We start from the raw sequence: 144,179 nt of genomic DNA, 5'->3' as shown, positions 1-144,179 counted from the left end.
ACAAGGACTGAGGGCCAAGGTTAATGTAGTACCCTCCCATATATGTGTAACCTTTAGAGGATAGGTGTCATTGGAACTCTTCTCCAAATGATGACAGGATGGTCATGTGCTGGACCTAACACCAGAGATAAATGTTGGACAATTACTGTGACTCAGAGAAATGTTAAAAACAAATGGACACACTAAAAGATAACTTTGTCCACTGTACAGAGAGTAATATTACTACAAATTATATCACTTACATTATATTCACCCATAGAACTACATATGTGTTTACATCTTTAATATGCAAAAGTCTTACCAGTAATTACTAATAGTCCTGCACCCCTAGCATAATAAATGCTAATAATAAATGTCAGTAATGTCACTTCTGCAGTCAGTTGGGTTCATCGGGATTTTCTGGTTGAAGTGTTGACGAGTAGCAAGGTCTGTAGACAAGTGTAATGACAATAGGTGTATCCACACAACCAAAAGCAAGGATGTCTTCTACAATTCCCTTGGTAATGAAAGCAAATGAAATTCCACAAGCAGAGAGCAAGGGCTCTTCTTGTAATGCTATAATCATGAACCATGAAAAAAGACTGCCAAAGTTACCCTTAGTAGTTGTAAGGAATACCATCATTTTTTGCCTCGCATTTACAGGAGAGGTGTTCGATTTACAGTTTTAATAAAAGCCCTGTATTTCCTTCAGGTCCTTGTATTTATGGAGCTTTGAATTACACCACCAAACATTATCCCAGCAAGGCAAGAGTTATGGGAGCATCATCTTAAATCAACAAAGACATATCTGTCCATGAAAAACAGTACTAGAATCATCGTTGATATGCCATTACCCTTTAGCGTATGTATGACTTGGCAAACCAAGAGAGGGGAGGGACTGAGACAGAGAGAGAGAGAGAGAGAGAGAGGCATTTCCTACCACCACATTTCATATTCAAACATAAGTCATGAGTTTATTTTTGGCTCCACAAATTGTATTCACAAATGCTTGCCTCAAAGTTAAATGTACAGTACATCTTGCTTGGTCTAACCCTTAAGTCAAAGTAACGCAAGCCGAGGACTGCATTGCAGTTTTAGACGTTGTCAAAGTTTCAGGGTGGCATTCTTCCACTGGTTTTCTTACCCCTTTTCTCATTTCAATAACTTAGAAAGGCTTTTCATTGCAATTTACACTTCTGCACTTTCGTTCATCGCCAGATGTAAAATAATTCCTTTCACTTTGAAAAAAAAGGAATGCTTCCAATTTCTACAATTGACAGCTCAGTATTGTTTCAGCTGTGAATTTACCTATTCACCACGCAAAGGCTTCAGTGCCTTTGAAAATCCGACCTGGGCATGTCAATCAAAACCTGCACAGATACTCCACTCTCAAAAGAGATTAAATGTCATCAGCGGATACAAAACTCGCAAATCCTTCCCCTGCTGTCTCCTCTGAGGGGCCTGAAGAAGTTCTCTTCAGCCTTGATTAAAGAGCAGGATGGAGTGTGCTTGTGGCATCTGCTGAAGGCTCATTACAATGCGATGACACTGTATGGAACAGTTTCCACTTTCAGCCTAATCCTATCTGTAGGTAATGAGAGGCATTGAAACCTCTTAAGACACACACAAGGAGTTGCAGTGAAACCTAATTCAACTATATACAACTATATACATTCTCTGATTTAAAATCGTTGTCATGAAGAAACACTGTTTGCATTCACAAAGTTCTTTATAGATATTTGGCGAGGTGACATGAAAAAGCTGAGACAAATGCTCAAATGGCAGCTTCCAATAAATATAAAAAAAGAAAAGTAATAAACTGAAAGATAACCCAAGAACACTAAGGACCATTGATAATAACAACATGGAAGACTTGTACAGCCCAGATGAATAAAAGTCCTTGAGCAGAGTTTATAAAGGTACATTCTGTGTACATTCTATTTTCCTGCCCCACAAATTGTGGATGGATTTCCACAAAACACTCAACCTTTCATGTGTCTTGTGTTGATTCCACTATGGAGAATTCAAGAGCATATCCTTTACTTAAATCTATATGACACATTGTTCACAGATGTGTTTTAAGTATTTTATGGTTCATTGACAGTAGACATTAAAAATCGAACAGTAAATCATTACCTATTGTTATTACCTATTGACACTATCATAGATTATAAAATCAACAATAACACAATTATTCGAGACATTTGATATAAGCCTTCTATAAGCTATGAAGCTTGTGATTGACAAAAGCAGTTTGGTTTATTGATCTGTAAGGACCTGAAAGAAAGGACCTGGAAAAGTATAATCCACAAGGACATACTGACAATCAGAAGCAGGTGGAATTATAATTTAAAAGTAAAAATTCCGAGGATGTGGAGGATGTTTATTTTCATTCCAAAGGAGAAGAATGCCATGACCATGGGCCTGTTACGACCTCAATCTTCTTAATGTGGAAGATCTTTTGTGTGTGTGGTAGCAAAAAGGTTGGTCTCCTATTTGAAGGCCTTGGTAGATATTTCTGTGTGGAAAGCAGGAATCTGGATTTTCTGGGTGTTTGGAACATAGTGTGTTTGGAACATGATTTGGCATCACTAATGCCTTTGGATTGATGCCACACTGTCTATTGTGGGAGGCATATATTGAGGATATTCAGTTGTGCTTCAAAACAAGTAACTACACTTACCATGGCAGCATTTGGAGATTGGTATCATGGCTGAATTTCACCATTGGCTTTCACCATGGCAATGGAGGTAATTATACAAGCATCTAAATGGGTTGTTGGTAATGAGAGGCTGCAGGACGGCACCCAGCTACCTCCAATCCAAGCTTTTATGGACAACATGACAACACTCACAACAACTGCTCCATGTACACGCCCGCTGTTAGCCAAGTTGAATGACAATCTGAAATGGGCAAGGATGAAACCTTGCACATAGAAGTGTATCTATCAGTAAGGGAAAACTAGAGCAAGTGAGGTTTTAAAAATGATAGTGAGGTGATTCCTTCTATTGTAGAGAAACTGGAGGAGAGTTTAGGCAGGTGTTACAATTCCGCATTGAGTGACCAAGGACAGGTTGAAAAAGTTCATTGTTAAGGCTATCAATACCATTAAATAGCCTTAAATTGAAATGTTGGCACTTGCAGTTTGGGCTTTTGCCATGAATGAGGTGGCCTTTGACTGCTTATGAAGTTACTATTTGAGAAATTTTAGAGAATCAAGAAAAAGGCAGCTTTGAAATGTCTTGGGGTGCCACATTGTCTAAGTACTGTAGCCCTGTATGGAAAAGGAGTTTTAGAGTTACCAATGACCAGCTTGATTGAGAAGTTCAAATGTGCTAAGACCACCCTGGAGATGATTTTATCACAGTCTACAGACCCAGCAGTAAAGAACACTGCCCCAACGGTGAAAACAGGGAGGAGGGGGAATCCACGGAAAGTGGTTCAACGTGCGCAAGGCGCATTACAGCATAGAGATATCATTGGGAAGGCACAGAGTGGAAGAGCAGGGTTTGGGTTAGGTTACAGTTGGAAAGCATCGGGGAAAGGCTACGTTGCCGGAGAGCATGTACATGGTAACTAGCTTTGTTTACTGTCAGTAGCGGTTCTACATGGAATTACGCCCCGGGCGAGACCCCCTCCGAGCGATTTTTTAACCCTAGATTATGTGCTCCCCACTCTATGTAGAATATGTACATATTCTACATATTCTGTTGCTAGGTTGCTACACATTGAGATATAATCAGATTAATCATCATCAGCAGCAGCATGTTTGTTTTAGAATAAACAAGTTGAGGTCAACTCCTTGCAGGTTAATGACAGGGACAGTAGAATTCATTTTGTGCAAGAGGGACAGAAAAGTGGGCACCAGGCACGTACAAACAGTACTGGCAAATGGGGCAAAGCGCAGGATTAGAGATTGCTGGCTGATGTTGGAAGGTAACTTCAAGTTCCACAGTGTTTTGTTGTGACTGCTATGAGACCACACATGGTAATGTGAGCATTTTGTTTAATTCATTGTATTCAATTTATTTTGAAGATAAGATTGAGGACGCCTTTGAAAAGATGAAGCTAAAGTATGCAGAACTGGTAGGGATTGCAAAGGAACAAGGTTGGCAAGCACGCCCAAGGCCAGTCAAGACTGGAAAAATCAACCAGAATGCTTCTGTTGGATTTTGGTTTGCGCGGACTGTCACTCAAAGGAGCTTTAAAGGAGTTGTCTGAGGCAGCTGAAAAAGCGAACCAGTGGTCATGGCTGACCGCTCACAGACTGCTTCAGGACTGTATTACGTGAAGAAGCCTGCCGTCACAACATGTTTAAGTGACCAGGGTTCGTATGCTATTTTATTCCCTTACCCTTATCAGGGTTCATAATTCCAGGGGGCTCTCCCACCCCCAACGCCTTCCTTTACCCTAAACTGGGTTCGGTTCCAATTCCTACCCTTGCCCCTTACCAAGGTTCTTACTCCAGAGGGGGTTACCAACCCCAACCCTGGATAGCCTATGGCACGACATAGTATAATCAGATTGATGTTTAGATAATTAGGCAGTGCATCAGAATCAGAATCAGAATCAGAATCAGAATAGTATTTATTGCCAAGTAGGTTTACACCTACCTGGAATTTGTTCTGATGTATAGGTGCATACAGTAAACATAAAAACATACAAACACAGTAAGTACTACACATAACATAAAACATAAAAACACAGTAAGTACTACACAAACACAATAAGTACTACAATTCAATACAAAAAGCAGGGCAGGAGTGCAAAAGTGGATGTGCAATGTGCAGTGTGCAATGTAGTGTGTGTTAACATAACACAGGCTTGAGGTGTGGGGGCGGGATGAGAGTCCACGTCAGGTGGCCTTGTTACTAAGGCCAACGGCAGCCGGGAAGAAGCTGGTTTTGTGGCGTGAGGTTTTGGTCCTGATGGACCGCAGCCTCCTGCCGGAGGGAAGGACCTCGAAGAGTTTGTGACCCGGGTGTGAGGGATCGGCCACAATCTTACCTGCCCGCCTCAGGGTCCTAGAGGCGAACAGGTCCTGTAGAGATGGCAGATTGCAGCCAATCACCTTCTCGGCAGAACGGATGATACGCTGCAGTCTGCCTTTGTCATTGGCAGTGGCAGCAGCGTACCAGACGGTGATGGAGGAGGTGAGGATGGACTCGATGATGCAGGTGTAGAAGTGCACCATCATTGTCTTTGGCAGGTTGAACTTCTTCAGCTGCCGCAGAAAGTACATCCTCTGTTGAGCTCTTTTGGTGAGGGAGCTGATGTTCAGCCCCCACTTGAGGTCCTGGGAGATGATGGTGCCCAGGAAGCGGAAGGACTCTGCAGTGTCGACTGGGGATGGGGGTGGGTGGGGCTGGGTTCCTTCTGAAGTCTACGACCATCTCCACTGTCTTCAGAGCATTTAGCTCCAGGTTGTTCTGCCCACACCAGGTCACCAGATGGTCAATCTCCCACCTGTAAGCGGACTCATCCCCCCCAGAGATGAGCCCAATGAGGGTGGTGTCGTCCGCGAACTTAAGGAGTTTGACGGACTGGTGACTGGAGGTGCAGCTGTTGGTATACAGGGAGAAGAGTAGAGGGGAAAGAACGCAGCCCTGAGGGGAACCGGTGCTTATAGTCCTGGAGTCAGAGACATGATTCCCCAGCCTCACGCGTTGCCTCCTGTCAGACAGGACTGTGATCCACCTGCAGGTGGAGTCAGGCACGCTCAGCTGGGAGAGCTTGTCCTGAAGCAGAGCCGGAATGATTGTGTTGAAGGCAGAGCTGAAGTCAACAAACAGGATCCTGGCGTAGGTTCCTGAGGAGTCCAGGTGCTGGAGGATGAAGTGAAGGGCCATGTTAACTGCATCGTCTACAGACCTGTTGGCTATATAGGCAAACTGCAGGGGGTCCAGTAGAGGGTCAGTGATGGCTTTGAGGTGAACCAGCACCAGACGCTCAAATGCCTTCATAACCACAGAGGTCAGGGCGACGGGTCTGTAGTCGTTGAGTCCAGTGACTTTTGTTTTTTTGGGGACGGGGATGATGGTGGAGGTCTTGAAGCAGGCTGGTACGTGGCATATCTCCAGTGAGGTGTTAAAAATGTTCATACACTAAGATATGCATGTGAAATCTTTTTGTGTCTGTAGTTGCGAGTATAGATGAGGTTGTATCTGTAGTTGTCCCTAGTATTGACATGTGTCCTAACCCATCGTGAGTATAGAGGAGGTTGAATCTGTAGTTGTCCCTGGTATTGACATGTGTCCTAACCCATCGTGAGTATAGAGGGGGGTGGGTCAGGGAAGCCAGACACCACTGTTGACCCTTCTGGACGTGTTGATGGCCTAATTAAATGAGATACTGACAAAGGAGGGTGCCTACTTGACAACCTCAGTGAAATACTCACAAAGGCATCTTTGTTGTTGTTGTTGTGGTTAAGTATTGTGAAGCAATGGTGGAAAACATATTTAGATCCTTTAAGCAAAAGTACCAATACAGCAATATAAAAATACTCCATAACAAGTAAAAGTCCTTTGTGAAAAATCCTACTTCAGTAAAAGTACTGGTTTGGTCCCATCAGATTATCAGATTAGTTATACTGAAGGATCAGTGTTGCTGTAGTAGCTGCTGAAGGTAGAGCTAGTTTGAACTACTTTATATACAGTTTGACATACAGGGACACCAGATAAATTAATTGGAGAGGAAAGAAGACAAAAACAAAGTTCTGATACACAAAGTTTTTTCAGTTTTGGGACATTTTCTTTAATTTTAGATTTTTTGGTGAGATATTGGAGTATTTGAATATTTGTTACGTTATAAGTTTAAAGGGGAAAATCACTTTTTGGCGGAGTTGATAGCAAATCATAGACATCTGACCCTGACTACACACTGCTTTTTGTAAGATGTCAGAAGCCAAAAAGGTTGGAAACCACTGGTTAAATAATGTGTTGTATTTTAAAAGCTTGTTATATTATCCATTGTCTAAAATTGCAATCCTAAAAGTAACTATTAACTAAAGCTGATAAAATAAATGTGGTGGAGTAGAATATACAACATTTCCCTCTGAAATGTAGTGGAATGGAAGTATGATGTAGCATAACATAGAAATACTCAAGTAAAGTACAAGTGTGATAGTTGTAGTGCACCCTGTTGTTAGGATGTTGAGTACAAGTGTGATAGTGGTAGTGCACCCTGTTGTTAGGATGTTGAGTACAAGTGTGATAGTTGTAGTGCACCCTGTTGTTAGGATGTTGAGTACAAGTGTGATAGTTGTAGTGCACCCTGTTGTTAGGATGTTGAGTACAAGTGTGATAGTTGTAGTGCACCCTGTTGTTAGGATGTTGAGTACAAGTGTGATAGTTGTAGTGCACCCTGTTGTTAGGATGTTGAGTACAAGTGTGATAGTTGTAGTGCACCCTGTTGTTAGGATGTTGAGTACAAGTGTGATAGTCGTAGTGCAGCCTGTTGTAAGGATGTTGAGTACAAGTGTGATAGTTGTAGTGCACCCTGTTGTTAGGATGTTGAGTACAAGTGTGATAGTGGTAGTGCACCCGGTTGTTAGGATGTTGAGTACAAGTATGATAGTTGTAGTGCACCCTGTTGTTAGGATGTTGAGTACAAGTGTGATAGTTGTAGTGCACCCTGTTGTTAGGATGTTGAGTACAAGTGTGATAGTTGTAGTGCACCCTGTTGTTAGGATGTTGAGTACAAGTGTGATAGTTGTAGTGCACCCTGTTGTTAGGATGTTAAGTTCAAGTGTGATAGTTGTAGTGCACCCTGTTGTAAGGATGTTGAGTACAAGTGTGATAGTTGTAGTGCACCCTGTTGTTAGGATGTTGAGTATAAGTACTTGAATGTGATAGTGAGAGGATTGGTCACTGTTGGAAGTCCTCAACCAATAGCACAAGGAATTTAACATCTTTTACGGTGTATAACTAAAGAATATGGTACACTGACACATTCTTTGAGATGTTCACTAAGTTTCCCGGCAGCCTTCAGGGCATGGCTGATGAAACTTTTGTTTATTAAACAATAGAGAGAAAACGAGTTCAGTCTCCTCCTTTCCTTGATTCATCACTCGAATCTCAGAGGGCACTATACCTCTTTGCTCTCTTCTTTGGTTTTCAATTAATTTGGTTAATTTATTTTCCTCCCACGGCTTAAAATTAGTTCAAAAGGAGCCACATCTTATGTGGAGAGAAACTGTTTTAATATAACAAACAGTTAGGCTGCATTCTCTCTCTTGGGTCAATGGGGTAACCGCTGAACAGCAAAGCAATTGTTTTTTTTGTTGTTTAATCTCATGGTCGTCCTTGACATCTTCCTTGCGTGACATGCCTTAGCTGAAAACCAAAAGAAAACTATTATGCAGCATTTGAATATAGTACCATATGTCATAGCAAAGGTAGTGGAACCGTATATTATGATTACACGTGCTATATATGGTTTGCCAGAAATAAAATTTTCTGGAAATCTCTCCTCATCAACTCATTGTCCGTATTCTGTGTCAAATTTCAGTGAAATTCTTGTTCATCTAGTCAGCAAAGTCATCTCTTAGACTGGCACCATTCTGCAATGCTGGGCAATGGGGACAAATATTGTGTTACCATGACACAGCAGGACTAAGGAATCTATCAACGGCTACGGTGCACAAGCGCATGTTTACATTTCTGGTGAGACTATTATTTGATCTGTTGACGTGATAATACCATTTGCACCGTTTTTTGCCCATGGAAAATCCATTGGAACTGATACAACAATTATATCGGCAGTATGTCCTCTGCATCCATAAACACCTGATCACACCCCCTCTCTCTGTTATGAGTAAAGATCAATATTGCATTCAAAAAGCAGAAATGAACCCAAAGCTGACGTGCTTGAGGCAGCTGTGGAGCCACTTTGGCATGCAACATCATTTTCATACCATAGCCGGTCATCTGTCACGTTGTTAAATTGAGTGTATTTCCGGGATTGCTGTTCCAGATTCTCAGAATGTGTCAGATGCTCACATTACCCTGGCACGAGGCCATGCTATACCATTACATGGGAGCCTGGAGTCTACGTGGCTTCTACATTTTTGTTTGTCGTGCTCCACAGGGAGAGAGGGAGAAAAATGGGTTGCCCTGGCAATACCTCTGCTGGATAAGGCTCGCACATGTCCTGCTCTGCAATCCCAGAAGAGCCTTCCTGTTTGCCACAAATCAGATACAGAGACTAAGTTTCGAGCTGATATAAATCTCTTTTAAAAAGCTAAAGACCCACTTCAGGACTCTAATAAGCAAGGAATGAATTGCCTACTTCTAGTGAGGCATCGCTGAACGTCACCTGTAATGGCGATTATTTATTTCATCTGACGCCAAAGCCCTAGATACCAATCTTGTGGAGATCCATTTAACCATGAGGTTAAATGATGATGGCTTTGCATAATGGGGATGTAGGAGTTTAAATCAAGGGGAGAACCACTTGCTCTCTTGCACTGTTTTGTGAATTGTAAATATATAAAGACTATATTATAAAGAATATAAAGAGGCAGTAATAACCCTTTGGTAAATCAATGAAGGCAGTGTTGAAGAGGAGGATGGGCAAAGCAGCTTTCTTGAAAGAGCACTCTGAGTGTTTTTAAGAACTTTTGAACATTGAAACATTGCCTTATTCCCTGTCAAGACAGTGGAACCAATTAGTCAAAAGTTGTTTTTAATCCCAAAGGAAAAGGCCAGTCAAGCAACAAACATAAATAACTAAACTCTAGCTAATTTGATGGTATTCATAGACTTTTCTAAAAGTCGTGATACAAATATAAACATGTGTGCTACATGTGTGCCTTAAGGAAAAGCAATTGTATAATGTACGTTTTCAATACCAGCAAATGTGACACACACACACACACACACACACACACACACACACACACACACACACACACACACACACACACACACACAGACACTCAGACACAGACACAGACACAGACACAGACACAGACACAGACACAGACACAGACACAGACACAGACACAGACACAGACACAGACACAGACACACACACACACACTACACTAATGAGAGCATAAAAGGCGACATATCTAATTGATATGGTCCATCTAATCACTATTTCGACCAGTATCCTTTGACAGACAGGTCCTCTATTGATTTCCCATGACAAGCCCTTGATATCCATTCTGCCAGAGTCTGTTGCCTTATTTTGACAACTAAATTCTGTAGCGTAAAATCTGTCCAGACTATGATCTCAGTGCCACGGTGTCAAAGTGGAGCCTCCCCCCTGCGTTTTTGGTCACCTCGGCCTTTGTGTCTTTTTTCCTTCAGACAATGGGAAGTTAATGACCTGTTTACCCTTTCTGATCGAGCAGAACACAACCATCACATTCTCATTTGCATACAGCTTTGATAAAAATTAATGATGTACAAACAGGGATAATTAATTGCGTGGCAAATCTTTCCATCTCTTTTCCCCTCTACTGAACTTTGTTTGCTTGCTCAGCAAAAGGCAGATATATACCGTGACTATGTGTAATGAGCATAGCGTTTAGTACACACGAGATTTAGGGGCCCAAATGAAATATGGGCGTTGAGCTGATGTGTTTATGGGCCTCAGTCTGGGAGGAAAGATGGCTGAGATTTATTTAGGATCTGACGCACAGAATGTTAAGCCGGTAATTCCATAATTATGCAAAACCACCCACAATGTGGTAGAGAATGGTGGTTGTCTGGTTGTGTTTTTGTTTAGTTGCTTTTTATTTGTTTGTTTAGTTAATTGGTTTGTAATTTAAACATATACTGTTACATTTTAATCGTTTAATCAATAACCTTTTAAATCTCGTCACAATTTTTTGCCACCATTTATAGCTGTTTACCTTCATCTTTATTCTAAAAGTATGACTGCCTCTGCCCCCAGTTTTTTTTTTTTTTTTTTTTAAACCAATTTTTGGTCGACAATATCACATTCTTAGACTTCACCAATCCACATGGAACTTGCCATGATTGCAGCCCCACATGGCTGATACGGTTTGTGTCCCTATGTGGGCATGTCCCTTCATGCTAGCGCCCCTGAAATGGGGTAGGCTCAAAGCACTTTTTGGGCAATAGCTCATCAACCTTCTAGTCAGAAATTGCAGCATTTTTATGGGAAGTTGGCCTCTAGGAAGCACATGACCCTAGCTCATTACGACTCATTTGTGGAGTAGCACCACCCAGTGAACAATGTTCAATGCAAAAATCTAGCGCTTACTAGCGAGTAAATTGTGATAACCCTTGTCCTGTGCATGCACAGGTGGTCATATAGTGTTACTGCTTCACCACCTTTTAGTGCACACAATCACAAAGTATAGTTCCTTGAATTTTCTTTCCAATTTAGTGCTGTTTCAGTAAATCAACCTTGGTTTATTGATTCAAAAGATTGGTAGGGTCTGAAATATTTGTCAGAATTGGAGAAAGGTAAGTACCTGCACATTACTTTAAAACTAACTATTCACAGTGTCTTCACAGAATGACAAAATATGGCTTGACCAATACATCTTTAGGTCAGAGTATTTTTCCCTTATTGGGACTAGAGGCCATATGTTATATCGGTTTTGCTAATACAGTGGCCACTTTTGGCCTCTTTTGACAGTTAGCATATACATCCTCGTCTGTTTACCTGACGTATGGCATGTTTGTTTTACTTTGTTTGTGTTATATATTTGCTGAATGACGTTTTGAGACATCTACATTATCAAGATCAATGCTTTCTTTAAAAAACCTATTTTATGAAATCTGACTCGTCTTCTGTCCTCTGGTGGATTATCTGTGTACTGTAGGTGTACTGTAGGCAGTAGTGGGCCTTTTGGATGCTATATTAAAAATGTAGTGTAGTTCACTTCATGTAGTAAAACTCCAAAAGTATTTGGCTGGGAAATCGTTGGCAAATTTAAAAAAGTTACTTCAAGAATAACATTCATATCATTACTAATATTTCAATATAAGTATTATATTAGTGGCACGGTTGCTCAGGTGATTGCACTGCCGCCTCACAGCAATAAGGTCCTGGGTTTGATTCCCGCATGGGGCGCTGTTGGTACTGGGGGGGCAGGTTCTCCCCAGGCCTTCAGTGCTCAGATGGGCTATCTCCCAGGCCTTTCTGTGTGGAGTTTGCATGTTCTCCCCATGTTCAAAAGGGGTTTCCTCCACTAAGAACCCCAACAAAAAAACTTGTTTGTTCAGAAATGCAGAAGAACAGAACACTCTCCTGTCCGTCCCTGACCAAGACGGACGGATCACTTGACTTGGTCCCCGGGCGCCAAAAGGCTACCCACTGCTCCCGGGGTCCTGGAGGAAGGACAGTCCGGGATGGGAAAAATGCGGAGGAAAAATTCACTGCGACCTCGGCCTGCGTGTGTATGTGTGTGTGTGTCCTGTGTCGCCACTGTCACATGCCGGCTCTCTGCATGTAACATGAATGGGAGTTCCACACTTCAGGTTGTATAATAAAAGGATTTATTAAAGTATAGTAGAAACAGTCAGTATAATTGTCAGAAACAAAAGTGTGGTGCAAGCAGGTGTCTGAGTAGGGTACACATGTCCAAACAAACAAACATAACCGACACGTCGAGGAGAGGGCGCCTCTTGCACACTGCGCCAAGGCGTTCTTATGTTGCAGCTCATCAAGGCCTCATTCGACACACCTGCGCAGATTCTGCTACTCAGCTGTGGAAAGAGACAGCACTGATAGCAGGGGACGGGGCAGACCAGGCTGGGTCGTGACACCACCTAAAATGCATGTGTGTGTTGCTGTGTGTCGTTTGTGCCACAATAAACTGACTGAAGTCAGCCTTGTTTGTTTAAAGATTTAATGTATTGAATTTCATAATAAATTCTTGTTGAAAATGTATTAAATATGATAAAGCAAGTATTTCAGGTCATTTATCTGTAAATGAAATTGTCTATATGGACTCAGGACCCCTTCATGAGGTTTTTTTGCCTATGACAAGATGAAATAAAAAATTTGTAAGAAAGTTCCTGTTTGATAAAAAGGAAACCAAGCCACATGAATTTGCAATTTATGATGCTGACAGAAAGATCAAAAGGTGAAAAATGTTGCATCATTTAACAACTGGGCAAAACGGGCAAAAGCAAAAACGCCTACGATGAGGCAAAAAAGGTTCTAAAAAGGTTCCTGTTTGAGAAAAAGGACCCAACCCATGGAATATTCCAAACTCCAAATGAACAATATTTGTTTTTGTTTGTAATATAATTTGTTTCAATAAATTGCCATAAAGTCAAATATGACACAAAACAAACATCAGATGTATAAATTACTATGTTTTTTGTTTGTTTGTTTGCTTTTTGTATTTTGTCAAAAGGTCTAATAAACACTTCAACTTATATTGGATGTGTCGGTCTTTACAGGGTTAAATCATACATACAGTGCCCTCCAGAATTATTGGCACCCTTAGTGAATATGAGCAAAACAGGCTATGAAACAATTTCTTTGCTGTTCATCCTCTTGGTCTTTCACTCAAAATATTCACAAAAATCTTACCTTTTCATTGAAGTAAAGAAGTATGTTTTTTTGACATTAAATAAATATTTTTCTCCAAAACATGTGTACCACAATTATTGGCAGCCTTAGAAAATCTTATAATTATAAACTGAAGTATATTTCCAGTCATGTTTTAAATGTTTTTAAGTTCACCTGTTTGATTAGGAACTCTTAAGTGGTCAACCAGGACCTCCTGTTTCACTGGGCAGTAAATATGAGGTGACACAAGCCAAATTCCCTTAGTCATTCATCACTATGGGAAAGACCCAAGAACAGTGAAGATGTGCAACGAAAAGTTTTTGAGCTGCACAAATCAGGAAATGAACATAAGAAAATCTCTAAATAGTTGAAAATACCCATTTCCACTATCATGGAAATAATTAAGAAGTTTAAAGCGACAGGAGATGTTAAGAATCAACCTGGAAGAAGACGTGTGTGTACATTGACCACACGCACTGTGAGGAGGATGGGTCGACTGGCAAAAGAATCTCCAAGGATCACAGCTGGAGAATTGCACAGGTTAGTTGAGTCTCGGGGTCAGAAAGTCTCCAAAACTACCATCAGACGCCACCTACATCATCACAAGTTGTTTGGGAGGGTTGCCAGAAAAAAACCTCTGCTGTCAATCAACAACAAACTAAAGCGCCTACAGTTTGCCAAATGTTACTGGGACTTTCACTGGGACCGGGTAATATGGTCAGATGAGACCAAAATAGAGCTTTTTGGCAACAAACATCAAAGGTGGGTTTGGCGTAGACAGAAAGATAGCCATACAGAAAAGCACCTCATACCCACTGTGAAGTATGGTGGCAGATCTTTGATATTGTGGGGCTGTTTTTCTTCTAAAGGCCCTGGACATCTTGTTAGGATACATGGTATCATGGACTCCATCAAATACCAACAGATATTAAATGAAAACCTAACAGCCCCTGCCAGGAAGCTTAAAATGGGCCGTGGTTGGACCTTCCACCAGGACAATGACTCGAAGCACACCTCAAAATCTACACAAAAATGGTTCACCGACCGCAGAATAAAGGTTTTGCCATGGCCATCACAGTCCCCCGACCTAAACCCCATAGAAAATCTGTGGGATGAGCTGAAGAGGAGAGTTTACAAGCGTCGACCTCGGAATCTGAAGGATCTGGAGAGATACTGTATGTAGGAATGGTCTCAGATCCTGTGCCATGTGTACACCAACCTCATCACGCATTATAGGAGAAGACTCAGAGCTGTTATCTTGGCAAATGGAGGCTGCACAAAACATTAAATGACGGGTGCCAATAATTGTGGCACACCTATTTTTGAGAAAAATATTTGTTCCATGATAAGAATGTAGTGTTTCTTTCAATTATGTTACTTCAATTAAAGGTTAGATTTTTGAGAATATTTTCAATGAAAGATCATGAGGATAAACAATGAAGAATTTTTTTCGCATCTCGTTTTGCTCATTTTTACTAAAGGGTGCCAATAATTATGGAGGGCACTGTATATAAATATATATTATTCTGTATTTTTATATATTTTCAATAGTGTTTTTATTTCCTAGTTTCACTTAATACTTGCTCATTCCCTCTCTTTATGTGGCGGTCATATTACGGTATGTACCACTATGCGGTACGTCTACTTTTCTGTTGCTATAATTCTACTAATGTTAAATATTCAGGGGTGTTCAAGCGCCCAGCTAAACGTATTCTGAAACTGACGATGGCATATGAGAGTGGAGGGAGAGGCATCTTTATTGTACTCAGATGTACGTTTTCATGGAAGACTCATTGTAAATCCCTTACATCTTACCTTTGCTCCTTCGTCCTCCCCCAAAGCATTGTCAATGTGTAAATGATTGGAACAAGGTCAAGAATATATATATATATTCTTGACGAATCCGGTGGTCAGGTAAAGAAATCAATGTGTCTCTTATATATATATTTGTTGTTGTTGTTCTGTCGAGATGTGGCAGAGGCCACAGTTTAAGGACAAGACTGTGATTTTCTTATGTGTACGTGTGCAATATAAGCTCCCACATGAAGCATCTACTGTATGTTAACAGCAAGATAAGAGATGTTGGCCCAGCACACCGAAAATACCATTTTCTACAAATTCTTTCAGAACCCAAGCAACGGGAAAGCGTGTTTCTCAAATTCTGCGTTAAAGGATTTGTAATTAAAGGAAGTATAGTTAAATATAACAGATAACACGGTAAATGGTTATAAGGAAATTTGAACGAATCCGGTGGTCAGGTAAAGAAATCAATATGTCTCTTTAAGAGTATCCTTATACTTCTTTTGAAGTTTGACCCTTCAAAGAAGAAAGCTGTAGACCAGGACAAATTATTGTGATAAGTGAAAAAAAAAAACCTCTGGGGTGAAGACAGATCCTCATCTGCACTGCACTGAAAGGCACCCCTCCTGGAGAGCGGACATCCTCATTATTTTCAATAAGAGACACACAGGATATCAGAGAGGAACTAATAACCTTGCCAATGGCATTTGTCTGCTGTTGCTGGTGCCTCTCTCTCTGTGTGTGTGTGGTGTTATGTGTGTGTGTGTGTGTGTGTGTGTGTGGGGGGGGGGGGGGGGGGGTGTAGGTGTGTGTGTATGTGCCATTGTGGGTGTGTGGGTGATTGTGTGTGTGTGTGTGCCTGTGTGACATTGTGGAGGTGTGGGTGATTGTGTGTGTGTGTGTGTGTGTGTGTGTGTGTGTGTGTGTGTGTGTGTGTGTGTGTGTGTGTGTGTGTGTGTGTGTGTGTGTGTGTGTGTGTGTGTGTGTGTGTGTGTGTGTGGTGGGAGTAGTCGTGTTGAGACACCCTGCACACATCCCAGGGTCTGTCTAACCCATTTGCCCAGTCAGGTTGCAGCCCATCACACTGAGTTTGATCAATTCATATGGGTCAGAAAACCATTCAGCCACAACGGTGGGGAAATTTAATCAGCTTGTTCTAAGAAGCATGGACAAATGGTCTTTAATTTTGAATGTCAAATGGGCAGCACAATGCCATTCGATGATGTATTATGGCGAAAAGTTTGATACAACTTGATTTCAAGTATTTCGAAGGAGCTGGAAGACATTCTCAGAGTGTATATAAATATACCTAACCTAATTGTTTGAGGGCAAAAATCTGGTGTCCAACTAAATCAGTATGACATGTTTTATGAATAAGATACTGAGTGCACAAAGTAGCGGGTTTTAATCTGGGGAGAGGGGCAGATTTCCATGCTTTATTCCAGCATATTTTTCCTCTTGTCCTTTTCATCTTTTCTCCCCTCTCTTTTTCTCTCTCTCTCTTTTTTCTCAAGTGAAATTGGTTCGCATAATGAAAGGAGATCAAATTTACTGTACAAAAACTGGCATAATGACGATTTTTCTCTTAGGGGCGGAGATGATATAAAGCAAGTGGAACAGAGAAAGGAGAGGTGAAAGAAAGAAACAAAAAAAATGTAATTACATGGCACCAATAAACCCATAATTCTGCCATGTAGAAATACCAAGATAGCTGGCTCATATTATTTCATTTTGCAAAGCCACAAAGGCTCATTCAGAACGGCAAAGACACTTGCAACACGGTTATTCTTTTAAACAGAATTGTTCAGGGGAAAAAAGGTGACATTACAATGTCACTAACTCCACACCACCCCCTCCTTTTCTCTAAGAGGTATTACTAATTACATTTTCATTATCATGCTAATGGTAGGCCTCAACACTGAATCTCTCATCTCATTATTCCGTTGTTTGTTATATCTCTGTTTGCAAAGGTGTTTGAATAGGGTGGGGATATATAATTATGACTGCCGCTGCACACAGGCAGTCATATGGTGTTTGTCAAAGGTTGTCTTTTCTCTCACAAATCTTTGGTCGCCGATATCATAAACTTAGACTTCACCAATCCACATGAAACTTGGTATAGTTGTAGCCCCACATGGCTGGTACGGAATAGAAGGTTTGTGTCCCTAGGTGTGTATTTCATTTGGTGCTAGTGACCCCCTAGCACTTTCTGGGCAATAGCTTGAAAACCGTTTTGGCGAAAATTAAGACATTTTTATGACAAGCTGGCCTTTAGGAGGTGCACTACCCTGGTTATCCTGTAATGTAAAAGTTCAAACTTCATGAAATTTGACACCCTGCGTCTCTACCACATTCTTTGGAGGCATGACAAATCTCATTTCAATATCTGAAGAACACCTTCAGCTAACATTTGGAATGCTTGTACTTGGCTACATTTGCTCAGATCTCCTAAAGTTCCATTTGGCTCTTTTAACAAAATGGCTGCCAATGGCCAATCTTAATGAAATTCTGTCAGCTAATTCATAATGGCATATAGAAGCTATTTACCCAATTCCTTTACCCATCAAGATGTTGCTACAACATGTTCTCCTCTGTTCCTCTGCCATAGTTTGATCTATCTTCAAAATTCAGTGTCTTTAAATCCTTATATAACATTTACAAACCTAAATGGTCCTCTTTTACCTGCTGAAGCCGCCAAATCATTCATCCTTTTGCTACTTTGGGTATTTAGCACATTCTACTCGGACCCCAATGATCCCTACTTGCAGCTATATTTAAACATAATATTATGATAGTGTATACCCCTGTGCATGAACAATGTTCATAAAGTCACACTCCTATTCACTAAACATGTCATAAAATCGCAGAACGTAACTCCTAGGTACTGCTTCACACCCTATCAGTGTACAGTTTGCCACATCTACAAAACTATTGTTCCTTAGATTTTCACTCAGAGTAAGCTAAACAACAAACCTTTTAGCCTATTGTTTCCAGAAACGTAATCATTGAAGATAACAATGTTTTCTTAGAACTGAAAATGTCTTGTTATTTCACTTCATTCTTGCTTATTCTCTCACTTTGTGTGTGTTTGTGTACTTGTGTGAGTTTGTGTGTAAGGCACTTAGGTACTGTAGGTGTAACGAGGTGTTTCAATGTGGGTGTAGGTTGAGGAAAATAATAACGGTGCCCTTTAGGAACCTGAAGGTAAATTATTTTAGCAAAACATTTAACATATTTTCCGTTGCCATGCAGTCTCCTCCTAAACAGTCACTCAGAATAACCTGACACCAACTATTTTCAAAGGTTGTGTTACTGTAATATAATAGCAATTAAAACTTTTAAGTGAAATCTAATTAACTATGAACTTGAGTGAAATGACTGCCATCCTAAACCTACCACCCATTATAATGCTAGTTTATCAAAGACAACACGTATAAGGCCAATGGCAAGTGGAAAGACAGTGATGAGGAACGACAGTACATCTGCCTCCCCGGCATCCTCCTTCAGATTTCCATTCAAGGGGAGACATTTTTAACTGTTTCCCCAGGATAATGAAAGGGATGTGAGGCGCCCCTTCCTCCCCGTCTGAGAGTGGCCTCCACCATTCACGCCTTTTTAATAATGCATGAGGCGATGTGTCGGCAGTCCTGTCGGGCTCTTGACAAATGTCAGAGGTGAATGGTGAAGAAGTGCGAACAGAAGACTCCCTCATATCGCAGTGCTTCATGTGGGGACGGCGGACCGGGACTTGTCTCTCTCTCTGTCTATCTGTCTCTTTCTAGTCTTTCTTTCTTTCTTTCTTTCTACCTTTCTCTTCTGTTTCTGTTGCCCTTCTGTTTCTCTCTCACACACTGGCAGGCACTCACTCACACAGACACAGACACAGACACAGACACAGACACACACACAAAAACACACACACACACAAACATACACACACGCACGCGCACACACACACACACACACACACACACACACACACACACACAGACACACACACACACACACACACAGACTTACGCGCACACACACACACACACACACACACACACACACACACACACACACACACACACACACACACACACACACACACACACACACACACACACACACACACACACACACACACAGAGACAATGCACTCAAATGCAAATACAAACACACACACACATTTATACATGTATCAACACACACAGAGAGACAGACAGACAGACAGACAGACACACACACACACACACACACACACACACACACACACACACACACACACACACACACACACACACACACACACACACACACACACACACACACACACACACACACACAAACACGCATCTTCCAGAAAATTGATAGGCATACTGATGAGTCAAGAGAGCCCCTGTCATGAAATCAGTGCTTTCTCAATAATTTCCATCTGCCTCTAGTCTCACCACATTTGTGAGCCTATTACAACATAATACAGTCCATATCTTTCCACTCTCAAAGACCAAAAAAAGACTATTATGTACTGTTTATTTTAATTAAAACATGAAGCCCTATTCTCCCTTTTCCCAATTATTGGACTTGGATAGGACATAGCACTTGAGCATGAGACCTTGGATTACGGAGGTTCATATTCATTTGAGCACACATACATTTTCATCAACTGAAGAGGTTGCTTTAAAGCCCTTCACTCTGCTAGACACTAACATTGTGCATGCTGTAGCATCCCTTTGGTAGTATTGTGGTGGTAATGTTAGCTGTAGGAACCACCGTGCCGAGGGAGTAGCATGGCAGGAGCATAATCAAATTGCATATTCAACTTTAGATTACTTTATCATCTCATTTTAAGGTGCCTCTCGACATGGACTTGCACTTTGTTTGTGTTAACCCTCACTATAAATTGGCCGCCCGTTTTTTAGTTAGTCTTAACACTGTACATTCTCATCCTCTTTCTACAGAATGTAACGCTAGTATTAAGCACCCTGTAATAAACATTAACATTTTGAGATTACATAAAAACTAAGGTAAGATATTCCGTTAGGTATACGGAAAAAAAAAGGCCTACAAATGACTGGACCTCCGAAAGGGGACTTTGTGATTAATTTTATCAGTGTATATGTCTATATACACCGCGTTCCACATTATTATGCAAATTGGATTTAAGGGTCATAAACATTTGTTTTTTTGTTTTTCAATTAAACTCATGGACGGTATTGTGTCTCAGGGCTATTTGGATGATTGAAATCAATCTCAGACATCTGTGATAATTAGTTTGCCAGGTGAGCCCAATCAAAGGAAAAATACTTAAGAAGGCTGTTCCACATTATTAAGCAAGCTACATGTTTCAGGCAAAATGGGGAAGAAAAAGGATCTCTCTGCTGCTGAAAAGCGGCAAATAGTGCAAATGGTTGGTGAATGGCTGAGGCTGAGACGTCAACAAGGAGGTTGGGTCCCTGACAGTGTGAAAATGACCTTGGCAAAGTATGTAGAGTTTCTGACTGACCACTTTCTTCCGTGGTACAAAAAGAAGAACCGTGCCTTCCGTAGCAAAGTCATATTCATACATGACAATGCACAATCTCATGCTGCAAAGAATACCTCTGGGGCATTGGCTGCTATGGGCATAAAAGGAGAGAAACTCATGGTGTGGCCCCCATCTTCCCCTGACCTTAACCCTATTGAGAACCTTTGGAGCATCATCAAGCAAAAGATCTATGTGGGTGGAAGGAAGTTCACATCCAAGCAGGTGCTCTGGGAGGCTATTATGGCATCCTGCAAAGACATTACATACAGCAGAAACTATTAAATAACTCACAAGTTCAATGGACGCAAGAAAAGTTGATATCAAAGAAGGGGTCCTATGTTAACATGTAACCTGACCTGTTAAGATGTTTTTGATAAAAACTTTTTTTGATTTCAGTAAATATGACCTCCTAATGCTGCAAATTCAACAAATGACAATTTTTAGTTCTTTACAAGCTATAAAATATCTTGAAACTCTGAAACTCTGAGATCTGCATAATAATTTGGAACACTGCATTTTGAGTTTTTTATTTTTGAAAAAAAAAATACTGTTATCATTGGGAGGTTTGTTCAATAAAATTTGAATTATACTGACTGAGCAAAGTGTAATTTGCATAATAATGTGGAACACAGTGTATATATATATGTATATGTCTATGTTAATTTCCTACTACTCGCCCCATGGCATCAGACCACTGTCTCTTATGGTTCGGATCAGCTTTAGGGTGTTGGTGAGCACAAGGCATCATGGTGCTGTGACACACAAGGATGCAGTGTGTTACACTGAAGTGAATGGTACAGTTACAATACACCAGGGGCTATGGAGTACATAGCATTATCCCATGAAGGTATCATGTCCAATTAGCACAGGCCTTGGGAACAGTAAGAACAAAATCCTAACACATGGTATGTTCTGCAGTGCTAGATTTGTTCTGTTCATTAAGGCCTGGTTCTGGCAGTATAATCAGATTGAATAAAACCAAACAAACAAAAACCAAAATGATGCCTAATGGTTGTATACAACGACAAACATTTACCCAGATGATCATCTTATAAATATAAGTCAACAATCAACATTTTGTTGTGTTTCACTGTATTCAAAAGTATGGAGACCATTATTGACAACCATTGTTAATAATTTGGTTGTTTTTGTCTTTTAAGAATTTATGTCACGAAGAAACAAAAGAAAATCAATGACTTTCATTTTTACATTGATGAATACATTGATGAAAGATTAGGCTGTTGTTTGGCCACGGTGATATTGATGACTTCGCTGTGGGCAGAATAAGGCAATATATCTTTCTGTTAGTCCAAGTCTCCAGGTTTTCAGGACTTCAAATTCACCCAGTTTCATCATCCTTGTTTTCTTTTCTCTAATGGAAGAATATCATTCCAACCAATTTTCAAAAGCATTTGCCTTTTCTTGTTTTGCTTCCGCCATTATGTGCTGTCTACAGCTGCTTATTCACAGTGGCTATGTGAATCACTGTGGGACCATGCGACTATTTCTGGTTGTGAACTAAGAGTCAGCAGGGGGTGGGAAGAAGCCAGATTCTGTACCTTTATCCATAGTGTTTGCATGTTAAAACCTCTCTCTTATCCTCCCTCATAGACATTTTCAGTTCACACTCTTAAAATGGCATTGCATGTTGTGATTCATGCATTCACAAATGCTCAATGTTAACAATGAGTTCCAAAAAGATCCTTTTAGGGGAGGTGGCTAGTGGCATTTTGTTGCCAATTTCAAACCAATTTCAGTGCAGATATAGTGCATCATGAACACTTGATGTAAGTACAGGTAAAGGTAAAGGACTGGTATTTGGTGGACACTTTTTTCCAAAGCGACAAGGAAACTGCTGCCATGTTATTAGAATATGCTTAGAGCCAGCATGTTGTGTGCATGTGTGTGTGTTCTGGGTGGTGTGAAGTGACGTAGTTGTGTGCCAGAGTGCAGTGCGAATGCGAGAGTGAATGATTTATTATTTGATTCTAAGCTTTGTGTTCTAATTTGGAATGTCTAGTGGTTTCCCTCTGTAGTTCCTCCAGTGCCAGTGTATAAATGCCCATGCCAGTCTGCCACTCTGTATCAATGTTTGAATTGTGAAGTGTGATCTCAAGCAGCAATCTCACGATCTGGTCACTGGCCAACGCTGGTTAAACAATTAAATACTGATACAAGAGGTCAAAGTATCAATACAGTATCATGATCAAACAATACACTGTTGTATTGGGATAGCTCTACTAGGAGTGTGCCGTCAAGCAGAAACATCCCAGCTTTGATTTGGTCTGCAAAGATTATTAGGATAGGGATCTTTTTTTGGGACACCTGAAGTGTCCTACTGCTCTTAACCATCAGTCAGCCAAAATAACGCAAAGAGTAAATCATGAAGTCCACAAATATTGGTAATTCTCTACAGAAAATATTAGTTAAATGGCTGTCTGATGGGTAGCATACCATAGCACTTAATAGGCTGGGTACCTTCTGAATACGCTAATGTGTATTTTCTGAATATTTGTCAAATTCACGAAATTGAAAAAACTACAAAGATAAATATCCGGTCCCTGTGACCTTCCTGCCATTCTAATCTTTGGAGTAGCTTATACCAGCAAAAAAAGCCTTACTGTTCATACTGGAAAGGTAAGTGTCATTTAATTTCAATGAAGGACTGTAAGGTTAGCTTGGTTAGTTTTAGCTTTTGTAGCTAAAACATAAAGGTTAGTTGTTGTAGTGGGCAGGTTAACAGCCCTTTTTTGAAAACTATTGATTAAGCCATAATGTTATTTTCAATGCATCTATTCTAGCTAAAGATTTCAATCTCTCAATCAATTTCAATTCAATTGAAATCAATTTCCATTTCCACAACAGGTAACTCATGCATAGAGGCTAAATGAGCCACAGCAGAATCCAATGACTTCTTCGAGGATCTCTAAGAACACAGTAAAATGACTTATTATTATTATTATCGTTCAAACGTTTATTTTTGCATTCCGGGGCACGATTTTGACGATACAGTCTTGCTTACTAATTAGCTGTCAGAACTCCAACTGACACTGATGCTCCACTGAACTCTTCATGCCACTATGGCAACGATATGGTTTGTCACCTCAATCGCTACATCTCTATTGGTATAGATACGGACTTGAGACATCTATCAGGATTTATAGATAGCCATAGATTCGGTATTAGACAATATGGATCCTGCATAAAAAATACCACAGGCCACCTAAACTACCTATGATTGTATACAAAGGTAAGGTAAGGAAGACAGCCTTTCGCATTATCCCTCAGGGATTTAAGACTTGAAAATCAGTTTGAGACACCAGTGAAAAACAGACAGAAGAGGAACAGTTTGAGACACCAGTGAAAAACAGACAGAAGAGAAAGTCTAACAGGGGGGTCATATGAGGGGAGAGACCATCTCACACAACTGTGTCTCTAGAGGGGATAAAGAAAACATCTCAACAAAGAAGTATAACAAGAGGTGCACTCAACAGCCTCCACACACGCACAGAGAGAGGGAGAGAGAGAGCGAGAGAGAGAGAGAAGCATCAGGTAGCTTTGACGGTGAAAACTTGATGCATCACTACACTCCTCTATGAGCTCCTCACACTATATCCCTTCACCACTTCATAAAATGTGTGTGATTTAATGTTTTAATGCTTCTATGTAATCTGTCTGCGAATTATTACTGTGTCCTCTGCTATACTACTCTACTACCAAAGCAGAATACTTTCCCTTCATTTTAATGGCAAAACAAATTCACCTGATATTATATAAAAGAGAATATCTTTGTGTAACCATTATGAAAATGATAAAAACGATAAAAATGGGCATTGTTGTAATTAATAGCATGATCCTTTTGCCCCTTAAGAACACATGCAAATGAATGATGACGCAGTTTCTCTCGCCTGTGCTGGTTTGACAATTACCTTTGAGTTTCTCAGGCTAAAATAAAAGCAGTAAAATTCCCATCTCCATTACACGGGTTTGTGGAACACCCTTTGACACAGCAATTCCTTTGAGAGCAGATAAAAAAAAAATATAAATATATTTGGCACTGTCTCACTGACACCCTGGTATTATAGAACATGATGAACTATGAAATGAGCTCAGCGGGATGTAAATAATACACTTTACCCACAAGCCACAGGGAGCAAGACAATATACCAACTATTTTTCCATTTCAGATTACCATGATCAGACTTCAATGCCGCAGATGGCCTTTTCTGGCCTCTATCCACATTCAAAACCTGAAGTATAGTTTTAAATATAGTCGTATGCACTCCACTCCTAATTGTGGTCATTCGATCCATGAAATCTTGTCCAAGAAAAACAAGACTAGGAAATGCATTGGTGAAGCTCAAGCATCACTTAGCCACATACTGTGCACCCACTCACTCTACTCTTTAAAAAAATGACATCTGAAATGTCTCATGTGCCTCACCTCTGAAACAGCTCACTACAGAAAACTTCCAGATTGGTTTTATTTAGACAATGCAGAATCGGATGACACCGCACTGACTTTGTTAGCAGTAGTTGTGTAGTCATTATCCTGAGCAGTTATGCTAGGGTCTGGAGAGTAATTGAGCAGCAGGCGCTAATTTGGTTCAATAGCTTGCCTCTTGACAATGTGTTCTGTCATAACTAGTTCATTTCATATCCTGGACTTTGAAGAGAACACTGCAAAGTATATGAAGCTTGTTATGCACCTGCTGGCTACTGGATAATTTCTTAATGCAAACGGAAGAATCCATGCAAGCTGGGCATCATAGTGGTATGGTATCATACTGGTGCATCATTTTTGTGAATTATTAATAACATACCAATGTGGTGAGGATAGCACTTGTGCAAAAGACTGTAATACATTAATACAGTTGCTAGCACCTTTTAACCAGGAATCCTGTTTGCAGACTGCATGTCTGAAACACACATTGCTTTCTCACAATACATCTGTGTCTCCTCTATCTCAACTTTATGATGAACTGCAGGAGAGATGAGATGCCATGTGTGGATCGATAGACTTATATTCCATACACCATGTGTCATCAATTATGATGATTAATTCAGGAGCACAAAGCAAGACAATAATTTGTAAAAAGACATAGGTAGCCCCAGAGCATTGTCTGTCAATGCTCAGGTCCACAGAAGAAATGACACTACCCTACTGTGTGTTGCCCTTAGAGAAAAAGAAAACACAATTTATTACAGTGTAGTGATATGTTAGCATGCATGGGGCAGGAAATGATATTTTACAATCCGTGGGAAAAGAACTGCGCACAGGGATAAGGTAGCATTGCAAGCGAGTGCACGCGCAATACCTAACCTAGTTCATTACAGCACATTGCAGGCTCTAGACTGGCATATTTTCCAGAGTGTTTCATTAGGTTCAAAGGCCGCTCCTCCATTTCCTTATTGTATTCAATAGAGGACTGTCAAATAGACTTGTGACACCAGTCTGAATGAGCCCGAGCTGAAGGCACCACAGTGACACACAGTACAGCATACATTAGCTGGACAGCATCCATAAAATCTGCTCTGAAAAACATCCCTTTCATTGTACCCTGGTAAGTTGGTATGCCTTGTCCCCAAGAATAATTCAAAGAGGAAATAAAGGAATACACCAGGCAAATGCATGTCTCACCAACCCCATCTCTATTTTCAGCTGGAAAATCAAGGCTTTTATGATGCAAAGCCAATAAGATTCCCTGACTAAGTCACCCAGGGTCCACCAGGAATATTGCCAAGGTATTAAAGCGCTCATAAAACGTGTGTTGTCATCTTTGTCACCCTCAAAAATAAATGTTCACTTTTGTTAATATACATGTTGTTTTGCAAGTACCGAAGAAATTACCTGTAAAAAGCTTGCTGTCTTTTTTTTTCAAATTAACCAGTTATTTTGTGTGTGTATGGTTCATTGTTGTGAAAAGACACCTCTTGACTTATGTGAATAAAATACAGGATGTATTGCTCCATCCACTGATACTGATATTTAAAAAAGCATTAAATATTTATTGTTTTCAACAGTATATTTCCATACATTTACAATAATGGTCAACATTAAAGAGGTCTTGGGTACTGAATGTTTGTGATACAGTGCATGTTTTTCCTAATCACTCTAACATCCCCACCCTCAAACAAAATCAGCCGAACAGAAGTAACGCTCAATAGAAACGAAATCTGATGCATAAACACACTCACAGTTCTGGTTTTAAACACAAAATTCTTGAGCGGTTGCTGGGAAACAACTCCACTTGATGACCATGTTAGAAACCTTTGCCACCTTTGATCTGAAAAGATCATCCCTTTAAAAAAGTTAACACAGAATGTCCACAACGTGAGCAAAATATCACAACACAATAAAAAGTAGGCTATGTCAGGACAAAACCAATGCTTGCACTGAATTGACACATATTTTCTCTCTTTTGCCTCAAGCGTCTTTCTTCCCATGTTGTCGTCTTGTTAGTATTTTACAAAAGTGTTCCAAAAAAATAAAATTACAAATATTTTCAAGACTGTGTTGTTGTCTGTGACCCACATAATGCTGCTTCAACAGTGCACTTTCACATTCACAATACCCTTCTTCAGTTCTCACAAGATTCGTTTTGGGCAGTATAACAATGTTTGCTTGCTTTCTATTTCTCCTCCCTTTCTGCCCCTTTCCCAAATAAGTCCATTCATTCTGGGCATATCGTTGTATTCATGATGAATAAATAAATAAATATAAATTAATAAATACATAAATATGTTCTTCTTTAATAAATACATTTTGTTTGTAGGGGGGGGGGGGGGGGGATAGTTTGCCTTGGCTTGAGAACAAAAAAAAGTGTCCCTTGACTAGAAATGCCATAATGTTCGTTTTCCTTTAAATGGTTATTTCTGGTCTCTGCCACCATGGAGGAAAAAAAGCACAAATACTAATGAAAAAAAAAAATCCATGATGTTGGTCAAAGAGCAGTGGTGTGTATCTGTGATTTTTTTCCCCCTTACTCTTATGGGTCAATAATACCTGGCTTCCCACCGGCTCCTTAGCTACACCCAAAGCCCAGTTCATCGCCCCATTTTAATCCACAACTGGAGAAAGAGAAAAAAAATGGAACTTTTTTTTTTTTTTTTTAAAGTAATGAAACTGTCATAACTGACTGGGTTTCCAAAGTGTCACAGGGGAGTGGGTTCAAGGACAGTTAGGACACTGGACTGTCAATATGAGTGAGATGGAGTGCTGGCGGCAGCAGGAGGTGGAGGAGGAGGAGGAGGTAGAGGCTAGGAGCCCTCTTCCTCAGGCTGTCCCGGGGCATAATAACCAGCCAACTGCCTGAAGCGAGGTCCCCAGTCACTGAGGTACGAGAAATCCTGCTCTGAGGTGGTGGAGAGTGTGCGGATGGAGCTGAGGGACAGCGCGGGCGAGCTGGTTCCCTCGAAGGCGTACGTCTGGAACGAGTCGTACGGCGGCACCGAGAGGTCGGCGTCCGCCTGCTCCACCTTCTTGCGGATGTAGCCGCTGAACAGCGTGAAGTCCGCCGCGCCGCCGTCGCCGCTCACGCGGCTCTGGATCCACTGCGGCAGGCAGGGCAGCTCGCCGCCCGAGTCGGCGCTCTTCACCTCGGGGAAGTCGTAGAGGCTACGCAGGGCGCTCATGTCGTAGGCCTGCGTGTCCTGCTCGCCGCCGCCCTCGTCGTTGTACTTGATGACGTTGTCGCGCATGTCCTCCTCTTCCTCGGACATGCGCTGGCCCTTGCGGTGCCGCTTCAGCGTGAGGATCAGCAACACCAGCACTTTGGGGAGGAGAGAATAAACAAGCAGATTAGAGTGGAGATTACAGGTGTCAGGGAATTACAGAGTGAGAGGCCAACAAACAGAACATTCCGAATATTCCTCCAGTGATAGATGATCTGATGATTGATTGGTTGATTTGCTTCATTTATTAAAAAACAACAATGGTTTCCCCTTCTTGGAATGTGTTTTGAGGTTGCAAAGTGAAACGGACAGAATAATACAGTTACTACAGTATACTCACACAATGACGTTTTGGTCTATATCGTATTACAAAAGCATTTTTTTCTCCATTTATCCACTGTGCTTTTGAAGGCGTCAGGGCTTGATAGGCTCGTCCAGACGCAGTGTATATGAGAAGATGAGTGGAGATAATGAAACACTAAGTTTTGAATGCAGCTATATTGATTTTTAAGTGAACACAGTTAGCGTCAAGCTAATGATTCTTTAAGCGTTACAGTATGTGCTTGACATTTTAATAAAAGTCGATAAGCCCATCAGGCCACCGAGAGCCATCCATGGATTACTAAGGATAGAACTGCACAAGGCAAATCTAGATATGATTGTGCCGAGGTAACGCCTGCATAGATTTCTGTAATGACTGAGTAATACAAATCTGATTTAAAAATGAAAACAATTGAGACGGATCAGTTAATAGAGTAATGGAACAGACACAAACAAAAGCCTTATTCATGCCCATAAATCAATGAGCCTTTAATCCAAGCTGAATTATTTTCATTAGCATCTCCATTTGTAATTAGGTAAACTGCCTTTGGGTAAGATTCCCACTCCCTTCCAGCAGCATCCTGATAGAACTCCTAAAATGTGTGGTAATCAGCGCTAACCATACCCAGTAGTCAGAGAGAGACGCCCGGGGTCAGTCCACAGCGCTCTGCTCTTTGTACATTGAGGGGCTGAAGGTGAAAGAAGGGCTTTGAAGTAGCCTGTAGCCAGTAGGTGAGACTGCAACAGAGCGCCGCCGCAAAATAATGAAAGTCTCCATGAAAAGGCCTTGGTGCTCCTGATTAAGTGGTTTTTTTTTTTGTGATTCTTTGGTGTCACTTGAATGCTCCAATATATGCCAGCCTTTTAGAAACTGTGATTTCTCTGCACACATAAAAGCCAGTGCAGATGGTGAGCAGCCACTCATTAGATTAGGTTATGGTAATGCTTTACATTAAAGTTCCCTTTATTAACATTAATTAAAAGCAGTACTTATCATAGATAAAACATTAACTACAGCAATCAATATAATGAAGGCTTTTGCAAATACTAAAGTTCATGGTTTGTTTATGTGAACACATACGTAAAAACGTTATTAAAAATGATTAATGTTAAGCCTTACGAACATTAAATCATAATTTTCCTTCATGACCTCAGTCATCATAAGGCTATGGCAGGGATTCTTTGTGCCTGTTGACGAGGCCATAGCGCCATGTTTTTCACCTTCCCTGCCAAAAGCTTTCTTTTTTTCTGTTCTTCACAATGGTTTGGGGAAAACACAGTGATGGTCATATTAATCTATATAAATGACTTGGGCCGGGAGGGGGGCTGTAATTGTCTTTATTCAGTGCAAATGACTTGAGAAATCACACGGAGGAAAATGGCGCAGCGGCGCCCAGAGAGCCGCGGTCTGAGGAATGAGGTCGGGGATGTTGATCATCTGCAGCTCCCGCACGGGAAACACAGAGCGATGATCTGCCTCACAAACCCCGCCATAGCTGCCGCCGCCGTCACCTCCGCCGCGGCGCCCCGCTCACTCGCACGGAGCCACAGGGAGACGTCAGCCCTCCTTCTTTTTTTGTCCATCTCATTTCGCCCTTTGTTTCATATTTGGCACTGTCTGACAAACTCATCACCAGGGGTTTTCAGCAGAACCTGCTTCAATTTCACAGCCCTGCTTCTTGATGGCGCCAAGCATTCCAAAGCAATTATGCAACAGATGAAAAAATCCACTAAGATTCCGCCGCCACAGCGATGCAGCCCACTGGCAGCGACACACATTCTTTTTTTCGTCTATTAAATATTCAAGACCAGCGGCCCCTCTAGCGGCAGATCCCCCCGGAACATCGTCACCCAAAGTGTCAAGGGGTTAACGTCGAACGAACATGATCGCTTGACCGAGGAAGCGACCGCGCGGAGCAACCTTTGCACTCCTGACACGTGTGCGAACTTGTCCCGGGCCAAGGTGTTGCCTCTGCGGCGTGTACCTGCGCGGCAAACATGTGGCGGCTCCTCCACCTACAGATGTTCCAATAAGCGGCCCTGACAAGACGGCTAATTTACCCTTGGGCTGGGCGCGCCGGGGACGGCATCACGGCAGATGGGCCGTAATTGGGACGGATGTGCACAGATGCCTCACCACGTCGGAATGGATTCATCACGTCACCCCTGGAACGAACTGATGGAGGGAGTGTTTGTTTTGCGGGTAATTAGGCAGAAATTTGTTTTCATTCTCCTCATCATGCCACTGCTGATCTCATAGGGGCGATGCAGCCTGTGGAGAGCCAAATACTCTCCCTCCACCCTGCCCCTCTAGCAGACACACACACACACACACACACACACACACACTACAACATCATATACACACACACACACTACAACATCATATACACACACACTTCTCAAGCCCCAAATCTCGTCTACTCCCACATTCGGAGTGAGAGACGTTTAACGGGGATGGTTAGGAACTCAACGGTGCCAGACAGAGCCTGTTAGCTCTTGCTGATTGTCTCCCCTCAGCACCCAGGCTCTCCACTCAGTGAATCCGGCACTGCCCTTTCTCATTCTTTTACGTCCTCTTCCTCTCCCAGATGCTTAAGACTCTTAGCTGCTTAGACCACAGGGCCCTTAGAGCTTCCGGCTGTGCACTACCATGCTAACTAATGACAGATGGTAAATGTGGAATAATTGTGTGTATTAAGTTTAACATTTAATTATTATGAAGAACAAAAGGTTCTGCAATAGTTTATAGTAAAGGCATGGAGCAATGAATGACCATGTGGTATCTATGAATAGAATTGTGAATGCACTTAATATTCTTAATATAATAATTCAATAATGACATCATGCAATCTTAATATATTTGGGCCTATATGGTGTAAGTGTAAGACACAAACTGCTTTAAATATTAACTGAAGACATAGAAACATACTTTTATAAGAAGTTAAATTATATTCTGGAGGGACTATGCCATTCCCTGTTCCCTTTGCTTTGCACCATGAAATAATTTAGCATAACGACTTGAACAGCTCTGTACACAAGCAAATAAAATATTAATTGTTCTTGCATACTTTCATAGTTGATATGATTGAGAAATGAAATAGTGCCATAACCATGAAAATGGCAGTAACGTAGAGCTCATTACGACAACCTCAACGACCTAGATGCTACTTGACTCATTTAAAACCATGACAAACATAAAACACCACTCCCAAAACAGTTAAGGACTGAAACAAACACAATATATTCTCTCCAAATTGCCATGGGGGGCATGTTTGGAGTGAGAGAGCGAGAGAGAGAGAGAGAGAGAGAGAGAGAGAGAGAGAGAAAGAGAAAGGGAAAGGGCATTCATGAAACTTTCAGAATTGACAACACAAGCCCTTTCTGTTTGGTTAGCCAGCTGAGAGAAATAAGAGTGCTGGTATCTGGGAATGTCTGGAAAGCCATGTCTATTTAAAGGCCCGGGTCTGCCGTGGGGACAGGAGTGCTGAGCCAGCTATTTCCTAACCATGGCGACATCGTTCAATATGTCCACAGCACTCGGGATGGCAAAGAGGGTTGATGTCATTCATAAAACCCTATATTGTATGTGCTCCTGTTTGAACAAAAGCCTCTTCTACCACATAAAATAGGGCATCATCTAAAATGCCTGACGAAAAAAAATGTCTCAGTGTTCTCGCTGTTGAAATGAGGAATTTTTAAAAGGGACACAATATATTTCAAGTCACAAGACATCACAAAACATAAGAGGAAAACCATGAGTAACCTTCCTAATAGATAGCACATCTATAAGAGATAGTACATCTATAAGTACAACCTACTATTTATTCAATAGTATGTTCTATATTACTCTCCTGTTACATCAAGCTTACTCTATTATAATAATAATTCTGGATTCATATAAAACATAACTTGTTTTGGTTTCAATACTAAGGTCCATTCCTTTCCATACATGGTATAGTGGGTAGTGGAGTCAAACCAAATCACCAAAAGAGAGCAGTGTAGTTTCATCAAGACATCTAATGAATGGAGGTGTAAAAAGTCATGACCTGATCAACCTTACACCAATCAACCAACAGTGGCCTGCTGTGGGGCCAACAGAAGAGTGCCGGCCATGCATGGCGTGCAACCCGCTGAGCTTCCACAGACAAACAAGCTGGTGTTCTCAGGCTCAGGCTCACAGATGGACAGCTACGACATCAGAGGTAGCAATGCCCACCTCCACAACAACCACTGACAGTACACTACCACAAATAACACTGAGAGTACACTTCCACAACAACCACAGTACACTACCACAAATAACACTGAGAGTACACTACCACAAATAACACTGAGAGTACACTTCCACAACAACCAGAGTACACTACCACAAATAACACTGAGAGTACACTTCCACAACAACCAGAGTACACTACCACAAATAACACTGAGAGTACACTACCACAAATAACACTGAGAGTAGGCTTACCTGCGTGTGTGTGTGTCCTGTGTCGCCTGCATATATGCACGTGTATGTTCCAGTGTGTCGTGTGTGCCATTAAAAACCTGACAAAGGTCTTAATTATTTTAAGTACTTTTCCTGAATAGATACACGTTACTCCTACGCAGAAGGTGTACACTGTACTCGGTGTGCTTGAACTATGAGTGTTTAAAGCATACAATGAGCAGCGATTCTGGGTAAGACGTGGCCAAACTTTTCCCGAACAGCTAGCTGGTGGGACAGTTTGTAATTCTATTTGTTTGTATGCCTATTAAATGATATATCAAATATAAACATTTAAAAAAAAATAACATTTCTGATGTTCGTATTTTTCAAATTTCTCGCAGGCACATAGTTTTCATTTAGCAGCTGATATGTCATGCTAAAACACCTCTTGTTTCGTTACTAATACATAATTAGGCGCACTTTACGAATCTCCTCCCATCTCTTTGCGACGAACACCCACTTTCCCACACCCACTTCCCAGCAGCGGTAATCTGCGCTTTTACTCAGGTGCGCCTCCTTTGGAAATACGATTTTATGTCTTTACCCGCTATTTTAGGCCTGAAATGGGCGCAATCCTGTTAGTAAATGAGGCCCTGAGAGTACACTACCACAAATGACACTGAGAGTACACTACCACAAATCACACTGAGAGTACACTACCACAAATCACACTGAGAGTACACTTTCACAAATCACACTGAGAGTACACTTCCACAACAACCAGAGTACACTACCACAAATCACACTGAGAGTACACTACCACAAATGACACTGAGAGTACACTACCACAAATAACACTGACAAGTGGTCAAGTCAGTAGGCAGCATTTTTTTACCCATGCTTTTTGCTTGTGACACAATTGTTTGTCACAGACACAAAAAAGACCACTTTTAAAGCAGTCGGTCAGTAGACCAGAGGCATACAATTAGACAAAAGGTAATGTGCTTTTTGTGCTATTTGTGCTTTCAGGTTATATAGTGGATAGGAAAGGAGTGGAGGAGGTCAAACACAGATGGCTTAGGACTAAGATCTGGTACCCCTTCTTCATTTCAGTTCCAGAGCATACAATGAATCATATCCTTGACGGATCCGTTTATAGGAGAAGCATATGGGCCGAAACATCCACCACTTGTGAAAGATATTGCAGAAATACACAAGTAAGCTTACAATTTTGATGTGCTCTTTTTCATTACACAAAAACCCTCTTTTGAACAGAAATCCATGGTTCTTATTGCCAGCGAAGTCTAGCACCTGACCTTCAGAGGCATACTGGTTCCGGATGACAAGCTATAGCCTAGCTTCCTGGTGACAACAGCACATAGAGTGGCCTTTTAGAAGGGAGACACAATAGGGCCTACATCGCACTGGTAAACAACCTGGAGTGCACACCAATACATGTCAAATATATGTTCGTTTCACAAAAACTAGATTGACAGACTAGATTTAATCGACTATGTTTTCTTCATCACACTATAGTGGGTATAGAGAAGGCAGTGGAAAAAACACAAATACCGAAATCTGAAAGAGAGACAGGTGTTGGCAGCAAGGATTTACGCAGAGAAGTGTAAGTCTGTAAACTATGCTGACATATTTAGTCCAGTAGCCAGTAGCTTATGAAGGCAATGTATTGTGTCATCTACTCTTTATTATTATTATTATTAATAATAATAATAATAATAACGGTAAAAATATAATGTTATTTTACCAATACAATTACAATGTTATTTCACTTTCCTCATGATAACAATGTCAAAAGTTCAAAAGAGCAAGTCACATTATTAGCGGTTTGTCAGCTTTTAGCATTGACACATGCGTTATTTTCATGTATGGTGAGAGCTGTGATGACAAAAATTACTCATCAGCCAAATAAGAAGGTAATCCAACAGGACAGCAATGCCAAAGGGGACTCACACTGACAAGTACCCAAGTGAGAGGGGCGATGACACACAGAAGAACGGCACACACTGAGTGCAACAAAGTGAACCTTCACTGGAAAGCACAGGTGTGCCTTTTCCTCAACCACAGACTTGTGTATCTTCATCAACACAATTGCTTAGTAGTGCAAAGACAGGCAGGGTCACCAAGTAAATTATCAAAACAACACACACCATACTCCAGGTTTCACTGGAAGGTTACAGCCAACCTGACATAACAGACAGTGGAAACAAAGAGGAAACCAAATTCAGAGATGAGCTTTAGCAACCAGTCCATGCTCCACTGTAACAACAGTGTTGGGTGAAGTCAAGCAGATGGAGTAACGATGAGGACAGCGCATTGATATACGTTGTACTGACATTAAGAGTTAGATCAAGGCTTAGGTATAGGGATACTTGAGCACAGAATGTCACTGTGTTTCACATAGTGAATTACACTGTAACTAATGTTGAACAGAACATTCAGTGTAATGAGGTAGTACATTGTGCATACTGGCACAGCCTGCCTTAAGCTGTACAGTCCCTGACTGGATACTGGACTGTACAACATCAGATGGGAGACAGGTGTGCTAACAAGGAAATTAAGCCAGGTCTGCTGTGAAGTTTCGTCACTAGCACAGGGCTTAAGGGAGTGAGGTTTACACTCTCCAGTCCTTTGCTCTCCATCATGCTTATCCCATAAAACCCTCAAAAAACTCCCAAACCAGCTTGTTGCCAAAGGAACCTGCATTCTGATGCAATGCTCTTGATTCTGCACGACAGCAAGCATGACAGGGAGCCATAGCAGCAAAGGAAAAAAAAAAAACATGGATGCTAGCTTTGCCACAAACATGTCTCAAAGGGCTAGGGTTTAGGCTGCTCATACAACTATCTCCTTGTTGCAGCAAAACAAAATAATGTTTTGTTGTGTACGGGTAGGTTACAAGTATGGATTTTTTTATTTTGAAATGTACTTTATCCGATTTATAGGATGAAGAGTTATCAAGTCAGCTAGCTAACTTACAAGATATGTCTCAGAACAGCGATGGGCTCATCATATCTGTGCATCTTATTTTCAAAATGACAATCCTCACAACTCTGATTGTTACATCTGCATGTCAGTGGAAGCCAAGACATCTGGATTTTCCATTAATCCATTTACCGGTAGTAGAGCCATTAGGCTAATCATAATGCACATCAAATTCACAGTTAATTTGATCTAATTTGATAAAACGAATACACCGTAAGACTTTCCTGCATTATTTTGAAGTTGAAAACAACATCGCTGAACTCTAACTGAACTCATGTTGCATGTTTGCATCAGCTACATGCAGCTGCATGACAAGGACAATCTTAGGGTCATTTGAATGCAGCATATCGCTTTAAGAGATCCCTTTTTTCTCATTTTCTATTTTTCATTTTTGTTTCCATCTACCATGGTTACTGAGGTCAGGGCCTCATGGCTCACCGATAAGGATGAGCATGCAGACCAGCAGGGCGATGAGGGCTCCGGGGCTGAGGGCTGCGGAGATGACGTAGGCTGTGGCATTGCAGGACTGGATGGCCCCATCTGGATCACAGCCGCACACATGGATGGTCACAGTGCCCGTGCTGCTCAAGGCTGGGGGTCCGCTGTCCACCACGAGGATGGGCAAAAGGTAAATGTTCTGCTCCTGCCTGTTGAAGCCAGACCGCTGGGTCCTAATGCCGGCAGTATTATCTGGAGATTACAAAGGACGTTGACAAGGCTTAGCGATATATCAACTCTAATGGAGCAGCGTATATGATGTTAATTGGTAAGATTAAATATGCTGTGAGTTCAAATCAAGAAAACGATATAGTCTGTAATGTTAACAGGCAATTGGGAGGCAAATTGTATTAGGCCTCAATGACAATTCCTTATTATTTTGTTATTATGTCTGAACAGTTGAATAACTGCGAGACAAATGGGGTTCTTGTTAAAGCAGACATTAAGGTAAGAGCCAGGAAACCAACAATTATACCATGTTTACAAAAAAAGGCATGAAATAAGAAGTTATGAGGAAACTAACTGGTTAAAAGGACACTGGTTAAAAGAAAACCCACAAATGTATAGTGCAATTTAAATGACAAACCAGAGTTTCTAAGAGAGAGTAAACATTCTAAGTTTAGCTTAAGATGAACTAAAACAATACTTAACATTACTTGATAGGTAATGGTTATACTTTCCACCTGACTTTTTGTTTTCTCCTCACAATACACAAGTTCATGATGAATAGAATTTGTAAGTCATGCCTTGTTCTCTGATCATGCATAACACTGACACTTCATAAAATATCTTGTTGCCTGTTTAATAATGTATAGTTCGAATTTCAGCACTCCCTGAAGCTTACCATTGTTACTTGACGCTCGTGCTCCTGAGCAGTAATTTAATTATATCCCACGAGAGCTGCTCCATCAGTGACAAACTATTGTTTGTCTGTACTTCTAACAATGACTGAAAAGTTTTGTGCCATAAAAAAAGCGTCATGTTTGTCCTCATGTGTCAAAGCTCAATAAGACAGAATGCAATGTGAAGCCGTGATGGTGAAAGGAGAAAGTGACAGATTGAATCTGACAGGCTGACAAATGTGTCCATGAAAACAGAAGTAGGGAGGACAAAAAAAGAGGTGGGATGATAAAAATGCCTCTGTGTATTTCTGTGTGTGTGTGGGTGTGTGTGTTGGGGCCTGGGGGTTGTGAAGGCTGTGGGAGGTTTGTGAGATGCTGTGCAAAGGCCTTGCACATATTTATGTTTTTGAAAAGTCTCCTTCACATATGACCCGTGTCATTCATGACATTGCTGATGTGTTTGCTGAAATGTCGTCCTGCTATGTAATTTCACGTCTAAATATAGCTTCTATTATTTGTGTGTGTGTGTGTGCAGTGTGTGTATGTGTGTGTGTGTGTGCAGTGTGTGTGTGTGTGTGTGTGTGTGTGTGTGTGTGTGTGTGCAGTGTGTGTGTGTCTGTGTGTGTGTGTGTGTGTGTGTGTGTGTGTGTGTGTGTGTGTGTGTGTGTGTGTGTGTGTGTGTGCAGTGTGTGTGTGTGTGTGTGTGTGTGTGTGTGTGTGTGTGTGTGTGTGTGTGTGTGTGTGTGTGCAGAGTGACTGAATGCTGGCTGATGAGGGGTCCATGAGCAGCTCTCTGCGGCCCTCACTGGGGCACGGGAGTGCCGACACAGCAGACCATGCGCTGACATTTCCCTGGCTCTCTCCCCTGACATTTTCATCGTGTCAGATCAATCTTGATTTACCCACACGTCACATCCAGTTATGTTCACGTCTCTAAAGAGCCGTTTGCTAACAAATAAATCCTGTTTGGGTTGATTGGACAGTGTTAGCAGAGCAACAATAACCACAAAAAAAAAAAAAAACACATACATGGAAAATACTATAGAGTCTATTGTATAAGTAGCATTCAGCTTGTTTCCAGTCAGTTTTGTCCAGGCAGTGTTTTAGCATTTGATGAAAATTGCAGCATTAACCTAAACTGCATTTTTTTCATTTCCCGATGACTCACTGATATGTTCCACCTTGAGGATATGCATCAAGCAAGCAGTGACTCATATGAGAACAATTACTGAAGCAACAAATGGGCGCCACATTTTTTTTAATAATTCAACGTGTAAAGAACTCTCATAAAAGATTCAAATGTTTGCCCTTTGATGTGTGCGATGAGGTGGTGTGCAAACCTTACCTTTGACATCCCAGAGGGTGAAATGGCGGTTGCTGGATGCCTCAGGTGCCAGGGTGAAGTAGAATCGATGGCCAGACTGGGGTTCATCTTTATCCACCACACTAATCGTGTGAATAAGCTACAGGAAGCAACAAAAGAAAAGAAGAGAAAGGGGAAGAAAAAGGGAGAACAGAATAAAAGGAACAATTAAGGAACACAGTCATTCTTGAAAACGGCAACATTCTCATAATGTGCTCATCTTGTCCTTCTATAACTGCCAGCGCTTAAGATCCCCCTCTTGCTCTGGCTGATGAATTTAAATTCTTGGCTATAAATCAGCGTGTCAGTCTCACACGTGGGAAACTAAGAGGGCGAGTGGGGCCCCGTTTTCACCAATGCTTCTGCTCCACGCCACGCTTATTAAATTAGCAGATCATGTAAAACAACAGATGGGTGTACTTAGAAAAAGGAGAAAAAGGGGACTTGGAGAGAGAAACCACTTCAGGCAATCATCTTCAAAAATCCAACTTTCGCTTATTGCTCTTTTCTCATTATATGCTTGTCAATAGGCTCACAGAGAATTTATTTCACTCGTCGGGGAGTCGGAGTAAAATCCAAATTGGAAAATTAGGCAGCCAAAGACATTTCCCCGTGCTCAACGTTTTTTCCCCTCATTTCCAGCTGGGCGGAGGAGTCAGAAGGACACACACACACACACACACACACACACACACACACACACACACACACACACACACACACACACACACACGCACACAGACGAGACACACGCATACACACTCATGCAAATACTTTTGTACCCACACAAAAGGGCAGGGGGGGGGGGGGTGGGGGGTGGAGGGAGGATAGAAAGAGAAAAAGCTGAAACGCATATGCATATGCACTCAGGTGCACTCTGGACTCACTCCAAAAAAGCCACCGAAAGGGTTATATATTCTCAGCCAGTGTTTGTGTTCAAAGGAGGCTTCATATAATAAACAACCGTAGTCCTCACAGTGGCACTTTTCACAATGATTAAAGCAAGCCATTTTCAGAGTGGCAAAGTATGGGTTTTAAGTCAGTATCCTTGAGGACGTGATTTCCCTGACTGGGCCTACTGAGATGCTTCTGTGGATAAGTCCCATGGGAATAAATCCAACAGTTACTTTAATATATTTTGTCTTCACTTTCTCCAACCTCAGCTTGTTTGTTTGAAAAGCAAAGGGCTCTCTATTTCTTTCACTCTCTCTTTCTCTCTCCATTTTTTCTTATTCTTTTTTAGTATTTTTTAAGGACCAGTTCAAACTGAACTGAACACAACATCTAATTAGAGCTACCATTGTTCTTTCACCCTGACATGGTGAAGTCATGGCAAAGCTTGGGTCTTATGGAGTAACTGTGGCTTTAGCCTGTTATGTTATTCTTTTTCAAGCAGTGAAACTATAAGTATTTGAAGGGGGTAGACCTTCAATAAGAGTGAATGTATTCCTTTTGGTCTGTATAGTGTGTGTGTGAGTGTATGTGTGTGCAGCGTCAAAATAACTCGATAACAATGTCCGACATTTAACCCCACCATCAGTTCTGGTGCTAAAGATCCGTCCTATCCATTCCATTATCCTTTATCAATTTTGGGAACATACAACGAGCCAGGCTTTACTAATGGAAATGGCATCTACACAGATTTTTTTATGTCAAGAAACGACATAAGGCATCCTATTGCCTTGGCTGTGCAAGTAGGTAATGTGTTCATTTTCACCATGTTTGATACAGAGAGTCATGAATGTTAATACACAGCAATTGCTTGTGTCTACAGATGGACTGCTGTCCTCAATTCATTGCTTTCTGCAAAGCAGTCTAAGCCAATTTAAAGATCAATTCTCAGGTGGCGGCCTGTCAGGAATAAATTGCATGGGGACCATGAACAAACTCTCACTGTTGTCTTTCCTGTACAACAGCAAATGTGTTTAAAAGTTCAACGCAAGATTCAGACATTTTTCCCCTCCATTTTTTGCATTTCATCTTCGCACAGAGCACAAACAAGCAGACAGGGGGCATACTGATGCCAGACACCTGCTGTGTGCATTCCCTATCTAGCCACCCGCATCAACACGTTCATTTAATCCAGCCGGTAAACAACGAGACGAGTACTCTTGGCAACAAAGTCGGCATTGTCTCCCCGTTGTGACGCTTTGAACCGACTATCTCCTGTTTGGTCTGCGAAAATAATGATGAAAAAAAAAAAAAAAAAAAAAAAACAATAGCAAAGCCCAGGAACAAAAACACAATATTTCATTATTTAAACAAATGAATGTTCATTGTTGGGGAGATAATAAAGAAGGAAAGCAGTGTCAAGGACAACAAATAGTGGTGATCTGAAATCTTCTGCATTGTCTGCAGTCCCTATGGCTTCCAGTGTGTGCAGAAGAGAGGGAGAGGGAGACAGAAAGAAAGAAAGAGAGAATGAGAGAAAGTGTGTGTGTGTGTGTGTGTGTGTGTGTGTGTGGGAGTTTATTGACTAGCAAATGCAACTCCCCCAAGCACAATCGCCTAATTAGATTTCTATCCAGTGGTCCCCTTCCTGACCTGTAAGCTTCAGTGACCCTGGAAAGCAGGAGAAGGAGACTATCCCATGTCCTGAAGGGCCAATCCAGACTAAAGGGCCTGATGCTGCGTCTATGTTCGCATTGGTGGGAGTAAACTAGAACAAGAAAGATTAATTCTGAGGAGAAAAAACAAGCTCTAGTTTTACTGCTTCAGTTTTACTGCTTCACCTCACTGAAGTGGAAACATGTTCAACTGTAAAACTACAGATCTGATAAGATGAAAAATAAGATGTGTATGATGACAAAAAGATATTCAAGGTTGAGGAGATATCTGTTTGTCTGTGTGTCTGTGTGTGTGTGTGTGTGTGTGTGTGTGTGTGTGTGTGTGTGTGTGTGTGTGTGTGTGTGTGTGTGTGTGAGCATGAGTGTGGGGGGAGGGGGTTGACAAATTCATCCCTAGTTTGAGAGATGAAAAGTAACAACTAAATATAGGAAAACACATACTTAAAGGCCCCAATCTTGAAATACAAGTTGCTTTTCCTTTGATATGTGTATGTGTGCGTGTGCCTTTGCGTGTCCGTGAGTGTGTGTGTGTGTGTGTGTGTGTGTGTGTGTGTGTGTGTGTGTGTGTGTGTGTGTGTGTGTGTGTGTGTGTGTGTGTGTGTGTGTGTGTGTGTGTGTCTGCATGCATATGCGTGTGCGTGTGTGTGTATCATGAGTGTAGAGTACATTTGCTAGTGCATTGTGGGGCTTTCGAGAGGCTCAACATTAGTCATCTGGCTTTGTCTGTCCCAGGGGAGGACTAAACCCTTGCGATCTGTCACAGGGACCCATGCAGGGCTGTTTGATATCTTGTGTCGAGTTGACAGGCCTCTCGTCCCCGGGCCATTCTTAGTATTTGCCTTTCCACCCAGCCTTTTCCTGCGCACATGGCACTATATGATATCTGTCCCTTTGTATTTAATCAGCCAAATATCCAAAATACCACAGGGATGTGGACAGGAGCCTTGCACAGTCAAAGTTGTTTCATCTGTCAATCAGACGAGGGCAGTCAAGGAGAATGGGGCTGGGATGGGGGCCGAGAAGGGGGAGAAACAGACAGACAGAGAGAGAGAGAGAGAAAGAAAGAGACTTGCTGGGTGAAAAGTGGTTTCGTGTCACAGCCCACCCGTAACTCAGTGACGTGCTTTTTGAATTGAGAAATCACACATGATAAAGGACACGGTGGCTCTTTTTTTTCCTCTTTATCTCACCAGCGGCCTTTGGCTGCTGATTGTGAAGAGGAGCCATACGGATCACTCAAGGGTGACTAATAACATCATTAATTCCTCCCCTCTCCCCAAAACCCCTTGATTGAAAGACACCCCCTGCTTGTGCGGAGCTTGGATGCCGATCATCATGAGATCACAAAAGGACAAGCCGTCAGTCTCTCCGTCTCTGCCTTCAACTGAAGGAATGGCACCGGAGCCAACGAACCCGAATGCAAAACATGGTTTGTTTGTTTTTTTTTGCCACGTTCGCAAGACAGTCACACCAGCGCGAAGAAGTGTGTCCCGGATCCAAAGCCGCTTATCCGGTGTCGCTTAAGTCCTTTATTTGTGTCTCCAGCCATTTTCCCCCCCAGATTTGTTCCTCCTTTAAACACAAACAAATACGCTGTGTTGTCATCCTTCAAATGGGATCAAACCCCATGCATTTATAGGCTTTAGCTAATCTGATTTCACTGTCCTGTCACCAGACCTGAGCTGTGAGGCAAAACACACTGAGAGGATGAGTGCTAACACGGAGCATCGAGTTGAATGTCTTAGAGCCTTCTAATTGGGCTCACTGTGGATATTGTTTTGTTGACGGTTTCTTAAATGACTCAACACGTCACTCATTAGAAATGCACGGCTATGCCTTATGAAGCTTCACAGACAAGCGCCATCACGAGACATGAAAATACGTCTCTACGGCAGATGAGGTGAATGTGTCATGGTCTGCACGCCATGCCAGACCAGAAAGCAAGGAAATCATCAAGAAGTTAACAAGCCAAATGAAACATGCCTATTGATCATTTTTGAAGTTGTTGGCCTTTAAAACATTTCAAAGATGGACTTTGTTGTAGGGAACTCTAAGTTCACTGACCCTACTTGTTCCATAAATCCAAAACACCTCCGCTTCCATCTTCCCTTTCATGTCGTTCAAGGCAGCATTCTTTTCAGAATAAACTTACAAACACACATAGTTTCCATAAAATACTCTTTTGGCTCTTGCTCTGCCAACAAATGAACCAAACAGGAGAAGGCCAGTATTCACAGCTTGTGCACCAGGTGTAGGAGAAAGTGAGGTAATTACATTTGTTTTCCCCTCACGAGTCTGTTTTCTACCCACGTTACCACATTGATTAATTATGTATCTGAGAATAGAAAAATGTATGTTCACTGCCCCCCCTCTCTTTACTCTCTACATCCTCTCCAGCTAATTTGCAGTACAAATAGTGGGGTTTAGGGACTGGCTGACTAACACCCCCACAATTCATGGGCCCAAGCCGCTGGTCATCATGAACCCATTATACATACCTTGTATAATAAGTGGAAGGCAAGGGAGAACAAAATACTGCCCTGCCTTAATGAAGGCTATGTATTAAATGAATCAGTATATAGCGTGATGTATTAATTTAACCTATCAGTATATAGCATGATGCCGTGCCCTTTAGGAAACAAAGGAGGGCCTCTTTTCATTCTTTCCTTTAAATACACTAATGGACAACAAGCTTTGAAGAGGAAAAAGGGAATGAAATCACTGACCTTGTGGATTCTCACTTCAAATCAATATCCAGTAAGCTTTACTGTAGCTTTTAGGGCTATCACAGTTTTGTGACAAATATGGGAAAATCTGCTAATATGCTCAATCTATTAGGTTCATGTACTATAGCACGTAAAAAAAGCAAATTGTTCAGCTTTCCTTGTTTTTTGTCAAGTTTTAACAATACCCATTAAATATCTATTAAAAAACCCATAAGGTGAACAAATGACAAAGCAATCAGTCCTTAGTTCACCTGTGTATTAATACATCAGTCCACATGTAGCGTGTTGTATTGGCATTAATGCAGGGCTATCCTGAGTTCTGATACCAAACAGTTTAGTATTTGATATAACAATATAAACATAAATCTCAATGTTGTACTATTTGCAAAAGTGTTTAAATCAATACTTTATATATTGAAACATTTAATAATGGCACTTTTAACCTCTATGAAAAAAAAATAAAATAAAAAATACCCCAATCAAGTTTGATGCAGGCCTGGTGTAGTGTGCGTTCACTCTACCAAGCTAAAGAATGGAAAGAGTGCACTCCGCTCACAGATTCCACGATTTGGCAGCGCAGCCAATTTCAAGATCACGGTGTTGGCGAACAAGCAAAGTCCAAGAACATCCCAGAAAAGCCAACTATCTCACTCACAGTCACTAGCACGCCCTAATCAAGATGGCAGGCTGGCAGAACATTGAAGAAATTGTTCCCAAACAGTCTGACCCTCAGATATATAACTTATGACGTTCATGGGTTATGCACTTACATTATTATATTTCTCAAAACTCAATAGAAATACATATTCTCATTTTTAAGTCATTGGTAAATACACGAGCGAATTGTTCCCTGTATTCTCATCGCTCTTCCCCTCACTCGATTTCATCTTCCCTTCCGGCTAACCACATAACCTTTATCTCCCTCCTGATTGGTCGGCTACATACAAATAATGTAAAACATATTTATATCAAGTATTTTTACAACATTGCCATCACTATACACTTAACACTTGACCACCAAACTATATTTCACACCTTGTAAATAATACAGTCCATGAACTTGACCATGAAACTACAGCCACAAAACATCCACTACATCTGCAAAATATGAACCAACTGTAAGATCACCACACTAAATGTTTTTAACCTTTTAATTCTATTTATACTATCTATGAATTTACTTTTCTATTTCTGAATGCATCAACTCAAATTATGACCGTATACCCCAAAGTGTTACGCACACACAATGATGCACGTGAAGAGTGCTTGAAAAATACTTGAAAAAAGAAAAATCGATGAGAGCTGTTTTCTTGCTTTTTGTCCAATACAAAGCAGACACGATTTTGTCGACTGACATGAAATGCCCTTGACCTTACCAACATAATTTCAGTGCCATTGCCCAAAAGTAGGTCAGAACACTGACAATATTTACTAGACAACCCCTACTGTTGCAGGGTACTGAGGGGTTAGAAAGTAGGTTTTCTTCCACCAACACTAAACCTTGGTCAGTAGAAAACTGGAAATCAAAAAAGAAATCCCATACATACTGCATGAAGTACAGAATGTTTTCTCATTTAACATGTCCACCACCAATGTTCCCTCAACACATTGTGGGCTCTTTGAAGGAAGTAGCCCCCAGGAGAATGGCTACAGGGGGGATTTCAGGGTGATGGCTGCCTGCAATGATGATTATGTGGACAGGGTTAACGTTGGGTCGCGTGTGGAGGGGCCGTGGCTGGACAGGAGGATCTGTCTGGGGAAGCCTTAGCCTCCCTGGTGTGCAAGCGCATTGGGCGGCGAGCCCTTAAATGTACTGGGACGAGGGAAAAGGCTTCAACCTCATTACAGTGGTTAGAGTAGGAGGCCTTGGCCTGATGTTATTATTATTATTATTATTATTTTAAAGCCCTGCACATCATACCTGGCTTCAACTGAGCTGGGAGCTGTTGATTGGAAATGGGAGAAAATGAAACAGAATAATCACTCAGTTCATATTTTCCTGTCCTCACAGCGGATTGAAATTCCGGTGTCATTCTTTAATCTGGGCTGAGATGTGGCAGACTCAGCTGGCCAACAGGAGCACACATTAACAAAATGAGATGTCTTTCAAAGGACAACACTTCCTCCTGGTGAGCATATTCTACTTCATAAAAAAGGGCAATAAGTGAGCGAGGGCTCATTTGCCCTGTGCATCCCACCTTATGTGCTAAGAACCACGAAGTCTGCCTTCTTGGCGCTGGTAAAAACCAACATTTGACAGTGCCGTTTCATGGATTAACGAGATTGACTATGTCACTTTAGAACAGCAGACATATTGCACACTTTCATGCTCATTCACTCGTTCATTACACAAAATGTCCCAGTACTCACACAGAATGCATTTATTTAAGGCCATACAACAAAGCGTTATCCAGTGCACCAAACCATGAATCCTATAGCAAAGCCTCCTACTGGAAAAAATGAGTTTATAAATTGCCTTTGGAACAAAATGTCAGACAGATCATTTTTCTCAATTGAAAAGGGTCCAAACTATGGGCCAAGGAAATAATGAAACAATTCTGACAAGAAGGGAAAGCAATTGGCTTTGTGCTAAAACTGACACAAACTGATTGTTCTGCATTGCTTTCAGACTGGGCTTTGAGCAGTAAAGGTTCTCAATTCCCACTTTACAGAATCAGTTTGTTGCACTGGGAAAGAAGAGAGAGTCTGACTTCTTGTGTAAAGAGGAACAAACTGCATAAAATCTGTTCTATCAAAGTATCCCCTGGATAGGCTGCAGATATCTTAGTGTGTAAACAAAATCTTGTGAAGACTTATAAATTATAAAACAGATTGTGTTTAACCCCAGATTATCAAGTACTATATTTTTCTCACACTGTGAAGTGCTGTTTAAAGTGTCACTATGAGTTGTGGTGAGAGAGATCAATCTGACTGTTACATACCTGGCCAGGTTTAGCATCTTCACAAATGGAGGCCTCGTAGGGGGTTGCCAGTTCAGGAGGGTTGTCGTTCACATCCAGGATTCGGATGCTCACGGCGGACTCGGATGCCTGAGCAGGGTTGCCTGTAGGGGACAGAGTAGGGCAGAGACTGTATCAGGGCTAGTAGCGTAGCTATGTCAGTTATCGGACAGTGTCAAACATCTGCCATTCTGTTAAACAATCAAAATGCTATGTTTAATAATGGATTAACAATCGATATTCTCAGTTTAATAATGGGTTAACATGACAACGCAAACGTTTGCCGATAACACGCACCGTCCGATAATTAACACCGTTACGATAAATGCCTAATCAAATATCTACACTACTGCCAGAGAGGCCTTTTGTCTGTCACATCAGGGAACGTCCAGACAAGATCTAACAAACTGCCGTAGACAACAAGATTAAAAGATTAATCTGGATTCACCAAACAATTCTTCTCAATACGTTGCGCAACATGAAATGAACACTATACACTCCTTCAAAAGCTTTCCTTCAGTTAAGCTGTTTGACTAACTTTGGAACTTGCATTCAAAAATAGGTCACTTCTGCAATATAAACAAGATTGGTCAATGGAGTTGCCAGCTAGGGTTTGTCTTACTTACACAGAGAGTTATTTCCCATAACCCCATATTCTCCAGAATCCATTCAGCAAGTCCATTCAACAAACCAGAAAATCCATTCAACAAGCTTATGCAAAGTCCAGGATTTTGTAATGAATATGACAAGTGCTGAATATTAGTTGGCCCCAAGACTGAAAAAAAACATACAATGCAGGACATGGTGGTTCATATAAAACCCCATTCATTAAGTCAGGAAAGGCAGCTTTAAAGAGAACCTGTCTTCTAATGTGGTTAAACAATAGATCAATGCAATGGATCAAGCAACAAAATCGCAACCAGAGCAGCTAGTGCTTTCTAATGGATGTCCCAGATGGCTATAAACATTACCTATTGACGCACATTAGTGTCAACAGGTAAGACAATCAGTGCCTAATAAAGGCAGCTTTTCATTTCATCAGTAATATCTGTTATAGACTGGGGAACTACATAATTTCAACCTGGAAAGTATCCTGACATGACTTTACATCTCAATCTGACATCCAAATGCAAAAGCAGCCTTTTATACAAGTCACACCAGCTGGATTAAGCCTTTACAATTGCTCCTCTATTCGTATGTCAGTTGCCATGAGGGGTTTATATATGTGTTATATAGCTGTATTAACAGAGCATTGAATTAATGTATTAGCTACCGATGTGTTAAGCTATGTCATGGTTCATATGCTATGTCAGCTATGTCATACGCTATGTCAGCTATGTCTATGTTCATCTCATGTCTCCTTGTAATGTAATGTCTACAGTATGTGTGACACTTAATGTGGTCCTTCTGTCATAAGGCCAACCTAACCATGTTATAACCGTGTCTTGTTACTGTTATTAGTGACAGCTCTCAAAATATTCAAGGCTTTGACAACAGATTAGAATGTGGCATAGGTTGCTATGGCATCTAATATTCTAATAGTTTTCATGGCAATTACCAATTAGGATAAAATGTATAACTAGAAAACTGATAACATGTCTGTATCTCCTATATGTACATGAGTTTGAAATGGCACTGGTACTGAATTAAATCTCTGAAATACATTTCCATAAATATCTCCAGTTTCATGAGGTGTGTTAGGAAATTCACATGACCACCAAAGACTGCTTAATAAATTAATTTATGCATCCCATTTTCAAATCAAGCTTCACTAGAAAATTATCTGCGCTTGCTAATGTTAATGATTTGAGTGCACCACTGGGATTAGCTTCATAATGTAAATATAAATTGAATCAAGCAATAACAGCTTGGCAATTTATTTGATCATGGTAATGCTGATTTTTTTTAAACAAAAAACAAAACAAAAAAAACACAGACTTGAAACGTATTCTTCCTGAAAAGTTCTTGGAGAGACATATCTGAATGGGAGAGTACTAATGCAATCTAAAAAGCACTCCAAATTAAGTCCACACAGACTAATTACAGGCCTCTACGGAGAGCCAACTTATCCTATTTCTGGATATTCAATTAAGTCAGATATGTTTTAATTGGCCTCAGACTACTCGTTTTGAAGCCCATGTTATGAAGTGTCTTAATATTTTCTATTTTTATTTGTAATGGAGATTCATTTTAAACCCATCATGATGAATAACAATGCCCATATGTACGTATGAGCCTGAATGCATGCATGAATTTTTGTTGTACATAAATGTTTGAGACAGTAGCACAGGTAGCGCGCACACTTTAATTCATTGAGTATTTCAGCTTGATACACAGTCAATTAACAAAATGGAGACTACAAATATGCAAGATATCTAATGTTGGAAATATTTTTAATTATAGCCTACAGTACATACCAATTAACTGCATTTACTGAGTGAATGAGCTGTTTTCTCATTGTATTCCCATTTAAGTAATACTTTGAATCTATTCTACTGTGAGTCCTTAAGCATTTTGGTTTCTCAATGCTTCTTACTGACTATCCTGTGAGTGGATCTGTGGAGAAGGGAAAAAACATCAGATGATGGGCAGCAAATCAATTTCTGTATGAAACAGCCGAGGGAAACGAAGCTGCCACGTCCCGGAGAAAGGCTGCAGGCTGCCACGTCCCGGGGTAAAAAAAAGTGAATTTGCTCCCAACTAAAGTTGATCTCGGGCTAAATCTATCTTTGATGTTACTGTCCCCGATATTAAGAAAAGGGATTTAACCAGATTACAGGTTGCGGAGCATCTGCCACGTGCTCACCAGATGTTGGAGGGCCACATATCTTCATGACATATTACAGCTGTGACAATGTATTTGATTTCATTTCTGGGAGCCGCCCTATCTGCTGCGCGAGCCAGAGGGACATGCCGATAAACTGATAAACAAGGGGAAGATGATGTGCAGGGTGCACGAGTGACAAGAAAACCAAATGTGCCAGCCAAACATTGTGCGGCTCTGAAGCCCCAGGGGGTTACATAATCACGTTTGCGTGGAACAGCAATGAAGTCTCCCAGTCAGATTCCCTGTGATTCACTTCATATCGTTATTCACACTGGAGTCACTGGCCCCTCCACACACACGCACACGCACACACACACACACACACACACACACACACACACACACAGATTTAAAAAGCCACAATCAATTTCAATTTTGCTTCCTGCTAATGACAAAGTGTTAAAACACCAACATAGTCAGTCATTAAACAATGGGCTTTGCCGTACACAAATCACAACTCAGGAGACACACAGACTTAATGCATGTTGGTGAGAGGTGTTTTGAGAAAAGTCAAGCTCAAAGCCAAGTCATAACAGCACACTGGCAAGAAAAAAAACGTCATAGTGCATACCGCATAACTGCATAATTACCTCGGCATTATATTATATTTATCAGGGGTGAGAGTCCCAAAGACTTCTTCATGCTACGTCATAAAGTTATACTTTAAGCTGTAACCTTAACATTTCGAAGGTGTTTCCCAGAATGTCCTTAGCCCTAAGGCAAGGCAAGGCAATTTGATGTGCTTTACATAAAAAAGCAAAGGAACAAAGAAAAACTAAGAAAAGATAAAAAATATGATTAAAAGAATGTAGAGAACATAACAAAGAAAGTACATAGAATAGAATAATTACAAGGAACATAAAATAGAATAAAAACATTATGGAATTCGCCCCCGCTGTGTGTTTATCTCTTTCAGAACACAAAATACAGAACCATAGAGCAATAGCCCAAATAGAATCAGCAATAGAGAAGAGCATGGAAAAATAACGAACATGGAAAAACTGAGTGAATAAATAAAGGACAAAGTCCATAAAATAGCTAAAGCATACCTTCTCTAAGAGATACTTTTGTACTGTTGGTCTGGACCTGTCTTAGCCATACCTTATTACAGTTTTCAGATTGAACAAATGTTTTAGAGCCTAGAAATGTTGTCTGGACATATATGCACTGACTACGATGGAAGACCAAGATATGTGTTGCATTACATTTTGTGTCTCTTTTAAAAAAACATGAATTATTATAAATGAATTAGCCGTTGATTTTGAATCCCTTGCAAATACAAATCTATGATTAAGATCTAGTTTACAGCCATCCTTATTTGGGAACTTCTTTTATTTAGACTTTTGACACAGTATTTCTTCTTGATGTTCTTTGTAATAATGATCACCTGCTCTCCAATCTGAGTCATGCCCATCACACTCATCTCATGCATGCTCAAACCTACATGAATGACAAATAATCCATTCCAGAAACATGGATTCAGCCTCTTAATATATATGTAGGAAGGTCTCTCTTAGAGGAACTCTTAGGAGATGGTTTGAGAAACACACGTAGAATAGTAAACAACCTTCGTCAGGTTTACCTTTCAAGTCTTCACAAAGCGCTAAGAGACATGTTACTGGGAAACCCACAAAAGGTATTTTATTGAATGCATTTTATCAGTGCCATGACGGTAGGCCTTTGTGCAATCTTTGTGCAGCCTGGGACTTCAAGCAGTGGTTTTGATGTGCAAGTGCTACAGGCTTTTTTTCTGCTGCAGCTGAACCAGCACTGCCTATATGCTGATCATACACACAGCACCGAAGCAGCTTACATGCACAGTTTTGGCAGTGGATTTGGCTACATTTGGCTACATGACCCAGTGGCCTCACTGGCAAAAGGAGTAAAACTGAACTATTGTAATGAATTACTGTTGTCTGTTTGCAATGGATTGCCTCTGGAAAGATACTGTCTCAGCTAATGTTGTTCTCTTACCATTTAACAATACATGCACAGCTTTTTCAGCTAGATTCAGTTTTTTTTTTCCTAGGCACTTAAATACAATTACACAAAAGCTGCATAAAACAGCTTTGTGTTCATGGAATATTGCAAAACATCCAATTGCACCTGGGAAAGAATGTCTAAGGAGAGTATGTTTTAGGTGTGTAGTGCAATACTGGGCGTAAAATAAACCGTTCCATTACCTAGGTGGTTGTGTAGCCTTGTAGAAATACAGCCCTGTTGATGCAGTTCTTAAATTGTCAGAATGAAAGCATATGTTTTCTTCTAGAGTATATGACATTACTTAATTAGTCCCACTCACTCAGACTTGGACGAAAGCCTGAAAACATGTCATTTTTGTTATCATTTCATTTCTCACTCTAACTGTTGCACTGAAAAACAGTTTTTACTGTAATTGGTCTTAACTGTGGTAATTACATTTCTGACATCACCTCCTCCATCCAAAAAGGAACAGCCAATAACTTTTCATTGTACATCACATTATAATTACTCTCTCAAACTACATTCTTTCATTTGAAACCCTGAATAATTTGGCCTGACTTGTTTATCAAATATCCCTTTGCTGACACAGATGAAGACCCCTTTTCCACCATTCTTTAACCCCCCCTCCTCCACCCCAAGAGTGGTAGGAGCCCAACCCCCCCACCCACATCTTTTACCTGTCGGTAAGAACCTGTCGGTAAGACTCCAGCATGGTATCGTACTATGAAATTATATGTCACTCTGGCCCAGCAGATAGGATTGCACTGTGTCTGAACAGGCTGTCAGAGTCTGTACTTAGAACTCTGCCTCTGACAGTCTTCCTCCAGTTAGTCTCCTGTCTACTAGGAGCACTTTGGGGATTGCTAAGAAATTCCTTCAACCTACGCTATATTACATATGAAAACAGAGAGTGAGAGGGAAAGGGAGAGAGAGAGAGAGAGAGAGAGAGAGGAGGTGGAGAGGAAAATAAAAGGAAATGTGTGTGTGTGTGTGTGTGTGTGTGTGTGTGTGTGTGTGTGTGTGTGTGTGTGTGTGTGTGCGTCTGCATGTGTGTGTGGGTGTGGGTGTGTGTGTGTGTGTGTGTGTGTGTGTGTGTGTGTGTGTGTGTGTGTGTGTGTGTGTGTGTGTGTGTGTGTTCTTAAGCTGCCTATTTGCCACAGCACATTAAAGCAGAAAGTGCCCCGAGGCAATGTGGTCACTGTGGAGTTCCTATCCCACATAGAGTAAAGTACAGCTGCAGCCAGTATAGCACACTGTATGGAACTGTACGACTGGATAGTGTTTGCCTAGTGCATTTACCGTTGGTGGAGATATGAATATGTTCTCATATCTCTGGTTGGTGATGATATGATAAATAAATGAAGCTTTAGAATATTAGAAGTACTGCAACCTTGTCACACCTTTCAAGACTTGGGGTAAAACTCTTTTAGGTGATACATAATGACCCTCAACTCTGAAGAGAATGACATTTTCATGTTACACTTTCTTTTTTTTTGTGTTGTTTCTCTGTTTGGCCTCAATCTTCATGAACCTGGTAAACAGATAAACATTAACTAGCACTGTTTTTTAAACAGTAGAACATGGTGTTTACATTTAAAGGGTAGAGCACCAAACTACTGGTGAAGATTAAAAACCTTCACTTTCTGCTCTTTTCTTCTGTGTCGCCTCAAATAACCCCTAAGCCTAACCGTATAGATAAAATATACAAAGGTAAACAAGCCAAGAATGATAACCAACATTTTGAGGGGAATTTTGATGAAGTCAACCACTGCCTGTGTTTGGTTTGCCTGTAAGACACAAGGGAAGGCAGCTTTATCTGTCGGGAGCAGGCTGCTGTTTAGCCCTGATATGGGGACAATTATTGTCTCCCTCACATTTTTAAAATGGTCAATTAACATTAAAATGTGACTCTGACATAATGCACTGCACAAAAGGGAAGAACACAAAAACAAACAATTAGTCCCTAAAATCACAGCTGTTTCACCACGCCATGCTGAAGACTTTAAATTCAACTTTCAAGTGTTGCTACAAGTTTGCGGAACATCACGAAATGACTGAATATGAAAGTATTGATTGGGTCAGCACCATCCTACGTCCTATTGACGTGTCAGCTTTTCAGATGCATTGTGATTAGCAGGTAATGATCACACAAGTTCGCCAGGTAGAAACGACTGTAACGATTTGTACTTTCTTTTGCATTTTGCAGTGTTATTGCTCCCCCAAGTCTCTGGTTTATCTCGTAGTCTGCACACATACTGTTGGTGCATGTTTTGCCATGTGCATTGTGCTGTATCTTTCTGTTGTCTTCTGCAAAGCCCACAGTGCATATTTTACTGTCAGTGGCTGAAACCATTCTAAATCTAGACATGCCCCCTCCTGTTGTCCTACATATGGACCTGAGCACAAGAAATGCTTCTATTCAGGGCACTGTTCAGTTGATACAGCATCAGCACACCGCAGGTACTCAAACATGTAGCCACCTAGAGGACGCAGTTTCAAAGCACTGCGTAAATGCATGCAAAAAAAAAAAAACGGGAAAAAAACAGGCGCAAAAGAATCTGTTGCTGAGAAAGGGTAGGTACACCTTGTGCAGTGAGCTGAAGTGATTTGAAAGCTTCAGGCTAGAACAGATCTGTCAGAGGCTTTCTTCTTCACACACACAGCATTTAGAGACCGTCTGCAAATACCTGCTTCCTCCGCTGTCACGGTGATGTTGTGCCAGCCTGCCGTCTCTCTGTCCAAGATCTTCCCCAGGGTGATGGCACCTGTCACCGGGTCGATATGGAAGATGTGCTCCTGGTCAGAACTCTGGTCTATGGAGTACCTGCGAGAAAGGGCCAAAGCGTGTTATTGTGCCGTGAAAAATCCACTGTGCTATTTTTAATAGTTTGCAGACAGGAATTAGCATTTGTGTGTGTGTGTGTGTTTGTGTGTGTGTGTGTGTGTGTGTGTGTGTGTGTGTGTGTGTGTGTGTGTGTGTGTGTGTGTGTGAGAGAGAGTGGGTGGTTGTATGTGTGTGTTTGTCACGGAAAGAGAGAGAGAGAGAGAGAGAGAGAGAAAACTCTGATGAAGATGAAAACGACTTTGAAAATAATTATGCATTTAGCCAATATCGAAAACATGTCACCCCGAGTGCCTTAGAAGGGAGAGCTAACTGGCAGAGCTGTGGCCGCCCCGGACGGCCTTAGAAACACAGATTAATAATGTATGCTGCACTCCCATGGAATACACTTTCACTTTCCTTATGGTACATAAGCACCTCTCAGAAGGTTACCGAGTCAACAAAATTCAAGCGAATAGTTTACTTTTACTTTTTCTTCACGAACAACCACTACCACCCAAGCTCCCACTACCCCCCCAACCCCCAGCACCCACACACACACATACACACACACACACACCCACACACCCTCATTTCAATTGTGATGCCCAGAGGGCTGTGAAAGCTGCCTCCACGGTTTCAGATGTGTCTAAAATGATTGGAATACAAAATTACTAGAGAGATTAATCAGTTTGTATTTTACCCTGGGTTATGGGGGTTCAGCTAGGGGTTTTGTATAAAAGGCCATGTCGTATTGCCCAGGGGGTAGCGAGTGAGCTTCCCAGCTCTAAAGGAAGACTCTTTTCATCTTCACTGTAGAACTTTCTTTTGTATTTCTTTTAAAAAAATCATCCAGGTAAGCAAAACCATTCAGTGAGGTTACCGATTTCAATTTGATTGAAGTTGTATCTTATTGCATCTTACTGCAGCAGAGAGAATCTCCCTGCACATTTGTTAAAATGCATGTATCCTTCACTGCCTGGTATGAAAACTGCAATATTAAATACAGATTTGAGGAAGCACAGCACTTGAGATTGCAGTAGTCACACACATTTAATGGTGCATTAACAATGTTTATACATTTAAGGACATAAGGATTTGTATTAACTGACTCTGCAGAGAAATATGTCTGCTAATCAGTCATTAATGGACTAACTCTAAATCCCTCTTCACAACCTGACTCACATAATGCCAAAAGAATGTGTTTGTGGTAGGGTTTGTGTTGGGGCGCAAATGAGATAAAGAAAAAAATTCCAATAAGCCTCTAAGCATTTACGAGGTATTCCATTATAGAGATGGCACAAAGCACACCTCATAAAAAATCTCACCCACAAAAAAACTCATGAATCTGTGTTATTTCAGGGCTTTATGAAGAAAGAAATTGCTTGATGGTGCGTGAAAAAAAAACTCACAGTGGGCCAGCCCCTTTTTTTTCACCTCTCGCCTACCAAACGAGCACAACAAAACATAAACAAATATTTCCTATCCAAAATAGGGGTGGCACATTTCCAGGCACCATGTTCATTCCTCAGGGCTTGGTGCCCTTGGTGCCAGAACTAGGCTGAGCTAGAGCTGGGTGGCATTAGCGAGGTGGGGTGTGTGTGAGGTGGGGGGAGAACGATGAGACCCTGGGCACAGACCCGCTTGGTTAGCTCAGTCCAATAGAGATGATTAAAGTGGTACCGATGGGCATGGGCACGGTGCCAGGCCAGTGTGCCAGCCCAGCCCAGCCCGCTCGCCCGCCCGCCCGCCCGCCCGCCTGCCATCCAGCCAGTAGCTGCGCAGTACTTTATTACACCTGGAGCACTTTTGGTTCAGCCTCATGCATTTTTAATAGAGGTAATTTGCACAGGCTGTGTGCAGCCCGACTTTGCCTTTATAGCCCCTTCATAAGGCTTCTGAGAAGCAGAGAGCACCAGGAAGAAGAAAGACATTCCTTTAAAGCCAAACAATACGGGGGAAAAAATTGTATGAAGAACGTTCACTTTAGATGTTCACTCACTGTGCAAAAGGCAACAGAAGGAAAATGAATCTCTTTCCCTCAAAATTAGAAGAAGGTGAAAAGGTAATGATTTTATGCTTGTTAAATGGCTGTCAGATGTTAGATTACATGGTAATTACTTTTATTTTTGAAGTATAACACCAAGGAGAAGGCAGAGGAATGTGCCCGTACTCTTCGGCTTAGCTGGACTGTGTGCAGAGTTACTGTGTTCACTGAGAGAAAAATGGCAGGTGGGTAATTGTGTGCTAGTGGGGCTATAAGGCATGTCCACAATTCAAGACTCCAACCTGGTTCCTGCTCAGTTACTTTGGATATTTTCTTATAATGGGACAAACACAATATGAAGGAACACACACACACACACACACACAGACACACACACTTTCGTGCTCCACACAGACACTCCTTTTTCACCAAGGAGCTATTAACACCCCATCCGGGGAGCTGCAGAGACAGTGGGTACTGCTCAGTAGTGAGGCTTCCATTCAAATGCCTGTCAAAAGGGAGTTTCCAGGGCTTCGTGAGGTTTCAGTTTTTCTTGTTAATTAGAGGAAAATGATTCAATACTACAACAATGTCCATGGGCATTTTCAATACCAGTCAGAACGTTTTATCCCTCCCCCCATCCCCCTCCTGTAAGTTGGGTTGGGCATACCTGACAGGAACGTTCTCTCTGTCTGGGTCCCTGGCTGTGACGGTGCCCACCAGCGCCCCTAGCCTGGCGTCCTCCTGCACCTCCATAATGGCACCCAGGGGTGGGAAGAACACCGGCGGCTCATCCACGTCTGAGACGCTGACTTTCACAATGGTCTTATCTCGGAACGTCCCCAGATCCACAAAGCGCTCGTCCACGTGCTTGTTCACAGCCTCCACGACCACGGTGTGGATTTGCTTGGTCTCAAAGTCCAGGCGCTGAGAACAGAGTTACACACGTTACTCCCATGATTGGAAACAATAACAACGAAGTTGATTATTTGAGATGTGTGTGTGTTATGTATACATAAATACATAAATGTTAAACTTCATAAAAATATAATGAAAAACAATGTTATGGCACGTACTGTATGCCATATAGCATTATATTATGTTATATTATGACTGCCCTTTGTTGCAGCAGTGGTCAACTGTTGGGCAGTTCAGGCCAAACGAGTTCACCGCACCTTTTTGACTGAAATGACAGCCTCCTGCGTTTCTCCGTCCGTGGTGATTTTGAACAGCTCACCGTCCTCCCCCTCTGCAATCAGGTAGCTCATATCCGTGTTGTCCCCCATGTCCGCGTCTGTTGCGATCACCCGCCCAATCGGGGTCCCCACATCTGCCCCCTCCGAAACACTGAACTGGTACAGCTCTGATGGGGAGAGCAAGGAACATGTTATTCTCAGCACTAGCTGTATAGTAGCTATGTGCACATAGTAAACAACATACCAGAAGCCCACAGGTAAATGGGGACAAGACACGGCTAATAGCATATATTTTAGGCTTATCGACGGATTCACAAAGTTGCGAGCATTTCCGGGGTACACAACAAGTGGAGGCTGGGATTGAGGCAAAGAGTTGTGTAATTGTGCAATTAGGCATTTATGTTTCCATGTTGCATCCTGCGAGAGCTGCTAGCATGCTGTTGATAATTGGGAGAGAAGAGAGCACTCTCGGAGAGCACTGGGTGTGTGTAGCCATTATGCCAGCAGGATCCTCTCCACTCAGAGACACAAAAACACATAGGCAAACGTATCATACAGACTCATACATGTCATACAGACTTCCATTCCTGGTACATACACACACACACTAAGTGACATTGAACGTTTGTAATCTGGACTGCTATTCGTTACTAAGTATTACATTTTTCAATGGCGTTTAAAAGTATAGAAACAGCCATGTATACGGTACATGTCACACTAATTCAATAAAAACTGAATGAAGTCTGACTCACAAAGAAAAAAAAGCCAGGAAAGTAAGCTAAACGCTATCACTGTGGACCACATACGAGATTCTCACAAGGGGAAGGAGTGTAAAGAGAGAGGCTGAGAGAGAGAAAGAGACAGCGAGAGAGAAGAAAAGAGACTTTTGGGAGTATATAAGCCTGATGTCGGCACGCGCTTTGCGGTAATCGAAGTAATGCTGCCTCCTTCACAGAAGATGAAGCAGAATGAGAGAGACAACACACGGGACCGAAAGAAAACACACACACCCACATACACACACACACTCACCCACCCACACACCCACACACACACTCACACACACACACACACACACACACACACACACACACACACACACACACACACACACACACACACACTCACACTCACACTCACTCACACCCCCCCCCACACACAGCTCATGGGTATATCATCTGTGCCTTTCCTGCCATGCACTTCCTTTTGGTTTGTTTGGCTGGTGTCGGAAAGAAGCACAAGGCTCCCCTCGGTCTGCCTCCCAGACATAAATATATTAAATGTATCACCCACTAGGCTCACTCTGATACGGGAGCAATGATACAAAGTGCTTTTCATTTGTTTGAAGCTGAGCGCTCATTGAAAAGAGCTACTTTGGAAGTCGCCTCCCTGGAACCTCTCCTGTGGATTATTTGCAGGCGAGGCACATGTTTTTGTCACTGTGGTACACGCAAGACAGATGGGCTCGCAAAAAAAAACCCAGACCATCAGAACTGACTGGGAAGGGTATAGCCCTTTTTACTCTGTGTGTGTGTGTGTATGTGTGTGTCTTTTTGTAAATCATGGGCTATTTCGACATAAGGGGCGTGCCTTTATTGGCGGTGCATGTTTGCATCCTTAATTGAACAACTCCAGTCAGACTGCACAGGTCGCTTTCTGTTATGGGTCAATGTAAGAATTTGCATAAGCAAGCATCTGCAAAGTAATCACCTGGACGTGTACTTTTGCCAATCTCCACCTGATTTACATAGCTGAGTGAATCTTAATGGACTTACACGGAATGTTTTTCTTGCCTCTGCATAATAAACCGTCAGCATTTTAATTATTATTTACTTTGCTCGTCATCAATCAGCGTCGCCTTCAAGCCGTTACTTTCATTTCCTGCGTCCTACACGCTCCCCTTTTCTAACTCCAATTCAGAGTCTAATGTCCACAGATGACTTTGTCTCTCTCTCTCTCTCTCTCCCTCTCCCTCTGTCTCTCTCTGGAAGTTGAATTCTAACATCAGAAACCATAGATAGTTTCACACATGATCGCAAATATGCCGTGTCTGAAGTGCACCCACTCTGCGGAAAGCTCGGAGCGTTGTCATTAACATCCGTGATCACTATGGTCACTGTGGTAGAGCCGGAGAGACCGCCCATTTGGCCTGCCATGTCTGTTGCCTTGACAACCAGCTCATAGCGATCCTGCGTCTCGCGGTCTAGATCTGCCACTGCTGTCCGAATCACTCCTGAGGAAGAAAGGCAGAAAAGAAGAGGGAAGGGAAAATGGAGTGAAATGAAAGGTCACATTACTGGCACATACGTATGTCGAGCAACAGTGGAGATATTCCTTTTTTGTGGCTCATTATAAAAAAAAGCAATTAAGCAGACTATAGGGCATATATAGGGCAGATTGTAGCGGCAGTGCACTTCTCATTCTCAACCTCTAGTCTCTACTGTGATAATGCAGATTGTACCAGACTCTGGGCTACACAGTCATACAAGTCTCACCATTCAGTATTGAAATGCCTACCGCATACAGACAGTCAGTGACTGCATAAGAACAACCCCTAAAATGTATTTATGGCTTGGATTTGAAAGCAAAGCTCTCTTTTACTGCTACTTCTGTGGACGGCTTGTCCTCGAGCTTGAACAAACTGAATGTTCTACAAAAAATAAATGTTGATTCCTGCAGGAAGGGATGCTGCCAGAGGATCAGGAGCACAATGACCAATGTCACAATGACAAGCTTGGAAATGGGATTTTGGGGGACTTTGAAGAGTGAAGGAAACTAATTTACATGAGTCACTCGACCTGTGACTCTGAAATGTCAACAAGATTGGACTTAACTCTCGCAAGAGGTTGGTTATTATTGCATTTCTGGGTTTCTGGGTGAGATGCCAATCTTGGACATAATGAAGTGTAACACCCCCTATGCTTCTACAAATAAAGTTCGCTGAGAATATTACAGGAGCTAATACAGTATTTCCCAAAGAAAATGAATCCACTGTGGTCAAAGAGAAGTGAATCCTCACAGAGAGCAGCGTTTCACAGTCCTGGTGGGGTCCCAGCATCACTGTAGGCCTTCCTGCCATGTTGGCACCTCTCCTCCTGCCTCGCTCTGTTACATGCGCAACACTAGGGCATGCTGTTTTTATTGTTGCTATGGTTATTTATGGCTTTCAATAAGTGCACTGATGTGCAGGAAGATAGGTCTTGTCATAACAAGGTAGTGGGATTGCAGTAACCTGTCAAGTACTTGAAAGTTGCATATTTAATTAGAATGCATATTAAAAATCATGTCATCATGGACAACTGTAAAGGAATTTGGCTAAAATGTTGGCAGTGCACAATTTGTGGGTGAACTGTGTTCACAAATTTTAAACCAATACAATGCCTTTTGTATGGTGGTCCAAAGCATGAACACTGCAATTCTGAGGGTATAGTCTTGTCACTGGCAGATGTCTAGGGTTGCTAGGATAAATGAGGATAGTATATCGTCATGATTGTCAAATGTCATGTAGTATCAAACATCAAATGTTTTTTTATCTTTTGAAGTTTGAACCAAAAGAATAGGCTCCTCGATAATATTGCAGACAGAAGTAGGTCTGTGTTTGTTGTTTCAAACCTGGCTCAACAAAAAGTGATTAGTGATTTAATTTATTTAACATTCTTAGTGATTTACAAATATGTGCTGTCCATAGTTTCCTGTATTTTAACCACATGAAAAACCAATGTATATACAAGGCCAAATATATTAATATTCAAATGAAAAAAGCAAGACTAGTCTTTCAAGCAATTTTCCACCACAAACAAACTATTGCTTTTTACATTTGAATATTAATATATTTGACCTTGTATATACATTTGTTTTTCATGTGGTTAAAATACGGGAAACTATGGACAGCACATATTTGTAAATCACTAAGAATATGAAATGAATTAAATCACTAATCACTTTTTGTTGAGACTAGATTTCAGCCAAGATTTAACTGCTATAGTCAGAATGTCTCTGTTCAGACTGGTTTGCATTTTCAGATGTCCAGTGTGTTTGTAGTAGCCAACGTTTATTCAATTCATTTGATGTAATTTAGATGTAAAACCTGTTGTGGTATTTTTCTCAATCCTTTTCAAGACTTTTATTTAGTGTTTAAACTCCTATTTCGGCATAGAAAGAAAGATGGTCTCTTTAGAAAAGATTGGCTCAGTGTGGATAGTTACACAAAGGAACTGCCAAGAGCCTATAGTTCTTTTTGGGCTCATTTAGAATTTAGAATAATTGGAATGGAAGTTTTTTAACTAACTCTCTAATTTCCTCAATACAGACCTTGTTCATACTTTATCATTATAATAGTTATTATTATTATCATTATTATTATTATTATTAATTTGTTTATTTGTTTGTCTACCATCCATATCAACTCCAATTTTGAGTTAACCTCATTCACTTGACACTCTGGTGCCAGTGAAAGTGAGTTCTGCGTCTATTGATGGATAGTTAACAAAAAGGTGGACTTGCCATCACAGTGTTCAGTGAGAAGTATATGCGTCTGTGTTTATGGGTGTACACAAGTAATGTCTCAGTGACACCCTACCTCAGAGGCATATCTATGACATAAAAACTTTAGTGCAATCATGGAATAGATATTTTCGACACAAAATTACCTAGGGACATTAGGAGTCTATTAAAACGGTGACAGAAAGAGTTCGCTTTACATCTACCATTGCTAATACAAGACAGAAATGTCCGTTCACAGATTTTTGTCACATAACTTGGTGACATAAGGGGTTCCATACTAGATGCAGAACACAATCCATAGCATACAGTAGACTGTGTTGTTTTGCAAATAAACATTAAATGTCCTTTTCATTTCCCACTGCCAGACTATAAGTGCTTGCCAATTAAATACACAGCCTTGTGTCTCCTCGCCTATGCGCTCACCCACTCCAACTACAGTAGTACCTCCTTCACCGGTTTGACAAGCCTAGGTAAGCAAAGAGTCTAGAGTCAGCAGGCCAGCCCAGCTGAGGCAAAGCCATTTATCATCCAGTGCACCGGGGCAAACCAAATCAAGCCCTGCAGGCCCCCAAAAAGAAATCATTAAAAGTTTAGTGCTACTCCCATGGGCCATATTTGCAGGCAACAAAAACCTGTGATATACCTGGATGACTACTGCGCAGACGTATCTTTCAGGTGGCCGCCCATGCGTTGAAGTACATAAATTCAGCATTACCACTGAATGCGAATCTCACAGCAGGATTAATAGCTGACGCCAGTAGGAGATATTTCATATTGGTTTGTCCTCATCGACAACATGACAGCTGAGAAATGAGCCGTGTTGATGTGTGTTGATGTGTACGGTATTTATATGTTTTGATGTGTTGAACACAGAGAACCAATCGAGTATGAGCACCAGTAAGTCAGTTATCAGCATCTCCATTTCATTTCAATTACTTATGACTTTGCCAGTGATCACACAAAGGTTAATTATTGAAATGATGACTGTTGTTATCCAATTATTCACTATTGCACTACGGCATCATTTCAAATTAAAAGATACCACACAGATAAATTAGTCCTGGACTAAATGCTTAATTTTCTCTATGTCACTGAACACTAACTAAACTGTTTTCTACATACTCACCATTTTATATTTGTCTATTTGTTTTCAGATTACTCAGCCTTGCCCTCACCTGTGTCTCTGTCCACGGCGAAGAACATCTCTCCGTCCAGCACGCTGTACACCAACCGGGCGCTGCTCCCGTAGGTGGGATCGTCCGCGTCCGAGGCCGCCACCTTCATCACCGAGGTCCCTAAGGGGGTAAACAGCAAACATCACTCTAGAGACTGCGAAGCCATCCATCACTGCGAATGGCCCCATTACCACGCCCTCTCACCAAACCCAATTATATCTCCTTAAACACATTTACAGGTGCCCCCATGAGTTGCTTTTGTTGGCTAGAAAGTGAATTTGTTCACAAAGTTGCTGCTCTTCCCAAGTCAACTGTGTGCATCCGCAAGCTGCAGGGGCTCCCAACGCAAAGCATATATTTACATTTAGTCACACATTTTAACCAAAGCACAGCCTGGAGTCTATAAAGCTTAATGGCCCGAGCTCCTTTGGGGGGAGGTGGGAAATATGCCTCTTGTTGAAAAAGCTTATTTTCTTGTGAGAAAGAAGAAAAGAGAGAGAGAGAGAGGGAAAGAGTGAGAAAAAAAAGAATCACTTTCTTGTTTGGGGGAATGGATTTGAGTCACAAATGGTACCCAAGGACAGAGAAGCGGCCTCTACCGGGGCCGACGCCACGGCAGGTAATTGCTGACAGCTGGTGGTGTCCACAAAGGTCACAGCTGTAGCCATTCCCCGGGACCTGTCATGCTACTGTCCGGCCACATAATAGCACTATGCTAATTAGGCTAATTAGAAGGATGTGTCAGAAACCTGTTTGTCTCCTGTCAGCAACCCCAGTCCCGTGGGGAGGAGGGGGAAAAGGACAGCATTTTATCATTTCAGCCGGTGAGCTACTCCCCGTAAGCCTCCCTCTTTGATCTCGGCTGTCTCTGTCTTATGGCTTTTTAATTATTCTGCGCTCAATCTCCTCTCGCCTCCTTCGCTAGCGTTACCACTTCTCAGTTTCTTGTTTCAAGCTAAATGGCCAGATCAAGAAATTGTCCGCTTGGTAATCCGCCGATATATTAGCTGTGGCTGTTTTTTGGTGACTTTGAAATGCAATGCAACCCTTTTGTGAGCACACCTGAATGAGAAACCTGCCATTTTGAACAACGTTAAGCATCTTTCATGCCTTCAAATCTTCAAACGTGTGGAATCGCTGCTGTTGTCTGTCCTGATTCGGTTTTTTCGGAATGGTCTTATCGCAGGGAAACAAACAAAACGGGACAGAGAATATGAGGCAGAATCTTTATTTTTTTCCTCTCTTTTTTTTCCCTGGATATGGGGGCTGTTTAATTCCATATACCTGGCTGTGAGGTGGTAATGGGAAAGCCACCCCCTTTCATAGGATTACTTTCTTATCTTAATTTTCCCCAGGTAATAATCAGCATGACGCCCAGCTGATTCCGTAAGTCTGGGTATGCCAATGGTGAGAGAACTATATAAATGCAAATGCTTCTTTATTTGGTTTACATTTAAAAAAAGCGAGCGAGAAGCGACTGTGGCTTCGCCTCTCATTAATGCACCGCCCAGGCTTCCCAAGGAAGTCATTAGTTATTGGCTTGGATGTCCTAAGCAGATTTTTTTGGTGGTGACTCAAGGGTATACAATAAATAATCAAAAATAAATAAATAATCGCTCACAGAAATGTAAGTGTTGGGGCGATGGGAGAAAAACAGACTAGTGTTCCGCCACAATCTCTGTTCTTATATTACACTGGGAGGTGCTGGGACGAGTCGGAGAGCTGTGGCGTTATATTATTTCGTTTCTGCATTTCATGTGTGTTTTATTCTCTCGGCAAATATTCCTCCTCAGCCTAAAAATACATTCAGCCGGATTGTTTGCAGTTCCTGATCTGCCCCTTCTTTGCTTGACTCCATCCTGCAAGCAAACCTCAACAGAGTGTTGCTATTGAAGGCAGAGATTGACAGTAGGCTTTATATACACATATAATTATATCATTATCATTATCCTTGCACAGCTGAAAAAGGACATCAGTCCAAAATGTCAAGAGACCTTTCATATTCCATTGGAACTCTATACTATAACTCTATACAATAACGTTTCCTTATACATTATATATCCATTACATAGAAATTTATTTCGGGGCTATCAAGGTAAATTAATCAAACAATCAAACAAACAGAGCTGAATATGTGATGCATATCTCTCCAAAACTCAGTACAATACAAGTCAGTGTAACAAGGAAGGAACACATGATGCATAACTGAACTGGCCGTGACCATGGTGTTTTTATCGAGAACCTCCATTCGCACGAACAAAACCTGTATATCAACAAAATCAATAGATATTGTCCTAACAATCAGTTGCACATAGCGGACAGATTCATTTTGGCAGTGTTATTGCCGCACAGGAATTGAACCCATGACCTTGGTGTACAATATACTCTACTTCTTGAACGAGAGGAATGTTTAACCTACTCTATTTCCATAACCATTTCTTAAAGGGGTGGACTGCTGCCAGGAGGTATATTGGTCTACAGTGATATAAACTCCCTCATGGCACTCACTGAGGTAGTCATACTAGATTAGCAGGGAATGGTATGGCCATAAAAAATACATTAAAGGGCCAGTCTTGAAATTCAAGTGATAAAAACTTGAAACTTAAAAGTCCCCCCCACCCCCCACTTCCTGTGTCAGGTTGTTTTGATTATTCTGGACCGGTTGGTTCCCACTCCAAGAGAGATTAAGGGATGATGCCAGTGAGATATTCTCCTTGACATGGTTTATGCAGCCCAGCATACGGTTGGTTCCTCCAGCATCCAACCTATCTCATCTAATGAATGCCATTAGGGCCAGATTCAGCTTGTAATGCAGGGTTTTTTTTAAGCATATGAGGATAGGCAAGTGAGCAACATTATTGATGCTGAAACCTTCATTTGAATGTGACCCAGACACTCATTGAGAAGACAGAATTTTGGAGGTATTGCTTTTTGCCCCTGAAGCTCCAGTGAGAAAGAGAGAGAGAGAGAGAGAGAGCGAGAGAGAGAGAGATTTACGCACATATGTATTTAACGGCATCAACACAATCTGTTTCAAACAGCCTCCGACGACAGTGGCTGCACTTAAGGGAGGAGACGGTTCAATTACAGCTCCGAGGAGAGGGTGCCGAAGGAGAGGGCCTGCCACGTGCGAGACACCGGACTGACAGCCATTTAAGCACTGGCGTCGTAAAGGAGATTTGTGCCCGTTCCCGTTCCCTCTCTTTCTCTCTCTCTCTCTATCTCTCTCTCTCTCTTTCGCTCTCTCTCCACCTCAGAGATGCCACAGCGGGCGGCACGATGCTGTGCAGTGCGTCGGCCACACTCCTCTGCCGAGCCCCTGTCCTAATCGCGGTGGACTGAGAGCTTTCCCACCCCAAATCTCCACGTATTATGGATCATTTAGCAGCACCATAAAGCACTGAGGTGTTTTCACATGAAACGTTATTCCTCCACCACTTCAGTGGTGATTCATGTGACTGGCTGGCCGACATAAAAGTCGACGGGAGAAGAAAAAAAGAAAAAGAAAGGATGAAGGGGGGATGGGGGAGTGCTATGTCATAAAAGTCAATGGCCTGCTTACTGTAATTCTGAATGAGGTCCTACAAGGATTTGGTGATAGTATTTTCTCATCCGTTGCGACAGATATATAAATCTGAGCTTTTATCAGGCTGAACCTAAGGTCTTTTATTGAATTGTGCTGTTATTTGTTTAGTGGTGTCAGTAAAGGGAGGTTAGCGCTCAGGTAGCTCTGTACACCACCTTAACTGTATCTACAGTGTATAATCAATGTAATGATCAATGGACAAGAAGCACAAACAATCACCACAACATTGGCTGGAATGCTAAATGCACAACCGCTAATACAGGATGTTTGGCAGGTGTGCAAAGCTTCCACAGGCTAATTCGCTTTAACGGCTAACAAGAGGGGCATAAAGTGGAAGCACGGTTAGAGTTTCATGCTGCTTGCCTCTGCTTCGGCTTGTTTGGTGAAAACTAGGATAACAGACTTCTTCAGTCTCCCTCAGACAGAACATAGGGTGTGTGTGTGTATGTATGTATGTACATACACAAATATATATATATATATATATGTGTGTGTGTGTGTGCGTGTGTTTGTGTGTGTGTGTGTGTGTGTGTATGTATACAGTATATACTCAGAAATATATATTTGGTGGGTGTTCTTGAAACTGATGCTGCCACTAAAGGAAATGCAGTGTGTAACTTGGAAGAGGAGGCAGCACTGTCAATCAGGAGAGATGACGCGAGGTGGGTCAGAGAGTCAGAATTCTCAGGCACAGGCCTCATGACCCCACCTGTCTTGCCGTGGCCAGAGGCCCCTCAAAACAGCCCATCAATCACACAATTACACTGGCACCATCCGTCAACTGATGTTTCTGTCAGGGACTGATCTGACCCTGGACGCATCCTGCCCTGCTGAGGCAGTTTAATCGTACATCTCATGTGGGGGGTGGTGGTGGTGTGTGTGTGTGTGTGTGTGTGGGGGGGGGAGGCTCGAGGGGAGGGGGTCTGTAAGGACAGAAAACAGGAATCCTTTCATCAAACCACGGATGATAGCAGTGACAGAAAATAGACGTTGTTTACCAGGTACCTGTGCCTTTGGAGATAATATCAGCACACGATTTGAGAATAATAATTCAGTGTCAGAGTCAGGTGAGGCTTTGGACACTCAAATGTGGTTGTGCATGGATATTCAAAAAGAGAGCGTGTAGTGCTGAGAGAACATGACAAGATGCTCTCAAAGACCCTTTCCTTCTGTTCTACATGGCATCTCAGTGTCTCCTGTGGTGCAACTGAAAAACTGAAAAAGATCTATGCACTCTGACATGGAGTATTTGTGTTGCATGATTATCAGTGAAGGCCCCCGTTTGTGAAGCAAACAGCTTTGGATTATATTCAACATCTCTAAGTCATCAATGGGGACAAAGATAGCTCATCCTTTATAACCATGTTGAGCAAAGTGCGATGTACAAGAGTCATATTATTTTTGCATGTAATGCAAGAAGCTACAAAGTCAGAGCAGGGCAAACTAGCCAAAGTCTAAATATTTAAACCTCTACTTTGGCTAGAATGGCCACAAAGAGCAAGGGGAAAGCATCCTTCTCAAATATTTATGGTTTAGTTTTTAATAACACAGACAGAGTTTATCAAATGAGCAGATCTTCCTGTGCCAAGTAAGAAATATAAAGTAAATTATAATAATAGCGTGCATGCCTCTAATTTTGTTAATTTAAAAACTAAAATTTTGTTACATCATGTACAGTGTTGACAACATCATCAAACAACTAATACAAGGAGCCATAACTGCATGACAGGGCGATATTAGTTGGGTCAGAGCAGAAACACTACAGGGGACTTTGCTTATATTGAAACACACACACCCATACACACACAAACACACACACACACACACACACACACACCCTACACACACACACCCACACACACACACACACACACACACACACACACACGCACACACGCACGCACATGCACACACGCACACACACATACACAAATGTCCACAGAGCAACTGTATGCATTAGCAAACACATCATCAATAATACAGCATATCTTTGGTAAAGTGACTTCATCCATCCTGAGTGCATCACTTGAGAGGCAAACCAAACCTCTTTGTCGCACAGGTGGTGTGTCAGTGCTTTCAGGGATCACATTTCCTGTCCCCTCGTACAGGAGCCAAGCCCACTGTTTCAAGAGTGTTCTGGCTTTTTTTTTTTTTTTTTTTAAGTGTTGTATATAGCAAGTTTTAACATTGGCTGTTTTATAACCCATTGAAGTTGGCAAACTTACCGGGTGGTCTCAAGTCTACAGGAGCGAGAAAGCTTTGCTTGATAACACTGGGAAAAAACAGACTAACCTGAAATGGATTTTCACAGCTATTTACTTTGGAAAGGGCAGCACAGGTTTCATTTAAAACCTCAAAAATAAAAGGTAATATCTCATTTGCAAAACACAAATGGTAAATGTCCATAGAGTTCGTATTGATGCATGGGTGGCGAATCAGTCATCACCCATTTTCACATCAAGTGCAGTTCCCCAGCTGAACCTAGCGCCCCTATGCGTATAATGACCAATTAGGAGAGGCCTCAAATGGAACCGTAACTGGTGAACTCAGACTCGGCCTATGCTCCTAATGGAATAGTTGTCGTTCAAACAGACCTGCATATGATTACTTCTCCTAACGTACGGCTGATCCTAGCATTTATTGTTGTCCTTTGCCAAATGCCCAAACGCTTCAAGGTGCATTACCATGAATCTGTTCAGAACATTTCCTCTGCGCATTTGAAAGTCATCGTTTACAAAACGCTGTACTTTTCAAAGATGGCTCTCGGAACATTACTCTGTAGGGCCTATTCTCCTATGTACTTTACCTCACTCCGAAAACAAATTAAAAACCACGTAGCAACACTGCTGGTTTGAAAAATCTTAATAATAATCTGTCATACATGAGGTATACATCTTTGTACACATAATGTACGGTCTATCAATTGTCATGTGAAAGGGTGCTTGTGCGTTTCCTTCTTTTAGGTAACTGGATGGATACAGAAGGAATGCAGGCCCAAGGATAAAGGGAAGTGCCTTCGCTATCAGTGCTAGCAAGCATCATCCACAGAATTTGCATATGAGAAGTAAAATACCTTGTATGCACATGGAACAAACATAATTTTCTCTTCTGACAACATTGAAAATGCTGTCTTACTATTGTCTCTGAAATACCAGCAACTGCATGAAGACTTGTAAACCTGGCCTAGATTGCTTTAAAAGATATGTAACACACTAAATGCTGGATAACTACTTCGCCATGACCAATGAGTTTAGCTTCCACATGACGAAATGACTGCATCATTTCCCATTTCACATCGTATGCAACACATTTCATGTATTTGTCATGGTCTGATTTATCATTATTCAGTGCTTCAGCGCTACTTTTCAACACATGAACACATTGAGATGTGTGTCTTTTGTACATGATATTCAGTGTATCAAATCCACTTGGTGGAAAAATGTGTTTTACGACATAGATTTTATTACTGGGTGACACTACGGGCGAATGTTTTAAACAAACTCCCTGCGTGCAACTTCTCTGGCTGGCTTTAGTGTTAGTCCTCGTCGAGTTAACCGCAACTCAGCGATCCCCCCCAAACACTTTGATTAATGGCAAAAACAAATGCTTTTTGTTCCCGGACTTTGTATTTGAAAGCCACCAGCAGCGACTGGCCAGCGAACGAACGAGTGAGCAAGCATAATTGGAACGTTAAGTGAAAATGAATATGCTGGGGGCTTGTTCCTGATTACTTTTTTATTATTATTGCGGAGAGGTAATAAAACAGCACAGCGATCATGCATCGGCACATACTCCGATTACATCTCATTTTTCCTCAGATCGCTAGCTTTCACTTTTCCTCTGTTACCTCGCACTAAGCATGCCAGGCATCATGGTACCTCACACATAAACTCATACCTTCTTTTTCATAACACCTTTCATACATTCTTCATACTTAAACTCATACTTACTTACTTACTCATACTTTAGCAACTACGAATATGTGTTATGACAATACTGCACTGGTAAACAGTAGTCCTACTCACATTTGTGTGATGGCTCAATGAAAATCTATAGACCAACCACAAAAGCTAATCAATCATGTCGGCGCAATCTTTGTTCCTGCTTTAAAAAGCTTTAAAAAAAATAAGAACATGGTATATCTTTTTTTAGGGTCACATCACTGGAAGACAGCTCTAAACCACTTAGCCATTATTTACAGTGAACCCCATCTGAGCAACCATACTGTTGAGCTCTTGTGAAGGCTTTTCCCAGGCTGTTGTCAGGGCTGAGAAGTATTGACTGTCTCCTGTCAAGTTTGGCTTTGATGGAAGGCTGGTGACCTTATCACCGGCATGCTAAAAGTGACGCCATTAGGAGTTGTTCTACAGGAAAGCAAATATGCGCCGAAAACAAACGGGGAAATGCTTGACTAAGCACTACTGTTATCTCATTAGAGCCGCCACTCTGTCCGATGTATAAAACATGAAGTGCACACTCATTTAATGTGTAATTTGACTGAGAGGTAAGTGAATGAGTGGTGCAGACGGAGGAAAGAGGGAGGGTCGGAGCGTTTGCGGTTCTCGTTCTTCCCTCCCTCTCTGTTTCTCTCTGTCCCTCTCTCTCTTTCTCCCTCTTGCCTCTGCACACACTGCAAGCCCCCCCAAGTCCTGCATATGAACATGCTGAGGAAGCAGGAATTAATTCCAATCAGGTGGTTCACAGTGACAGAGTGCCAGAGCCATTGCATTTACTATCACAGGCTCTTAAAGCATTTGCAAACAGCCTTGCTCACTCTCTCACACACACACACACACACACACACACAAACACACAACAGATTTCTGCAATTACAATCTCAGCTATTAGTGGAATCGTCATTAAACCTTATCATGTTGTCTTGATAACTAGGTCAAGATCAATACATATTTATACTGCTATTTGTGGGAGATGATTAATATCAGCCGCTAGCGCAGTCGACAGTTGATGAATGGAGCATTAATAATCAAAGCTGCACCCCAGACCACAATCAAGGTCCCACATCAAGTGTGTTTCGTCATTTATCTACTCCGGTGACAGATTTGTCATTTCTCCGTCACTCGTTTCTTACCTATAGGTGATAACTCTGCGACACTCCCGATGTAAGGGCCCTCCAGGAACTTGGGCTCGCTGTCGTTGATGTCCTGGACCTTGATGACGAACTCGGACTCGGGCTCCAGCGGGGCGCTGGAGTAGCGGTCGCGGGCCTGGGCGCGCAGCGTGTAGTGGGCCTTCTCCTCGCGGTCCAGCTTCTGCGTGGCATGGATGTCGCCTGTGATCTCGTCGATGATGAAGATGGTGCCTGCGCCCTCCCCCGAGATGGTGTACTTGATCATGCCCTCACCGTTGTCGGAGTCGGAGTGGATCTGCGGGTCAGACACAAGCATGAGTGACACTTGCAATCAGGAGGGAATCCCCACAGTTTCTCTCAGGTTCTGCCCCTCGCTACAAGAAAACAAAAGTTGTTTCACAGCTGTGCCTGTCGTGGAGTAGAATTGGTGTGAAACAGCACCACAAAGGGGGCTGAACTATGATACTCCTTCATCAAAAATGTTTGGCTAGCATTCAGACAATCTGAAACCTGGAAAATGAGTGAAAGGAATTCATCTGGAGGTAAAGTAAAAGTAGAGTAAAACTACTACTGGCCCTGTAATGTCATTTAAGGTTGATAATGAAGTGCATTTCCAAACACCTCAGAAGCATATTTTGTAAGAAATACTACATGAATTATTAATACGAAGGGCTACATGACTCAACCTTGAAACATCAAGAAAGAAAATTGAAGCACAAAGAAAAAAAGGCCCTGTTAAATGTACAGAGGTACCACACAGCAGCGTCCCTTTCTTAAGGGGATGTGCAGACTGCACTGCAGCTCACCTTCGTCATTTGCACATTTCAGCATGGCATGCCCTTCTCTGAAAAGGGCTTCAAATTATCAGATCAAATTCATCTCCGAGGCTGCTAAAGGTAGGACTGAACAAGAGAGGGAGAGTGAACTTAAACATCCCTCGCTATAAATCTGCCAAGACTTCCCCCCCCTAATGTGATTGCAGGACATTCTCTCAGCCTTACAGCCTTTGGCTCCATCACACGTTTTTTTGTCTGCTGGCCTCCGCTCCTCTGTCGCCCATTATCATTCAAAAGTGGGTGCAGTCAGAGCCCATCATCCAAACAGCCATGGAACCCCCCCCCCCCCCCCCCCGCCATCTCCTCTGTTAATATTTTATAAAGCCTTAATTAAATACAGGATTCGATCACCCCCTTGGGGATTTTCATTAAGTATTTGTCATAAAACTGGGGGAATAATGCAAGCCTGGCTTCCATATGGCAGTATTTTTTCCCCATTTCATTTTGAATCCTCCCCGAGTCAAATAAAATGAACACTCGGAAAATATACACTTTTTGGGCGTGGGTATCAATATTTCAGTGCGAATATAAAAAAAAAAAATCCTCCAATAGCCAGACTGTGAAAGTGCAATATCTGAAGACGAGCTGCCGCGATTAAACGCAATCCAGCTCTCCCTGATTGTTCCACAGAGGTTGAACAAAAGGAACTGCAAACTGCAATTTTCATCGTTTTAAACAAATTAGAGTGTATTCTGGGCATACAGATTAACTCCAAAAACAGAAGAACAACAAAAAAGCACTCTCTTGCTCTTGAACAAGAACAATCATTAACAAACCTGCCCACATCCAGACAGAGATCCTTTCAGTCAGTTTTCTTCCCTACTAGTAATTACAACCCACAACAGATACCCCCCCCCCCCTTGAGGAACATTTGTCCATACATCATTCCCTCCTCACTGCTGTAACTGGGGCTGTGTCTGAGCGCTGGACATCAAACAAAAGGTCAACGAGAGGGCTGCTGCTAAGCTGCAGCCCCAGACAGTAGCATCGAGCCGTTGCCATTTTTCAGCAGCCTGCAGCTTGGCTGCTAATAGATTCCTGCAAAAAAACAATGAGGATTTGAGCAAAGCTAATCAGTAGTCATAATTTGTTTGCGGTGTCAACTTGTTTGAACCGACGTGTCGAGAAAGACAGTGTTGGGATTGATTTATCTTCTTTTTTTTGTTGTTTTGTTCAGATTTTTATTTTGAATTTTTTTCCACAGCGGCAGGGCCAAGGGCAAGAGAAGTTAAACCGTCAAGCTGTCCTTCAACAGAGATATCAGAGACAGGCTGAAAGGAAGTTCACCGGTCACACTTCTGAGGCAGACTGGCTGAGAGTCAGGCAGACCCCACTTTAAAGAGTAAATCCGTCTTTAGAGAAGACAATCCTGCCACAGATCAACACTGAGATGCACACAGAAAGATGGGATATGCACTCCATTAAAAAAATCATCTCTATTATATGTGTTGGCGTGTGCGTGCATGTGTAAGAACGCATGTGTGTGTGTGTGTGCACTTGTGTCCAACTGTGTGTGGAGTGTCTGAGCCATGCCAGCGGCGACGCGTGGCAGTGTGGCACTGCCCCCGGTGGGGGGGGCGCTGCAGGGGGAGGGAGGACGGAGGCAGGGGGGTGACCTCCCTCTCCTGGGTCATCAACCTAACCGAGTGCTCAGGCAGGCCACTCACTATGAAGGGCGTCAGCATCTATCTCCCTTTTAATCTTAGACAAGTGTAGTAACACACTGAGTAGTCACAAACTGTGTGCCACTGAACTGAACAAAATGTACCAGGAAGAGAGAAATGGTCTCCATAACTACAGACTGAATTAGTGTTATTCAGCAATCTTAATGAAGTGTGTCTGAGTCATCCGCATACTGTACATATAACATTAACAGACCACATTACATAGACAGTTAAGCTTCAGAACTGAAATTGAATTAAATTTCAAGACTATAGACAAAAATATTTTTATATCAGCTTGATAAATGTCCAACATTGATGTATGCAAAGCAAAGGCTTTTTTTTCTCAGACACTCACTATGCATTACTTACATCAAAGACATCAAAATCCCTTTACTCAATGGTCTAATTGTGTGTTGATACAGATTCCCCTCTCCTTCTTTCTAGAGATATGTTTTCAATAGTATAAAAAATACTGTATTGTACTGTAGCCATATCAAGTCCTGAGACCCAGACAGTCAATCTGTGGATTTAGCAGAAAATATAAAAGACAAATGATTGTCCATTATTTATTAACCACACTGAAATATTGATAAAAGCACACTGCCATAGTGCCACATATTCCTCATATCTATATAAAAAACCTCTTGCTCAGTTTTGCATCATTCAACCCCGACTCAGAAGCTTATCGGACATTTTCATTGATTCTGTCAATCAAAAGCACCATTGAAGGCAACATGTAACACACATACACATAGACACTCAGCCCTCCCTACACTCTAGAGTAGGTCTTTAAAACCAATTCCAGTCTTCTACAAAGTGGGAAGTATTGGGATCCACAAAGAAACAAAAAACATGTTGCACATTGTTGGCTCACAGCAGACCTCTATAAGATGCTATTATTCAGCCGTGCCTTTGTTCAGAACAACTCTTCTGTGGCTGAAGGCCATTTTCAAGAATTCTTCCAACGTATGGAAAAGGTCCCTCATGGATAACACAAGGTCAGGAGAGTATAACCACCCCCCACCCAACCAATCTCCTCCTTCAACTTGGGTAACTTGTGAGCTCAACCTGTGTGCCCAAGGACATTTAAAAGCGGAAAAAAAGAAAAAAAAAAAAAAAAAAACTTGGATATGTGTTGTTACGTGTTACTGAATGCACATCTGGTTGGGCAGGATTTCGGAAAAAAGCAATGCGCGCTGTGACAGAAGGAGGTCGATGGAGAGGAGGGTGAAGAATTACCAGAGCTCACTATGAGGGGGGTGGGGGGGCGCTTACCACAAGTTGCCAGAGAGCTACATTTTCAAGTAAAATGTCCTGCATGGCAACCAAGGAGTCAACTGGGGACTTTGCGGTTTATGTGAGAAGTTATTAGACTCTATTGTGCTACTTATGAAAACAATAACAACAATATCTGCAAATCAGCGAAAATGAAGTGTGTGTATGGGGGCTACACTTTTCACTTTCTCATTATTAAAGCTTTGTCCTCTCATGAGAACAAATAAACATTTGAGGTAAAAAGAGGGGGTCTGTGGATCGGCCAAGGGTCAGGGAAATTCATTATCCAAATGTGTTGAACAAAGCTGCCAGTTTATTGCACAGTGAGTGACCATTTAGGAAAAATCATATTTCATTGCTGAATTAATGGCCAGGGCAGCCTTGGCATCTTTGCTGAGTTGGAGGGAAGAGGAGGGGGGAGAACCTGTTCTAAATGGCCACTGCTGATAAAAGGCATGGCGATCGTATTTAATCCTATATTGTCCTAATTAAAGTCTTTGATACCCTCAGCGATGGATGAGTCCAGCAACACCAGCAGGCACTATTAATAGTCTTGGCTCGTGCCCTGGCTTCATGGGGTGCAATAACTCTCAGTAATTTTATTAATAAAATCATCTCTCTTCCCCCACCACGCATTCCCATTTAAACATCCACTCCTCTCAACCCCCCCCCCCCCACGCTCCCCCACCAATGAATCACTTCCAAACGTGTCCCTCCTCCTGTGCTGGTCTCAGCCCAGCCTCACCAAAGGAGGACTAATGTTGTCTAAAAGTGGTAGAACACAGTAACATGGGAGGGAGGTGAGAGAAAGTTCTAGGGCCTCATTTGAGGATTATCTGAGCTAGCCAGGGTTATGCTGACACATATGCATAGTCTATTTTTCTACTGGCGGTATGCAAAAGATAATCTATGTGGTAAATTTGCATTCAGTTCAATCTTACAGCATGAATTTGTTTTTACACTAATGTGTCTAGACAGTAATCTAGACGCATCATTATCAATAATCACAATCTCTATTGCATTCCCTGCTTCTTCTCTCTGCTGCTTCAGCCAATTTTCAGAAAACAAATGGAGGAAAACAACATGAAAAGCATATTACCTTCCCGACATATAGAGGTTCTGTTCCCGTGTACTCCTCCACCACGAAGAACTGGTTCCACACCCATCCTCTCTTCACCCGCTCGTGGGACATGGAGCCACCCTGGTCCTGGGCTCCGGGTCCCGTTAGCACGTTGCTAGTCCTTACTGTCTCTGCTTGTCCCCAGCTGAAGCAATGCAGAAGCCAAAGAGTCACTGGCAGCAGAGAGGCCCCTTGCCTCCAACAGGGAGCCATGTCAGGTCTACATGTGGTGGGGTGAGAGACACTTCAGGCAAGATGAGGGAAAAGGTCTCAGAAGACACACCCCCGACCCAACATAGATCCAAAGTCAGTGAACGGAAATATTCCCTTTATGCTTTAGTTCCTGGAGATTTTCTTCTCATCTTTAGATGTTTACCACTTGTTGTGTGTGTTGACAAAGTTCAGAGAGGAAATGGGTGCAAAAATAATCTGTTTTTCGACGTGAAATTCACTTTGAGTATGCCGAAGTTTCCTCAGTGTTTAGTCCTCGTGTCTGCCCTCCATTAACACTCTTTCAGAACCTATCGGAGTACTGGGACGTGCTTTACAAACAATATCGAAGAGGTTGATAATATAAAGCATTAAGAAAAAAGAAACATAGTTTGATGTTTAGAGAGCCTGATCCCAGTTTGCTTTTTTTTTGACAGATTTAGCTTTAAATCATCTTTTTGAAATGCAAAAAAAAATGCAAACCATGGACAGACTGACACTTCTCTCTCTCTCCCTCTCCCTGAGAATTCAAATATATGTCAATTTGAAACAGCAAATACCATAAAATGTCTGAAATGACAGCTTCATTTACACAGGCTGAAATAAATGTACCTAATATCCATTTCAGAGAATCTCAGTTCTTTCAGGATAAATAAATATCTTTGATTAGTAACATCCTTTGCATATCTGTGTACATGTATCAACAGAAAATTACAGATTGTTGCTGTTGCTTTGATGTTGATCTCTCTTGTTCAAATAGTTGTTTTGTTCTCAATTAGAATAATGAAATGCATGAGAAGTGCATGAAAGAAGCATGAAATATAAGCTGCATCTGGTACAAATTCTTCTGTTGAGGAGTTCTGCTGTTTTGAAGTCTTTGACAAGCCTTTATCCACAGCTCCCTTTCCTTCTTCAGGCCTTGATGAGACTGTTTCCGTAGATGAGTGACATCCATGAGGCTTTGCCCTGTAACAGAAAAGGACATATTAGTGGTACAGTTTGTGATCATGACTGTTCGTTTAAAGGTACAGTGCTTGACTATAATCCCTAAAACTTTTCATCACATTCAGTGAAATTATACTCATGTCTCATGAAAAACAAATGGCTAGGACTGAGCCATAAACAATTCCAGCCAATCAACAAAGGTTTCTTCAGGAGCATGGAAAAGAGGGGGTGTATCTGATTGTCTACTTAGCTAAAAAATCAACAACCTTTAGCCAGAATCGAGAACTTTAAATGTTAAGACTGTGACACTGGTGAGATATTGTGGTATGGAAAGAATGAAAGGTATGGTGTGTAACTTTCACAATGCATCTATAATACAATGGATGCATACTGTGTGTGGGGTTTCTAGCGCGGTCAGGATGTATGCAATATTTGTGTTCTCACAAATCAAACATTTACCAGCCCTAAATCTTAAACATTCCATACCACATAAATAAATAGGGGCAAAGGAACACTGTGGGTTATGTACAGAATAAATCCTCTTTTTTTTGTTTCCTGGGCCAATAGCCTTCGCAGCATGAATCCTAATAATGTGCCCAGCGCGAGAGCAATGGCTTGCACAGGTAACCCAGTCAGGTGTGCTGGGAGTGGGAGAGGGCCGGCGATACATCACAGACACAGCATGAGAACATCAGGCCCAGCAGCACAGGGACAGGGTAGGCCAACTGATTAATTGCATGAGGAAGCGCTAATTGGATAAAAGTATTAATCAATTAAGTCGATGCATTGCAGCAACAGTTCCTAATAGTTCAAACAAACATCACGCGAGAAAGGGGACGCTGATAAGAGCCGAGGTCCATTGTGGGGCGAGAGAGAGAGTCGGGAGAGATGGTGATTAATGGTCTTTGTGAAACCTTCCACACAGTAAACACACACACACACACACACACACACACACACACAACAACAACAACAACAACATTTAGTGTAGCTGAGATGTCGCAACCTCAAGGCCACAGACAGTACAACCAGCAGGCTTAAGAGTCGGGAGGAAATCTTTTTCACACTTCTGGGTGTTTAACCTTTTGTACCGCTAGGCTTTGGTGGAACTTCACATTTGAGAACTCCCTTGGAATTTCAACCCTTAACTTTGTCTGAAACACCGGCTTTATTGCTTCAGTACAGAGCATGTGACTTGGTTTAAAAACATTGCGGACTGGTCCGTTCTTCCCACTATAACAAGAGAACATTCATCTAAATTCCTTCCTGTGTGAGAAGAGTAGGACCAACACAAAGGAGCTCAACAGATGTAGGAGAATACACCATGTGAAGTACTCTGTCATGGCCGTATAAATGGAGGTTTTTTCAAGTGACAGCATTATTTTCATACGCATGATACTCTTATAAACAAAACACTGGTGCTGCAAATAGGATATTTACAACTGTTGGCCATGGTTGCCACGTTTCGTCTTGCTATGCTTACTGCGTGGCTATGAACAAATGTTATGTCCTTCTGTTAATACAGATAGAGGCACTGAACAGGTGTTCTAACAAATAGTAGCACTTCACTGCACTTTGGGTGTTTTTTTATTATCATACTACAACCTTTTTTAGTGGACTGTGGAATTCTAATGGCATTTAGAATTAGCTTCCACACTCTATATTTTTTAAAAGCTGTTTTAAAACGCTGAAGTCTGAAAAGTCTGAAAAAATACCAGCAAAAACTCAATGTTTGATGTTTACCGTTTCTTCACACTGCTGGATGCCTGAATGTGATGTTTTCACTCTAGCCTATTTTTCCATCCAACATCAGTAACAATAATGATTCTTTGGACCTCTCTCTCTCTCTCTCTCTCTCTCATCCTAGGCAGGCTTTGACGATGAATGGCAATGGCATGTATGACATTTAAAAGAAGAAAAGCAAAACCAGTGATTCAGGCCACAATACTAAAAAGTCTCTTTTCATATGTCATTAATCCAGAGGAGAGTCACAGAGGAAAATGCAGGGCAAACTTGTTCTAAAATATGTATGTATGGAAGACATGATCATGTAACATTAAAGAGTAAACACTGTCAGCAAGGTAATGAGTAATATACAAGAGCAGCAAGGATTTTCAGTTAGACTGGCCAGATGAGGAAGACATGCTAATGTTGAATTCATTCAAAACAATATTTTTGTGTTTCCAATTAGAGTTGTGTGCTTTCACTTAAGAGTGAACTTCAAAGTTAAAGCGTTTTATTTATTCCCTGTTTTTTCTCAAAGGCAAACTACTTAGGGGAAGAAATGAAGATTAATTCATTTTAGCCAATCTACAGCTACCCTGGCCCTTTCTCTGGCAGATCTTTTAAACGCACTCGGCCATGTGTGCAAGATTAATTAAAGACCATTTGTATCAAATACTTTTTCGGGGGTGAAAGTCTCCCTCTGAAGTACTTCTTCAGACACAACCGTTAAACTTGAGCTGTTTACGCTCTCATACAAAAGTAGTCAGTCTCCTTCTCTCTCTCTCTTTAATTCTTTCCTCTCCATTTCTCTCCCTCTTTCCCTATCAATCTCCCTCTCTCTCTCTCTCTCTCTCTCTCCCTGTCTCTTTCTCTCTCTCTATCATACACACACTTTCTCTATCCTCCTCAATTCCTACATGTCTTATTAAGAGAATGTTTTTCACACTAATTAATGCAGAGGAGCCAGGAAGTGTAAAAAAAATATAAAATTGGCTGGAGGAAACAGGCTTGTAGCGTGCAATCAGCTGTGGCCTGAAGTCAATGGCCAGGGCTAATTAGCACTGTGTCAATTAACATTACCACCTGCGGTTGGGGTCCAGTGACAGTGACAGCGGCAGCGGCGGCCAGATACAGTCATAAGGCATCCCGTTTCCCACCCAAAACACTATTGGCAAGGCGCACGCGGCCATTCGTGACCTATTAGGTCGCGGATTGATTATAAAACATGGCTGCTACTTCTCATCAGTGGCCAGCACGAGGACTGAGCGGTGGAGGGGGTGGCGGTGGGGGGGGGGGGGGGCTGACAGCTGGCACCCACGGAACAACCGAAGACTGATCACCATGGAGAGATGGGCTCCAGGCCAACGGGAGGAAGGACAGGCTCTCAGTCACTCTTATTCTCCCTCCCGTTCTCTCTTCCCTTCCTCTATCTCTCTCTCTCTCTCTCATTCGCTCTCTTCTCTGTGGACTCCTGTATATCCTGATCCCCTTTTCAATGCATAATACACACAACTGGCACAGTAGGCCGCTGTGATCAAATTCATTCAAAAGCCACGGATGCAGCCGAGGTTGATATCCCTGTGATATCACTGGACCTCAGCAATGGCCGTTCCTCCTCCTGTACAGCACGCCTGATCACAATCTTCAACGGCTGATATTTTTAAACTAATAGCCTTGAGTTACTGTGACAAAGTTCTGTCTTTGGGTTGGTTTTTTTTTCACCCTTGTTTTCATGCTTCCTTCTGATAATGCATTTGCTGAACGCCAGCCCTGCATGAGCCTCCCCCCATCTCATATCTGATGGATGAAAGCTATCATCAAAGCAGGACCCACAAGGAGTTCAGACAGTCTGCTCATTCAAGTGAGCCAAGCCACCAGAGTCAAATCCCCATCCTGCTCTTATTAAAAAAGGGCTATTTTGCTATCTAAAATCCAAATTTGTCACAGTTGTTTGACTATGTGAACCCGTGTCAAACTGAGAAAACCACAAGACCGAGCACACAAACACAAAAACACACTTTAGCTTAGCCACAATGCTGGGTGACGCTATGATCTTCCAATGGTCATCTACAGCTTTAGAATGATAGAAAGTGTTCAGCGTGACAAAAACAATGCCTTCAAATGGCGCTGGTGGGTAAAATATGTCATTAAAACTATCTGGAGATCAGAGGGGCCAAACAGGCCAGACGAAATAAACTGGACTGAAATAACATCAAATCACGCTTCCCAGGATTTCACTGGAGTTCTACTACTGACATTCCATTAGTTTAAAGTTAATTAAGTTAGCTTTCTATGCATAAAGTACTCCCCCCTACAAATGTAATCAGTTTGACACTGAATATGTACATTTGACACAAATCTACACAGAGCAACAAATTCTGCACTACTGAATGTGGTTGTGTGATGCTTTTACAACTCAAACACATTAAAAAAACACAAATTCCTTGTGCAACACACCTGGATTAGTGAAAAATATTGCGGAAATGTGTGCTAATCTTCCATTTGGCCAGTCATTTGGCACAAATGAGACCGGCTATTATTGCCTGGAACAAGAGCCCAGTGAAACCTACTCCCTGTCCAAAAGGCTCTTTTCCTTTTGGCAGTGAAAAGGCGAGCAACTACGTGAGCGGGAGCGGTGAGTCGAGTCGGCATTGGCACATGCTAGCAGGAGTATTGGACGGAACACATACAGAAGCCTGTAGAGCATGCTGCCTCAAATTAAGCCCTGTGTTTGCTTACGAGATGTAATGAGAGGTGACATATATTGTCACAGCCTTGCTAAAGCCGGTCGTCTAATTAAGCTAATTGCAGATTGCCGCCACCCCCTCCCTATTCTCTATCTCTCTTTCTATCTCTCTTCTTTCTCTCTCTCTCTCTCTCTCCCTCTCTCGCTCTCCCTCTCATTATTATTCCCTTCAGAGTGGCTATGAGAATCTCCAGCACCTGTCTAGCAAGTAGCACTCATGAGCACTCTCCATTCTCCCTTCCCACGATTCTGTCTCTCTTTCCTTGACTTATACTCTCTACAACCCCTTCAAGTTATCAAGCTATTTCTCTGGCTGCACTTCCTGTCACCCGTCTCTTCCTTTCATTCTCTTTGTGTGTCTCTTTCTTTTTTCTTTTATGGATTATGCATTGACTTTCTTTTTCTTTCTTTCCTTCTTTCTTTCTTTCATTTTTGTTTGCTTTTTTACTTACCTTATCTTTGTTTGTTCCTTCTCTCTCTCCTCTCTTTCTTTCCTTTCTCTGTCCCTCTCTTTGTTGTGTTAATCAAGTTGTTTCACTTCATCTTCTTGTATTCCCTCTCAACTTTCTTTCCTCTTTCTTTTCCTCTCTTCTCAGTTCTTTAATTTTTTCTTCATTTTTTCTATTTTCAACTCCCCCACCCCCACCCCCACCACCTCCACTCCACTCCACTCCACTCCCCTCCCCTCCCCACCGGGTCCTAGTGACTGCTGGCTCTCACAGCACACTGCCCACCACGCTCTCTGCCAGCTGCACAATTACTCAATCGTTCATCTCATGGGTGGCTGGCCCACCCCTGGCTTTGGCCAATGATCACGCAGACTGGCAGGCCAGGCCGCGCTCAGTGGCCCCACTGGCAAAGGCACTCTGACAGGCATGGGACGCGGTGGGGCAGCTGACAGCTGTCTATATCCACTGGAGGGGACGCAGGCACGGGCGAGCGAGCGAGGTGTCTGCCCTGACCGGTGCCAACGCATTCCGGAGCACTTGCGCCGAAAAAAGGAACCAAGAAAAAAAAAGCCAAAAGCGATGGCAGCACGGCCTCGCCGATCCCCAACACACCCAACCCCCTGCCCCTTCAAGAGTGATCCACACGAGCGGAGCAGCAGTCGCCTGCCATCTCCAAAGAGGCCCTCTTACGAGCCTTTAATTAGCATCCATCACTCTAGTGCACTCACGTCAGTTGTCAAAGCGCGGCGATAACCAGCCAAAGTCGCGCTTATTTCCGCTACTGCAGCCATCCATAAATTACACTCAAACTGCCCCCATGCACTGCTTCCTCTGTGCCACTATTTATACCGAGCTGAGCCATCGCTGAGATTCCCAGTGCAGAATAAGTCCATTCAGATTTCTAGATGAAAGAACACAGGGGGAAACAAAAGCTGCTTAATTGGGCTTTTCTGCACATAACCTGGCAGCGCCCTGGTAGGTGTTTGAGTTCCAAGTATTGACCTGCACATGGAGGGGGGGGCTATATCCAAGCCAAATTACAAACTATGCAATTAGTGAAAACTGCTTGGAGCAGTCTTTCAGGAACAACTTTACAAACAACTATCAGAGAATGTGCTATCTGCTTTCTTTCTCTTATAGATGGGAATAATTCATTATAACCACAATCATTGTTTGTGTAATGTGTAAAATAGAGTTATGAACAATTGAGACTTATTCTGATTTATTTTTCATTTATTTCACAGACTGCTCTGACACAACATCCTTCAAAACCACCACAAACACCCCGAACAGGTGAAGTACAATATCAACACGACAAGACATGCACACACACACACAAGAAAACCCACGGTGTCCTTCTGACTGAGGGAAAAGGAGCACCTTGTCACTGATTTGACCACTTCATCATCAATCCCGCCGATGCCTGTTTTTTTCCCTCTAGCTGCTTACTCCCCCCCCCCCCCCCCCCCCAACACACACACACACACTTTACCCAGCACCTAACCGTGCAACCCTCCACCCCACCACAACCACACACCCCCCCCCACACACACACACACCCCACCCCATTTACTCCTTCCCACCTTCCACAGTGCAGTTCATTTTCTACATGTCAGCCACACAGCTGGAACGCTCTCATTCCCACACCATACATCCCGGCCGCTGTGCGCTCAGCCATAAGATTCCCATTAGGGAAGGAAGCGGTCACCGGGGCCGCTTCCGAAACGTGCTTCTCCTCACTCCGGCTTGTATCGGGTGCAATGTATCTGGAACTTCGGGGGAAGACAGAGGAAGAGAGAGACAGAGAGAGAGAAAGAAAGAGAGAAAAAATAACACATTGTATTGTGTTGGCCCTCGTACCGTGGCCCCGGAGATGAGGAATTGAAGCAAAAACACCCCCACATACGACCTCAGTGGAATGAAGATGCAATTTAGTGAATACAATTTATGTGAGCAGACATTAAAGGGCCAGAAGTGACTTCACAAACTGATAAGACACCATATCAGATTTCACACTGTGTTCAACTCACCGTGACAGTAAACCAAGGTGGGTGCTCTATGGTTTCGATGAGCAAATACTGGAATATACGAAACAATAAAACGTAATGTCCATAAAAATGCACACACAGAATCAATGAGAGGTGTGTATGAAATAAATGAAAATGCAACCATAGTGTTTCTATCTGATCTACCTGCAACATTTTCACAGTAGTGCAGTGACTTTCCACAACTGTTCATAATGCTATCATCCATTCCACCGCATGCCCACAATAAAGTGTGACACCAAAGATTAAACTGCATATAGACCATATCAGCACATTGCAGGCAACCTCACACGATAGCCCTACATAAAGCACGCCCCCTCTCATCATCGCAGAGGGCCATTTCGCAAATCAATAACTAACTGACGATCCCATGCATGCTAGCAACCTCCGCTGCAGCGCTATCCACACGAGAGGGCCCTATGCATGTTGTGTTCTTCTTTATAACCAACATTTTCAAGCCCTATAAATATTTTGACAGCCCCAACCCAATTCTAACAAGGCTCCAGGGACGCGGAGACTGCAGCAACCCGAAGAAAAACCCAGACACCCCCCCCCCCCAAGAGAAACATCCCACGGATGCTGTATACTGCAAAAATAAATAGGTCCGACCAAACAGTGAACTCTCAAAGAAGTCGTTAACACTGCCCCCACGTCTCCTACGAGCCCTCGAAAGTTGGGCGGTAAAGAGAGGAAGCAACGGAGAACTGATTGCCTCCACGCCAGACAAATCGCACTGACACAATAAAACCCCAACCACCGGGCAGAATTTCAGCCTCTGGGTTTTTCTTAACGTCCCCTGACGGTACGCACACTTTAGAAAGTGCTATACACGTTAAACAAGCAGCATTTGCTCAAACATCGCAAGCTTTTTTTTTTCTTTGCTCCTGCATCCCACTACCGGCGTGGAGTGGGCGATTCAGGGTCACAAAAAGATCCCTGAGTAGTTTATCATTCCACAATCTATCAGAGTGATAAAGAAAACAGCCTACCGGTACCAGTCCTGCAGCTGTTTTGCTGAATACTGTGGTTGCATGCTGAATCTCAGGCCATAGAGACATTTCATTTGCAACCTGGGGGTCAGCGCACAGTAACAGTAAGCATAGTGGGACAAGGTAAACATAAGCTCAGTAAACTATAAATAAAAGGCTTTCTAAATATATATTACAAGTACCTCTGACTCTGTCAGGGAGTTAGGGTAATGGTCCATGCACACATACCGCCACACATATTACCTGATTTGATTGACAGTCCCATTACACAACTCCTCATTACAATATTGGGTAATACATTTATTCAAGCATTTGGCCCCTGGGCTGAAACTGCTAGGTCTGACAAAAATAACAACAGTGAGTGAGAGTGAGAGAGGGAAGGAATGAGAGACAGAGATAAAGTGACAAAGAGAGAGAGAGAGAGAGAGAGAGAGAGAGAGAGACATGGCGAGGGACAATGAGAAAAAAAAGAGCAAGAGACAAAAAGATAAAAAAGGTAACTAGAGAGTGCTCATGCCTCCATCTGGCTTTGAGCAAAAAATGGCAATGCAAGGCCCATGACTAATCAATAATGTCACACCTTTATAAGATCATTAGGTGGGCACCTTAAACTGGAAGAGTTATACTTTAAAACGGAATAACTACTGAAGCTTTTCTCTGCCAATTGTACAGATGTTCCATCCACTTCAAAAGACCCTCAGAAAAAGGGATGGCAACTAAACTCGAGAAAGACTTTGAAAGTGTTCCGCATCACAGAGAATGGTGAAAATAGCTATAGTATGCTCAAAGCTTCAGAGATAAGGCACATTTCAAATACCTTCCTCAATCAAACACTTGCTGTGAGTGATCATCAAGGGCAGTTCTGTTTCGGAACGGTGTCCCCTTTAACATATTCTCATTAGCAGACATCACATTAATCTTCCAAATGAAGTTTCTTTCTCCCCCGAATATTGTAACACTGTGATCATCATAAAAGGACACAGAGAGAGGATCAGTGACTGTTCTCAACGACATCAGCGCCACGGTGCTTTTTGGTAGGGGCTGGGCAGGGCCCAGGCTATAGAAGGTTTACCAGTCAGTTCTTCACTATACCATGCTGATTGTTTACTGTGTATGATAGAGAAGTGATGCAAGCGAAGTGAAAGTCTGAATGACATCTCAGCACATCCTACACTGTCGACTCCACTGTTACCACTTGTCAGGGAGAACCTGGGCACGGCATGGCGTCACGTGTACCGCGAGATGGAGGTGCCACAACCCCATCAATCTGTGTCAACCAATGAACACGAAAGTTCCCCCTCTCAACACAATCTCTATGCCCTACACAAACACACACACACACACCACACACACACACACACCCCACACACACCCACCGCTGCTTCCCTCAACAGATCAAGAGGCCCCACCACAGGAGAAGGAAATGACATGCTTGGGGTTTACCATTCAGTGCTCTAAATCACAAGTCTTCACCGAGAGCCATCTGTCCTGCTGGGACAATAGCACAGTAATCAGCACGCGGTGGGGACTGGCTGAGGTCTGGATTGAACCAGCAATTCCTGTGGACTGTCATTATTGTTGTATTACCACTAATATCAACATAAACAGCATCACAACCAAGAGGAGCGGCACTACATCATCTGGGCACACCAGGGGTTCCCAAAGGCAACCTGGCCGTGAGATTTCAATTCATTCCCCCAGCCAGTGCTGCAGTGTATGACTTTTTCCACCACACCTGGAGGCCTAAGAACCCATTTATACTCGAAGATGGCCTCACGTGGACAATTGCCTCTGGCAACTGCATTGAACTATCATGACCTGTCGGGTACACAAACTACATTATTTCACATTCAAATCATGCGCATGCCATCAAGTATTTGTACAGTGCAATTACATATTTAAAGTAGCATTCTTAAGGACACAGTTGGGTGAATATGAAAGTAAACAATAACAATCGTAAATCACATTACTGCACACACATCAATGCATCACTGTGGATACCAAAAGAAACAGAGAGAGGATCTTCATATGGGCATATTAAGAAGCTACTGCTTGGTGACAGCACTGTAGGTGGCATAACACACTATGAGCATGATTTAAAAGTATACTTATTCCCCTAACCTTCCATGACTATGACATGCAACGCGTTCAATACATTAAACGTTATTGTAATGTATTATGAGACGAATCGTATATTATAATGTATGCAGTAGGCTCATTTGTTCTTCTTTATAATCATCAGAATATTCATTGACTCGCCTTAGGATTTCCAAAAAGTGGAAGGCTCTGTAGAGAGTGTGGAGAGTGGTGATGTGAAATGTCTGAATGCTTACTGAAACATGCCCTTCCTAGAAATCCATCGACAAAGAATAGGAATACCCATGGGTGATAATTAGTATTTTTTTGCCCAAAAAAAAAACACCAATTAAACTAAATGGCAAATACATAAGCTAGTGAACCATTTGACCTCATTCTTCAGTCCTGGGTTCAGTTCTGGGTGGCTCTCACATGGGTTTGATGCTTTTTTTTTTGTGAACTTTCCATTGTTACACAAAACATTTCAGTAAAGTGATTCTTCATTCTCCTCATTAAAATCATTTAGGCTAAGCTCCAGTGCAATACATATGTGCAGACGCATCAGGCTCTCCAGCATGTCAGTCTAGATTGCTGTTCACAGCTGGCTGAGACCACTTCAAACGCAGAGATGAGATGGCAGTGAGGATGGCAATAAGATTGGGGGTGACAAACCAAAAAAAAAAAAATAAGATCAAGTCCTGTCATCAAAAATATACTCTGGAGCATAAACATCATAATCTGTGTTGTCATTAGTGGCATCTCACTGGACACGGGAGTACCATCTCAGTGGATTTCACTTTTGGATCCTTAATGTAAAACAACTATAATTAAATGTCTGAAAAATTAGTAGGGAAAAATGTAGGCAAGAGTCAGGGAGTGAAGTATGGCAAGGGGGAGACAATTATATAGCAGAGAGAGAAAAAACAGTTCTCCAGTTCTGTCACCTCCCCCCATTTTTCTTAATTATCGGGCGAATATTCAGCTTCTTCTGCTTCATTAGGTTCTTTGTTGAGCAGTTAGTGATGTCAACGAGAAGATGGAGGGACAAGGTGCCAGAGGAGTGATGAAAATATAACTAATAGTTTTGAGGCACAGTATTAGCACTGGAGAGGAGGCGGGGGGTGTCTCACAGGTGACCCTGATCGTCACGACAACGACCCGTGAAAAAAGATAAACATATGGTAAATGGTAGGCGCACTTGAACATGTAAGGACAGTGGATGAGGCCCTTCAAGTACAGTTTTGGTTCGGAAATCTTTCTGCTCGTTGTTCCCAAAATCTCGATGACATAAGGTTGTGACAGGGTCACACTGTGCGTGCTTCCTCAAAAAAAATGAATAAAATATTTGCCTGCCTCAAATAACATTGAAAATGCACTACTGACTATGATTACCAGTTTATGTGAACATCTCTCTCTTAACCAGTTGCTTCATTCCAGTGACAAAGTGAGAGAAATACTCCACATGACATGAGAAGTATTTCATGTATCTCTGGGATGACAAAATGTACTTTGCAGTGGAGGTTAAGAAAGTATGGTCTTTTAAGAACCAACAGATGTGCATGCATTATTGATAGTATCATGCATGCACACACGCACAGAACTTTACTGTTTGCGAAGAACTACATCGCCATGGAACATAGGACTTGATAGGCGATGTATGTACTGTTGCACCTGGTGGCAGATGACATCTTGTTGACAAGTTATTGTTTATCGGTGATTGATGATAATGTTTGTGCCTCACGCACTGTACACACTAAAAATACAGCGGCTTTACATTCAATCTGATATGACACTGTGTAGACCAAGTTATTGTTTTTACATTACTTAGTAATGCTGTTGACGTACATCTACATGTAGGTGCTACTTTTGTCATTGAAATGGTGCTCTCACTTCCTGTGTATGTGTGTGTGTGTGTGATTGAGGAAAGTAATAAGAGAGAGTGCATCTATTTTGTAAGCTAAAAGTCATGTATTGTCAAACCAGAATGATTTCCGGAAATCATTTCCTTCCCCTGAGCCATCCTCAGACATCTATCCATCCTTTGGTCTGGCCCTCATCTGAATGTAATGCACCTCTTGTGTCTCTGCTTCTGCAATTGTGAATCATTACCTTGTACTTATGTGCATCTTCAGTCGCTTGCAAATCCTCCATCTGCTCTCAAGGAGGCAGGCCCTGTGCTCGCAAGGCACTTTACATGTCAATCATGTCCTCACTGTCAACAACCTGGAGGACAGGACTAGTGAGGAGCTATCAGAGCCCGGAAGGGTCTTCGAGTGAAGGCCAAGACAGGGGTCAGCCTCGCCCGTATGCTTGCAAGCTACCATGGCAACTGTCGGGCGAGAGTGAGATAACTCTTTCCGCTTCCAAGTTTCAAGATAAGGCAGGGCAGATCTCCTGGCTTGAGAGGCACTGAGTTCTAATTGGTAAAGTTTGACAGAGTGAAGTTAGACTGAGAAGCGGATCAGAGGAGAGAAATGAGGGGTGAAGAAAACAGCGGTCCTCCATTCAAAGAAAAAGTGGGGAAAAAAGACTTGAGAGCGCATTGAGAAAGCTTACACAAAGAAAAAGAATAAAACTCAGCTGGCAGGATGTAACAGCAGAGAGGCAAATATATGCACACAAAAAAAGAAGTAAAGTGCATATTTGACACTGGATATAAGTGAAGTATGGAGCAGAGAAATGCAGACACGCAGTGTCATGCTTACTCCAGTTGCAGAGAGTAAAACCAATTTCTCTAGTTGATGATGTTAGTGACATCCCTTTTCCTGCCGGAGCTATGATAGATCTGTCTCATCCATTAGACTCCTCACTTGCTGGTGTATACATATTGGTGTCTGTGTACAGCATGGTAATAAGCCACTTGTGGTAGTAGGCACAGCCAACCTGTCTTGTCACATGGGTTGTCCCTGGGTCAAGGTCAGGCGCATTACAACTACAGCAGTTCGCTAAGTCCTCAAAGCATTTTTCAGGGTTGATTTAATTTATCCTGCGAACGCTTTGCAATTTGAATTGAGCTAAGGCGGTCTGTGGCACGAATTAATGGTGGCCACCTTAAACCCTCGCTGCAATCTCACATCACATCCTACCCATCAGAATGCAACAATCAGCACTGTGCTGCAGTAACAAGTGTGTTAGAGTAGAGGGCACAAACAATTAGCGTGTTATAAAGCTAGCGTGCAGGGAAAGAAAACTAAGGAATTAGCTTACAGTGTTCTCACCTTTTCTCAGGCAGGTATCAGAATTTATCTCGGTATACACCAGGCAAATTACATTTAAACAGATGATGTGGACTTAGTAAAAAAAAAGGACATTTCCATGCAGTCATCACTATTATGAATGCTTATTTTGTGCGATGCGTTTTTTTAATGAATTATAATGGTTCTGGGTCCCTTGTGGCATTATGTCGTAGGCAACACTGTGGCCAAAAAGATTGAAAGTCTCTTTCCATTTTGCATCAGGCGTGATGAGGAAAATGTAGCACATTGATTTGTGAAGCTGGGCCGTGCCTGTCATGAATAAATTATATCCAGATTGGCCTTGAATAGATGGTTTAGATGACACAGCCCAAAGAATCTTTTTTTTTCTCCGCCACGTTTAGTCGACGAAAAAAAAAAAAGAAAAAAAAAAGGATCTTGCATAGAGCCACTGAAAGCGCCTATCTTTCAGCCAACTGCAGAAAAAATTCTGTGACCATAGGAACACAGAAGTGCAGGTCATTAGGCCGATTCCATCATACATTTTCACACCCATGCAATTTAAACAGCTCTTCTCTTTTTGGCTCCTTCTTGCACCAAAGACATGACTAAAAACTGGAGCCAAATATATCTATTGTTGATTTGTTTAATATACAATGATCCATGGTAGAGCTGACTGAACTTGTCTGACTGTGAACATCTGCATCTGAAGAATTAAAGTAGCATAACGGAACAATTGCTAATCGCTAACGATATGCTAGCGGCTAAAACTAACGAAATCTCTTGAAATGTGCTGACTTTGACATTATGACAAACTATTTAGTCAACAACTGTCCTAACACAGTCAAACATCAAGCAAGTGCAACACACAAGACAAAGCAAGACGGCAAATAAGCTACTTACTAGTTCGGCAGACAGTAGAAACCGGGCGGATTCAGGCAATCCTACATTTAGCAGTAACATGCCTACGGACCTTGGTATGGCAATGGCACGGAGGCGATTCTCCATATTAAAAGTCATTGTAGCGGCCCAATTTTTTTAAAGCTGTTATTTTAAGGTAAAACTGCTTATCCTAACCCTAATCCTGATGTACAATTACTGCATAATGCCACTTTAAATGAACAACCGAAGGTGTGAGCATGTAAACATTATGACACAGACATAGACATAGAAAACCCAAGGTCTCGTCACACAAGTAGAAAGATAATAAAGAAGAGAAAAACTGTGCATGGTGTTGCTATTAGATTGAATGACAAAAGATCACCGCTGACTTTCTACAGCAGATGAGTGGAGAAAGAGAAAAGGTGCTTGAATGCAGACATTCAACATGGAGAACGAAAAAGGCCATACATTCATCTTACAGGCATGAGTGACATCCCTTCCGAGAGCCAGCTCTGCTGCAAGAGGTTTGGACCACCACGGAAGACACAACATGTTGTGCAATGGAGATAAAAAAGGCCCCATGGTAAGTAGGGGTGGGGGAAAAAATCGATTTTTCGATTTCTCTCGATTCTCTCTAGAACGATTCTGTCTCGATTCAGAAAAGTTCATAATCGTTTTTTTAATTAAAAAAAATAATAATAAAAAAAAAAATTTTTTTTTTTTTTTTTTTTTACACATTCATTTTGTGTTGAAATGCAAGCTGCATCGATTATTGCATTGTTCATAGAAAGTCATAATTGTGACAAGGACACACTTTTTCTCTAATAAAAAAATAGATCTGTTGATTTTCTTTAATTATCAAACACAAAGTAGGAAGTGATTTGAGACTGAGTAGCAAACTCAAATGTTTTAAAAATCGAGATGCATCGATAATCGTTTTATCGGTTTAGAATTGATAATCGATAATCGGTTTAGAATCGATAATCGGTTTAGAATCGAGAATCGGTTTAGAATCGAATCGTTGACCTCTGAATCGGAATCGAATCGAATCGTGAGGTGCCAAGAGATTCCCACCCCTAATGGTAAGCATACAAATGAGGATGAAGATGGGCGACTGTCTACAGCAACACCACCTCCTCCGTGCCTCCCTTCAAAGGCTTCCCATTAAGCGCCGTACACACACACAGTGTACCAAAGAAGGTGCTTAAATTAGCGTTGCCATATGGTTTACCGGTACAGTTTTTTTTCCAGTTGCTTTGGTACATTTTCCCAACTCAGAATTAAAATTCTCAAAACTGTTTGTTCAACCTCCACATCATCTAGTCACTTGTGCACATCATAACAGCAATTTCTCAGTCTTTTGAACATTTTGTGAATGCTTTAGTACATTCATGCAGAAGGGTATGCACAATGGTCTACTGTTTAGTCTTTCCCCAAAAAACATATACAGTAGGTACCTATTCACTGTGCAGGTCATGACATGCAAATGTGTTAAACCAGTTATCACTATGTGTCAACCATATGCTTCATCGGTTTCAATGACATGGTATTTTTGGAATGTTTGGAACGATATTTTTGTATGTTTGGAGTTAAGTTTTGTCATTCAGACATTGCTAGGTTACGTGTGATTGATGATTATTGATTCAATTTGTTCAAAGTTAGAAAATGAGTCACCAAACCATTGGGAATGTGCCACGCGAGCATGAGGGAAAATCCAGTAAGAGTCTGTGCCACTATATCTGACAACATGTTCAATCATATATTCACCACTAGCCGTCACAGCACACAAAAACCTTACCTTCCTAATGTAAAATGTATGTGGTCATTTGGGTCAATGTAAACCTCTCCACAAAAACAACATTAGGGTATGATTACTGTTCTATCTATTTTACTCTGCACTTTATCCAATGGCAAAGTTATTTTCAGAGTGAAGGTAAAATCTCTATGATCATCATAATTGGATAACATTACTTTGTCCTCAAAGAATGTATGTGGCATGTGAGAGTGTCTTATTCTTTCTCAATCCATAAATTACTATGTGAAAGATATAGAGTAAAAAGCTAATTTGGAAATAAGAGATACGCTTCCAGGATATAATTTTATACTGACAACATGACTAAGTATTATGACTGTCTGGGTTACAATCCATAACAAAGGGACTTGTATTTTGATGGCGCTGACATATTTATTGATGATATGATTTACTTCAGAGACTTTTAAAAGCACTTTGAGCGAGTTACAGGCTTTTGCAGGTAATCCATTGTGTGGGGCTGTTTGTACAAATTATTTCAAGAAATGTAAAATTTTGAAAATGTTAAGGACGATTCAAGAAATGTACCAAGGCGACTGAGAAAACCTGTAATGCATTAGAACTCCCGATTTAAGGTGGTCCGGATGACCCCCAGAGGAAGATGCTTACAGCATATCGTGGGGGTTTAAACCATATCTTGAAAAATGACTACGGGTGATAAAAGCTAAGCCTATCTCTGCAAAATAACTCACTGCATTATATGTGAGAAGGTCCAGATATGGCTACAATGAATACATTGTAATGTGACCCATATACATAATGATAATGCAGTCATTATAACCAAGGCCATGATTATACTGATTATAAAACATAGACTCAGACCAGTGAAGAGAGAGGAGGTAGACCATGCTGCATAATAAAGAAGAATGGTGGTGCAGGCAATGCAGGCTATCGGAAAGTGTAATGACATCTTTCGGTTAGAGGATAATATTTCACTTGTCTTTTGACATTTCATGCAAATATGTCCATAAACAGATTGTCTTGTACTTTAAAATGGAAAGGGTGTGATTCTGAATGCCAGTCCTCTTGTTAGCCTGTCAACTCACCCTAATTAAACCTAAGGCTACGTTTTTCAAGCTTTAGCACAAGATGATGCTAAAATGTTCATGCACTGGCATTATATCACTTTAGGCACAGCTTGATTTACAAGCTCTTGGCGAAACATTTTGCATCTTGTTTGCAACCATAATATGAGATGTTTCTTCTCTGACAATGAATGCAGCAACTCTAAACACTGAATATTTTTTAAAGTGTACCAAAGCAGACTGAGCTGCAATGGCACCATCAGATGCTTAGAGGTACAGCAAAAAAGCAGCTCGTTTCATTCAATCTGAGCATAAGGATAAGAAGTTATAGCAAGGACAGGCTAGTCTCTTCAACCATTCAAAACAGAAGTTGAGGAATATTACAATATATAAAGGAATATTAGTAAATACCCCCAAAGATTATATACATTCTTATTCTATATTCTCTATATTCTCTATTTTGAAAGCAGCCAGGATGAAAATAAGTGAGATAGAAGTGGTAAAGACTACAGTATTAACTATCTTGCAGCTAACTCTGCAAGTAGCAAAGAATCATCAACCACCTGTACGGACTAAACTCTAAAATATTCACCGTTCACTCACGAGTCTGGGCAAACAGTTTTTCACTCGGCCATTCAAACCCACTAGATGAGTACATGTAAATTTGCTGAATTTTAACTCACTTCTTCAGGGAACAAAATGCAACTGTAACTGTGTAAGTCAGATTACAGGGACACTTAAAAGACAGAGATGGAAAAAAAAAACTTTTGATTAGCATGGTAATTGCCATCAGCTTGGGGATTTAGCATTCACTGCAGATTTACCATTTTGAATGTGAAGCCAAATGTAAGCCTCTTCCCATGTGTAACGTAAGGAACAGTAAAGAAGCAGCCTTTCCAAACACTGTTGAAATTTATGGCTCTGCCCCCTGCTAAAAAAAATACTTGCTAAACTGCACAATTTAAGACAGCCTTATATAAGCTACAGCCAGAAGGTGAATCAGTAATTCTATGGTGGGTCAATACTTATGTTAGATACACATGGCATGTATACATGGAAATACTGCACGTCAACACCGAAGTCGCCGAGAGCAAATTCACATTCACATCCATTGTCTCCTATCAGCTATGCCATAAAATGACGAGAACACTGTATGTTGTTGTGTAACTGTTGGGCTTCTTGCCAAAGAAACTATCAGCCCATTTGACGTTTCCTAATATTCCTGATCGAAATCGCTTCTGACTACATATGTACACACACACCAACTGCAGTGAAGGGAAAAAAACACAGTCTATTAGGAACAGATTAAAGTCCACATGGTTCATCTGCATGTTTTTTGGGGTGGCAGCATCTGAAATCTTCACTATAAATAGTTGATTTGTTTTGGAGATAGAGCTGGGTTAGCCTGGAGGCATTTCCTGCGCCTCTTTACACATGGGCCTCCTCCTGTCTGTGAGATGGCATATTGGGAATGTAATTTCCAGCACAGTGAAGTCTGTGCTTTGGCGAAAAATCCATGTCAGGGCAAACAACCTTCCTGTTCTGCGCTCACGTCTGATGAAACGACCTAAAAATTGGCAAAGCCCATAATCATTTGCGCAAATAGTGGCATATTTGAATTTTATATGCAAGGATGTATTTGCCTTCGCCTTCAACCTACTCCTGACCTTCCTCCACTGTGTATAAAGCCATTGTAAGACCTTGTAAGATTGACTGCAGTGCACACTAAAGATGAAGCTAGTCAGATCTATGGTATAGAGTATTTTTCCTAGTCTGCATTGCAAGCAGTGAAGAAGAGGATAACTTACATGCGCTGAATGCAGATGTATTTGTATTTCTGACAGCTACATAGCAACCAGTGTTGTACAAATTTGACTTATTGCCAGTTTCTGCCTCTGTCAACACTGTCTCAGATGTTTTTCATTTGTGAAATATCAGCATGCAATCATACATACTGCCATAGGCTCAGATAATACTCGTTAAACACTGTGTACAATTCTTTCTTCACCTCTACCCAGCTTTCAAGCAAGGTCTCTCTCTCTCTCATTCTTTCTCTCTCTTGTGTGTGTGTGCATGTGTGTGTGTGAGAGAGAGAGAGAGCGCAAGAGAGAGAGAGCGAGAGAGAAAGAGAGAGGGAGAAAGAGAGAGTAAATAGTGGAGTCCAGTGTGTGTGTAAAGCACTCAGCCCCCAACGATTCCTTCCCTGTCTGTGCAGTGAGCAGTGAGTCAGAGACAGATGACTGACAACGGCAAATTAAAGGCAAACACAAGATAACACAAATCACATCCACTTCCACAACAGCCCCATCAGTCCTCATGCAAATAAACACTCCACTGCTTGAGTCAATATGTTCAGACAGACCTACTACTGGTTAGACATCTCCACATCCACATCACCATCATTTATGAATGTCATAAAACCAACAAACACAGAGTGCAGAATGCTCACTAAACATAAAGATGCAGTGGCGTGTGGCTGTGGGTGTTTATCTTTTTTCTTCTTTTCATTCAGATCTATCAGAGATACAAAGCTGAAACAGAGTGAGAAGGGAGTGGTAGACAGATAGAGAAGCTGGCAGACAGACAGAGAGAGAGAGAGAGAGAAGAGAAGAGAAAGAGAGGAAGGGGGAGAGAGGAGAGAGAAAGAGAGGGAGGGGGAAAGAGAGGAGAGAGAGAAGAGAAAGAGAGGGAGGGGGAGAGAGGAGAGAGAGAAGAGAGAGAGAAGGGGGAGAGAGAGAAGAGAAAGAGAGAGAGGGAGGGGAGAGGAGAAGAAAGAGAGGGAGGGGAGAAGAGGAGAGAGAAGAGAAAGAGAGGGAGGGGGAGAGAGGAGAGAGAAGAAGAGAGGGGGGGAGGAGAGAGGAGAGAGAAAGAGAGGGAGGGGAGAGAGGAGAGAGAGAAGAGAAAGAGAGGGAGGGGGAGGAGAGGAGAGAGAGAAGAGAAAGAGAGGAAGGGGGAGGAGAGAGAGAAAGAGAGAGAGGGAGGGGAGAGGAGAGAAAGAGAGGGAGGGGGAGAGAGGAGAGAGAAGAGAAAGAGAGGGAGGGGGAAGAGGAGAGAGAGAGAAAAGAGGGAGGGAAGGGGGAGAGAGGAGAGAGAAGAGAGGGAGGGGGAGAGAGGAGAGAGAGGAGGAGGAGAGAGAAGAGAAAGAGGGGAGGGAAGGGGAGAGGAAGAGAGGAAGAGGAGGTTAGGGGGGGGGGGAGGGGGAAGAGGAGAGAAGGAGGAAGGTAGAGAGAGGAGAAGAGCAAGAGAGAGAGAGAGAGAAGAGAAGAGAAGGAGGGGGGGACGAGAGGAGACAAATGAGAGGGCAGGGGGAGAGAGGAGAGAGAAAGAGAGGGAGGGGGAGCGAGAGGAGAGAGAAAGAGAGGGAGGGGGAGAGAGAGGAGAGAGAGAGAGAGAGAAGAGAAAGAGAGAAGAGAAAGAGAGAATGGGGGGGAGAGGAGAGAGAAAGAGAGGGAGGGGAGAGAGATAGCAGGAAAGAAAAAGAGGAAATGAGGAAAAGGGCAAAGGGAGAAAGGAATGCCTAAGAACACGAAAAAAAGAAAAAGGAAGAAGAAAGTAAAATATGGAAGAAAGAAAAAAGACAGAGAGGAGAGGATGAGGGAGAAGCCAAGAAAGGGTGGGGGAAGAGGAGGAGTGGGGGGGGGGGCAGCTAAGGGATTCAAAGCTGTTGCAGACGAATCATTTGCGCCATAGCGTCACCCAGTTGGCACTGAACTCTATCACATTCTCCTCATTCTTCACTGCGTATTAGGCTAGCAAGCAGGCGCCCCCATTTCATTCCTTCAATTAAATGCCTGCTCTCACATAATTAACAACTGTTTTGTCCACAGATCAATAAGAAGCTGTTCATTAAAAGTCCCTTTGCTTTTTCAAGATCCCCTGGCAAATTTCTTTAATGGTATGAAAAGGTGCCTGCAAGAATTTGCATTTAGTGAAAGATGAGTAATTCTTGGCTTTTTAACGCGAAGAAGGGCGGGAAGAAAGCAGAGGGTAAAGCTCAACAGATTTGGCTTGAAAAAGAAAGCCTTAAAGAAACAGAATCAGAGAATATTCATGCTTTTTAAGATTGCATGAAAATACATATTTGATTATTTTTGCATGTACCACATACATATTCTCATAGCTGAACAGACAGACAGACAGAGACAGACAGACAGACAGACAGACAGGCAGACAGAAAGACACAGATGTCAAGCTTCCTTTCGAGGAGACCCCACCCGTCAGGATTAAGACGGTGGAGATCACAGAATACAGCGGAAGGTGATCACACCACTCTAGACTCTACGTATAGAAAATCAATAATCACAACAGAGGCTCCCTCTGACACCATGCCTGCCAGCCATCCTCCCCTGACTTACACTACTTATGGTGCATAACATGCTTATGATCAATACTGATTTCCACACTGGGAGCTCTTAGCCTATTGTGGCCCTGCGCATTTGAGATGCGTAGCAGAGCCAGTATTTGGAATACAAAGACAGCCACAGTGATCGCAGCTGAGAGTTGAAACCTCAATAGGCTGCCACAGAATATTGATTAACACATTGAAGTGTGTGATTATAAGACCACATCAGTATACTTATCCATGGTGACTTTGTGGAGGACATCCTCTAAGCCTTTTAGTTGATGGAAATTACTCCAGTTGTTTCCTATGACCACAATCTGCTGTTCTCTGCTATGATTTCCATGTAATTGCATTACAATATATTACATCCGTAAAGTTAAGCCAACAGGTTATATTCACCGGCTGTACGCTGCTCTTGTCATTTTAGGTCAAGGTTTTCTAACATTCAGTGCTTTCACAATTCATGCAGTCCAGACAATTGAGAAGAATGCACTGAATATTGCATCAAAGATCTTTTAAGAAATGAGATTTTGTCTCTTGGTGGGCAATTGTGTTGCTTGTTCGCTGCTTTTCACTAAATTGTGCATGTGATCGAAGTTCTGCAACTGGAATGTTTTCTGGACAATGAATGGGGCCTACATCTAATAACCTCTAATTCTGAATCCAAGCATCATCATTTTTGTTTGTAAGCCATACAATTTTTCAAGACCAATTTGCCAACATTCTGCCCCGCTCCGTTTCCCCTCTTGGATTCCCCTGTGTCCCATTTGAGGCCCTCACAGCAGTATGCATTTTTCTTTTCAGATTTTTTTGCTTATAAAGTACTGTAAAATCCCTTTTTTTACTACACCCAGGGCTTTCTCATTTCTGGGCATCACATCAAAAAAGCTGTATATTGTGTAGTTACAGAGCTATACTGCATACGCGCATAGTGAAAACCCCAAATCAGCAGCCACATAAACAAGGCAGAGCCGAATTACTTCCCCCCGCCCCCCCTTTCTCCTGAGATATTTTGCCATCTCCACTAAGGTAATAAGTACCCCCCTTCCCCCTTCCCCCACCCCCTAAACCATTCCATCTCCCTATCATGAAGCATGTGAAACCTGCATCAGTAAATATGGATACACCTTCAAATCACCTCTGAGCAGTCCAAATCTCCTATAAGCAGAAGGGGGTAAATAATTTCCTCCGGAGGGTAACTGCAAACTGTCAGAGGGACATAAACATGCTGCCACGCAAAAGGGTCTTGCTATTAGTCGCCTGCAGATGAACCGCATTCCCAATTCATAACAATGTCAGACTAACTGTAATACACCTTATCAGAGCAGTTTTTTCCCCCTGCGTGACATAAAAATGCCTGTAAATGTGACAGCGACCCTGACAGTGTTGAGGGAAGTACATCATTTGCCAGAGGAAAGGCGACTGCAAATGCGGTGTCTCACTAAAGAAAGCCGCTATCTTTGAGAGCATAAGAAGATGTATAGCATGGGCCCCTTTTGCATTTTAATCGACGCAGAGTAAGGATGGTTTCATTTCTGTTGAATATGTGATGGTAAGGCCACGGTATTACAAAAGAGAAAAAGTCTGACCCTGTTCCAATGTCTTTAACACACTTCTGTGGGGAATAAATCACTCCACTAAAGTATTACATAAAAAAACAACACACTGCATCCTTTTTTTCCAAATCCAGCTCCTAAACATTATTTATTTATTTGGTCTGGTTTCATTTATTTATTTCCGCAAGATTACTTTGTGTGGATAAATATGCCAGCCTGCTGGTTGCTTGGAGACATCAGATTATGATGCACAATCAATTACAGATACTGACAGATGGTGCGGGCGAATTTCCACACATAATCTGGACGAATGGGTGCTTTGGATGAGAGTCCCCTTGATATGAAAATGCCAGACAGACAGACATATTAAGATACATTAAGGTCCACGAGGTCGTAATCCCCCTGAGTCAGCGGAATTCCGAACGCATGTTAATCTAGTGTGCTGCCCGGGCTGCAACCGGGAGAATTGCTTTAGCGACAACTCTGGGATTTTCTCCAGCTAATCTGCTCACCCCTCTCTGCCCTGACTTGATTATGGTAATCAGGATTTGATCATCTCAGGTTTATTTATTCATTAGAAACTTTGTTTACAGCGGCAAACACCACCCCCCACCCTCTGGGTAGATCAGGCTTTTTTAAAGGTCTGATGAGTTACATTGTGAAAGTGCAATAACAATATATGAGCCAGCCTCTCACAACAAATAACACATGCATATTAATGTGTAAGAAAGAAGAAATAATAATAATAGTTTCGTTGTTCAATAAAATAACAATTTGTATTTAAATATTTGATTACCTTTGTCAACAAGGGAAATTCTCCTCAGGCTTTAGTGATGACTGGCAGTCTAAATAACAACTGTGACTTAGCACGCAGCACACCTTCTTTTAAAAACGCCTTTGCATACAAGCACCCCATTGAGTGACTGTGGGCGTTTTTCTTTTCTTTTCCTTTTTTTTCCAAACCTAGTGAATAACCACAATCTAGAGCAATCATATTCAAACAGCTTGTTATGTAAATGATTGCCTCTCATCCTTTTCTTGACACCAAACCATTCAATCACGCCAATGGTAGTTAGTGTTTGTATAATACTTTCTTTTTTTTAAAGAAACAAACAGTATACACCTACCATCCAATATGGCTGGCATGCTGTTGCTCTAAGCTTAATGGTACTGCTAGTTGAGAGATTTCAAACCTTCAGTGTTGAAGTGATTTGGTTTCGAAAAGAAAGGAGAGACATGAGAGTAAATGTTGAGTTGTAACACATGTTGCGCTTACTGTGAGTGCTCTTGGAAAGATCTCAGGCTTCTCTGGTGTCTTGACAGACTGTTGATTTGAGTCCTACTTCCACTTCCATCATGTTATTCTGTGATGGGGAAAACAGGAAAAGTAATGTTAGATGTTTCCCAGATAAAGACAAATTCATTTTTCAAAAAGGACTCCTAATTACAGTGAAGGGAGCGATGGTAATTTGCTAATGGACCAGGGGGAGGGGAGCAGGACGGCTTCTTTTTTTCAGATAAAAGAATAAATCCCCACACACTCAGTCAGTGAGGGCAGGGAGGAACTAAAGTGGCTTTAAAAACAGAATCATTTTGTACATTTTTTTGTTCAGAGTGCGTGCGTACATGCGTATGCGTGTGACAGGGAGACCGGGGGATATGGAGAGAGAGAGAGCGAGAGAAAGAGAGAGAGAGAGAGAGAGAGAGAGAGAGAGGGGGAAAGACAGAGTTGTGGGTTGCTCTTGTGAATGAAGGCATCACTTTGCTCAGTGAGTGCATTCAATAACCTCAAGACTTGATTTAATTACATCTCCCTCCTCCCAAAGATAGACTACACCATCCCTGGGGACTCTCTCATGTCTATGTTAACTGTTTTAATTACACTTTACCCATGGTCTAACATAGGAACCTCATTCCGACAGCACACTTACAACATACACCCGCCACTGGCCTCTCATACCGCCGACACGCATAAACACAACGTTTGAGTAATTCAAGAGTTATTACACCGACTTAACAGACATCCCTCTAGCCCCTGCCCAGGGGGGGTTACTAACGGGATATTGAATGTGCTTCAAAAGACTGATGAACTCCAGCAAGAACATACTTATGCTGTGCAGAGTCACCAGTGAGTGACGTAAAAGGACCTCCCACTGGAGAAAGGCTGATACACTTCATTTACACTGTGAGCTCCAGGGCAACAGCAACACACCAGTGTTAATACAGTATTCCATATAGGCTCTAATGGTTTTGCACTATTAATACGGTTTATATGTGTAAGTAAAATGAAAAAAATGTGTATTCAGGTAAAACAGCTAACAGAGCTAAAGATGTAACGCACACACTAACACTACCAGCACCACAACACTAACGCACTAACACTCACAAGGAACACTCAGATACCAGTGGAGTCTTATCCTCTGGGTATACACAGCCCCTACAGCACCCCTCTGCTGAAACAGGCCTAGCCCTGCACAGGCATGCTTAGGGACTTCAGTGACTTACCCCCACCAACCCCAAACACCCAACAGGAGCAGGACATCATTTCCAACTGCTCAGACTAGCAATTGTAGGGTTAGCACACCCAAAGAGAGCACACACACATATACGCACACCTGCGCACACACACACACACACACACACATACACACACACACACACACACTGCACTGGGATTCTACTCCAAAGAGAATTCAGCGAGACTTCTGAAGGACTGTACAAATCTGTGCAGTGATTTAGATCAAAGCGGAACATGCCGCTACAGATGTTGAAATGTGCAGTGTTTAATGGGGTTCTGAGGTGTCTGGACTGGATCGGCTTCTATCACGATCAATCTAATGTTTTGTTTGTGTTTAGAAAGCAAAGCTGTGTTGTGTTCAGAGAGGGTGGGCTAGGGGTGGGTGAGGGTAATAGCACCAAACCTAAGACAAGCATGTGTGTCAACTGTAGTTTGTACTATTTCATATTACGCACTTCGAATGCATATTGAGACAAAATAAAAAAACTAATCTGGCCAAAGACTTTCTGCTGCCTGCTTAGAGCTGCATTACATGGGTGATAGAGGTGATAACACTTTCATTAAAGCATGGAATGTCTTTAAACATTTACAGCATTTGCTCTAGCTGAAAAAAAATTAGCACACAATAAAATTAACATTTCTACACATTATATGAAAATGTCCTGCTCTCAACTACACTCATGGGGCCCTAATTTCACAGGGCAATGAGCACCGCGAATAGGCTTCGCACATCAGCAACCGCAGAGTGAGAATAGGCAGGGACACCTACGTTTATTTACAAATTTCATTGACACAAAGCAGGGTGCAATCAAGCATAAATGGGTTGAGTAGTTAGTGGCTGTGGCAATGACAACATTCTTTATCAGCCAATCACAATGATTCAACCATACCTTATTAATGTTCACAGGGAGCTCAGTAATTGTCCTACAGCAGAGCAAACAACACATTTCAAGTGGCGAATGGAGAGGTTTACACCAGAGGAGATGTGGGTTCTTGAGCGTGAAGTCTGCCTGACATGAAATCATTCAGAAGTTTCACGGAAAAAGGTGTTGCTTTTGAAGGAACTCGTTGACGTGGAAATCCCATGTCTGTGCGCAGACACACCTCAGAACTGCGTTGACCCACCTATGTTTGCGCTTAGAATATTGGCCATGAAATCACCATTAAGATTTTGCCAAGTTATTAAATTAGCTTTAGGCCATGTGCTGCAGGTTTTGCGTGCTATCAGACATGTTGCATCAATGGAATTAGGGCCCATGGTGTCATTGTCATGAGTATAGCCTATAGAATATATACGTAGGTAAATACTTAGTAATTCAAAGTAGCATTCATTTAAGAAAAAAATAAACTGTTTAAAAGTTACGAAAATCTGCAACCCCCCCCGATCACAAACCCCTACAATGAGAACAGATGATGAGGGATCTAATCTGTTTATCAAAGCAGCACTTCTGCAGCTGCCAGGCAGGATTGTCTGCTCAGCAATGATATGATCCCCACCACCCGACCCAGCCCTCCAGTCTTCCAAGGCGCAGTGTATGTTTTGGGTATTAGCAGATGAGTGTGAAGCAGCACCACCATGCTTTAATGTCTCCTCTCGAGGTGCTGGTTCAGAAGCCGGCTGCAAAGCAGGATAAACGCGCCGGGCCCTAACCACAATCCCCCTGGCCTTGGGCACTCTGAGCTCTCACTCTCTCTTTCTCTTCCTTTCTCGCTCTCCATCCCCCTCTTCTCTCTCTCTCTCTCTCTCTCTCTCTCTGTGCCTCTAGGTCCACAGTGCTTAAAGACACTCTTTTTGTCAGTAGCTCTCAGGCAGCTCATGTGGGTGCTCCTCTGTAGTGTGAAAAGTCATCGGTCACACTGTCTGTCTTCCATAAGCACTGTGAATGCTAATCAGAATGGCCTTTTCTCATGTGGAAACTGTGTTAACAACATACAGAAAAAGCATAGGATGTAAAACGTTCCACATGCTTCAGACAAACGATTACATGTTGATGTATAAAAGGGCAAAAAAAAAAAGAATAGGGCCAGGTTTAATTTTGAATGTTTACACGCAAATGAAAGCAGATCATTGTTTCTATAGGAGCCGTGTCTCAGAACCACGCACGGCCTTGCACTGACAAATAGCGGGTCAGGAAATGGGAAATAACCCCACAGGAATTCATCACAGCTCTGGTGCATCGGTTCTTTATGATAAAGGGTAAACATCTTCTGGTCTGAATGCATATTTCGGTCACAATTTCAGTTCTCCACATTTTCAGTGCTAACTCTGACTACAAAACTGAGCCGTCCTTGAACACCCACATGAACCACACCTCTGAATTTCTTGTTCCACTTCCCTCTGTTCTCAGTTGAATGCACTAATCAGGGTCATGTAGAATTAATAACAAAACGGAGCTGATTTCAGTTGGACAAATGTTTGTCACATTTGTTATTTCATGGATATGGCCTGGTAAGTCCTTTTCTATTAGTAGATTTGGAGACTTGAAAAAGCTACTTTAAAAAAAAACTAAAAAAGTAGTGTAGAGTGGGCCCAATTCTTCGGGACTGTCTGACAGGAGCATCACAAAAAGGCCACTAATGTCTGCTGACCAGAGGCAGTGGATGAAAGATAAAAAGCATCTTGAAAAGCGTACTATACCAACAGCCTTTTACATACGACACTTCAATGTGTAGTTTTGTGGGAGGGGGGGGGGGCTCCAATTACCTTAGGCTTAGTATTAAAAAGACTAGGCCTAGTTCAAAGAGAAGTTTTCATTAACCATGCAACACATCAATCCAATGTATCTCACGCACACTTTAGGTCCAAAGTAGACAGAAACGAGCAAAAATACATCACTGGAGCATCCCAAAGGCTGGGCTAAAATTAGCCAAGGGACTTGAGGCTTTCTGAAATCAAACACCTTCAGATTTCAATAGAATACTTTCAACATGAAGAACTTGATGAGAAATATATATGTATATGTGTGTGTGTGTGTGTGTGTGTGTGTGTGTGTGTGTGTGTGTGTGTGTGTGTGTGTGTGTGTGTGTGTGTGTGTGTGTGTGTGTGTGTGTGTGTGTGTGTGTGTGTGTGTGTGTGTGTGTGTGTGTGTGTGTGTGTGTGTGTGTGTCTGTGTATGAGTCCCAGGTCTGTTCGATATGAAGCCAAAGCCGATAAAAGCATACAACAGGCATAGAAAGAATCCAGAGAAGGTGGAACAGGCCAGCACTACAGCTACACAAGTGCAAAGAGACTCGCTTCCCTCTGTGCTGGGGGAATACAGAGCAGAGTGATAGACCACCAACTTATTTACCACGTATTGAATTCATCAAGATCTCATTTATAATGGGAAGATTGGTTTGAAGTAAGCAGGGAACTGAATATGTAGTGGGAAAACACAATATAATACTGAGACTTACACAGCGTATAGGTAATTTAAATTGATAAAAGACTGACAATTGGAAAACAAATGAGTTGGAATGCCTTGCTGCTTGATATGCAGGGGTGTATGTGTGTTGGGTGTTTGTGTGTTGGGGGTGGGAGGGGGGTCAGTGGGTAAATGTGTGGATATGACACAAAAACAACACATTTCTGATTAGATTTCATGATTCCGTACACCATACTGAAGACATACTGTCAGGCTATAGCAGCTATATTCAAAAACTGAAAAAAATTCTAAATCAGTATCTTAATACTAATTTCAGACCAGTACAGACCTTATGTGACCATTTCTGCCAGATTCAGCCACACATTATTGCTGAGGAACTGCACTATTCTTCTTCAGCCCTGGACATGTCTGCTAATGTCGTGATATGTTGCAAAAGAACAACATTTCTGCAACTGTGGTTTCTCTCCTGCCGATGCCAGTTTAGAAAACTAATCTCATAATAATTGTATTTGATACCAACCATATCGGAGAATGAACAAAAGATAATTAATTTAAATGCCGGGATATAGCACAGTGTTATGATATTTAAGTATTTAGACACATTAATACACACTAACAGTGAGTTTCAATATTGAACTGCAGCTATAGAAGTGTTGATTATGCCTGTAAATCCAGACACTGTGTCACCGCAAGCAAAAGCATAATACCAATACAACTGTGAATGACAGACCTAGCAATTAGGCCCACGGTACAGGAGGCCTAAGTGAATAAAAAAAAAGTCATGCTTTCAGGGAGTCCAGCGTAAAGTCCTTTTGTTTCTGAACATTATGCTCATTTTGCCCAGAACATTCATAAACACGTAAAGTGGGAGAATTTGGCAAACCTGTGTTTTAATGCTCCATTATCCCAGCTGAAAGTGTTCCTCTCTTTCATATGTGATAACTGCTACTGTTCTCACCTTGCTTCACCAGTGCAAACGAGTGACACAAGATGCAATCCATGCGATGACAGGGATTGAAGGTAATAACAGGCATTCACAGTATGTAATTCCCACAGATCTTACATGATGCTGCTGCATGCTGTTGCAGGATTGTCTTCGTATCCTGACTTTGATTACAGGACCTAAGCTTAAAGGTGGTTTATGTCTGTTTACCTCAAGCCCCCATCATTTCTATTCTTTGTGCTGCCGAGGACATGACGTGCTTGGCCTCAAAGTTGCAAGCAAGGTGCCTTGTCACATATTGTTCAACACTCAAAACTACATGGAAATTAGGATTTAGGTGGAGATGTGCATATACGTAGATGATTGCGCTGAACATGATGAATGTCTCCCAGATGAGGGTTTCATGACCAGATTATCTGAGGTTTATGGTTTATGGTAAAGCTTCCTTCTGGTTATTTCTTTTCATTTGCGGAAAGATCAGTGGAACCTCCAACAAACATGTGAAGTATTTGGATTCATTTGGATTATCAACTTTGCATTATTTATAGATTACTACCAACTCAAAACAGACTATAAGCAGAAAGAAAACCAATGCTTGATCTGGTTGTACACTAACATACCAGCCCCACTGCAGAAAGCAGAGGGAGGTTAAGCAGACGACCAGCTATGTTATCTCTGTGCTCACATGCTCACATGTCAGTCATATAGTACCGTACGTGCAAGTACTGCATTAACATCGCATTGGAACAGTCTATTACATGTCAAATGCAGGCAGAATTCCCAAGGTAAACTTTTGTTTGTTTCTTTGTTCATCCTTAACAAAGGTAGATCCCTTTAACTCCAGGGTCTCCCATGTCAGAACAGCTTCTCAGCTGCCAGATGTGTCATTACCTTTTCCTTTGCTTGTCTTGTTCATCGTTGCACCATGCTTGCTTGAAAGGTCAGATGGCATAATCGTTTCAGCCCTGTGCGTCTCTAATGGCATGCAGGGTTTTCCCCCTGGCTTGTCATGAAGCTGGGATTGATCATTCCAGCTGTTAATTCATCGTCTTCCTTGCCAGAAGTGCTGGTACTTCCTACACTTTGCTTACTTGTGATTTTGTAGGTCACACACATAGAGAACCTTTGGCACTCACCTCACTCTTACGCATCAGTATTTCCAGCAACCATGTCCCTGTGAACATTGGTATTTCTTGCCGGGCATTTTGGGAGAATGAATATTATGCTTATTTTGCAATTACAAAGGTCGTGACAAATACCTCAACCTAAGAGGCTATCAAGAACACCTCTGTGCACTGTTGACTTCTGCCCATGGTTCAGCAGTGTTGAGCAGGACTTCAGTCAGACAGTTAAGTGTCTCTCTGTACGGCTGTGCAGGATGGTGAAAAGAAGTGGCAAGTATCAGGAACAGCCTGAAACCAAACGGTCCAGAGCAGTTGTCAGTGTAGATGCTAGTCAGCAGGGTGGAATTGTTCAGCGACATGTGAGTGTACACAGCTTCTGGAGAGCTACACGTTAGTCTACACACTTCCACTACTTCCACAACAAGCAGTGTGTGTAATCCTCAAATTTTAGGACACTTACAGATACGTTCAGTTACAATGGCATGAGACAGGAGCAACTGAGTTTGTAGTTCTGATACATGGCTCTATTAAGCTAGGTATCTATGCTAGCACATTACAGTTAGATAGCTACATTGAAATGATTAAAGTATGTTATGTGATTTGAATATGTGTAAGCAAAGCATCAGGCTGTGTACAAACAAAATAACTAGCTTGATAAATGCAAGTGATAGAAGTCTTTCTCAAGGATTTTCGAAAAACCCAATACCTGCGTCATAATAAGCTAGCAAAAGCCACTGAAATAAATCTAATGAATCCTAACAAATTCCTATTTTTCTCTTGGTCTGTATAAAACCTCCATGGTGATAAGTCATAGGATAATATGTTAGCTCTGTAATTATTGTAAAATAATAAATAGATATGATAACAATAGATACATTTGGACACCATTTCAGTCAGATTTAAGGAAAATTACAAGGAATTATTTTTGTTTCACTAAATTGCTCCAATACCTGTTTGATCTCAAAAGAGCTCTACAAGAGGACAAGGAATAGTGACAAATGACTACTTCGACAAGTGGTGATCTATTAGTGGACCTAAATGTTTAAGAGGACCAAACTGAATACACCACCAATGATTAAATCATTCAAATTTTATGCTAGATTTGTGTGTTATTCGATCACAGAATTTATGCAAAGTACTTAACGGCAAGCGGATCAAACATAGAACAGCTGCTAGTCATAATACTGAGAACTGACACAATGGCTAATTCAAATTAGCGTTGATGATACAAACTATTTGAAATATGATTACACAGCAAAGAGGGATTTATTCAAATACCACACGACACACACACCAAGTTCCAAATCTATGAGTTGAATAGTTCTTATCGTGGTAAAATGTACCCATTTGATACTATTGATACTATTTTGATTTAACCTAAGGAGACATTCAAAGATGCAGAGATGGATATGGTAAACTTCCCTTTTAGCTACCACAGTATCCCTGAATTCCCTTTTTCATTTGTGCCCAGATTCAAAATATTTGCTGGACAAAGAAGAAGAGTAAAACATTTTCCTGAATGGGGGAATGGAAAGGGAGAAAGGAAAAGAGAAGGAAAACAAAAGCCTGAAGGGATTTGATCATTTTACCACCCTTTAGGTGACTATTGGGAATATCATTTACATTTGCTACACATTTGATCATTTTGGGAAGAATGATGGTCTCACCTGCAACTTCAGTAAACACCTATAAACATGTTTCTTAGTTTAGAGACCTCTGCAACTAAACATGCATATTTGTTTTGACCCCAAATGAACAGAGAGATTTGTGTGTTCAATCGGATATCGTAGTAGCCATGGACTGAGTACTAAATAGCCAAGGCGTTGCGCTATGTTTGCCTTGATTAGTCATCCTTTTTTGTTAGAGCCAGAGATTTTGGTGGCTTGGGCCACAGTAAATATTTTCGTTGAAGAAAGGATCCTGTCCCATGATTCATGTGTCAGCTTTATATTATATTAACACTGTTACGACTTTTGTAGAAAACCGTTGTCATCTGCCTCCATTGTTATTGTTTCGGTCACTAGCCAGCCGGAACGTAACAAACACTAATACAGAATACAATCAAACAATATAACAAATACAATTAGTGCTTGAACTATAAGTAGAGCTGCTCAGAGTGACCAGCATGATTTCATGAGACTGGAAACCAACTTTATAGTTATTAATCAGTGTCGATTTATTGATGAATGGCTGTGTTTTGAAATGTCTGTTAACTTGGAAGTACAAAACAGTTCATCCACCAAAACTGGTTGGACAACGAGAGATACAATAATGAAAGTTCATTGGTTATGGTGAAGAAAAATGTTAAAGAATAGGGTAAAACTGTATTAACAAAGACTCTGACACCCGCCTTGACAGCCCGCTCATCCAACAGATCTCCCATTTACAAAGACGCAGAGTCCTTGGTCAATGTGTTATTTTTTTCTTTTGGCAAGGATGGACTGGCACTGGGGAAAAGAATGTCTCCTTCTTATATCAGAAAAAACTGGCATTCAAAAGACAATCTGCATAGTGCCAGCATTTCATAGCTTTTTTTGAGAGACAACAATCAACAGAACAATTGAAGGAATAGCTTTTAGGCAGGCTTGAATATGAGCTCTCTTGCTTCGTCTGGCATCTGGCAACTCAAAGAAACATTTGGCTCCGGTCTAAGATTCTCAAAGATAACAAGCCACCCAGGAAAATGTTCATGGAAAACCTATGTTTGAAAACTGTGTATATGTCTGTGTGTCTGTGTGTCTGTGAGGGGATGGATGAAAAGAGAATGGGGAATCAAAGGAATTAGATAAAGATCCTGGTGTGTAGTGTAATCATGCTGTGCAAGTAAAAGATTAAGTGACTACTCGAGGTGTGATGGCCAAACTAGATCAGACTGAATAATGGAAAATAACCCCTATGTACACTTTATAGCAGGGGTCTCATAGTCAAATTACCTGCGGGCCACTTGCCAGGTTATCTTCTTAAAAGGGGGCCAGTGCGATAGGGTATGAGGAAAAAGAATCTTCTGCATTTCTTCTGATATCTCAAAACATTAATTAATCATTAATACGAACAAATAGCATATTAACTTTCCACAAATGTCACATTCTGCCACTGTATTTGCTGTGAGACTGACGTTTCTGAATAAAGATCGATGCTTTTCTCTCACTCTCCTCATCTCCGAACCAATTATACTCATCTGAGTGTTTGGTGGTGCAATGGCGCTTAAGAATAAGAAAGGCTATTTTCTCCTTGCAAATCAGACAGGTGGCCGCTGCATTAACCTCAATGAAGAAATGTCCACTTTTCTTGAAACTGCCAATGTTCCTGGTCGACCTTTCTTTTTGCTTCGGAAAGAGACATTTTTGCTTACATTTGCAGTTAAGAGGCAGCTACTGGCTAAAGGTGTTTGAAAGCAATAGCTCTATTGGTTGCCTGGTAACGGTTAGGTTTTTTGATTATTTTGGTTGGCTGACCCAGAGCAACTGCTCCGCAATTAACGTTAGTTTTTGCAACTGTAGTCCCAGAGCTAGCGTTAGTTGAGTATTCTTAAACTAAGAAAATAATTATTATTATAGGAAATTCTTCTTCTTATTATTATTATTATTGTTGTTGTTATTATTATTGCTATTATTATAAACATGTTGTAATGACTAACAATTTTGACCTTGTAGGACACCCCTGATAAAAAACTGCATGAAAATGTTGAAAATGAAAGCAAATTGTGTGTGAAATGATTTACATTTACTAAATAAAGATAGTGAGTCCGTAAAGCCCATATGTTTGATTTTCTATTTTCTATCCAGATCAAGGTGAGTAGCACTCACTCTGTCATCAACGAGAAACATGAAGTGAAACACAGGGAAAACAAAGTATATATTTAGCCTGTAAGAGTTGTGTCTCTTCGATCGCATTCACAAAGCAGCCTGCTCCACAAAGCCGCAGCCATTAGCAAAGACAGGACTGACTGTAGAATCTATAAAAGAGGGAGTCTTCAGTGTTGGTTGAGCAAGTCCATTTAGCCGGCCTATTGTAAGCAACATGTTGAATCCCAGTGCCAGACAACCAGGATTGGTGATCTCTCTGATTTACAAGGACCTCTACAACCAGAAACATGAAAGGTAAAGGATGACTTGGAGTAGCAGGGTGTGGAAAGAAAAAGAGGAATTTGAATAGTTTGAAACTAGACTACACGGTGACTTTTGTATTTCACTAATTACAGATCCTAAGCGCTTCCTGTTTCTCCAGTCTACGCAAGTTACCCTTTGAAAAGGTGTTCCATCACTCTAATGAGGTAAAAGAAAGCAACAGGAGACAAATAAATAAATATGCATGGGCACTGTGGCATTTCCTCTGCGCTGCTGTGAGGGCCGTTTGGTTGACAGTGTCTGAACACAAATTTACACTCATCCCTCCCTCATTTAGCCAACCTAATAAATACATAATTAGATACTTGGTGAAAAAGATGTTGTTCAGAGCTTATGGGCATCTCTCACTGATGCAGAACAGCATATGGAAGAATAGGGCTAATCTACAATACTTGTTGTTAAGTTTGAGAGGAGTCGGGGTGTTTGGGGTGTTTTGGAGTCTGGCCTTGACTGGTTTGCTATTTCAAACATTCAACAACACCGTACAGACAAAATGCTCGGATTCATTAAAAACACATCATTGGCCGCAGGGCCCCGTCTCTCCGACGAGTGTTGTTCCCCAGAGAAGTGACCTGTTTTGGGCGTTGGCCCCCCCCTTCACCTAGCCTTTCCCCAGATGCATCCTCACCTGTCAGATTCAACTGCAGCTGCAAACCAGCAAACCTTTCATCCACTGTCAGCACCACCGTGCCATCTAAACGAGCCTTTTCCTTCAGGAAATATGAAGCACACACACGCATACAGTTCTCGCTTTCTCTCTCTGTCTCTTTCCTCATCTCTATCTCGTACTTTCACCTCTATTCAACATTTCAGGTGAAATGGATATATATGATAATGGATATACACACTGTGGCCTTAAGGCTGAACACACACACACACACACACACATACACACACACACACACACACACACACACACACACACACTGCCATGCAATCTCATCCTGCCTTCCACACATCTTGTTCCAGTGATCTCGGAGTCCATCCTAAGGGTCACAACACAGATTTAGTCAACCGTTCCGGAATAATTAGCTCAACAAAACATGACAACGCATTCATTAGCTGCAAAATCCAGCCAGTGAGTTTGGAGGTGGGACAGTCAACATCATCAGGCCCTTATTTACACAGAGTCAAGCACTCAAACATTCAATCAGGGACAGAAAATTGCATGTTCCTTATCTGACAAGCCCTCGCTGTAGAGTGGAGTAAAAAGAGAAGATAATATCCCAGACTTAACCTGGCCCCTTCATCTATCACACATAATCTCCTGCTCTGTTGGTTCGCTCTTGTGTAATTATAGCTAAGACTGATATTTGCCAGGTACACAGAGAGATGATAGGGAGAAATGAAGTCAGACTAGAACACAAAGAGCACTATGACCATCAGAAGCCTATCTAACAGTGATTAGCCAAACCACTGACATACGTAGTATGTAACACCTCATACCTACATATGAAGAACATGAAGAATACACACTTAAATATGTTATAGTTGTCCATACCATGGATATGTGGATATGCTTCTTCATTATGAAAAGCGTATGTTCTCCAGAGTGTGTTTTAGAGCATATTTTGAAAGCACCAACTACGGCTGCAAAACCGGAACTATAGTTAGTGCACTGTTTTGCTAAGGAATTAGATTCCGTACCAATAGTTTGAATATGTTTTTTTTGTGCAAATCTACTGTTGCCGCAGACACATTTTCAGTAGATTTTTTCAGTAGACAGAGGAGTATGGTGTTTGCCTCCCCCACTGTGGTGAATCCTCGTGCGGCACCGAGTCGACACGGGGGCAGTAGGGCAATAGGGCACTGATCGACGCGGGCACCTTTGATCACTAACGCTCCCTCTGGGGATCGCCTCACAGGGCCCGGTGGCCCCCTGTTGGCACGCCTCCAGGACACGGCTTAGTCAGGCTAGGGCGTGTGTTTGATCAGTAACTTTGCGACAACATGAACTGATTCAATGAAATAGCGAAGTATTTAGCACACGTTTTTGTCCGAAGCGACTTACTTTGACTGGGAATCAAACCAAGGTTGACTGCTTGTAAGGCAACCATGCTAATCACTATACCAACTTGGGCATGAATCGTAAAGGGGCACGTATTCCGTAGCAATAGCCACTTGAAAAGTGTCCAACGGCTGTTAATAACATTATACAGCTGTCTACTGTTGAATCAGAGTGGCTGAATGGCATTCTTCTCTGAAAATGAAGCCATTGTCTACGTTCACAATATTTATTTGAATGTTGTCCTCATTGTGCACAAGTGCATTTCAGGTTTTAGGAATTCGAATGAATCTGCTAATCCCGGCCCGCACCGGAAAAAAAATCATCGTGTGCCAAAACAACTTTTCAATCAAATGTGAGCAGACAAACATTTTTTCGAAGAATGAGGCCCAGTGTCTTGTGAGCGATTTTCACTGAGCAGCTTTTGTCAGGCTGCCACGGTAAGCTGGATCATCATGTCATTTGCTGATTAGGCCTTTGTCAAGTCGCTGTCGCCTGAACGGAGGCCATCCAAGCTGATCCGTGGCACTGGCCCGTTCCAAGCGCTGCCATTCCACAGACATGGCTCCTTTACAAATCCTGCCAATCCGCTCCCCTTTTCTGGGATCGGGAAGAGTGGCGGTGACGGTGGCGGTGGCTGCGGACACTCAACGTTCCTGTTTCATGCACGCGTGCTGCCTCATGGTTCTGAAAACTGCGTAATTTCTGAACAAGGGCTCCCATGATAGCTCTCTGCTTTGAGTAGCAATTAATGCTTTTTCTTGCTGACTGGCTTGTCAAACACATTAATCTGTGGCTAGGGAGACTGCTGAAGTGAGAGAATGAGAGAAACGGAAAGGAAGAAAGGGGGAAAAGAGAAAGACCAGGGAGTGAATAGTGAATAAAACCCAAGGATTTTTTTCTTTTAGTCCACACAAAAAAAAAACAGCTCAGCTCATCCTCAACATATAAATGCATTGATAGATAATGCAACAATAACACGTGTCCCTCAAAATGAATCTCTGACACAATCTGTCCATGAGAACTGTATAGAATAGGTCAAAGGTGAAAATGGCATGGCATGAGTGCGGTGCAACCCAGGTGGATCAGACCCATTCATTTTGGTGCAAGGCCCACCGACTCAAGTTCCTGTAGGACATGTTTGATAGTGTCACTAGTCCTCCATTCCATTATACTTCCTACAAATGAACACTATTGTGAAACCCATCTTGGTTTACCCTCACTACCCTCACAAATAATGAAGAACTCAAGTCTAAGATCCACAGGTGCAGACAGGGTCCACTCCACAAAATAAGAGACTAGGCCCTTGACCAGATCCTTGTGAAATGACACAAAGATCGATGTCCTCAGAATGTGGAAAAATAACAACCACCTGGTAAAATAATGAAATGTCTATTTAACCAGATGATGGGAGAATTACAAACAGGGTGACTGTTTAAGCAGATTAAGGAAAAGTAACAAATAATGATCAGATTATCTGCAGTAGCAAGAAATACACACACACTTAATCAGAAATAGATGATGAGTTTATCTCAATAATTTAGAAGACATTTAGCGGTATACATCCTGGGCTCTGCACTGGAGGATTGCAGGTTCAGATCTAGCTCAAACAAAGGGGATTTTAATAGCTCCTTGCATCATCTATTCTGATTTATGTTGTAGGCTATTTTAGTCAGGGAGTGTGGCTTGCAAGAGTATGGGGTATGCTGGGTATCCGAGTTGGACTAACCTACTATTTCAAGGCTTTTCAGATTTAGAGAAGGCAGCGGTGCTATAGCTTATCAGAGGTTTTACAGAATAAAGACAAGGTTATAAAGCATTTCAAATGTCTAAACTTTGCCGTAAAGACTTATAGTACACTAGGTTGATGCATTAATGTTATTGAAAAGGAGATTGTCTAATGTTCTTACCTATTGTGCCCCTGACATTGGACCATGTCCATATACGTCACATTTTTTCCTGTACTTAATGATTGCGGTATTCCCCTATTCTAACCAGTTTTGTTCATTTCCCATTCAAACGTGTCGTTGATGGCATAACTACAAACCATCTCATAAAGAAATATTTGGAGTTGTTTATTCACACGGTTAGATTTTTAATGTAAGACTGGAAGCATCAGGGGCATGGAGTCAACTATGTCAAACAAGAACATCATGGGCATTTACTGCACACACACGCACGCACGCACGCACGCACACACACACACACACACACACGACAGACAATCTCCTTAAAAAGGCAAATAGTAAAGGAGATTCATATGAGTGACGTTTCATCTCCTATCCAGAGATCCTTTCAAGGGCTCGTAGAGGCTGACCAAAGAGTGCTTTATGGCTGCAGCGGGATATTGTGTGGCCAGGTCTTTCATTAGGCACAAATAATCACAGTCATTCCAGAGGCCATTACTCGAATAAACAAGATAATGACGCAGGCCGGGGGAAAGTCACTCGGAAGATTTATCTCAAGGATATGCAGAGGTTTTCCGACCCATCGACACAGAACATGAAATTAATGTAAAAGGTGATGGCCCCCATGCGTGATTTATCGTTTGTTGTTATATCCCTTGTGGGGTGCATTAATAATCTAAGGCTACTAAACATGGGGCATACTATTTTTTATATTTATTAATCCAAAAACAGCAGGAAGATATTCAAAATGCATTGAGACTAACACCACCATGAGAACTTTGCCGTTGCCCTGGACATTGAAAGCCTGTGCATACTAGGCCCAATTCATTTGTTTAAATTTGTTTGTGTTTTGAATTTGAAAAAAATCTTGTTGGTTATGTGGTACATGTAAAATATAAACTGCCACCCTTTGTTATTTCATTCACTTCAAAAACATTTTTGTATTCCTCTTGCCAAACTTTAACGTTGTTGAATGGGCTGATTTATGATGGTTACTGTCACATTTACAATATAAAAAGTAAATTAACAATTAACAAAATGACCTTGAGCAATGGTCTAACATATGAACTTAGGAACAGAAACGTTAGGCTTAGATGTTTTTGAGCTTTATACTCATGGTTTTGAATATCGGTGGACTGGTCTCTTACATCCAAAGTACACCATTCTTAAAGTCTGATTATCAGAATTCCCTGACTTCAGCTTCCCTAAAAAATGTATTGTCATAACATAACTTCAGGAGCTACCAGAAGACATGAACACCACAAGTGTGGGTCACTTATATGCAGCCTTCACTTGAGCACTTCTCTATTTGAACATGCCAGTTAGCCTTATCTTCAGACAGTCTGACCACTGTGCCTGTAACAGCGTTTGATGAATATTGCTCACTCAGGTTCCCTCAGATGTCAGCACTGAAAGAATATGTCCAGACTCCAGCACAGAAGCATGCACAGGTTTCCTCAGCATACTCTGTCTCTGGTGCCTCTGGACCTAAGAGTCGATATTGGCCAGACTTTATTCTCACACTGTAGTCTAGGTCGGTCTTGTGAGAGTAGGAGCAAATAAATACTGTGCCATCCACACATTCACGTTTATGTTGTATCGATTAAAATGTATGAGCCATATTGTGTCAAAGATTTCAAAGTAAAAGCCATCACATTGGGTCATTGATTCTGAGTAGTTTATCATTTCCAAACACTTGATAAGATGTTGTAGGATAAGGCATAATTAGTTAGTAGTTAGCTCTTTATGTTCTGAATTTGAAATAAAATCAGATCTCCACTTATCTTATGATTTCTGCATTGCAAACCCCAGCCAGTATATTATGAACACTTCCGTAGCAAAGTAATTGCACAACAGTCCTGAAAGCAACATCCATCTGTTGTGACGATCTCAGGTCCTTTATGTAAATGTTACTCTTAACAAAAATTAGATTTGGTTCATATTCCAAATACACCTTGTGATGGATGGTAGAGACTGTAATGCCTCTGAGAGAAATATTAGGGGATGTATCAAGGGCCAAGCGGGTTGACATGGTTCCAAATAAGACCTTGAGGTGTTTTTCCTTTAATGGGAGAGGGGGAAAAAGAGCTAACAAATAACTGGCCGGCAGCATAAGAAAATAACTCTAGATGAGGTAGGGGGTAGATTGGAGGCGAGCATCACGATCACTTACTGTCCTTACATTTGATTTTGTTGGGTATTCTTCGGAAAAAAAAACATCTGAGAGCAGACCACCCCATCTGGGAAGTTCACTGCATTAGAGCTGTTGGGGTAACAGCAGATCTGCGACAAAGCAAACTGATAAAAGGACACAGTGCATCTTCAAAAGCCGCCCAATCCCCCAAACACAGAACAGTGTTATCCAACCCCTTTGACTGACAAGAACGCCGTTTCTTTTTCTTCTTTTTCTTACTCGCTTTTTGTGCACTGCAGCTATTAGTGAATCTCTTTCAGGATGGGAGGCAAAAGACTGCCCCAGATTTTCCTCTTTTTTTAGTGGCCTATCGTTGTAGTATAAAACAGTGTAGGTGTATATGCATATAAATATGTGCTAGTGTGTGTGTATGTGTGTGTATGTGTGTGTGTGTGTGTGTGTGTGTGTGCGCGTGTGAGTGTGTGTGTGTGTGTGTGTATGTGTGCATGAGTTGGGGTGGTGCGGGGGGTTTCGGTTCAAAAAGGGACTGACCACCCAGCAGCAACCTCACCCTAAGTTCTAAAAGGGTGTCGAATGTGACCCTACTTGATTTTCGGAGGATCAGGTGTCACTGTTCGCTACAAGCCCAGGTGGAGGCATGAATAATGCATCTGCCACAGGGCAGCGCCCCACTGGGACCTGCTTGCCTGTGTGTGACCAGAATTACCGATGCACCATTAACAGCCAGTGATTCATGAAGGAGGCAGACTCAACAGGAAATGCTATTAGCTAACTGGGCAGAAATTGCATACTAAGATGGAACACCCTGTGCATCCAGGTTGTTTTAGGAAAGCACAAGTTGTGTTTGTGGGAGCAAGAGCACAAACCAGACACAGAGAGAGAGAGAGAGAGAGAGAGAGAGAGAGAGGTGAAGAAGAAAGTAAAATAATCTGTTCCCTATATACAATTACATCTTTCTTGTACAACAATAACTGATATCAAAGATATCAAATTATAAACATACCTTACTTAAAGTATGGATACTATTAGTTGCAATTACAGGCCAAAGATAAGGTAAGAAAAGTAACATTTCTCTGTGATTTGACGACTCCTTTGGGTTCTCTTGTTAGTAGTTTGCCCACACCTCATTCCCAAAGAATCAGTCTGGGGAAAGGACAAACTGTCCCCTGACACAATATTTAATTTCAGGAACAGTGAGAGAGCTCAGCAATCAGGCTAGGGTACATTTCCTATGCCTAGAGCCCTCCTCATGCACATTAGCGGCTCTCTTGCTCTAAGCAACTAATGGTCTGGTTTGATGTACAGGTAGACGCTCAGATTGAATTAGGTTTAAATGATAAAAGTGAGCCCCATAATAGGCTGTGACTGTTTGATGAGAAGAAATAAGACGCCATTAGATTGATTCTGCATCTGCTCAAAGCACACCTCTGAATGGAAACTTTGCCTCAGTAGATGTCTATATCTGGGCTTATACTGTATATTCCTTTCATACATGACAGGGATCCCATTCAACCATTTAGGAAACAACACCTATCTAATGTTTGCTAAATATCCTCTCCTCTAAGGTTAACCATACATTAAAAGACTCCCCCCGGTGTGGCAAACTATTGGAGATGCATTGAACATCTGTGAGATGTAGACCCCCTTTTATGTGAAGCTGGCAGAAAAACAATTAAACGATTGGACTCCCCACAAAGACCGTACTGTGACGAGCAGCAAGCAGCAACCTGGAGACAGGAGGAGCGGTGAGCCCAGCACAGCGAGGGGCAGGTTGAAGCATCAATGCACCCGAGAAACGCGCTGGGGCCGTGGGATCTACCGACAGCACAACACAGAACGGCTCCAGATGGACCTCCCCTCACTGTGTGCACTCGGCACAGCAAACAGCCAAAGCACGCCTCAGAGAGAGAGGGAGGAGAGGGAGGAGGGCGGGGGTGGGGGAGGAAGGCGGAGGTGGGGGGTGGAGAGGGATGTTGAAGAGCTGAGCTCACTGTTTAAAATATAGCAAGAGAAGAGAGTGGTGAGACATGTGGTTCAGAGTGCTATGGACATGACTTTGACTTAGTCAAGATTAGTGACCGTATCAATCCCCCCCACCATCCTTTGCATGATGAGTTTGCCAAAAATAGTGACCAAAAAAAGCTGGTGAGCCAAAAGGCACGCGAGCCTTGACACTGTGCTCTGCGTATATAGACGTATCAGCACAATGAACACTGGGCAACTTACACCGGCTAGCTTGCTTTAACATAAATGAAATGCAGCACACTTATCAACCAGCCTCCAAGCCTCGATCTCAAAACCACATGATTGCAGGCCTGTCTAATACAATGGCTGTCAGAGAAGCTGCAACGGAAACCTCTCTGTCAGTCACTTTCTGAGCACAAAACGAAATAAGCCGTCTATTTACATCTCACTTTCTCATGTACCCCCCTCTCTCCTCCCCTCCATCTCTCACACATACAGTACTTTCTATTTCTCCCTCTCAACATGAGCTCACTCCCCCTCAGGAAGAATGAATGTAAACAAAATATAAACAACTGCCTCAAGAGTGCGACATTTGGCAAGCCGGGGCAGATGAGACCGGTAGTACAGTATGGTCGGCCAGTTTAGGTTTCACTGCCACACGCGGTTATCAATGAGGGCTGTTGGGGGCTTGTCTATAATGAGCTGTTTATCAGCTTATTACAGACTGCCACTGAACATAAATCATACAACAGTAAACAGGCCTGGGCAGTGGCATTACACTGCACCTTGCACGATAGAGCCATAATTAAACCGGCAAACCCTTATCTTCACAAGTAGAATTATGCCATTTACTTCAGCACCTTGTAAAATAGCCTCCCAAACCAATTATGGGAAGACCATATATGTCTCTCTCGAATGTCATTTTCATTTCAAGTTCAAGTTGGGTTGACTGACATTACAAAGGTCAGAATTAATCAAGGAACCCATCTAGACTAGAGGTACTTCTCATCCGAAGAATCGTGGTGAAACGATTCTTCCTTTCTATATTGGATAATTGGAAAACATCTCATCATAGCACCTTTCAAGTGATGAATGAAAAGGAAAATTGATACCCATGACGATCTATATTTTCAGACATAGTGAACTGATTTCAAACCTTATGTTTAGGCATGTTTAGGTTTCTTTTCTGCATGATTTGACAGTTGTTAGGGTCTATTTGCATTGAATAGCCAGAGGGCTTAAAGGTACTATGTGTAAGTATTGTCATTTCAAACATTCAAAATTAAACTACAAATAGCAACAGAATGTGAAGAAATAACCATTTTGAAATACTGTCAAACACACCTATGCCCTGTGTTTCCCAGATATCCACTAAAGATAGCCCTGGCCTGTCATCTTTCATAATACCACTCCGTACCTCAAGAGGCACTAGAGAGTCAATGCAGCAAAAACAGTGAGGCAAAGGATGCCATCACTTGAATGAGCCCACACCATCAGAAATGGTGTTTTCTATCCCTAAAATCCTATTTCAGAGGCTAAAATAATGACAGTTAAAGTGTTAATTCATGGAGAAATGGACAACTCAATTTTTAAACAACAGAGCCTCAATCCTTTTTTAGAGTGCCGGATTTAATTCCTGAACGGACCCAAGTAAGCATGGCTATCCTTTACTTAGTATCAACAACTCGCTCAGTAGCAAGCCCATCGGTCAACATTAATGGTTAGACTATCAGCTATTTCAAACGCTTGAGTGCTTAAATGAAGATCTACAGGGGTCTGTTTGCCTCAACTAAGTTAATGTAACAAATAAATATCAATCGCTGTTGATGGAGACACTAACGGTAGCTTAGCTATCTTTCAATCATATACATTTTTTCATGCTACATGTAGCCTTCAGCCTCCGCCACCTTTTTGTTTACTTCTGGGAAGAGAGAGGAAGTAGGGGTGTGCAAACATAGTAATACACTGCGCCCCAATCTGCTTGGGGTGGGATGTATGAAATAATTTAGCTCTCTAGCCTAGAGCTCATCAGGCTTACATACAGCCTCTTTAACACTACTGAGTCCGAGCCTGTTTTAGGTAGTCTGACATGCCTTGATGTTTTTGTATATTTCCCCTAACTAAAAACATTGAAACAAAAGTGGCATGTACGATTATATTCTAGAAGACCTCAGCAATAATAACATGAGAGTAAAAGGAATGTAGTAAAAACAAATTATTTAAATCAAATCTAAACATACCCGTGTCTTTTTATCCCTAATACTTGCTTTCCCCAGAAACTGCTTTGAAACTAACCATTACTGCTCTTTTCACTATGCAATCTACCCGTATGAATGTGTAACTGAACAAAGGTACAAATCAGTGAACATGTATCATTAGGAACCCCAGAAAGGTTTTCTCTTTTTTCATACCTAACATAAAGGCATACAGGTTGTACAGCTGACACAGAGCAAGTGTAAATGTATTGGAAAAATGAATAAATAACCCTTGATTTGAGGTTTGAGAGAAACCGTCAGAGAGCCTCTGCTCTGTACACTATCTGAATAATTTAGATGAGGCATGGCTCCTACATTGGGCCATCTCCCATTCGTAACAATCCCTCACTCGGCACGGGCACAGTGGTCTTCGCACACAAAAGGCTTTCTTGGGGGGAGAAGAATGCGATTTCTGAGTCGAGGCAAGGAGAGAAGAGAGCAGAAGAAGAAGAAAGACGAGAGAGAAGGCCACAGCGATTATTGTCATTCCCGGCTGAAATCCACCTTTCTCCCTATTCCAATCAGGCGAAAGCTCTCCGAACTGGGACAATTTCACAATCCGTGGCTCAGGAGAATTGTTGTGTCTCGTGGGTATTAACTTACAAAGCCCATTATGCGGTGGAAACAAAGAGGGGAAGCCGAGCCGCGGCAACTTGTCACGGCATGGCACCAGGGGCTTAATCTCGCAAAGATATGCATCATCAGAACAAATCCCACCGTGGAGTCAGATTAAATTCATACGTGTGTGCAGCTGTGCACCATTAAAAACAGATGTGCCATTGTCATATCATAAGTTATTTACATCTAGGAGCATGTACTGTATCATATACACTGTCTGTCTGTGTCTGTGTCTCTCTCACACACACACACACACACACACACACAAACACACACACACACACACACACACACAAACACACACACACACACACACGCACGCCCACATGCAAGCCCTATACACAAATAGCCCAAACACATAGTAATGACCTACACCTGAGGTGAAAACTGTTACAGCATGAATGAACATAAGAGGTGAAAACTGTGTTCTCTATCATATTTCAATAAATGATGTAAAGCCCTTTTATACGTATATAGATATATATCGACCCACACATGTACATAGAGGAAAAACCCATAGGCGTCAATAAACATAATGGAATGGTTAATATACAGTCACTGAATCAGAGTGAGTGTACAACAGCAGGGACATTCTAAATAAACAGAGAAAAAAAACACCCCACTAGCAGCCATGCACACACGCTGTCTGCCAGAGTCGCCTCAGGGATCTGTCTTCTTCCTTTCAAGGTCTGCAGCAGTGCCCATCACAAAGAACAACCAACCAAAACTAAGTTGCAAACCTGCTAAAAACAAACCTGACACACGCAGCCCTTCCATGCTTCCAAAGGCTCACTGCTTTGGCTGCTAGAACCTCCACCACTGAAGTCAGCCAATCCAGAGCAATATTCGAGCTTCATCTCACTCCTCACTCTCTCTCCAGGCACTCAGCGGCTCTTGTTTGAGTGCGGCAGGCTCCACTCTCTGCCTCAGTCCCACGCAGAGGCCTCGCTCATGCAGCCTCCTGCTCCCACACCTTCCAGGTAGAGAGCCGAGCTGGAGCCCGCGGCAGGTTGGAAAAAGCATCCACACCAGGAGGACTCTCCTCTCCCCGTTGTTTTTTCAGGGGAGGGTGTTTCAAAGAGGACTAGCGAGGAGCCTATATCGACTGCAGCTTTTTACACTAGATAATGGTGATTTGGGAGATTTTGGCTTATTTCAAATTCTATGAACCATTGTCCTGCTGTGGTAAGGCAGGGCATACAAGGATAAGTGCCTGAATTATGTGGGCATTATGAAGCACAATTTGTGGAAACTACGTCAAATTATTCATTTCTGGAAATGACTCAGGCCAACACTGAATGCCCAGCACTCTGCAGTGCTTGACAGAGCTCTCCATGACTCTCCATTAGGGTGAAGCTGGGATGGAAAAGGTTGCTCTTGTTTGAAGCGGGGAGAGGCCATCATGTCCTGAAGCGGACGGCGACCCGCAACTCTCCAAATGTCAAAGGATCAAAGCCAACAACGGCAGACAACAACACACTAATAAGCCGCACTTGTGAATCTCACGACAGTGTCCTGCCCACCAACTGCGTTTGACAGATAAATGAATAGAGCCATTTTTTTTTTGTCTGAGTGATGGGGAGCGCTCCAGCGTTGGGCTGTCAGTAGAGCAGATCAAAGAGGGGGTGAGGGGCCACGTGTCGTCATGGACAACCAGGGATGCCGACACCAGCACGGTGGCCAGTGCAGCACATGCAAAATAAAGACACGTCCTCCTGGGAGTGAAATACTGAACACCACTCAGCAGCACTGTTGCAGTAGTAGCGACCTAAAAATGAATCACCGCTCTAATATTCTCCCGACTTCCCAGTGGACTGAGGTGAGCGCTGCGCAACAATTCAATAGGGTGGTAAATTATTTCAGATTACAACTCACTCTCTAGGATACAGAGCAGACAGAGCTGCTAAAAAAAAATAGAGAAGTGAATGGATGCTTGGTGGCTGAACTCTCTACCTGACCACGGGGTCAGTTGAATGACAGCCAGTCAACTGTGTCGGCCAGGGGCAGCCTGAGGGCTTTGGCCATAAAGTCTCCCCCATGACAGGCAAAGCTCTCTAATACCTGCATCCATCCCTGGACTGGGAGCCCGGTGCACTGGGTGCACTGGTTCTGTTTGTCTAAAGCCTTCCTTCTTCTCTCCATCAGTTCGAGCTAAATCCCCAGGTCTCGAGCTACTGCATGACCACCTTGATTCGGCCGCTATGCATTATTCAACACCATTCAAACTTAAAAATCTTAGAATGGGAGCCAAAAAAATATGCTGTTGTAAAAGAGTGGGAGATGTTGGAAGGCCCAGCCTTCCTGCTTTTATGAACCCAACTGTGAAATGGACAGAGATGTGAGGCTTTTACAGCAGTCATGTAAGGTCATAGGTAATTTCACCATATCACACACAGATTTTACTGAGAGCATTGACAGCAATTCTCGGCACGGGCACCTGACAACAGATATATAATGACCGGATAGCAGGCATTATGGCGACTGACAACTCCTGCCTTTATAAAGAACACAGATTTTTATCAGTTACACTGGGAGACAGTAAAAGAGGGGAAAAGTGCCTCTTCAGTCAGCAGCTCACAGGCAAATGCCAGCATCAAAATCCAAAGATAAATTGCCATGGTAACACGTTACTTGGTGGCTGCCATTGGGAAACACATTATAATTCGGAGGCGCTAAATGTGCTGAGGGATGTAATTACAAAAACATTTGAAAAGTAATTTTGCGAAGGGAATAATAGGAACAACACAGAAATACTAACAATACTCTAAAGAATTGCTGTATAGCAATTAACAATTCAATAATTCCATAGTATTACTTTCAAGCTTCAAGGTAAGCATCAGTATGGTTCAAACAAGTTTCTCATCTACCTTAAGTTATACAGCAGTATAGCAGGAGCTCCTCTCAAAGATGCTGGGAAATGCAGTATGTACCACTAGACTTAGGCACCATGGAAATGGACTGTGCAATACAAAACAGATTAAGATATTGATCTACAGACGAAAGACCCCAGAATAATCTCTGGAACATTCTACGTTTCACAGCCTTCTACTTTTATGATACCCATCAGATCAGAAAGGCAATTTCCCTGAAGTAAACAAAAAAAAAGCACTTACATCATCTTCAAATAACTAAGATTTAGTCATGCTATTGAAATGAAGGTGAACCAGTGCACTGGTTGTGAAATCTGAAACCTGGAAAAAACAAACACTACTGAAACGGTGCATTCTTACTTTGGGTATAAACTACTGTAAGCAGTCATTCAATTTTCTCTGACACCTATTCTAAATTAACCAGCCTGAAAGTCAGAAAGATTACCAGTAAGATTACTTCATAAATGTGATTTGTCAAAAGAAAAACTTGAAGATTCTGATTCCATTCAGAATCCATTCCTTATCAGGCCTAAATGTGTCTGTTAACTCACTTAATGGACACGAGTGAAGAGGTTACATCAAAAATAAATCAACAGTGTTTAGAAAGTTTGGATAATATAATAAAACCAATATGAGTTATGGTTGTATAGTTTAATCATTCAAAGTGTTTGGAGAGGGGCACTTGGATTCACTTGTGGTTTTAGGAAATTAAATAGAATTGAATTAGTAACCAATTCAAACCATAACAATACAAATCAGTCAATACCATTTTGAAAAAAAAAATCCGTTTCAAACAAATGAGGACTGATCAGATGGACCAGAGTACTATTAGATGATGTTTTCTTTGACAACAGATTAAAAGATCCCATTATGTCAAGCACATCTTCATTCTTGGCAATATCAAGAATGGCAGTGACACTGTCAACTTAAAGGAATGCATTTTGCAAATTACAGTTTCAGCTTTATATGGTTATCCCGTGTTTGTACATGTCAAACAAACAAAACCTTTTATTTGGGTACCTGGATCAGATATCTTCCTTATACAGAATCAAATTACATTGCCATGATCATATGGTATCTGTAAATATCTGTGAATAAAATCATCAAGGGTCATATGAAAGAGTCTCAGTAGAAATATTCTACAATTGACACAAGAAACACTGCAGTACAATTTGGGATATAGCCACATCAAAGTTACCTTGATAAAATCTTGCTATTTGTCTAGCTGTGAATCCTATGCTGCTAAAGAGGCTCATGCCAGTTTTCTTTGATGTATATTGATGTAACTTCATTAATTCATTTGTATGAGTTCATCCCCAGTTAATTCTCGCACAGCACTGGAATAATGCTGGAAGCTTCACTGTGATTGTAAACAATGCCTTTGAGCATATACAGTAGCTTGCAAACACATATTTTCCCAGTCTGTATTTTCATTTTGAACACTTATGCTGTAGTATATTTCTAAAGGCCAAATAAGTTATTTGTCTACTTAAATTAGAAATTAAAAAATTAAAAACTAAGATATTCTGCTTGCCCAAATATTCAACCCCTGTACATACCAATACTTGGTACAGAACCCCTTTGCTTCAGTAACAGCCTTAAGTATTCGTGAGACAGTACCAGCTTTGCACATTGTTCTGCTGTTTTTTTTTTACTTCTTGGTAGAATGTATGTAGAACATCTAGCTAGGTTGATGGGATGGCAGTCCAGGACTGTGGTGCCAGACAGCTCTCAGTAGGGTTTTGATCAGGGCTTTGACGGAGCCATTCTAGAATATTCACTTAACTGTTTTGGAGCCAGTCCAGTGTTGCTTTAGCCTTGTGTCCTGGGTAATTGTCCTATTGGCAGGTAATCCCTCTCCCAAGCCTTAGTTTTACAACAAGACTGCAACAGGCTTTTCTTGTTATCTTATGTATAATTTATTTCCATTCATCCTCCCTTCAATTCTAAAAAGTTTCCCTGGTTCCTGCAGACGAGAAATATCCCCGCAGCATAATGTTCCTGCCGCCATGTTCACACCTGGGATGGTGTCTTGAGGCATCCGCACGTGTTAGATTTACCACATAGTGGATCCACATAGTGCATTAGCCAAAAAGCTCTATTTTGGTCTTGTATGACCACAAAAACCTTCTCCCATATCTTAGGCAATCTCCATACATGCTTTAATGTGGATAATCTAAAACAATGCTTTTTTGCCACCCTCCAATAGATTCCAGTTTTATGGATAGCTCTTAAGTTTGTGGACTCCTATAAGTGCACACCAATTACAACCACTGAACTTTGTCGTTTTTGGGGGTGATGTCTGGACTGTGGTGGCCTCCCTCTACAGTTAATATCTTCCTCAGATGCTTGGGTTGGGGGCCCAACCTATTCTACAAAGCATCTGTGTGGTGTGAAGCAACTGTCACATTATTCGTATGGATAATTGTGCACACTTGGACATCAAAACACTTAGAAACTTTCTTGGAGTCTTCCTCTTAAGTATTTGAATCACCAGATCTTTTTTAGTCTTCATTTCCTCTGCTATTTCACAACCTGGCTGACAACCCTTAGTCCGATTTTAATATCCAGAAAATCTCTACTTTAACCACCCATAATATCTAATTATGATCAGTTATGGTCAAATAACTGGCACCACTGTATCATTTGTGAATGATTTGTCAACTGCCTTTATCTGGAACTCAAAGTCACTAGGATTTGAAAATGTAGACAAGTAGTATATTTCAGTTTTTAATTTATTTATTTTTAACGTTAGCAGACAAATACATTATTTTGCCTTTGACAGTATACAAGAGCATACAAGTTTGCAATAAAAATACTGTGTTTCTTTTGTTATTGTGAAAATTGTGATGACTTTGGAGATAGATACTGTATTGTAGATAAAGACCAAGATAGCACATCTGGACCAGAACCTTCAATAATACCTAGAAACAATCTATCTACATCATCAACCATACGGGGTCAGCTTTGTCTGTGGCCCCCTGCAGAGTGAATCACTGTCTACGGAGCAGGAAGGGGGGAATCATTCCATCCTGTTATTAAATTCAGAGTAATTTCTGATATAGCAGGGGGAGCAATGACAGATCCAACAGGGGAGTAACAGGAATAATGACAGACCTGCTCAGCACTCTTTCCTCACTTCCTAACTAGCTCCCCGCAATCTTCAGTCTAATATTGCAATCAATAGACTGGAGGCAGAGGGGTGAGTGCATTCGGACGTAGATTTATTTCTTTTTAATTTTCTGGGATGGCTGTGGTTGCCTTTGCAGGACTGCACTGAATATTTAGTGAGACGACAGAGATGTAGAACAGGGTCTTCATGTTTTTACTGTTTCAGTGAGAAAGCTCATGGCTCATGGAACAAAAATCACCCAAATAAAAAACGTTTTCTGCTCAAAACCGCGCACACGCAGCATATTCTGGTGAAATGAATCGTGACATTAGACCCCCCACTCACACACAATTCTTTTTTTTTTTAAAACAATTACTGGATGAAGGAAGAATACCTCATTGCCTCTTAATGAATTCTCACGGAAAGCACAAGGAAAGGCTTTCCCTGGCAAAGGGATGACACAGGAGGAAGCAGGTGTGAGATTGTAACACAGTGGATAATTTAGGCAAAGGTCCACACCGGAGGCTCCTGCAGCAGGTGCGAGGCTGCGGCACTGAGCGTGAACTTAACCACAGGCCCAGATCAATTAAAAAGCCTAATAGTCTTCGTTCCAGGAGCTATAAAACCTAGCTCATTTGTAACCCATATCTGTCATCTTAACTGCCCCCAAGGCAACATCCATCAGTCCGGCTGCTCCCACCTCTTCTCCCCACCCCCTTGGCCCCTTCCCTGGCAAAGGTTCATCCTAAGACTCTGTAAATGGTAATCAATGCCATCCATGGCGTATTGCTTCATTACAACGATTTCATCAAAGGGTTTACGTTTCGGAGAATGATTCTCCCCATTTTGAGAATTCTGTGTGTTCACACACATCCAAGCAGAGTTCATAAATCACAGGGTTTCATTTGATTCATTGTTCAGTTTAGTTTACTAACCCTTAAATCATCCACTATCCTTATTGACAGGAAACATGCCACAGACACTCGTGATTACGTGAAGCTATAGTTATTTTCAGCCCCGCTGTTGGTGCATATCACATGAATTCAATAAACCACACATCTCTCACTTACAACAATGGATGGTTTACCAGATCTGCCACCACACACAAGGGGAAAATATGAGCACAAAAATAGGACAGCATGTGCATAAGCAACTATTGTCATTTACATCATCAATTCATATCAAATATGTCTGCATAACATGCCACTGAATTTCTATCCCTCCAAGGGGATTTGCATTAGAGTTGTCTAATCCTCGGATCTGCGAGCTGCAGCGCTGTCTGACTTGAACTAAGCATCTGTCTTTAATTGGATAATCTGAGGCATTGATTGGATGGAGAGGCCCTTTCCATGGGTTTCCAAAGGCCAATAAAGCACTGGGTAATGGTCTAGTGTGAGAACAAGCAGACACTGAGACCCTGTGGAATTGCACTGGGACACCTCTGACCTAGACCAAGGGCACAGTGTGATAATCCCTAATGTGAGAATATAGCCCTACAGTCAAGAGTGACAAAAAAAACTTTCACACACACACACACACATAGTGAGAGAGATAGAGAAGGAGAGAGAGGGAGGTGCAGGCACACACGACAGACACAAATACACACACACACACACACTGCATTGCAATCCCAGGGAGAACATACTAAATCTTCATGATTTTTAAAAACATCTCAGGTTTTAAAGGATCTCTTAAAGCCATCAGGATGCAAAGCCCTCATGGTCAGTCACCCACACAGAGAGTCAGCTAAGCGTGTTATCGCCAAACCTTCAGAAGGCCATGGAAGCGATGACAGTTAAAATTAAAATGATGTGAAATGGTAAGGCACCTGATGTGAAGCAATGAAAATATCTAAGCCAATGAGACCTTTCCCCATGTAAAATACTCACTATGAACAGGCAAAGCACACTGTTTCAGAATGAAAGGATTCATTATAGATTTAACCACTATCATAAGTAAAGGACATTATACATCCTAAGACCTTCAACTACAGAAATGAAACTAAAACTGCAAAAAAGGAACTAAAGGGGAAATCGATATAGCAAATATACAGTATATCACTTAAGCCTATAGCCATGAAGCAATGCAAGAGCCTACACCAGACGCTCAGCAGACTAGGCAAGCTAGCACACAAATCATTCTCACGTACTGACACGTAACACTAACACGTCTGTTCGTCTAAAGCTCATATTGCCAGTCTCGCAATATACAGAGAGACATGCTCATATGGTGTCTTTCTTGTTTTATTAAAATATGCTTGTTTGACCGAACAAAGTAAAAGTCTACCTAAACAACTGAACTCCCCAGTAACTGTTCATATATTGAACTCACAGTGCCCATTAATACAGCTCGGACAAATTACTGTCGTAGCCTAATGATAAGAAGAATTGCAGTTGATGTTTGGCAAGGCAATGGGATAGTGTGCGCTACGTGATTTATGGTCTGTCGGCAGCCAAGTTCCTAGCATTCAAGTTTCAAAACTTACATCACATTCCCAACAAGACTGCCGACGAATATTCAGTGAAACAAAATAGAACGAACATTTGTAGACCCTGTAAGAAATTTGACAGCGATGCATGGACACGCAGTGATGAATCCTTACAAATATAACAGGCTGTAGCCTACTTCATTATTTCGGCTCAATAGAGTTTCGAATCATTCATTGAAATACCTGCTCTGCAACGTTCATCGATTACAGGAAAAAGTAAAACTAACAGCCATACAACGCACAACACTTCTCAATTATTTCATGGAGCTGATGGTATCTATAGCTAGTAGTTAGACCCTGTAAGAGTTCATAAATCTAAGCTGTTCGGAGTGTGAAATTACGGCCGGCAACAAGTTACAAAGGCGTTTTAATTAAAATCGAATGTACACAAATGATATATAGCAGGCACACACAATCATGCATGACAAACTCATTTTAGCGCGGTATACATGAATAACTACAATTTATCTTTTACTTGGTCCCCCCAAGTACACTACAGTCTCTGTAAAAGGCAAAAGTCAAAGAGGAATACACTTCCAGACGTGTTTTCACGTGAACAGGCAAACAGGGGTGTCCTTACCTCGCTACATGGTGCCGGGAGAGCTGCCAGAATTTATTAATTGATAGGACTGTGATCCTTTCAGTTAGAGGTGCTTCTCCAAATTCGGTAGGTTCCTCAATGAGCTGAACTGCAGCGGAGAATAGACTCTATCTACCCTCTGCTGACACTCAAGTACTGGAGTTTCCTTTAGGAAAGACTGTGCTCGACTGCGCGCCGCATGCTTAGCCCCTTGTGGTGATGGGGAGAACTGCTCTGTAGGACAGACGAGGACAGAATAGACTACAGGAATGGGGAGGAAGTACCAAATATGCATTTCTAGACGAACAAATATGACGTATTCGCTATTAAATTTCCTCGATAGCTGTTCCTTTTTGAAAAAGTGCATCCCTTGAAAAATGAGGTACAAATGCTAAAAATTAAATTAAATTCTGAGAAAAGGTTGTGTACATTTTCTGCATTCATCTATATCTAGCTGTTATTTTAATTTAGCCATTGCATTCTTTTTTTGCAGTTGTTTGTCATAGGACCGCAGGGAGAAAACGTGGGGTGGGCTTTCTGCGTCTAATTTACTGTGGTCATCCCAGGTTAAGTACCTAACTGAATGGCCTTAGATCAATACTTCACCCAGAGGTGAGATCACACTGGCAGGTTGAAGCATAAAGGTGAAATGTTTTCAAAACGTCAAAGCCAAACACCACACCTGGCACCAGGCATTCTCTTTTTGATATTGCCTCTGTTATAACTGAGGGTGGTACCCTCTTTGATGCTCAGATTGTATTATCATAAGATAATATAGTGGACAGAGCAGGGGACAGTTGACATGAAGGATGCAATTAAAAATGTCCCCCTCTAAATCATGTGCTTAGAAACCGCAGCCCCTTATATTGGTATTCATAATCTGTATTGATTTTGTCGCACATTTCTGCTGTGTCACAAATGATTTAATATAGTAAAGTAAACTAAACATGCACTAGATCATCGAGCCAGTTCATAAATCATCTGCTGACTACCAGGCACATGTTAGATCCATCTCTTTCACTGTAGCCAGCATTTTAAATATCTTCTTATAAGAATTGCTGACTATGAAAATGTCTATTGAATATTGCATTTTTGTAGGAGAGGTGTTGAAACAGTGGTGTGGGTAATATCTCAAAGCCATGGTGATGGAGAACACAGACAGGCAACATAAATATCATGAGATCAGTAAAACACAGTGACCTACAATACCTTATAAATGAGGCACTGAAGGACAGAACAAAAGCCAGGTAAATTCCACTATGACCAACACACTGGGAGTAGCAGCCAATTTAAATGCACCCACACCCACACACACACACCCACACACACACACACACACACACACACACGACAAACAAAAACACCCCCAACACACACACACACAGACACACATTTTGACAAAATGGTTAACCACAATTTCGTAACTGTTGTCAAATTGCTAATGGTGTTTGAAGATGAAAATGGATACTGTGCTCTCTTTTTCTCGGCACATTATTGAGCTGTATCAAAGAAGAGGTATTGGTTTGAAAAATGAATCGCCAATAATCAGGATTCCTGACAAAAGCAGTTGTCCTTGCGAATCACATCACCCTGCTGGTTGTGCTTCATGCTTCAGTCTACCTAAGGTTACGTGTCTTCAGGTGAATCTGAAGCACTCCGAATATGCTCATGTCAACTATAATGCCACTAAATCAATTGGAAATTCAGTCAAGTGCAAGAGAGGCTTCAATCATAAGCGCTTTACCTCGCTAAAACTGCATTTCTACATAAAAGAGTCAGAAGAATCTGCCAGCTTGACTATCATGTAAGGTTAAAGGTCTGAGAGACCATGTTTTTTCCCCTCAAAACAAGTCAACCATGTGACATTTTAGCACATTCTCCTCACTGATCACTGTCTCCCTGAGAAAGTTAGCAAATGCCTCAAAGAAAACTGTCCGTTTTCAAATGCCTGAAAATCTGAATGGCTGTTCTGTGTCCGTCACCGTGAATGTACAGATATGCCCTGACCCATTTGACGTCACATGACCTTTTCTAGTTTGTCACAGCATTTGAAGACAAGACAGACAATGTGCCATGGCCATCTGCCCAACTGTGAAGTGGCTGGCAGCACTGAAGTAAGCCAAGAATGCAGATCAAAATAAAAACCACACACCAACTATATTATAGCCAAATCCTTTCAGCCTGGGGTTGCTTCTAACGGATTTTCATGCCACAAGAGACCTTTAACCACCATGAAAACAGAGTGAGGCTGTTTGTTGCTGCAGAGCAAGTATAAATCAAAGACAGTGGAATATCTTGAAATATTATCAGAAAAAAAGCCATCTTTGGAATTTTTATTTTGGTGTGAAGAAAAATTAAAGGAATAAAAAAAAATTGACATACTCAGACACTAAACACTAAAGATTTACAACAGATGTCAATATTGTGTATCATGTCAGAGAACTGCAGTGTCAGTGGGGCACTAGGGCCAAGCGGAGTTATCTCCACATTGACAGACACGGGCATTTGAAGTATCAGGCCTATCTTTGCTCAAATCGTCTTTGCGTGTGTGGAGAACATTAGATACCCCTCTATCGTGGAGATTTCCCCACAGCTACTGGGACTAGCTACAGATAGGGGGGTTTCTGAGACCAAGGAAGTGATAATCTCCTCTGATTCGATTTTATCAGTTTTTTGAGGAGCCGTGATTCTTTTATAGGACCCTTAGAGCTATAGCCTGGATCTTAAGATAGTCCACAGCCATATTGCCCCCTGAGCCATTTGAGTTACTTAAACTCTGCCGCCCTTAACAACGCAGAATTTAGGGAAGCCAAGCAAAGAAACCATATGAGCATTTTGTTGTTTTTTGCCTTCGTTTTTAATATTACTGTGAATTACACCCAAGAAAAGCAATGAGTCATTTCTGAACAGTCCGAGAGTCTAAAAATAGGCTGGCTTATTTACCACATTAATCTTTCTTTTCTCCCAGTGAGACACATTATGGGGGGATACAATTTGGTTATTTGGAAAGGAGGATTCCTTTAGTCACATAACGTTAGCACAGTATTGCATTATGTGTTTTTTCTCCAGAACATGGAGGCAATTTATTGCTCATCCTGTGCTGCGGAGGTTTAACAAACTGCTGGCTCTTGCAGGAGCTCCCTGATGTGAGAAGAGAGCCTAGATTCAATCCCAGCAACTAGCCACTAGCCATTCTCACCTGCTCCTCGTGGTTCAAGAGCTTCCTGTCCACTGCCTCCACTGCTCAGAGAGAAACAAATAGCAGTATTCTTACATGGTTTTATCAGCTGCAGGAAGAATATTCGTAGATCTCCTTATTGTGAGAGTCAGAAGTGATGTGGAAACAAACATGCATTTATTTGACATGAAATTAAATAGCACATATTTCATAACCAAGAAAGCGAGAGGCTGTTTCAAGAGGCATAAAAGCTTAAAATAGAAATATGCCATCTAACTCTGTCTTGTTTGTTTGAACTGCAAATAGATGTCGTGGCGACTGCTGTTTGGAGTTTGTTCACGGCCTATGAATCCCTGGCCCTGGTCATTAGGAGTCATACCATTACAGAAAGATCAGAAAGTAGTATATCAGTATCCACAGAAGAATTACAATGGGCTTCTCAGCCAGGAAACCTAACCTCTATTGCCATAGCATGTTAACTGACCATTTGGTCCTTTACACATTGGGGTTATGGATGGGGTTGTTACTGACTAAGCAGTCTTTAGAATGCATGAGTAGCATTTGGACCTTGTGCTGTTTTTTTCCCCACCCGCCATAAAGTTATTATGGCCAAATGAAATATCTGGTACTGGACGTGGATGTCCTACTGAACGTGTGCCTAAAGGGTCCAAGTGTGTTGTGGAGTAGTGTTTACCACTCCATTCTTCATATTTAATTACAATCTAATACTCTGATGGCAGATGAAGTTATTCGGCTATTCCCTGGAAATGACATTCCAGTGGGAGGATGCAACGAAATAATCTCCACAATGCTATCAGCTATTAAGAAAATGAGTTTGTGGCCACGGAGGATAAACAGAGTGGAGGCAATCACAGCGAGCCTGTAAGTAAAAGGGACGTTTTAGAGGGTTTCATGTGAGGAGAGACGGGAAAACAGTAGCCATTGAAGTTCAATCCTGCATAATTAATGTGTTTAATACCCATACTCTGCCATGGCAACCAGATAGAAACTTGAAAAAGTGATGTTTTCAAAAGTCCACATCAAACGTCAGTCATCTTGGCACTATATTTTACCGGCACAAGCAACATGAAACAGAAGTCACAGAGGTGAGGTAGACTTGGGAAGCTGTATTTAATTAGATAGATGATGTACAATTTATTATGGTGTTATGGCATCTTAGGTGATTACCACAATTCCAAGGTACGGCCATGTCTTGCCATACTCACGTGAATGTAGGAATGTCATGCATGTGTTGTGAATATAATGTGATACATATGGTGAAGAGGTACTATATGTTGAATCAGTATAAAAGTTCTTAATGAATTACAGTCTGACTTAGAATTTGGTCATGTAAATTGCTTCCTGTAATCCCTTCAATAATGTAGCAATATGTGCAGAACTCAACTCATTTATTGATGTCTTGGTTTGATTGTTTGTTTGTTTGTTTGCTGTGTTTGTTTGTTTCTAAGCAAAAAAATCTAATTTGGTTCTGGAAATCAGTATTTGGCAAAGACTCAGTGAGAAAACACAAGTGTGAATGCAGTGGTGGGCTGCACTTGATTAAAAGATGGAGGACTTGCTAAAATGATATCATGTTTGGTAGATTTATCATTACATTACTTTTTCTTGAGACCAGGGGGGAAAACAACCTGCATCTGAAAGGATAAAAGTCCAAGACCTCACAAAACTGCAGCTGGACCCCTCAGCAAGACATTTGGCCCCAAAGGGGTGCTCTGAGAGGGAAAGTCTTAGTAGCTGTGGTAAGCAGCCCTACCTTGGAAAGAGAACACTCAAGCGACAGACCCAAACAGAAAAACAATACAATAATTTCGAAGACGAGGAATTAATCAGTCTCCCCTCACCACGTCACTGAGAATTAATCTTCATAAATAAGCAACTACAGTAATTACACTGCATGTACCTGTAGATAGAACCAACAATAACAATTATAGGTACATCAGCCACTCACATAATATCACGTGGGCCTTGTTACAGTGCTGCTGACACCGTGCAATTAATAATTGGGGTTCGATTTTGAGATAGGATTAGGCTAAGGGTTAGGGTTATGTAAGTACAGAGGGTCAAAGTGCCCAGGTAACTATCATCCCATACTTAATAGTATAGTTAATAGTACAAGTATAGTACACAATAGTACAACGATGTCATATAAAGTTGTACAGAGTAGAAATATAGCTGTTAGGCACAGAAAAAAACAATGAGACACATTCAGACTTTGTCCTTACTAGGCCTGTTTTGGCAGGGAGATGCACACAGTGGCACCCATCAGGGTGAGAGGCTGGGCGGAGGGATTCGGTGTGGTGGGATCAGATCAGCTGAGGCATTTTATTTGTCAGAATATTGCGAGGCCTGATTGACGAGCCTGGCCATAGAGTCTGCCTCAGAGGCCACAAACACGGCAACACACAGCAGTCTAACTCACAATCACTCATTCACAGCAAATCTAGCACAGTCTGTCAGAGGGAGAGAGAGAGAGAGAGAGAGAGAGAGAGAGAGAGAGAGAAGCAGACAAATACTTTAGATATGTCAGGCCCTTTAGGAAAAGATTATATATTATAGATATAATATATTTTATGAATGCCTTTCTCATATTAATAATATGTTAATTGATATTAACACCATATACTGTGTATACAGAAAATGACTAAAATTACCATGATGACTTTCTTATTTATGGTGTTGAGTAAAAATGCTGGAATTAGGGAAAAAACTTTGTGTTGTAACAAATCCTTAGAGTTTGGAAGTATTGAGGTGTACCAGGCCAATATGGGATGCATTAATAATCTAAACTATTCTGCCCCCTGATATGCAGAGAAGTTCAGAAGGAGTTTGGCCATGAAGTTATACTGGCTTCACCGACAACAATGCTACAGCCAGTATATTCTCCTTTAAAAAATGAATAAAGTGTTTTGGCCTGTGTGATTCTCTCTGGTCCTTCTTCCTCTCTTCTCTGCCCTCGGTCTCTCATATCAATGGCACCTGACCAGCCCTCACTAGCTTCACTTGACACTGGTAAGGGCACTTCATAACAGAGATCTGCATCAGGCTGCAACAAGGAAGAACAGTAGCATACTACTCGAAATAGACGTGAAATGATTTATACGTTATCTGTTCAATTGAGCAAGGTGTTATCCTTATCAGGGCCTGGAAAGAAGTACCTCCAACTAAAGCGTGTCGCCTATTTGCAGAGCAGTGGACTTGTTTTTGGGATAACAGGCTTAGCTTTGGCTAATGCACATAGCCAGACAGATGTCTAGCTAACACTGACAGAGTATAAAAAATCTATATGAGCTGGTTTATAACTTGCAAACAATAGAAATACTGCAATTGTATACATTAGCTGATCTACATATAGTGTAGGACTCATTGTCACTTGTCAAAGTTCAATGTTGCGTGCACATGAACCCAGCAAATCCGCTGTAGTACATCCCCCACGCCTGTTGGTGGCGCTTTAACAGTGCTACAGACAACTGAAGAAAACGGAGAAGAAGACAGGAGCATGCTAATAAAGTGACTGTCGGCGGGGAAAACGTATTTCCTAAAGAATCCGTGTTGAAACCGGATATCGTCACTTTACTCCGGTCTCTGGTTGGATAAAACTTGTCACATGTCCTGAACAGAAATGGACAAGGACCTTTGATTTATTCTTTACGAACCATGTCGATGCCTGACTTTTAATGTTGTGTCACGTTAACATTAATAGCGATTGAATTACACTTGTAATCACTAGCGGTAAATAAACTTGAATGACTGATTAAGGATATATGTTACACATCACAAACACACGTAATCGATGTTTTTTGTGTGATAATTAGGTAATAAGTAAGCTAAAAATTACAGTATCTTACGCGAGCTAATTTACCTAGCTAGCTAGCTAGCTAGCAATTGAATTACACTTGTGTGGTGTAATCGCTAGCGGTAAATAAACATAAATAACTTGAATGACTGATAAATGATATATGTTACACATCACAAACACACACAATCGATGGGTTTTGGGGGAAATTAGGTAATTGGTTAGCTTAAATTACAGTATCTTAGGCGAGCTAATTGACCTAGCTAGCTATAACGGAATTAACAGTGCTAGCTTTGTGTTTGGTCATATAGCTTCGTAAAAGTTCGGTTAACAAGTCACTTGTGTGTTTAGTTGTATGACTTTGTAAAAGTTCGGTTAACAAGTCAATTGAGCATTAAGCCACCTGACTATTATATCAGCATGCTAACGTTATACTTATTAGCAGCGAGGCTAGCTAGCTACTATGTGTTCCAATGGATTGTTGGTCTAAGCGTTAGCAGCATGGGTCAATTCATATCAGCATGCTAACGTTATGCTTATTAGCAGCGAGGCTAGCTAGCTACTATGTGTTCCAATGGATTGTTGGTCTAAGCGTTAGCAGCAACCTAACAATAATGGAAAGCTTCAGTTAAGACCATACTCTGCAACATTCGTGTACCAGATGAACAACTAACCGAGTCAATGTAGACATATAAAAAGTCGTGTAGATAGCTTTATTCACATAAGCCGTATAACTTCACAAAAATAATAATAATTTAAAGAAAACCGATCGTTTGAATGTCAGGCGATCAACACAACTTCTCAACTAAAAAGTAAAGGTCCTAATCAAACGGAGTAAAGTGACGACTTCCGGTTTCAACACGGATTCTTTAGGAAATACGTTTTCCCCGCCGACAGTGACATATGACAGTAGTCGAGCTCCAACTAGCAACGTTTAGCCTAGCCGCATAGGCATAGCCTACATTTAATCTGCACAGTAACACATTATGGTGGTTTATAAAATCAGTGGTCAGAGCAGACTGTAGGTTAAGCGAAAAAGAATTATATTTGTTATTGATAATAAAGAGTTTAGAACAGTGCAACAAAGCAATGTGCAACATGACATGTCTGAGTTGTTTAAACGCCTGTGCTTTATGGAGATGCTGAGCTTGAGCACGAGCGACCACAATGCAAGTGCTGTGGAGCCGGGATGTTTCATGGTTTACAATTGCTTCCAATTTCATGGTTTTATTACTAACAACAAATGTAGGCTATTGTTGAGGGCTTTGTGCTTCACGTACTGTAGGCTACCTCTGAAGTAACGTTAACGCTAGCTAGTAGCTATCGCTATCGTTGTCTGACAGGACTAAAGCTAACGTAACATTCATCTTTATTACAGACCGTTTTGAAACTTCGGTCTATAATACAAATCTTTTCACGTCAGATTTGCTCATATAGGCTATTGCTGACACTTTTAAAAACAGTTTTTTGAAAAATGGTTAAACAGTGATAGATTAAAGTGTGGCTTGTTAATGTCATCCCTTTCCTAACAACATCGATTTAGATAGATAGATAGATACATTTGTATTAATCCCGCTAGGGAAATTCACGTGTAAAAGCAGCAAGGTAACAGGAAGATTATTTTTTTTTAAACTGGAGAGCTGTTATAACTGGCTGCCACACTCGCTGCGCCATGTCAACCCATTCAGTTGTTAAATAATGCCGGTTGTGTCCGTTGTTCTGGCTGGTCTAAAAAATGATGTCCAAATGGCTAAGTAAGACTACGAAAAACTATCCACATGTAGGTAAAGCAGCACACTATCCCAATACAAACAACTAAGCACAGTAGAAAAATGTAAGTCACGAAAAAGGAGCCACGTCATACATTTAGTTTATGTTGTTGCTGTTATGAAGTGAAGCAGTGGGGTTAATACGGGTTCAGCCTGAGGTTGCATGCAATCAAGTGATGCGATCACGTGGGGCAATCCGATTGGGTTTGCGGATGGCGTGCATACGAACACCAACCCGCGACCAGATTTCGAGTTTACTCACTTTGGACCCCCGATTCGAAGGAGTGCGGATACAGTGTGCGGATACAGTGGGTTCGTCTGCACGATAGGGCTATCCGGAGACGTTTCTCTCCGGGTTCAGGCAAACTAGACCGTCTGCATGGGGCCTCAGTGTGCTCAACCTGGGAACCCGCATGAGCTTTCAGTCCGGGAGAAGGGGGAGGAGGGAGACAACACTCTCCAATATTTTGAATTTTGAATGAACCGATTTTAAATGCTTGGTGTCATGTATACATATTGATCCTTTAAAGAAAAAGAAAATTAGGACGTTTTTTTCTCTCTCTCTCTCTCTCTCTCTCCCTCTCTTGCATTTCGAGAATAAAGTTGAAATGTCAGAAATAAAGTTGAAATACCATTTTGTGAATTAAGTCAAAATAATGAAGTCCAGCCAGCTCACCAACAAAACATAGGAACCCAGGACTTCTACAGTCCTTATTGTACATCCCCACATATCTCTGTGAACTGGTTTACCTTGGCTGGCGTGTATGGAAGCATAGGGGTGCACACTTATAATGACACAACGCCAAACATTACAGTCATTCATTTACCGTTGATCAAAATCTCCGTTTTATTGTACAAATATTATTCCGTTAAATCACTGCTATTCTGTTGTCTTTACATATAATCATGTTTGACAGCGTAGAGTTCCGCGCCGAACAAATACTTTCACATTCATTTTCCACCACTTGTTAGTCATGTCGAACTGGCTGTTCGGTAAAATGGCGCATCAGAAAAGTTGCAAAATTGCCAACTTCACTTTTGAAAATCAGCTGTCACTCGGCTATTAACAGACCAATACATTTCAAACACGGTGATAGTATTCACAACTAATTTGTCCTTCATTCTAGGGTTACGGCAAATGGTAGCCTATTGCACCCTATGGTATCTGGCGCGGACCTCTACCTACCATGCTTGCTTATCAAACAAGCTTGAATGAGTTTTATTATTTTCCTGCCTTAGGAGGTGCGCTCCCGTCCTGGGACAACTTTATGGTTTGGGCAGGTTCGCGAGGAACATGGTTTCGCCCTCGCGATATCAATTAACTATGTTGTAAGGTTTTCAACGGTGATTTTTTTTTTAAATGTATTGTTTGGAGGATAACCCCTTGAGATGCAGCATCTCGTTTTCGAGGGGGTCCTCATGTGACCTATAACTATTTGTATCGTTATTTTGAAGGCCTAATCGAGTTATAATTATTATTGGTACCATTTTAACATTGTATAATGTGAATTGCTTCTGCCACATGACATCACCCCTGAGCTGTGAGCCTGTGATAGTAAGGTCCAATTAGGGTGAGTTCAGTTACCTTCAGTTAGGGTTAGCGTGGTAGTAGTAAGGAGCTTCTGTGCTGAGAACTTCTTGGATGAGAGTTTGTTGGTGAGCTTTTTATGTATGCGCTTCGCGCTTCTCTATTTTCCTCAGAAGAGTGAGGATAATACTTATGTGAGGTCTCAGTGTAGGCACATAGTGCACTGGACTATTGACAGTACATATACATTTGTTTGTAAATATCTTTTTGTTTCAATTTATATAATTAGTCTTTTTGTTTATTTTTTTAGATTCTTGGATAATGCACCGGGTGGAGGACAAATAAATTACCAACTACAGAGTCTTGTCTCCCTGCTGCCTTTTGTGCCTACCCTAAAAGGCTTTCAACACGGTTACCCTTTGACAGACTCCTGTGTAATTGTATAGCACCAGGGAAAAAGGGATTGCAGATATCTTTTTCGGAATAAAAACTAGGGAGAAATATATGAATGTGAAGAGAAAAGTGCAAGAATATTGCTTCGTGGATAAATACCAAAGAAAACTGACCCCAGGAAAGACTGCTGTTGAGAGCACAAGACGTTACCAATATGGTGTGTCTACAAGAA

At 41.7% G+C, this 144,179-nt stretch overlaps 1 protein-coding gene across 1 annotated transcript; it reads right to left on the bottom strand.

Moving 5' to 3' along the window:
- Positions 1-26,777: 26,777 nt before the first annotated feature.
- LOC105895883 (cadherin-22) lies at positions 26,778-133,552 on the bottom strand. Its single transcript, XM_012822573.3, has 13 exons — positions 133,266-133,552; positions 102,510-102,597; positions 77,219-78,415; positions 72,345-72,639; positions 63,670-63,789; positions 60,057-60,224; positions 57,971-58,158; positions 57,466-57,722; positions 54,675-54,811; positions 47,160-47,281; positions 38,907-39,024; positions 36,660-36,911; positions 26,778-28,566 (listed from the first exon to the last, which is right to left on the bottom strand). Exons 3-13 carry the CDS (start codon positions 77,450-77,452, stop codon positions 28,055-28,057), a joined length of 2,403 nt encoding a protein of 800 aa, XP_012678027.1. The 5' UTR covers positions 77,453-78,415; positions 102,510-102,597; positions 133,266-133,552; the 3' UTR covers positions 26,778-28,054.
- Positions 133,553-144,179: the final 10,627 nt, after the last annotated feature.

This window comes from Clupea harengus, chromosome 5 (assembly GCF_900700415.2).
Source record: "Clupea harengus chromosome 5, Ch_v2.0.2, whole genome shotgun sequence".
Lineage (NCBI taxonomy): Eukaryota > Metazoa > Chordata > Actinopteri > Clupeiformes > Clupeidae > Clupea > Clupea harengus.
This window is presented reverse-complemented; position numbering and strand designations above follow the sequence as displayed.

Excerpts from the sequence above, each read along its gene's own strand:
- LOC105895883 (XM_012822573.3), bottom strand. The coding sequence starts at position 77,452 with ATGGCTCCCTGTTGGAGGCAAGGGGCCTCTCTGCTGCCAGTGACTCTT. Across the intron at positions 39,025-47,159 it reads AAGATGCTAAACCTGGCCAG|CTTATTCACACGATTAGTGT; the intron begins GTATGTAACAGT and ends TGCTTCCTGTAG. Across the intron at positions 36,912-38,906 it reads CACCCTCTGGGATGTCAAAG|ATAATACTGCCGGCATTAGG; the intron begins GTAAGGTTTGCA and ends TGTAATCTCCAG.